Genomic DNA, 144,179 nt, shown 5'->3' with positions numbered 1-144,179 from the left:
CTAAGCCTGCCAGAAAGCACAGAAAAAAAAAGTTATGCGTGCTGTAGGTGTGACTGTCATGCAAACATATTCCAAATTACATTGTTGCACACAGGAATGAATGGCTCCTGCATGTCTGAATTTTGCAAAATTGAAAATTAAAATTAGCTTTTTTTTTTGGACTGCAAGTTATGTGCCCTTTCCACTTGTTTAGTAAACTGTGTTCGTAACAATGTGGTCCTAATACAGATTGCATGTATTCTGTCGTGTGGACTATATTTGAATGGAAGTCATTTCTGGCTAATCTGATCAATATGTTTTTCTGTGTGCATTTACACCATGCCCTAACATGTTAGTCCATGTAGAATTATCCTATGAGAGAAGTGTATTCATAATTACAGAGGTCTTCTCTTCTAAACCTTTTATCTGAAATGGAAAAAAAAATGACAGCAGGTTGTGACACTAATCAGGGTAAGTGTATAGAAAGGCTGAACATGAATTTCCTCCATTTAATGCATTTATTTTAATGTAAAAGTAATCCTGTCTAGAAGGTGATTAAGGTTCATCTGAATTACATCAAGGCCATGTGTACAGACTTCACACTACAGTAGCAAAACAACAGATTTAACCGTGAACGACTCTGGAAAGTTTCCTCAAAAAAAGTTCTGGCAACTTCAGCTTGTGAAATATTTAGCAGATATTATTCCCTCAAGTGTCTGTCACAGTAAACCTCTTCCAAAACAGTTTTTTTTCTGCTCTATTCTCTGGCTGCTGTATCCCTTTCCAATATGTCTGCCTCATACTCTCTCCTTCCCTTTCATACATTTCGCACACTCCCTCTCTCTATGTACTAATCCCTCCTATAAACACTTAAAGCCGTGTGTATGATGTGTGTGTAAGTGTCAGAATCAATACATGTCTGACTCAATGAAGAAGATTTGAAGTAAATGGTGAGTGTGTGTCTTCCATGCTGAAGGAGGAAGCAGAAAGCCTTCCCCTTTGTAAGCCAGCAAGGCCACTCTTTGTCTAACACATTGTGTACACAAATGCAACTGGTTTACAGATATACAATACATCATCAAAGAGCAGAGTAAACAGTGTATAATTAAAAAACAACATCAATAACTTAGAAATCACAGACATATGATTTATGTTTCTGAATTCCTTGTTATTGATATCTGAAATGAGCCAGAATAAGTGTCTTTATTCTCTTTCATTTGAGTTTCAGCAGACCTGGCCTTCAGATTTGTCTGAGAGGTGTTCCATTCTAGGACCATTTAAGATTTTTTTTTCTTAATTCATTCTCTACCAAAACGGCCAAAGCTTTTTTGCAGATTTTCAAATTTCATAATCGGCTCGACAAGAATTGATGGCAGAAGCCACACAGAGGTCTAGGTAAATGGAGCAATGAAGAATGGTGTTGAGGCTAATACACTGTGTTAATCAAAAAGTTTAGTGAAGTTGGATTTATATATTAATCAAAACATCACCATTTTTAAAGTTAAGTATTTCAAATTCAACCAGAAATGTGTTATTATGGCATGTATTATACTGTTTTTCATTAACTTAATATTTTCACATCAGTAAATAATCCATTTTACTAGTGGGTGGTTTTATTGCTACTGCAATACTGTAAGCAAAATGAATCCATGTGAAAATCAAAGTCTATATTCAATCAGTTTCCCCAAAAATCCCTCTGTAAAACCTTGAAAAACATAAACAGGCGGTCCACGGTATATTTGTTTATCTTTACTGAGTGGAATTTTTTTTTGTAGAACATGTTTTGAGCATAGCCAACCCCATGATCAGTGGCAGGAAGGTTATAAACATGTATGAAATAGGTGAGAGGACGACAAAATGGTTCTGACAAGCAACCCTTTGCCTCGGGGCATTGTGAGCTGTGGTGGAGATGCAGCATTTTGTTGTCTGACTCACAACAACACTGGATCAAATGTCAAGTTGTTGTGCATGATGTTGAGTTTATGGACCAACACCAGCCAGGTTAGGGCCATTACCATCTGATTGTATAGTCTGATTTCAGCAGCCTGATGGGAAAGTTTTAAGCAAGGGAACTATTTCACCTGTATAGAACAGAGATAAGGAAGGATGTATACATATTGAAAAAAGTAGGATACAACTAGGACAATCTGTCTTGACAGGCAATCCATATGGCTGTGTAGAAACCTGATGTTCTCAGAATAAGAACAAATACAGCTTAAATACTGAACTATTATTTCTGTGGTCTTTGCCAAAAATGGTATGTCCCTTACATTCCCTTCTGTGTCTTGAAAAATGAAAAGGGTTCATATTAATGCAGTGACATGTTCCATCTATGTTTATGTCACACCACTACACTATTTAATTATGTTCATGTTGCTCTACTGGGGCTTATCTCTTCATGTACACATGTTAAAAGATGGAGCTTTGACAAATGAAATACTGCAGGTCTAGGCCACTGACACTTCAACTGCAGTTAAAACGGGGCCCTTAGCTTAATCTTATAGTTAAAATTTGCATTCACAGCTGGGAAAACTACACTCCACCACGGATCATTTTCTCTGGTTGGTTGTCAGCGTCAAAGAGCTTTTTTGATTTAATAGCAGAGAAGGTTTCAACAACTCCTTTGCTTCCGAGAGCTCGGCAAGAGAAGCTCTTGAAGGGGTCTGGTGTTAACTGATCTGTGGCGCCCGTATTCTCTCTTCTCTTTCATCAAACCGAGACCTGGAATATTAAATAAGCCCAAGTTTCCCCCGGGGGAAAAAATTATGGGTTCACTGCTAAACAGGAAAGATTTGTCCAACAGTCAAACCATGATTTGTTCCTTCCGTCCTTCCTTCCTTCCTTTCTCTCTCTCTCTGTCTCTCGCTCTCTCTCCCTCCTTTATATTCCAAGTTGGTGATGTGTGTGCGCTAAAACATCTAGTGGAGAGGACTAAAGAGAACAGAGTGTGCATGATTAAGGCGAAGCAACATTCATTTAATTATTAATAAAATGTCTATACAAACAAACAAGAGCAGGTGAGGGTGAACATCAGTGTAATCATTGTTGATTGCGGTGCACTCTGGGAGAGTGCTGTAGGGTTGCTGTGAACACAAAAGGAAGCCTGGAAAATAAAACACTACACCTCTGTAGCAGCTTTGTAAGGATATCCACTCTTGAAATGTTCCATTTGCTGAGGGCAGATTCAAATACTTGAATGACATTTTAAATTGCTATGCATCAGTACCACCATGTAGCTTAACTTAATGGTGTAATTGCACCAATTTTCAGTTTAAATATGAACACAATCAATTTTATTTTTGAATCTTTTTATGGAAAAACACAGTTTTTTTTTATGCGGCTGAATGAAAAACACGGTAACTCTGGTAACAAAGTGTGGAGTAAAAAGCTCTCTCACTGTATCTGCTTCTGTAGAAATGGCAATAATAACAGTTAGATTCTGACTCATTGACCATTTCCATAGGACAATGCAAACTGTGAAAAGTTATTATGTTTGTCTTGGCTGGGTAGAACATTAACCCTCACAGTCTGAGCAAATTCTAAAATGTCTAAAACCATTCAGGTTATTATCATCTTGATTGATTAATACCATACAGCAAACAATACATCCAGAAAGTAAAAAATATTAAAAAAAATTATGCTGCAGTTTGTATTACATGAATATGAATACATTTGGCTGACAGATGTTAGTTCAAGTATATAAACCTTGGATGAATAGAAGCAGTAATCATACAAGACTTGCTCTCTGTCAACGAGGTAACATTCTGTTGTCTGTAATGCCTTGTCTGGTATCCATTACATTCTCGAGAGGGAAGAAATCTCTTAACAAGACAGACCTTGAGACATGGGGAGCTACAGTATTAAGGCAGACTGGTGTGTGTATACAGCAGTAACACAATGGAAAGTGAGCTATCTCTCTGTTTTCTGCGGTGAGATTCTCAGTGTGACTGATATCCATGATGGTAAAACGCGCCTCTTGGCTTGTGATCCACTCAGTCCATGGCGCCGGGAGACTTGTGACAGGCCTGCTCTGCTCATAACCTATCAGCTGAATAATTACTGCTAACCTGCCTGTCCACAGGGCTTTGCTGCTATAAACGGCCCTGCTGTCTCGCCATTAATGGAAAATTACAGCCGTGGCAGGCAGGCACGGGTCTGTGGGGACACGGTTGGATGTAATCGGGTCAGTTACTGTCTTGGGACGAAGAGTGAAGCCCCACAAGAAGTGCAAACTGAATGGGAGAGTGTGTTCATGATGTTCTTGCCAACACCCTTTGTATCAGCAATGTTCCGTTTTAAAACTTAAATACTTTTTTTTTTACCCTGTGTACTGCAAAATGTGGTAATGATTGGTCCTTTTGGCACTTGGCATACTCTCATCCCTGTTTGGCAACTCTTTTAAATGTGACCTAACACTGAAGAACATACGAAGCCGAAAGTGGGCTCAGAAAGTTGTCTGTTGTCTGCCAGAGTCCATCGATGGTGAAGTGTTTTAATCATCAATGAGATAGTCAAACTTCAGCAACAACACACACCACACAATAAATAGAAGAAACTGACACAAGTGATGGACCCATAGGCAGGTATCCTTGGTTACACGCCGGATTATTCACGGTCAAAGCTCATTTCTTTTCATGACAAAACACCTTTCATAAAAAACAAATTCACTCATTTAAGTTCAAACCATAAAGTTGGATGCCTGGCGGTTCTTTTTTAACTGTGTAAAATCCATCAAAGGGTAATTTACGGAGTTAATGTGCTGATGTGCTCTGGCTGTTATCTGTTGTACATGGTATCTTCTGATGTTCTCAAAAGACAAATTTCACACCAGAGCAGATAAGCTAACAAGATTCTGCCTTTGTTGTTGTTTCACTGGCGGCCACAGCTGTCTAATCCCCACTCTGGGAGAGACAGTGAGGCGGCACTCGTTGGTTGGTCTCTTCCTGCAGGTTTTTTTTTTTCTTCCGTGTTTTATCTGGGGAGGTGTGACACACTTTTGTCCCAGGATCCTTTGAGTGTGAACACAAATTCCCTGTAGGCTTGAGAACCGGGCTGCAGAGTTTTCTTCTTTTATTGGAGAATTGAGAATATTCAGCTTGGCATCATGCTGCTGAAACTATCCCAACACTCAAAGAGCTTAATCAACATATTGGGTGAAAATAAAAAATTAATATTTTATAATTTTTTTTTTATACTATTTGTTTTACTTCTGCAAAAAAAAACTGCATGTGATAAAAATAATGGAATAGTTGGGTAAATAAAAAACTCAGAAATCTTTCACCTGACATACGCTGTTTGTGTTAAATTATCTCAAATCTAGTATGTTAATCTTGTAAAGCTTCAGTAGCTTTTCTATTACTTTTCTATGCTCTCACTCCTTTTTTTTCCACCTATCTTTTTCCTTCAACTCTCCCGTAAATTACATTCATGTACTAATTAACAGTAACCATATTTTGGCAGAAACATAATGTCACCTGAGTTAAGTTTGTCTTCAACATAATTATGCAGAGTGCATCTGCAAAACATCCACTGCCAAGTTATATCACTTGTTTTCACGTCTATATCCACTCGTGCAATAACAATAGTGCTTGTAGCAACTTAAGCTAAAAATGTGATGGTTTGCTAAGTCAACCACAGCACAGTAAAGTTAGAAAATGTCTTGATCTTGTAGTGTATTTAATAATGACACATTCTAAGATTACTGATAATCAGGAGATTGCTTAATTACATGCAGAATTAACTAAGGAAAAGCCAGGAGAAGCTCCCTCGGTGTGTGTGTGTGTGTGTGTGTGTGTGTAATTTGAGAGTGTTTAGGTTGGAGGCCCAATTCATGGAGGGGGCCACATCCTCCTGCAGTAGGAATGCATCTTTTATGGGCTAAGTCTGACAATACACACAGTTGTGTTTATACAAACGTCATGATGGTCCAGGAACATCTTAATGTATGGTCCTGCATAGGCCCGAGGGACCAGAGCTAAAGGTATAACACCATACATGAACATAGTTGGTAGGATGAGCTAATAGCTGTTTCCAGCCAATCAGAATTGGGCATGGGCGCTCATCGTGTCAATCTGTGAGTGGATAGACGGAAGCTCAATCTATCCTAGTTTACCAATAAGAATAAGTAGGTAGGTCTAAAGAGAAAGCGCTTTAAAAAGAGACACACACACAGACTGAAGGGAGGTTGGAATAATGGAATTGGCTAACCGGGCATGGCCAGCCTGGTCTGACACAGGCGCTAGGTTATTTTATCCTAATAAAATACTTTATCCACCTCAATTTACCCTGTCTCAGCAGATTCATTCTATTTCTCAAACTAACACCTTTTATGATGTACCCCTCAGAAATATACTACAATCTTCTTTTATATATCAAAAATGCCCTTACTTGTTTTGAATTAACCTTAAAGACCGACTTCACCAGTTGGAATATGAAGGTGTATTGAACTGGGAGATCCTATTTAGTATAAATGTGCAAAAAATAAATAAATTGGATCATCCTAGCCTGAGAAAAGGCAGAAAGAGTGTTTTATGGTCTCACTGTCTAACCCTACAGTTTCCTTCTTGTGACATCACAGTAAGGGTTAGGATTAACAGGACAGCTGGGCCAAGGGAAGACTGAGGGAAGACTGAGGGAAGAAAAACCTCATTCATTATATTATAATAGTTATTTTATAATGATAGAACGCTGGTTCCGTATGGGTGAAGTATTCCTTTAACTAACTCATTTCATTATGTGCAAAGTGGTGGCACTGCATAATCTAAAAAAACATTGGCACATAAGTTAAGAATGGTCACCAATGTTGAAGGTTTCTGTTTAGCCTTCTGTCTTTTAAAATCGAAAGCAAAATTAACTTTGTATATATCGTGGGAAGGCTAAAAGAGTGTGTTTCACTGCTCTCTCTGCACCGGGAGATTGACACATCTAGTCCATATTGTGATGCTGTCAAGCGCACCTCCTGGGCCAACGTATTGTGAGTGAAGCATGAAGAAAGCTGCTTTGATGCTACTTTAAACCATTCCGCAATAAGAGGTCAGATAAGTGCACAAAGCCCTTTGTCTCTACAGGGTTGCTTTTATGTGAGTAGAAAAAAAACAAAACAGAGGGATATTTCAGGGTGTGTAGTAAGAGGTTGTGAAACTAAAACTGACGTAACTCTGATTCTGTATGTATGCCATCTCTGTTGAAGTTGTACTAAACAGCAGCAGACCTGAACATCCACGGCTAAGCATTTAACAAGCTGTTTTTTTATATATATTCATTCTCTGTGTATTTATGTTTTGTTACAAACCTCTTGTCATTATTAGAAAATACATAAAAAACCTAAACTGAAAGGGTTAATAGTTCTGTGTTTCAGTGGTTAGTATTCTCTGTAACTACGATGGATTATCTTCTTCCAAATGTTTCTGTACTAATTCCCCTCCCTCCAAACTTATCTAATTGCTCCTTTACGTAACATTTCCTCCCGTTTTCTTCTTTGAGTCCCTCTTAATCTTTCTGTTGCCCTTCCATTTTGACTTCTTTGCCTTTGCGTCACTTCTTCTTCTTTGCTCCTAAGCGACTGCAGACGTCCCTCGGCACCCCGGCTCCTGTCTCAGCTGAGAGATGAAGACCATGGTTACCATACATCATCTCAGCAGGGTTCACATCAGGTGTTTGTAATATTATGCTTCATGCATTCTAGTGACATTGACTAGACACAGCAGGTTGACATCCACTATAATTTATGTGGATGCACCTTGAAATGAAAACCCACTAAAACAAACCACTTTTATGTGGGCATGTAGGCAGCAAAGAAGAATACACTAATTAACAGCTAAAAGTGTAATTCAAACAAATAAGCACACCTTTTATAATTGGTTATTTTAATTGGTAAGACCTACGACTCCAACGTTTGCAGGAGGCTGAATAGCTTAATGTTGAAATGTGTAGCAGCCATTATGTTTCAAAAGATAACTTTGTTACCTGGGGTTAGCTTTGTACACCCACCATCAAGCTAGGAGGAACTGTAGCCTTTCTGCACTGAGGATGCACTAAAAAGACGAGGTGGAGAAATTGTTACAGTTAACTGTCTATAACTGTATATTACTTTTAATCACTACAAACTCAATTTACCCTGAGTTGTTTTTAGTGGCTTTTTCACACCGGAATTAGCTTTTGTGATCCTGTCACCTTTCCAAATAAATAAACAAACAACTAAAATGAATAAATAAATAAATAAATACATACATACATACATACATAAATACATAAATAAATACATAAATATAATGTTGTTGTTGACTATATTACAGTAAAACTCTTGTTTTGATGAGGAAAACTCATCAACTCAAACTGAAAAACTCACCCTTGTAGTTATTAACTGCCTTCTCTTGAGCCATAATCATCATTAAATTGCTCCTATTCACCAGTGCAACCTCTCTCTTCATCTTCTCAGTAGACACTTGATGCACTTTTCAAACTAATAGATCCTCATTTACAACCCACTCCAGCACCTCTTAAATCTGCGTCTGTCCACCATCCTCCATCCACTCAGATTTCCTCCCTTTTGTGGTGCAAACATGTTGGCCATGTTTCATTATATCCATTTCCAGTGCCTGTGACCATAATCAAGACAGCAATAATGTTTTGCCATCAGAATAATTTGGATATTAAATCAAAAGTGCATACTTGTAACGGGAAAAAAAGATTGATAACATATCAGCATAATCTTTTTTTCTCCTCATTTCCTTTCATGATCTTGTAGTAGAATATACGGGATAATTGTAAATTAGCTCACAGGAACATGATTGAATGCAGGCACACTGGAGAGTGCTGGAGAGTGATTGGCCAAAAGCAGTTTATCAAATTCGAATGAGGTGAACCTACTGGGCGGTGGTCCATGTTGGGCAGCTTACTCTGAAAAACAAATCACTGTTTTCTCATCAAAACGGAAAAGTACATTGACGGACACCGAATAACCCAGTCAGGAGTTTATTAAGCTGGAAATACTGTTTTTTTATAAAATCGGTAAACAAACAGTTGTTCTTAGTAATATATCTGTTAACACTGCTCAGACCAAAACGGAACATATCTTATATGAGTTTCATATTATTTTTCAGGTTAAATTTCACATTTTAACCAACTTTCTCACATTATGATATGATACTGATTTAGTTTACTGCTCTACTATTTCCACTAGAGTGTTCTTTTTTTTCTTTTTTGAACGCTTACCATTGTGTAGCTATCTATGCTAAGTGTTCATGGTTTAGTAATTATTATATAATGTGTGTCTATCGTTCGTATAGTATGCAGTATACAGTATGTCTTCTGTAATAGCCTACTTACTTTCTACTCTATACTACTTTGCAGCCGCAGCGCTCAAGCTTCAGTCTGTTTACTGTTTGCTAATTATTTGTCAGAACAACAGGAGAAGACAGTGCATCAGGACATATCCGGTGTTGATCTTCTATATAAACGGTGTACCAGATCATATCGCAGACGGCGGATTATTGAGTTAATTATTTTCTAGCATCAGAAGAGATAAAAGCCCTTGTTGGCCAGCGCTGCGAGAAATGGCAGGTTTAGAACAAACAAACAAACCAATATCGCTCTGTTGGTTTAGAACAAACAAAATGATATTTGATTTTGAAGAAAAGCACATCAAAAAAACACTCAGAGGACAGAGTCAATACAGCAGGACGGATGAAAATCATGTCTGAGGAGAAGCAGAATTAGTTATAGACAAGAATTAATGAAAGGAGTGAATTTCAATACGCAGACACGGTCATTTGGTGTTTTACTTGATATGATAAACTCACCACAAAATCATATTTAAATCACCACTTCAAACTAAATAGATTTTTAGCTAATTCTGCTTTCAACAAGTCAACGCACGTCTTGCTTGTATTGCTTTATTGATTGTGAATATATTAATAATGAATGTGTTGTGGACTGGATCAAACAAGTGAGTGACTGGTGGGAATTTAATGAATACAGCACTTAAATCAAGTTGGACATCTCTCACACTAGAATCGGACACTGGACCTTTCTGACATATAGCATAAATATGGAGAAGATGAGGTTCTTCAAATAAAAAAAGGAAAATTTAAAATGCTAAAATCAACTGTATTGACTGGTATATAGATGCACTAGCTACATCAAGCAATGCCGACCTCACACCAAACAGCTTCTCACGCGATTTGACAGTCGCAGACATATTTCCAATGTTGGAATAAAATCTAGAGAGTCTTGCTGGAGTTGTGGCGCGCGCCCGTAATCTCAGTCATTTGGTGTGAGGTGGTCTTCCGACCTGATTTCAGTTAGTCTTCTTCCCGTCTTGAAATAAAAGTTACCTCGACTTCTGCACATCCACTTTCTGAATGCCCTTTAGATTATTGAAAAGGTATTCAGAGTCAGTGCAAAAGGAAAGTGTCTAATTTAGTATTAGTATGGCTGTTCTGTCTCACAGGTGGAGTAAAATGGAATATGACCATTTATCTCTAATCAGTCCACCAGTTCGGTGACCTCACGGAAGGTTTTCGGTAAAATGGCAGAAGGTGCGCTCTGTGATAAAACAGGGTAATTCCACTTCACAATAATCACAGGGGGCCTATCAAGATGATAACTGCATTTACAGCAAATGTCTCTCAGCACAGACCGGGTCATTTCTTCCCTCCCGCAATCACCGGAAAGCCATTTTCACTCGGGCACAGAGGAGGGGAATTGGTGGGTGCTGAAAGTGAAATTTCCCTGGAGGCCTGGTGGACATATTGTGAAAATCATTCGTACTGGAATGTAGCCAATTGGATTGTCACTCCAGAATTTGGGAATGATATTGTGTGCACCCACAGGAACAAATGTGCTCCAAGGTTGAAAGGGGGCAGCCATTTCAATCCCGTGGTGGTTTGCTGGAACAATGTGTTTGACTGACTCAGATATTGGCGGATATTATGAGTTCTAGAAAATTGCTAAACGGTTTCATGTTCAAACTGCAGTAATGAAACGACTAAAGGTTTAACATATTCACTGACCACTTCTGTCAGCAAACACCCACAGTGTTCTTTAGTTGGCATCAGTATAGCAACAGGGATTCGAGGACTTTAAAGGATCATTAACATGCTGATCTGGCTTACAAATACTCTTTTCCTACAGCACCTTGGCTAAGAAGGTGATGGTTTAAAAATAAATACATACATTATGTAGTTTGGCTTATTTGAAGCTAATGTACTTCCGTGATTCTTGCTGTTCTGAGTTTGTACCTTCATGGTTGAATGCATTTATTGGAAGTTGGAAAAATGCATTATTTTTTTTGTTTTACCTCTCTAAGCCTTAAAAAAATATCAAAGTTATGCAATCTATTAAAAAAAAGAAAATTGGAGAGAAAAGGGACAACGCTTCACTTCATTTTGACACGGTGTTTCAGCACCATGGACAGAGAGAGGAGGTCTAATTGTCAACACACGCACAGACACACACACACACACACACATACACACACGCACACACACACATGCACACAGACATACAAACACACACGCACACCAGCAAAATTATTTAGGCTGGTAAAAGCAACTTGCAAACACTGTAAAACAACACATAGGCCCACACACAGCTACTAAATATAAAATTTGGATCAGAAACACAACTGGGGAAAACTACATTAGGACTCATTGCAGCACACATTCAATCATGTCATCTGGAGGACTTATAACTATTACCCTAACTGAGGACATTTTTATGAAAAAATAAAGTTTTTTTCTATTATTTGCATAATGCAGTACCTAATAAATCACTGCCAATTAATTAATTTGTGTCTCTGGTTGGCCACTTCCCCATAAATCCCACCTAAACATTTACAGTTTCTTTACACAGGGAGCGTTTCTTTCTGGGCACCTCGTCTTTTGATGTGACAAATCACTACTTTGACATGCAGGGTAATTTAAATCATAAGCATTTATCTCCAGCAAAATTAATTTTGATGTGTTTCTGGCGAGCGTGGCCACGCTGTCTCAGCAAGGCAGCTGGCCCTGAGCCAATGTAAAGCACTCATTATTTTACAATTAAACTCAATGGTATCTTTCCAGTTCGTATAATTAAAGTGCCAATGGCAGGATCGAAGCTCTATGACTGAAAAATGTGTATTAAAATTGCATTTAATTGTTACAGTAATGATTTTTTTTTGTGCCTGCCAAAATGTCAGCCATTCTATAGAGACATTTTCTTAAGTGTATAGCATGTCCAGAGGAGTAGCAAGGATTTACATTCACAGGTCTCCAAAGAAAAACTGTTCAGCAAACGTCCCATGATACTGGAGGACCTAAGAGGTTAAAGCAGCTTATTTTTGTTGTTGATGATTTTAGCCCCAATACTGATTTTAAGTTGATGCTGCTTCAGGTGCTGACAGAGATTACATCTGATGGTTTGACACTCTCTTATGGACTTTCATTTTTTGCCTCCAGCGAAGGGATGGCTAAAAATAAACTTACCAAGGACACTCACTATTTCTCCAGATAAAGGGTGAGTGCATTCGCGTTGGCAGTAGTATTGTTAGCAGACATTTAAATGCATTGTACTGATTATGATGTCATTCTTTTTTCATTGATTGGCAATTGTTTTTTTTTCTGTGTTGGGAAACCAGACGGAAAGACCAACATTTTAAAAAGTCTTATTCCATTTTTCCATTACCCCAACCCTGTATGCAGCAGTCAACCCAAAGTGCACCTGTTCCCACATAAGATGTTCTAAAACAATTCTGAAATACATGTTTTTTTACATTCTTCTAAAAAGACATTTCCAGCTGGGCCCTGCAGCGTTCAGCAAATGTTGTTCTCAAACAGGAACAAACAATGCATTTGTTGGCAGAGTTGGTGCGCTAGTTTATGGCGGGACTTAAAATAAGCTACAGCGTGTTTGTTTATGGTAATGAAGGAATGTGTCACCCAGTGCAACAGTGTGGCTCTGTGTGTTTCTGGACAACAATGGAGGTCTAAGGCACGGAGGAAGGAAATAAATCCTACTTTGGATACACAGGCCATACTTGTTGGATGGATAGTTGGATCAGTTCATTGTTGATGTTGGTGTTTTCATGGGTTATTGCTGAAAATAAAAATGTTATTTATAAGTTAAATATGTGGCACAGTGGTGTCAGCACAAGAGGAAAAGCGACCTCCCGATAACTCCCCAAACTAGAAGTAGATGTTCTCATCTACATTTTTACTTTCCAATTTTAAACAGTTTCCTTGGAGAATTTGTGTTTCTTCATATCAGGCATTTTAAAGCAGTTGTATCAGCATATTCCCCATATATCCCCCTATTGAAAGCACAGCAGCTCTCACTGTTATGCAGTTGGCCTGTTCTCATTTAAGTCATGTTGGTTGAACTATTTGCCTTTTTCACTTTGCTTCAATTAAACAAATGTACATTTACAGAAACAGCAAGCACGGAAACACTTATTGGCAGAAATAAAACATACGTGGATACATACAGTATGCCTGCATCATTAATACGATCAATTTGTCTGTAATGTATGGTACTCTCACTGCCACGGTTATGCTTGTGATTGCCAAGAAGCCACTGTTGTAAGCACTAAGTCAATTAGTTACTGTAAATACATTTTGTGTCATGTAGGCCTTACAAATGACAAATACAATCAAGGGCCAGGTAGACATACATGGATAGATAGCACTTATTGTCTCAAGGGGGTATGTGTTTATCACAGCCTAGACATGAACAACATACAGACGCTGCACACTAACAGTAAATGTACTCTAGAATACAGCAGCATGATAAAGCTTCATTAGCCTTTAGGTTTGAGTATAGGGTCAGAGTAGTTTGCTGCCGGCAGGTGTTTTCAGTTTGGTAATCTGTCACTCGTAGCAACAGCGACTGGAACATTTCCACGTCTACTCATCCGACATTATTACATCGGCCATTTTGTAATGTCTGTGTCCAAGCAAATATTGACAAGGATCTTTTATGTACTCCAAAATCACTTGTTGGAGTGTTATCAGTAGGTATATGAATGACACATTCTAACATCTGAGGACCTAAACCTGACAAATGGTTGCTTTTTTGCCTGAACTTGAAAGATAGCGATTTATTTCGATCGATAATCAATAGATCAACTAACTGCAGCTCCGTCAACCTAAAATACCATTTGTGCTATATGCAGTACATGCAAATCTTTTTTCATGTTCCAACTTGTAAAATCACCCCCTTTTACTGATCCGACAAAAAGCAATTTCAGAAATATACTGAGTGTTAACTCATCGAAGCAGTGTGTGTGTGTGTGTGTGTGTGTGTGTGTGTGTGTGTGTGTGTGTGTGTGTGTGTGTGTGTGTGTGTGTGTGTGTGTGTGTGTGTGTGTGTGTGTGTGTGTGTGTGTGTGTGTGTGTGTGTGTGTGTGTGTGTGTGTGTGTGTGTGTGTGTGTGTGTGTGTGTGTGTGTGTGTGTGTGTGTGTGTGTGTGTGTGTGTTTCTCTCTGTCATTAAGTCCAAAGCAGATGAGCTGTCAGAAGCAGGCATCTTTTATCATTGATCTCCAGCTGTTCAATAAACAGGTCTGACTCACTGTGTGTAACAGTGAAACAGATGAATCACAAAGCAGAGAACGTTTTTTCCCTCATCATTCTCTCTACAGTCCGAGCCTGTTTGTGGAAGACAAGCGTTTCTTTAAATGCTTCTGTTTGGCACTTCCGCTTGGGGGAAGACATTCTGATCACTTTCTGACTTGGTCAAAAGCATTGCTGCAATATTTGACTGGCATCGAGAATATATATACAACCAAACTCTATCAATTTACATGCTTTCTATGCAAAGATGTTTTAGTAAACCCCCCAGTTCCGAGAGGCTACAATGTATCATTTTTCAGCTGCTGTCATGTAATTTTGCTTTGTTCTCTCTGGGCGATTCTGTAACGACTTTCCTTGTGCTGGTATGGAGGTAATTATGTCATGTGTTTGAATTATGATGAAAAGACAAGATGAGGTGCTGCTTGCTGTCAGGCAACAGATGAAATACATTTGACAGGGCTGCCTCGTGTCAGTGTACACAGTCTGATTCAGTGGAGGTAAATTAAATATTCTGCTCTCAAAATACATCAACTCTGACGTGTCGGACAGAAAACACACACACAATTTATGACTTTTTTTTCTCCAAAGAGTGCAGGTGGAACTTTGATTGTTTCACTGGGGGGGGCTGAAAAGGGTGAAGATTGAGGGGAGGACAGGTATAGGGGAGGCAGTGTGTGCCTGTCACCAGCCAGACTGAATTATAACTCTGAAGCTATAGGGAGATTCAAAGGCTTCGGTTAAGATTAGACTATATTCATCAGACAACAATTGGTCTCTCATTAATTACCTTGATGGAAAAATTCATTAACTTGGAGGGGTCTCTGTGGTGTGTCTTTGAAACAACAGCTGATTGGTTAGGCTGCTATTGTGAACATTCAGATAGGAAGCCCTCACAATCAATGTCCTTGTTGTTGTCACGGAGACATCCGAGTGGCCATGGTTTTAGGACTGAAAGACAATCAAAGTGTCTTATTTTTTCCCTTCAGCTAAAACTCATTAGTGAAATCATCTGGTCTAGTGTTTGGTTGGAATCAAAACCTGCATTGTTTTGAGAACTTTCAGCAATATTGTTGTGCATCGAAAATTATTATTCATTATTTTCATTCAGGGTTTGATTCATAGAGAGGTCCAAGAGCCATCTCGGTAATGTCCAACGACCACATTGAATCTTCTAAAATGTACTTGTGCTGAAATCCAAATAAATTCATATTGGCTTAGCACTGAGTGGCTAAAACTATGTGGCTTATTGTGCGTCAGACATTTAATTTAATCAAAACATGGGCTGTGTTATGAAAACTGAAACTGAAAAGGTCAAATGAAGGTACTTTAAAAAATAAAAAATGAAGTGTCCCAGAACAGCAGCAGCCATCTGGCTACCAAAAACAGTCCACAGGCCATTGTCTGGGTGAGAACCATGACTCAGCAGGAATGATTTGAGCAGAGGTCAGCCCAGCTCCAGGCAAGGTCACCTGCAGGTCTGGATGAGATGGCACCACACACACACACACACACACACACACACACACACACACACACACACACACACACACACACACACACACACACACACACACACACACACACACACACACACACACACACACACACACACACACACACACACAGAATCACACACAGATGGATAAATGGTCCCCTGAAGCTTCTGTCGATCCATCTCTGGATTATTCTTATCATCTCCAAAAAGGTGATGATATTGATTTTCTGGGGTTTGGCTGGGAGTGTCTGTGTGTGTGTGACTGATGCTTATCTCAGTATGCAGCACATTGGCTATCTGTCAGTGTCAGGTGTGCAGAACCATCCGGAGTCGAGTAACAACCTGCAACCACGCTTATAAATAAAAGATTTCATATTCATCATTTCACTTGATGTACTTTATTCCTATGGGATCTAAGCTGTGTTTGTTCAAAATATTCAAAATAGCAAAAGCGTAACAGGAACATTTGAATGGTGTTTAGCAGCATTTGTCAGTCGCAAAAATGTGTTTGAGAGTGTGTGATGCCAGTTTGTCAAGGTTCACTGATCAAGCATATTTTAATATGAAGGCAAAACAAACTTGAAATTCAGCAGCACACTATGTATTTCAATCACAGATAACAAGCTAATGGGAAAACAAAGGTGACCAACAGTTCCAGTTTGTAAACTGACCTGGATGGATATGGAAGTTAACAAGCATGCAACCAAATATGTTTTAAAAGTATATTCAGACGATTTCAGGGATATTGTTCACTTTGACATTGACCGTTTATTGAAAGTCGAGAGAGTGGTTCACATTAAATCTCCAGGTAACTCGTGGTAACAACCGTGAGCAGTCAAATCAAAACTGAACACACCCGTTTTTATTACAGCGAAAAATTCCGACCAAAAGTTTGTTTGTGATCAGTTTATTGTGGGGAAGTACATTTGCATGGAAGAAAAAAAAATCTATCCCCTTGAACTGTATTTTCCTCCTTGTTGGCTGGCAGTTATTATTGCAAAATGACATTTGTGCTGCATGAAGACACTTGAGCAGCCTGCACCATAATATCTATTTAACATCAATCCACTCCTGGAATGTGGCAGCAGGCTTCACAGAAGACAATCTTTGTACCAAAACTATTGAATTTATGTGTCTGTTTGTGCTGATCTGTGTTTTGTCTCATGCTGTTGCTTGCATGGTGCTAACATGGCCTTCTGCTTCAGGCTATGTGCTTTTTAGTTGTTGTCTGAAAAACAATGCTTTATGTTTCTAAATGGGTGTGCAATGGACATGATTGCAGTGGGAGTCAGTGGCTCCCGTGAATCACACAGGGGTTGTCCCACAAGTGTTAGCGGTTACATTCATGTGTAACCATTTGACAGCCCACTTCACAAATATGATCAGATCGAAATGTAATAAATGGGCCTCCGGGAGCTGTTTGCATACCTTTATTTTTTTATTTCACAGAAATTTAATGAAATTTAAAGTGTGTTGTTTTGCCCCAAAGACCAGTTCAGCCGTCCTTAAAAGTTGTACCTACTTAAAACTTTAAGAACTGCTAAATTATGGTTTTGGTGTTGTTGAGGTCCCTTTCCTCCCAAGAGATATTTATTCTAAAAAGAAAATTACCTTTTAGCACTACAGTACTATAACACTGCACATAATTATTTGTATTTATTTGAACCAGGCTATATTGCGTAATAAGACCACGGTGCATTTTCAGTGTGGAGCTTTTCCGATGGAGTTTGGGAACAACTGTGGAGTTTATCAGAGCATCAGGCCTCCGCCGAACACGGCTGTTACTCTGCAAAGGTCACAGTTAATAGAGGTATTTCACAGCGGCGGTGCAGGCCTGGAAAAGCCAGATAGCGAATTACAATTCACTCGTTAAATTAAATATTTAAGCATGTCACTTGTTCTGTCTCACGTCACCCCTCTCTGTTCATACACATCTTTGGGAAATTGGGGAGCTAATTAAATACGAATAATTAAAAGTTTACTTCAATGTATTTATGAGTGTTCCAGACGTTTCCCTTGTATATGTTCTAGGTTTTGGGCTTGGAACTCTCATCCTATAAACAGTCCTGCTGCCAGACAGTCAAGACTTAATGCCACTGTCTGGGTTAGTGGAGAGATGTAATTGGTGCAGCAGTGAAGTATTGAACTGTGTGAAGTTGGTGTCACAGTGAGCTAGGAGATGCTAGTTAACCTGCCGTGATTAACTGCTTCAACGCTATTTGTCCAGCAGCCAACACTGAAGAGGGAGAGAGAGAGAGGGAGGGAGAAAGAGGGAGAGAGAAGGAAAAAAAACTCCAGCAGACAGCACTAAATAGTGTATAAGGTCAGATTTATTTCAAACATACATCACTATTACTAGCACCCAACAAGAGAGAGTGGAGCTGGAACAGCCCTTGGGCTTTCTGTGGTGAAAGGGTTTTCACAAATTACAGCACATAGTTCATTGTGTACCCATTAAGTGAGTCATTTGTGGATAACTGAATTAACATAACACATTTTGTTGTTGTAATGCTGCACTAAAACCTTCTTGTTCATTAAGTAAGGAGGAAAGAGAAAACAGTTGTAGGGCTGCAATGTGTAGAGGAAGGTTGTAAAGCACAAAGAAAAAATACTGAAAACATTAACCCTGTATAAAATAAAACAGCATTGGCATGTTAACAAGCAGTTCAGTCCGTCACAGACAATCCTAAATCTGGATCTGAACCTGAACCATAATTCCTGTCTTTTAGTGACACAATGATGTCACTGTATGCAAAATAATAATGCATGAGTCCGACTTGTAAATGCCATATTTGCATCACTTAATGCAAATACATAAAAATACAGTGTATATCATTTTTTTCTCTTGTCAAATTACCATTAACTCTACATACCAGTTTGACAGCATGTAACACTCCCACTCCACTAGTATTCCTCCCACACTACTTGAAGAGTATTCATTTAAGGTGTCTGTACATGTTCTTCTCAAGTAAAATTATATACAAAAGGAGTTGAGAAGAACGGATCAAGGTATGACTATTATATCATATTATTATCATATTTTAACGTGTATGCACATGTGAGAGGGATATGCTGCTGCAATGTAGTCTGACAATTGTAAGTAAATGGGCTTGTGTGTGTGAGGAACCAACATATGTATTCCATAAACCACTTAGAAACCAATACTGTATCTTCGCTTGCCATAAAACTACAGCCCAGCGTGTTTAATTTGACCTCCTTCATCAGTGTGATTGATTTGTCCCACAAAGCTACTGTAGGCAGAGAGGATAACTACTCAACTGTAAACGTGTGTTTTTCGCCTTGAAGGGACACCAAACAAGTTGTTATACGGATACTACTGATTGATTGATATTATGGTTCCCAATAGTGTGGGCCCTTGTGTTAAAATAACCTTTTCTTAAAACAAAGCATTTTTGTCTCCACCGTTCGTCTCAGGTTGGCATGTTATCTTTGATTGAAGGGCAGGTCAAGATAAATATTCCACAAGAAAAGGTGTGTGTGTGTGTGTGTGTGTGGGGGGGGGGGTGTCCAAAGGTCTGAGACCACATATACAGTATGTCATATTTTCCTATGTACCTGGTAAAAGCTATAGGATGCACATAGAGTGATGCTGCAACAGGGATTTAAAGATACTGTAAAACCTTCACAGAAAAAAGTCCTTGAGCATAGAACATGCTGTTTCTAGAGGGAAACTTCAGGACCATGGAGAGAGACACTGCCAGCCTGATATACCGACACCAACATAAGCACATATTGTTTTTCCTGTCTTTTTTTCTGTAGTATTGTACAGAAACTATACATAAGTTTCAAGCTTCAAACTGTGAAAAGGCATTTTTTCTGGGTATTTCATGCAGCTCAGCCACGCATTAGTGATATGTGTGTTGGTTCTTTTCTGCAAGCACTTACAATCTCTGTGTAATGACCACTTCATACACTATAGGCTGCTTTCAAATGGATGTTGGACCACATTTTTCTCTTGGAATTGGACAACAGATAAAGGGAATTGATTGGGCAATAATAAGTCAGATTGCTAGTCCACTACAGTAGCAATAGAACGCAATCAGTGGCTTTATATGTTGATGGTCGTTAAGGTAAGGCTCTAATAAAAAAGAAAGCACAATTTTGAGTCCATATCGAGCCACATTTTTTATTATACTATATACTTGAGAAAATATGGCACTTTACTGCTTTCCCATGAGATCAGGTCATGACATTTGTGCTGCAACTTTTTGCACAGAAAGTTTTTGATTGTATTTAAATGCATGAAGTAAACTACATAATAACAATGAAGACAAAGAAGAGTGAAATAAATGCGTGGAGTGGTGCATGCACACACAGGGTTAACCTGTGTGTGCATGCACCACTCCACGTCTGCATAACAGCCGCAGACAATAACCCAACAGTAACAGATTAGGGGAAGGAAAAAACTGCAGGAGCAAATGCACATTTTGTGGCTGACAATTTGTCATTTAATTAGCGAGCGCACAATACCAGCAGGATAGTCACCCCGCCTTGGCCGTGCCATCCATCATGGAAATGTGCCACCGGTTTTGTATATCCATAATCATTCTCTGCAGACACAGAATAGGAAAACAATAAGCCACCTTGCATTATCACACACACACACACACACACACACACACACACACACACACACACACACACACACACACACACACACACACACACTCGAGGTAAAGGTTGGCCCGCTGTCTCCTGTTGCCATTTAGAAGACATCTATTATGGATGTGTCAAGGCACCGTGCGATGGGCTCCCACCAGGAACCTCCAGCTAGGCAGACACAAGTGAACTTTTCTGGCAGCGATTCTTCCCAACGCTGCTGTCAAACTCTGCCTTCTTATCTAATAAAGTAGAAGTGACGTGAAAAACAACCTTTAATAACACAAGTGACCTTTAAGCGGGGATGCGTGTGTGTGTGTGCGTGTGTGCGTGTGCGTGTGCGTGTGTGTGTGTGTGTGTGTGTGTGTGTGGCCGCGGCCGCGGGTTGTCGGGTATCATGAGCTCAAGTGGCCATTTACCTGCATAAAGCAAAGCTCTCTGGACGGACAGGCAAGCCGGAGTGAACAGATACTTTTCAAGAACACACCATTTTTCTGAGCATTGTGGCCTTTTAGCCACACTAATGCATGTAATACAACCAGACAATGGTTTTTTGGGAAAAAATGGTCAATCTGAATTTAACTTTGTAGCGCAGGCAGGGAATAAGCTTGTGACCTTTTCACTAACACTGATTATCAACCATTCACAAACATGGCCATTGCTATTCATTTAGCAGCAGCATTAAGAAACACATCTCCATCACGGTCATTCAAAGTGCCAGCCCGGACATGTTGGTAAACAACATTTTAGCTCTGTTTTGGACCAGCAAAATCTTGAGAAAAATGCTGAAAAATGCTCCACTTCATTCACCAGGTACATAACGTTTCCTGTCTGCTGTTTGGTGCTGGGTAAGTAGTACAGAGTGGGTCTCTCCAAGGCCGGTTGCTGTAATAGGCTTCCTGTTGTTGCCTTTTTGAAAGAAGTTTGATGAGAGCGCCCAGACTGAACCAAACAGTGGATGTGATAACAAACAATAGGATGCTAAAAGGCTCTGCCGAGAGCGACATTTTCACACAGCTCATTAAACCTTTTATTCAAAGTTTTGAAAAAGTAGCGATTTACTGTTATCATTGAATAATGCAGGCAGTACCTTGCAGGCCAGGACTTTGCGGGCAATACTGTAGTTTAAATTGGACGGGAACAAAAGACTATAAAGATTTTGAGTTCTAGCAAAATACAGCAAGTGGAAAAAACAACATAATCACCAGTAATGGCCGCAGGAAAGATTAAAAAAGAGACCAACAAATTCCTTTTGTCTCAGACTCACTGCCTTTCATTTCAGCAGGGTGCGCCGTCAACTCGTTTAAATCTAATCGTTATATTTCCCCTCACTTCTGGAAGCCGTCACACGTGCCTCTGGCTCTGATGAAGTGATTAGCAACATGCTGCTACCTCCAATGACCGGCCTCAAGGAGGGGAGGAATACACATTAATGCATTAAGATGGAGACAAAAGAGGACGCAAAGATCAACTACCTATTAACCTCAGCTTAATGCATGACGAAGCTGTGGGAAAATAAATGTGTAAAGAAAAGTGTGTATGACAGCTGTATTTAGCAGTAAATAGAAGCAAAATTAGTATATTTTTTTCTGGTACACTCATTGAAATCGCCTTGATCTCCTCCGCACAGATTGTACTATTGCTGTGAAATGTTCCTGTTTGACTTTGCTTTTACCCGTGCACTAATGAGATTTGTTTGCTGCCCTCGCGTCAGGCAAAACATTCATTGCCATTAAAGGCTTTGATGAAGTGATTAGCGGCACGCTGACTGACAGACAAAGAAAGTTAGCGAGAGATGCAGATTGTGATAAAAGAGATGTGGTAAAACATGTACTGCATGCTGTTTGGCCGGCTCAGTTTCATGTCCCCTTTTGTTCTTTGAAATAATGATTTGCTAAAAGCATGAACTGCTGGATTGTTGTGCTGTGGAACTGATGTTGATCAGATGCTTCTGCTGAAGCATTGCTATCATTCTTGGCTCTTTACAACCCCTAACTGTTGACAAGAGAAATCGCTGAAACTATAGCACGAGCCACGCATTTCCATGACCTCCTCTTGCAGTTGTCAGTAAGTAAGGTTTATGTTATTGTCAAAACACTCATGTAGAGTGCACATGTGAGTCCTCATGCTAGAAGAGAAACAAAGGATTAAGAAACAAAACATGTATTACAGAAAATGTGCATATTTTGGAGGAATTTTTCTTTTTGTGCACATTTTACCACCGATACAGCAGAAGATTCTCAATCTTAAAATATGGGCAGAAAACTTCACAGAAATGTTTTGACATTCATTAAGAGTGATGAGAGAAACTCTCCGTGAGACAACACATTGAGTTACAGGAGCTTGTGAAACAGACGCAAGCTAGGAGAGAGAGAGGGAGCTGGACTACAGGGGCCCACAAACTAAGAATGATGGCCAGTTGGTTAGTCAGTACGAAAAAAGTTGATTTGTTGAAGAAAGTGTGTGTGTGTGTGTGTGTGTGCGTGTGTGTGTGTGTGTGTGTGTGTGTGTGTGTGTGTGTGTGTGTGTGTGTGTGTGTGTGTGTGTGTGTGTGTGTGTGTGTGTGTGTGTGTGTGTGTGTGTGTGTGTGTGTGTGCGCGTCGCTAGAGAGGGTTGGCCTGAGTAATGCTCGCAGAGAGAGGGGGTGTAGATCTACAGTAAATCTTCCTTTCTGCCAGCACCCGTCCTCTGATGGAGTAAATATTAGACGGTAAATGAATCACCGTGGAAAGGAAAAACGACGGGAGGATTCTTGTTGAATCACAGCCCCCTTCTGAGATGCCTGTGCAGCCTAGCAATCTTCCTGAACAAAAGCACGCCAATGGTAATCCCATGAAGAAGTAAACATATGACAGGCCAGATAACTGTGAAGGAGAGAGTGGAGTGGGGAGGGAGGAGGAAAAATGTCATTCCAAGGAAGGAGATGGTTGAGTTCCCACGGCTTGTTTAAGTGCCATATCTAGTGACGGTGACAGCGCCGGAGGTCTGCCTGACGGAGGAGCACAACCAAACATAATGCCCAGACGGTAATGGCTTGGTCTGGCATGTGCTGCTGCTGCTGTTCCCTGCAGCATAACCCTGAAATGTAAATAAACTGCCTAACCACCACTACCCACCCACAGGACGCATTGCATTGAGTGGAATGGGCGGCCCTAACCCGTCAAAGTTCATCCACTTCAAATGAGGGCATTCATTACTGCTTACGTCGTAGCATTGCTTATGCATCGCAATGCAAATGATTTACTGCGCGGGGTTTTACTTGTGCTCGTAAAAGCTGAGTTTTGTTTTTTTTCGTCGGGTTTTGATGTTCAAGTTTAAAAGGCCCATTGCGCTGACTTGGTTAGAACATAATGTTTAATGAGATTAAGAGTTAATTGACAAGCTTCCACAAGAGGCACGTGTCAACAATGCTGTGTGACAAGTTGCTGTGGAAACATGCCTTCACCAGTTGGTAACTGGTCATACTTGAAAAGGAAAATGGATGTAGATGATCAGTTTGGTTATTCCTGTTTCTTCCTGATCTGTATGAGGTATGATCTTTATCGCATGTTGACTATGGGTTGAGACAATGTTTTAGATATAATATTTCATATAAATGAAAGATTTATTTTTACTGAAACACATGCACAGTCTGCATCTCTTCCAATCCATGGAATACAGTCTTGAATGGGGGCTGCAGATGGCTGCAAAGTGTCTCGTTCGAATAATTAAAATGGGCTAATCTGTGGGTTTGGTGTTTGAAAGTCCAACATTCCCAGATTGACGTCTTTCTGTCGTCCAAATGGGTTTAAATTGAGATAATATGCCAACCAACACTCAGATAAGTGGGAACAGACTTCTGTACCACTTCACTGGAAGACAGCAACAGTTGGTCACTTCACACATTTCGGCTTAAACGGTCCCACGACCATGTGCGCCATCGATGCAAACGATCTTTGAAGAAGAAGCCAAGAGGCAGCTGCCAAACTGTTTCTCTGTACCAGGCTTCAAATGGTACTTTCATAATTACAGTTCTACTGCGAAATAGCTTCAAACAGCTGATGCATTCTGGGGGACAGGTGGAAGCCTTTCGAGGTTGGACACTCACCATAAAAATGACAGCACGGGTCACCTATCAACTCTGTTTGCCTGAACCTGTGTGGCTCTTTTGACGTGGGCAAAGACAGAAGTAGCCTGAAATTCTTTCAAAGTAGGTCAAGAAAGATGGTTGGGTGTACAAAGAGTCATACTTGACAGGTGAGATTTTAGTGAGCCCTACTTCCTACCAACAGTCACAATTGGTTTATTTTAGCCTTGGTGGTGACGTTTCGCCAACCTCAAAGTGTGCTTGCATCATCTCATTTGGCATCAGCAGATTCAGGATAAAGTGCAGACCTTGTAGGCATTGTTGACTGTAGTAAGATACAAGTCAAATAAGAATAAACAAATAAAATGGGATTAGTTCAGGATCAATGTATTTTACAGCTCCCTCCATAAGTGTATTACTATTGGCTTCAAATGGTAATTTAACCTAAGCAGAGCTGGAGCATAGACACAGTAGATTAAAAAAACAAAATCAGTCATGGATTATTATGGACTGATACATCTATGTTGTTATTTTAGGAATAAGGATGTATTGTTGATTAAGACTATTAAGGAGTACAAATGAAGAAGAGAATACATCCCATTACAATGAAGATTCAATCTTATAGGGTGACCACCTCATGCTTGCTTGTGATACATGATACAATGTTTTCCTTCAATACATTTAAAGGCCTGTTGCACTGCCTCAACTGTCATTATCACAACCATGATGACAATGGTTTAGTCCTAAATGTTCATAAGATTTGTATGTACAAAGTATTTTAGATTGGATCATCATTCACTGTTGAAAGTATGGGTTTGACTTCTCAACATGGAACTAATCCCTGCAGTGTTAAACCGTCCATCGGCGGAACATTCAATTCTTTGACTAAATTCAACCTGAAAATTGGATTTGATTTTTGTCTTTTATTCATGCAGTGTATATATCTGTTTAGCAGCAGCCACACAAAGTACAATCCACCCGGCAGTTAACTCACAATTCAACCCCAAGAAGATGAAACCAAAAAGCCAGCAGGAGGGTGATCCAAAAGAGTATTAAGTGCTCATGAATAATTGTCTGTGCCGACGGCCACAGATTACCAGATAATGTTTTCATGTACCAGCGGGGAGACCCTCACTTTAGCTGAGCGCACTGCTCTGCCTCTACAAAGTTATTCCACTGTAGCTCTAAGGCTAAAGAGTTTTTAGCTGTTCTACTACAAGAATACAAGTAACCCTGACTTTGTTTTACTTTTTTTCTTGTTGCTGCATGACAGGAACTCTGGAGAAGTGAATAAAAGAATAGGCATTTTGAAATTGGAAAGAAAAGTCTCAAATGTATACAGTAATGCTCTGTGATCTCCAAGTCTTTTCAGGGTTTTTGCTCAAATTAGGCCCTGTTGCCCCATGTAACTAGGGTTTTGCAAAAGCTGCCAATTTGGAATCTCAAAATGTGGAAAATAAAAGTTAGCCACTACCAACTCCATGCAACTGCAAACCAGGCAATGTTCCCAGAAAGTTGGGGGAATTTCATTGTTGACCTCTGAGTTAAGTAAAGATTTTTAAGAGGTTATTTGTTCTCATGACATGATGTAATACCTTTAACTCTGACATGTTTTAAGTTTGTATTATAAGAATAGTCTCATGAAAAAATTACAGTTACATCAGTATGACATTAGTAAAATCCATAAGAGACTATAGTGCATTATGAATCCATTATCAATGCATCATGAGGCTTTTAGAACTAATGTTCATTGTTAATAAAATATCAAGTGCACCCTCCCATGCTCTTGACTGGCACTAAGATGTGCAAAGGTCGTGTCCTTACATCTGTATGGGTGAACGGACAGAAAACCCTCTTTAGAGTGGGTGTAGAATCACAACCGTTCTTGTCTTCTTAAACTGTGACCCTCATGCTCCGCTGACAGAAGAATGTAACATGAAAAAACATACATGTTCCCTTGTTGGCCTTCTGCAAGAATGTTGACGTGTTTGCTCCATATGTCATACAATATAAACAGTATATTATTGATGATTGATGATAAAACAATAGTAAACCAAAAGGACCACATCCTCTTCCCAGAATTCAGATTAATGCCTTCAGGCCGGCGCTTTGCAGCACCAAGCAGGAAAACGAAGCGCTATTCTCAGTCTTTTATTCCGTCTGCTGTTAAACCTGGACAGCAGTGTCTGGACATGATTCTTGTTGCTGTACCACTTGGGTATCAGTGTCGTTGTTAGGTACCTTACTTATTTATTTATTTATTCATTTGGATCTGATGTTTTTTATTCTTTTAACTGTGCAGGCCTACTCATGCCCAGCCATTGTGTCTCTCTGACATATCCTGTGTCCTGTTTATTGCTTTTTATTCGCTGTATATTGTCTGTTATGTGTTGCTTAGTGTGTGTAGGACTGCTGAACTGAATTGCCTTCTGGGATAAATAAAGTTGTTTGATTGATTGATTGATTGATGATATGAGGAGCACAATGTTAATGTAATCTTATCCAATTGTATATAAGTAAAACGAGGTATGGTGGCATTAATTAGACTAAAATGTACGCATACTGGTATCAACTGCAGTCTCAAGTGGCCATGCAAATTAAGAGCATGGTCCCTAACTCAAAGAAATGTAATGTAAGGGCGGAGAAACATAAAGCAAAGTCTATGACAGTTCAATTAAAGTCATCAGATGTGTGTGAAAGAATGTACTCGTGTTGCACAATAAGGTTACACACAGTTATGTAGGTCAACATATAGGGGAGAACGGGGTAATTTGTCACATGGGTTGGATGTCACATTCGTTATATCTCGCCACCAGAGCGCGCTAGCTCTGAAATGTTGATATAAAAAAGGTCCAGAATTGGGATCAGAGGTCACATACATAGACTTCCTTGGAGGAAGACAGCTGCATTTCAGGTGAGAGGATGTTTTGTGTTTTTCATGTCAAATTCAAAATATTTTGCTTCTCAGTATTTTTCTTCTAGGCTTTTACACAATGGGTTTATAACAAAACACTTGTTACCCTCAGAAAGTGTGAAGGGTAAACTATAGTTTAGATTGTGGTTAGCACGCTAATTAGTTGTCAGATGGTTGTTGGCCTTGATGCTAGCAAGAAATTCAAGTTGGGGTTGGTCGTCAAATTTTTTGGGGGGTTGGTTGTCACATGTTATCTCAAGGCTACAGCCAGAAAAGGAACCCAATAACGAAAGAAATTGTCAAGCTGTATCCTCACTGACACCCCAGAGAAGGAAAGAATAGAGCAGGAAAAGGCAGCTAGTAAGCAAAAGAAAAAAGGGCAACAAAATCAAAACAACCCAGTGCATCCCAAACTAGACCAGCTGCCAAGGCTACAGAACGTTATGTAGGCCTATTTGTCAACTTGACAATGCAATTAAACATTCAAATTTGGTTCTGCCTCCTTGCCTTCTTTTTAAGATTTTTCCCATTAAGATAACATTGTGACAAACAACCCCATAGTGTGTGACAACCGACCCCTTGATGGGGTTGGTTGTCACAATGTGTCAGAGTGTCTTTGATGGTAAATTACTTCTTCATTACAATAAGTTGGAAAAAAAGAGAGACACACATTTCTAGCCAACACCTTAAGCTTCAATTTAATGTAGGAATGGCTATTGACAGATGTTTTGGTGATGAGCAATTCTCACTAGAGTAAAAAGTGTGCCTACTTACCCCGTTCTCCCCTACCGTATATGTACATGCATTTCTTAAAATCATTATACTTATTTTGCTTATGGGTAAAGTTAATCATTTTACATTGCAGGCTAAAGGTCATTTATATCAAATAAACCAGATACCATAGATACCATTCTGTCTATTTTCACCATACCAATTTTCCTTAACGTTCCCATCATAATGTTTTCCCCAGTAGACACACCTCAGCTGCACTAGTAGCCGGGCAGTATGGCGGCTCAGTAATCACACGCTCTGATCTGCTCCCTCAGACTCTCCCAAGTCTCCGGGGATTAACTTTGACAGCTCAACAGGATGTGGAGTAGATATATCAGCGTGGTCAGGTTTAAACAGTGGGCTGCAGTTCAGTCCAGGGGCTGTGTGCTGTGATAACTTATCAATGCAATTTATTTAAGAAGGGGACAGTGCAAATTAATAACAAACATGATCATACATGGGTTAAAAATGCCAGAATTAGCCAAAATGCTATTTTTCATCTGTAGTCCCCTGGCATCGATATTAAAAGAAAATACAATTGTTGGAATTTTTGTATAGTGTTTTAACTTTATCGATACATTATTGATTAACAGTAACTATTGAGGCCTGGTCGCACAATGGTGACGTCTTTCCCAGCAAAATGTAGATTTCCAGTTGACGTGAATCTCTGTCATTATATTTTTTTCGCTGATGGTGGCAAACATAAATCCACCCAATCTACACACTCAGCTTTGGTGACCTATGATGATAAACGGTATAATTTACACAGTTGGCCAATAGCAAGCTGTCCTGACAGTGCTGACCTTTGAGAGAGCAGGGCTGGAACAATGAAAAAGGAGGAAGGAATAGCTTATTAAGTTTGCTGCACCACCCGCTCTCTTTTTAAACTCCTCTGTCAAGGTATGAGCAGCTTCACAAAAATATGTCTTTTGTTTAACCTGTGTAAACTACTTTTCCCATTAGCGACCAAGCTAGCTAGTTACTTAAAGAGGACCTATGATGCTTTTCGACTTTTATGACCTATAAACGTTGTTATGATGATTCATAGTCATGCTTAACCATACTAAATTATCAAATAATGACTTACATGCATTTCGACGTATTCCCTGCTGACCGTCTGGGGTGTCTGTGCAGAGCACTAAACACTATTCTAGCCAGTCGAGAAGTCACGTCTTCAAAGCGGTCTACCCTTTCATAATTTGTGACGTCGCAAAAAAATGTGTGAAGTCACCATGCGGATGTTTCCATGTATGGTAATGCTGTCACTTCCCTGTTCGCGTCTGCCTCGCGCCCTTATAGGTCCATGCTCGCGCTTCCCGCCACTGAAAGTGTTCCGGAAGGAAGGTAACCAATCACAACGGAGTGGGGTTTGCAGGAGGGGGGGGGGGGAGGGGAGCGGAGATTGCCGAAGCACAGGCGGAGGGAGCGGAGATGGCCGATGCACACACACTCAAGTGTTGACAGGATGTGCTGGATCGCCAAAATAAGAGAAAGAGCTTCCCGAAAATCTACATAGTTTTTTGTGATGTGATTCGTGTCAGGTTGCTCTATAGCAGTGTAAAACAAGAAATTAAGACCAGAAAAGTAGTATAATAGGTCCTCTTTAACGCTGCTCTGTATTGAATAAAATGTTGAACAATCTTTAAAAATATGAGAGCACTGAGATTCTACACTCAATATGTTTCTTTCTTCATGGCTTCAAATCGTTTTACGTCTGCGAAAAGGAGCACAAGGAACTTGTAAATCGCACACAGAGAAAGACGTCTTTTTATTAAGAGGAACAAGTTTGACTCAATTTAAGTCAAATGAATTATCCTTATGGAGCGGTCCCATTTTCTGAAAAAAGTACTATGTGTAGGAAATAAATGTGGCGCAGTATAAAATCACAGAGCAGTGAGGGCCTTCTAGAATCACTTTGCCTTGTGTATGCTGATGCGTCTGTGTAAAGCTGTGACACACAATACCAATTATATTGTAGATTTACACCTCTTAATTGTCTTTAACCACAATAAACTGATGGACAAATCATACTTTAGAAGTTAACATTTAATGTGTTAAAGGCACTGTCTTTGTCTTTGCACCTGCCGCTGTGTTAATGACTAACTTTTATCAGCAATCAAATCCTTTATCCTTTATCTAGGAGCTAAAAATACCCCAAAAAAGGAATCTCTTCTAACGTCCTTTACTTTCTGTGTGTTCTTTCGCTGATAACACCACCACCGTGCTGTTTTCACCAGGACCTGGGCCTTTAATCAGATGTAGCCTACACACCTTCCACCATATGCAGCTCCCTCATTAGCATTCACTGCATATACCTCATCCCCACTCTGTTTTCTTCACTGTAGGATATGATACATAATGCATACTCCAATGACTCCCATCTCGCGCCCTCTTTTCCCTATTCTATCTCCTCATCCTGTGGTCCAGTGAGAATAATGGGGTGAAGGGCGCAATATTAAAAGAAAGAGAGAGAGATTATTCCCATGCAAGTCCCGGCCTACTGAACCGACCTCAAGCCCCTATATGAGCAGCAGCTACCATATACAGTATAAATTACCTTAATGCAAATGTCGTTTATGTCAACATTATGTGTTCTGTGATAAACTGCAGAGGGGCAAGCGATAAAACATAACGATGGGGGAAAAAAACATCAGGATTTTGCAAGTTTTTACTGTAGAACAAACTCACAATGTTGAAGCACAGGCACAAAGAATCGGCAGAAAGTAGCACAGAGAGGGGATAAAAGAACATACCTGTAAAAGCTCAGTTCGATAAAAATGTTTGTGTATTTTGCTGAGATTTCTTACAGGACTATTCATTCAATCAATCACTGTCGGTTTAGTTTGTTCTCTTTATAATTTCATATGAGTGTCTTCGATTAGCATTCAGCAAACTTTTTTTTGGTTTCACCTCAAAATAAAGTGGTTCAACATCTGGCTAGAACTTTCCTTGTTTTGCAACCTGTCGGATTGTCTGAGTTTCCTTTGTTTTCCCCCCTGTTTATCGAACTGTGTTGTAGTGATGTCCTTGTGTTCTCAGATCAGCGTGCGTACCATGTTATCATAACTGATTGCTTCATTGGTCAAAACTACTAAAGTATCTCACAATTCACAATTAGGAAAAATGGTTCATTCTTCAACCTTTCAAGCCTGCAAGTTGGTGAATCAAATGGTGGAGAAAGTTAACAATTTGACCTCAACGCCCAGGTATACTATGATAAGCAGCGTGCAGTGAACTTACTAAATGTCCTATTAGTGGTAAATGCCATTGGCATTGAAATGACCCACACGGTTACCCAGTTAGTTACCCATTCAGAATAAAGGCGATATGGTCCTTATCTCTCTACTCTCACAATATGTCTTGTTTTTCACTCATTGTTCCACACAAGGACATCTCGTAGCAACTCATTCCCTTCGGATTGTAAAAAGAAATCCATTAGAACCCTTTACTTCTTCTCCTTCATTCTCCTTGACAGTGTCTCTCTCTCTGTCTCTCTCTCTCTCTCTCTCTTGCTCTGTTTCCCAGCCTTCACACTGCTTCTTCTCCCTGAATAAACCTCATCAATCTCCTCCAACAACAGAGTCTCCGTGGGTCTTTAGAGACGATCCACACCATGCTCTGCTGCCCCTCAGACACTGCTGAGCTCAGGCCCTGGAGGGGGGGATTCACAGTCTGCTCAGCCCTTTCCCTGTCAGAGAACTTTAATTCAAGGGCGTAACCTGTATGGAAACTAATCTTCTGCCTGAGGGTGGTACAGACGGAACACTTCTTTAAAAGCAGACCAGAAAAACAACAGTGTTAGTCATTTGTGTGAATGCTTAAAGCAACCTCAGTTATTGTTGTTGTGTGACCTCCCCATCTTGTTAAAAAAAACAGTTAATGTTGGTTTATTTTCACAATGAACACAGTATTTCTCCCATTGCAACCAATTAGTTTAAGTTGCCTTAACTTGAGCAAACATGAGAGACGGAGGATTACACTAATGCTAACAGTCATATGAAGGCACAAACAAACAAACCTTTTTTGTCATCTAGGTATGACTTGCAGCCTGGCACTACTTTGACTAGGTTTTGTCCAGTGTGGCCCAGCACCTTTATTTCTTAAGCCTGTGTGATTATCTGATGTTTTCACAGCACAGGATTTATTTGGCCACATTTCACATTAGAAACAGTTGGCTCTGTTCCATTCCTGATTCCTCTCATAACAGCCGAGTAATTATACTGTAAAACAAAATTGTCTGTATTTTTTTTAAAAAGCCAGAGTGAGTGTGAGAATGCCTCTAATGGAGGCTTCACCGCCCACTCGTTGCACCCTTACTATTTGAAAAGTGGCTTCTGTAAAAATTCTCATTGGTATTCATGTCATGTGGAAAAAGGACAGAAAGATAAAGATAGCGAGGGAGAGGCAGAGGCAGAGAGCATAAACAAAGACAGAGTGAATGGGCAAATTGGAGGCAGAATAGTTTAGCTAAATGAGCTGACAATGACTGTTTTCACACATCAACTGAGGCAGGCGTGTGTCTGTGCGTGAAGCTTTTCACGAGAAAAATACATGTCATACCAGTAATGAGCGGCACTGAAATGAAAAGAAGGAAGATGCCAAAACAATTTAATGTCCCTTATCTGCTGTTTTTCTCACAACCCGAAACAGCTTTTTTTTTCCAGTTTTACAGATAAAGAAAAGGCGCTTTGTCGACCACAGATTCTGCTGAGAGAGAAATTAGTTTCATGTTTTTTTGTATTTACCCATGCTGTTGTGTGGTGGACACGTCTACAGGGGATTTGTGTTGCATTAATATTATTTTTTTGGATGGGAAGGCTACTTCAATTTAATAATGAATATAATTCATGTAAAGTTTAAAACAACACATCAGGATTAATACACAATTCACATCCATGATTTGGACTTTATGACGTTATGATTACAAAGATGATGATCCAAGTCTTCAATATGGGCCAGATGCTACTGACAACGACTCAATATCTAGTATATTTCATGGTAAAATATTCATTCATTCTTCATAGATTTATCAGAGCTACCAGAACTGAGTGTGTGTCTAAACCCCTTCAACCAAATGAAAGTTCTGAAATACAGGCACAACGAGCTCACAAGAGGAGCTGAGTGGTGACTGTTTTGCAAACTCTCAGCAGTGATTGGAACATTCATTCCAGATAAAGGGTTTAGTTATTGACGTACAAAACAAACATAATGATGAATATTTAGGCCATCTTAAAATCTGCTTTGTTATATGTCACTATAATGGAATAAATGATCGTAATTTCTTTTTCTTTTTAAGAATTTCTGATACTTTACACTAACACAATGCACCTTACAATAGGCATATTACCTGTAAATTGGTTTCTAATTTTGATGTATGCTCTGCTTTTTCTTAGGACAGCCTCAGAAGTGTGGAAGCCTTACATGCGTCCGATCACTATGCACATGCACAGTATACACACAGATACATACAGCCCACACAGTCACATTGGTATCACATAAGTCTCCAAGGTGGAGGACTGATAATAATAATAAGGATTTTACCGCAGCCAGTGGAGCATCCTCTGAGGTTAAATGTTGACTGCTCGGAGCGACTTCAATCTCACCGGTTGCTACTGGATGTTGCTACCCAATTTAATAGTCAGTGTTATCCATGTCCCAACTCTTCCAGCACCACCACTCTGCACTCACTGCCTGAGCCGTCTGGCAGCAGAAAGTGGCACAGAAGTGGTCAAAAAGGCCAGATTTTGTCACCTTCTGCCCAGTAGAGCAGTGCTTATACATTCAAGCAGCTTGCAACATTAATAGATATGTCTATCTTAATAGGAAATCTCACTGAGGTACTGTACAGTTATATGTTTGAGGGAAGAAGGTGTTAGCAAAGTCAGGGTGAATTGGGATTATCTTTTGGGGAAGAGTGGTGGATATAGCTTTATGCCACTTTATATATGCAAGTCACCCAGAAGCAATTTTAGACATTGGTGGTATTTTGGAATATGCAGCTTTGGTATATATCTTTATTGATATTTGTTTTATCTTTTTTATTGAAATCTTCTGCTCAATATTTTTGCTACAGCTGCTGAATAACAATTTACAGCTGGATTTATATTTTATTGCACCCTTTAGCCTGAGAGACGTAATGAAAAAAGGGAGAAGTGGTTGATGGAAAACAAATTAAAACTAATAACGAGAGGACATTGCACTTACATTCATCAGCTGAACGCAAACATAACTCCAATTGAATGCTAATGTTGAGACGGTGTATGCTATTGGGAGCAATGGTATTAAATTGTGGATATCAGCATGGTTGAACACACCCTACAGCTTGCCTGCCAGTTGCATTATCATCTGACAAATCATAATGGTTACAAACTGTCTCTTAGAAGAGATTATCTATGACTAGCAAGTCTCCAAGTCATAGCACACTGAACAGAAATCAAATGAATGTCTGGAAGTGTCAAGGTAAAAAACGAATTGGATTTAATTTTGCAAAATAGAAAAGGAGCAAATGTCAAAATGAGAAGATTGGAAGTCCACACGGATCAAGAATGCAAAAGTGAATGGTTCTTAATATGACCTGTAAATCCTGCTCTGCCTTCAGGTGGCTCTATCCAACCCTCTATCTCTATTAATGCTGATGAATTGTATCTACAAAAAATGGAACCTTAAATTTAAATCAACTTCCAAACATCAGATTGGATGTCTGGAAATCGAGTAGGGGTTGAAGTGACTTTACATGAGGGACATTTTCAATCGCAAGGTTTATCTGTAATGTATACAGTGTTTTCAAAATTGATACACCTCGAAAAGCATAATTGATTAGCCTTGTTCATTACAGTGTCTGCCTGCTCCACTTACATGTTTATCTTTGAAAAGACGAGAAGGTTATCGAGCTCGGGGGGCTAAATTATTTTACCTGTGGCTCCCGAAAGGCTTTTACGACAATATTCAAGGTGAGGGGGAAAACTGGAATTATAATGAATTAGTTCTACACGCCGCATTATGGTGGTTTGCGCACACTGATGGGTCAGGCGGGTAACCAAGACGATGATAAATCACATGGCGCGCAGACATTCAAGGTGAGGACAGAACCCAGTTGTCCTCTGGGAAAGAAGTAAGGGACTTGAAACTTTGCTTTAAAAAAAAAAAGAAAAAAACCTACAACCAACATATCTCCTGAGCCAAAAAAGCTGCATTCCCCAGAGGGCCTTCGGTGACGCAAAGTGATTAAATAAATGGATGGGACAGGGAAGGGGAAGAGACAGGCCGCTTTAGTTAAAGTTGTGTGTTTGTGTGTCGTTGAGGTTGAGGCTCGGCCACTCGTAAGCAAAAAAAGGCACCTCAAAGCGAGGACAGAGCAACAAATGTAATCTGCGGAAAAAAGACGACTAGAATGCTTTTTAAAACCCAACAACACTTTCTCACACAGTGGAACACAATGGCACAGCGAGCCAGTGACAGCTCCCCAGGGATTTATAGACATGAAGTAAACAGCGATGACTTGTAGCTGTCTGTCGGGGGAACTGAAGGTCAGGCCGCACTCTGCTATTATGTGTCCATCACCTACATGTGCGATTTCATACATCAGTCAACATCACTCACATAACAGCGTGCAGTCAATTCCCTGTCCCCGTGACTTAAAGGTTAATTATGTTATTGCCGCGGGCAGTACAGATCCATACATCTTTATACAGCGGAATCTCTTAAAACAATGTTCTCAGTGCGTAGGCTCATTGCTGTGAAAAAAAAATGTTTCAGGCTAAATCTGCTGAATGTTGAACGGTCAATTTTGAAGCTGCTTCAATCCATTGTTGGCCACTAAAGTGCAAACCATCAAAACAGGATACACAGTCATCACAAATCACTGCAGTGAAGGTTAGGCCAAAGTGTTAGGAACCATTTTTTTTTACTTACATCCAGCAGGCAAGGAGCAACATACGTCCCGACAATGTTTCACAGTCCTGTTTGTGTCTGTCTGAAGTTGCATATCACTCTTTAAGTCTGTACATGTGAATGTGTGTGGCCCTATTTGAAGCCACATATCATGTAACCTTGATCTTGGTTATCTTCAATCAAGCCATTGCCAAATGGCTGAGACAAAGTTGAATAAGCCAGCTCCACAAAACTCTCTCTGTATTTCTCAGTATGGCTAGGTTTACAAACTGGTGTAACCCCCTTAATCTTCGAATCAGACTTCGGCAGCACAACTCATACAGAAAATATAGCAGGTCAATCAAGCCATTTTGCCCCCCCCAAAAATGTATTATGTGGTTTTACGTCAGTGCAGGCCTGGAGTGTGTTTTCAGTACCCGACCAAAAACATTACCCAGGGACTGTTTTTCCCCCTGAATACATGTACTGCCTCAATCCCCTCTGTACCATTTCCCCTATTTCCTTCCCTTTCTTCCTGTTTCCCCCTCTTTTCTCTACAGGGGGCTGTGATGTGTCCCCTTCTGGCTCCCGGTTATCAGTCATTTATTCTCTAATCTCTGGGTCCAGGAGAAGCCTTGGTCAGGCTCCATATGGCAGAGAGTGGAGGTGGCAGCTGGCCCTTTATCACAGCCCACAACCCAGGCCAGGTTACCCACCAACACACAAATAGTGAGGAGTGAACTTGCTGGAAGATGAACAAACAATACATGCATAATAGACAGAAACAGTTAAGTATGACACATTTTGACAGCTAAACTCTACCCAGAAAGAATCGACAGGGACCATGGTGTACCTATACAGTCAGCGAGCATTTTGAGAAATATTTCCAGGCTGGAAGTCCACTGAGGACATATGTGCTCCCAGTGAGGGTTGCTTGGTCGGGACACTTAACGGTGTTCCAAAGTCCACTGCATCAACGGTTTGAATTAAGTTCAATCAGGAGAGACTGGATTGAAAAAATAAGGTTTAAACAATGTATTTATTTGGCAAAGTGAACAAAAGAAAAGTTGAAGAAGTAAGAGAGGAGTCTTATAAAAAGGTGCTGTGTGTAAAGGGAATAATTTTTTTTTCTCAGAACAGACTTGGTAGAAATGGTGGGTTAGACAGAGCGTTGCAATCCCGAATTGTCACCACCACGGTGACTCTGGATACATTCTGAAGAAAGAAATATGTCAAGTACAACTTTGAAGAAATACCAATGTGGCTTCTATTAACTAAGCTATTAAATGAATTACAACTCTAACAGGTTCCATTCTGAAAATTGCATGCCATTATTCTTTAAACCTTTTTACCTTAAGAGTGTATTTTCTGAGAAAGAAAAGGCTTTCTGGGAAGAGAGAAGCACTTTGTCTCTGGACTTCCCGCCATGCTCCATTGTGTAGTCAAACCTCTTTGAATCGACCATCAGAAGCCATTGTGTTTCAGTTGCATTGTCTGAGTCGATGGGTGATTAAATGAGGATTACAGCAGTGAAAGGCAGTGGACCCCAAGTGACGAAAAAAAAAAAACATCTGTTGGTGAATGATAATAATGATGGATATTGGACAGCCCGTCTCACCCTAGCCTGCTGTTCACAGGCCTGATCGACAGATGTGAAGGGACGAGGACCAAAAAAACCCTGATGGGAAACACAGAATGCTACATACAGTAGCTGTCCATGACACTTTTTACACAGCAGTTTATCAAGTTCATGTCAACTCTATTTGTGTAAAAAACACATTTTGTAAAATAGATGGGTCAAATAGATATTCATGTATAGATAAGAATGTACACTCAAATAAATCACAATGTAAATACAGTCATTTGAGCTGATGGCAGTAAACACTCTTATCGGCCTATGTTTTTTCAGTTGCATACTTTTCATCATTGGATCTTTGATACTTTTTACAGACCAAAAATTGTGTTTTTTTATGTTGTTCTCTGTGTTGAGCGATCAAATGTTCAAACACACACTATAGAAATGCAATTACCTAGAAAATGAGATTCAGCCATAGTGGCTGCAGCTTGATGTTGCAATAAAAGCTGAGGATGTAAACCTTTATATCGCTGCATATCGTGCACATCATCACCATTGTGTGTGTGTGTGTGTGTGTGTGTGTGTGTGTGTGTGTGTGTGTGTGTGTGTGTGTGTGTGTGTGTGTGTGTGTGTGTGTGTGTGTGTGTGTGTGTGTGTGTGTGGTGTGTTCTGTGATGCAGGACCAACTGATAATATCTGTTTGCATGCAGGTTGTTTAGTGGCTCTCCAGGACTGTTAAATTCCCTTTCACATTCAATATCTTCATGCTGCTTGTATTATTTTTTAGTTGATGAACAAAAGATACTGGCTCGGTTTTAGACACTTTGCCTTCGGCTGTAAAAGTGTTGTGACCATTGTTAACTGGTTGAAAAGAGAAGCTTTGAAAGGATACAGATGGGTTAGTGTAACTGTCTCTGACATATTCACACTTTTCAAATGATAGTTTATGACCATGTTCGAGAAGCACTGCTAACGTCCTACTCACTGATTTTGACGTCAATTTGAGTATGTTGTGGAGAAATGCCCGGCTCAGTACTGACTTCCGGGAAGATTTTTTGTATGGATCGAAAGGTTACTTTTCCTACTCAACTGCCCCACAATGCATTGCGTCTTTCCAAACATCACAGAAGTTTTTATTTTTTTTATTCTTTATTGCTTCTTTATACTTCAGTGTAAACGGTCCAATGAATCTTGCATGCACAATCTATCGTTAAGGAGACAGTATGTAGTATATACATGTTGAGTATGTATGAGGGAGGACGTTAATAGGCCGTTTCAAACACAGCCCCAATTTTCTTTTTTACCCCAGCACTATCTTTTCCCCTTTTTTCAAATCGCCTATTTCCCCGTGCATGGTTACACTATGCAGGCATGATTAATCACCACAGACGGCTGTTTACACAGTCTGATGGTTTTAAACAGAAGGAAATGTCTCGGAGGCAAAAGTCCAAAAACTCTTTGCCTCAGCAGAAACACAACAGACTCAGATAAGAGGAGATGAGAGAGAAGAGTTTAACTCCCGGTGAGTCCCGCAGGGGTGAAGGAAGGGAGGGTTTAGTTCTACGTTTTGGAATAGGCACGGCTTGATAATGAGTTTCTGATTAACTTAATGTGGTTAATTGCTTTGTTTTCATGATTCTAAGACATAATTAATCATCTAAAAGTCTTTAACGTTAAAGCTTTTATTTATTTATGCATTTTATTAATTTATTTTTGAGTGCTTTATTACTGTGAAATATTGTTTTGTTGCCTCTGTGGAGATGACAGTGTAGAGCTATAGCGAGGGGATTAAAAGGATTAAGGCAGTGTGCAATAAATAATCTACCTCATAGGCTAGCTTTTGAGGTGTAATTATTAGGTACGTGCATGATAATTAATACAAAAAAATGGTGTAAGTTCAGTTGGAATATCAATTACCAGCTTCAACATTGGCGCGGTATTTTGCTTCAATAATCACATTACATCCACTGCACTAAGGTGATCATGTAAATTGCCTTTTACATGATACTTAGGCCAACGGGATGTCACCGAGCAAAGGTGTTGTGATGGCAAATCAAATCAAGCCAGCTCCTGATGTATTGTTTTGGGAAATGTGAACGCTGAATTTCAACTGTTTACCTGGTGACCGTTAATAATAACTTATTGTGTGATATAGCTTACAGAGATGTTAAATCACACGTCATATTTTGTTTCGCCAGAATCATCAAATTACTACACTTCGATTGTGCAGCTGTAAACCATTTGCAAGGTATTGAGGTTGTTTTCCTGGCACCAATATGTCAGGGCTCTCACCTCTTTTCGATTTGTTTTCTGACATGCCTCCTCTATGTGTACGATATAGTTCATTTTAGCCACTAAAACTATTTTGCCACAACACGTTAGTTTCAGTTTAAAACATTGTTTCTAGTAGCAACCACTACTGGCTGGAGTACCATTGCAGTTTAACATTGACATTGTTGTATCCAGCCTTTCTGTCAGATTATTATTGAGTATATTGTATGACCTCCTCATATACCCTAGTTCTATAGGCTCATGGTTCACTTGTAACCAAGCAAACCATAACACTAGATGTTGTCTGTTGGCTCATGCTAATCAATTTTTTAAATAGTTTCTACGATGCAGCGATTATTAATGTATGACTTATTTCATGCAATTCCCCCTTTAACTCACTCCACAAACACAGCATCAATATGCTAAGTGTTTGTATGTTTGGGCTCGCTGACTTGGTCATGAAATATTGCAGCATGTGAAAGAATTTTTAATCGGATAGCAGTTTCAATGACTGCTTCCTGCTGTTATACATTAACTGTTGAACCACCAGCTGTGTGTGCGGTGTTTGAAAGGAGGATGCCGTCTCCTCTGGGTATTGCACATCTTGCAGGAGGAGGAGAAGAAAAGGAAAAACCTTCAAACAGGAAACAACACTCAACATAATACCGCAATAGGAATGACGTCTTCTGCTTTTTTTTTAGCATGTGGTACTGCTGTAAATACAGAGAAGTTTGATTTATTTTGCCAAGGACTAGGAGATGAAAACAGCTTTAAGAATGCCAGAACAACCAGTGTTGAGCGGTCATGGCTTACTTGTAACATCTCCACTGTAGGCATATGGCAAGCTTGATGCACCTTACAAAGTGAAAAGATGTGTTACCGTTCTTTTTCTGTACATTTGCAACTTTACAATCTCACAGAATATCCAAGGTTCTTTACTAGTCAATATATGACTATGAGTTTGTTTTCCCCTGAACAACTTTGGGTCTTACACTGATTGAGGAATGTGTCAAGCAAGCAATTTGTAGAAGATCACCTAGTAACCATGGAAACATTTGTATCGTATTGCAGGTATTTTATAATGTGTTAAACTGGAGGTGCGCTGTGCCTTTGTCATACAACATTAGTAATATATTACTGATGAAAAGTAAGTGAAACGCAGCAATCGCACAGGCTTTCTGTATAATATTATGGTACGATAAGATTCCTGTTTTTTCACCACTTCAACCCGTTCATTGCTTTAACATTTTCATGAACACACCTTTCTATCTGAACTCTTTAAGAACATTGAGATGGGAGGAATAAACATATACAACACAGAAAATTGTTTTTATTTTTCTTATTTTTGCAAAATTATATATTCACACATAAATCAATGACTTTTGTAGATTTTTTTTGTAGACAAGCACATTTAGTTCAGATTCTTGTCGTTGCAGGATCACTCTCGGATCTGTTAGCTATTTGGTAAAGTATGACAGTAAAAACTATTTGACATGATAACGATGGCTCAAACTTATGGTCTAAGGACACATTTTTTTCCTAAATTCACCTCAGTTTTATGCTTCATAAGCAGCTTGTAAAGGGATGATGACGTTTAGGATGCTGAGGCTATGGCTGGGTGATATCCAATCAGCTGTCAGTTTTCTCTGGGCCTCAGCAGCTTTGTGGCATCAAACAAAGCCGTGGGTTTAAAATCTTTAGTCGAGCATTGCTTCCATCAACATAAAACGCATCGATTACACGTTGGACACAAGACTTTACATCAAGGTGGGTCAACGTCAGCATCGTCATTGCAGTAGTGTCCTCCCGCCCACAATGGGAAAATGATTAGAAATTATAGCATGGTATGAAATGCTATTAAATAAATTCATATTTTGTGATAAATGACTGTTATATTCAAAACTTGCAGATAAACTCGAATCATTGTTTGAAGGACTTACTGATAATCATATAATAGGAGAAAAGATGAGTTAAGGAATGCCTTAGAACAGCGGTTTTCAAACTGTGGGGCGCGCCCCCAAGGGGGGCGCGGGGTTATGGCAGGGGGGGCGCGGATGAATATGTAAAAAAAAAAGAAAAACTAAAAAAAAAAAAAAAAAAAAAATTTTTTTTTTTTTTTAGTTTTTTTTTTATACTAAGATCACGGCATAGCTGGACACAAGTTCTTCTGCTTCGTTCCCCTCACTGCATTTAAATGCATTCAGTAAATTACAGAGAAATAGGTCTCGTTAAAGAAAAAGAGCACCAAGCCCAACCCAGAGGACCCTGCATACATTTTGTTTATTTTAAATTAATATTTTTATGGAAAATCCATGTGTCCTTCTTCAATAGCTTCTAATTCATCAGACCCAGTGTCTCCAAATTATTTGTTCACACAAAATTCCTCATATTTAGCCTCTTAATTGTCCTCTCAAAGTGCACCAGATTCATGCATTTCACTTTAAAAAGGTGAAAAAAAATCTCCCGGGGGGGCATACCCCCGGACCCCCCTAGGAGGGTCTGGTTCTCCACTGGCTGCTATTCTCCTCCAGCAGGACATTGGAGGCACTAGCGAAAAAACACTGGGTGTCCGCTGAAATTTGTTCTCTGAGGGGGGGCTCACTCTCTCACACTTTGAAAACCCCTGCCTTAGAATCTCTGGATTGCTTTGTTTGTTGGGCTTTTGGACTTGGTCTGACTCTGTCTAATCAATTGTGATCAATCAAAACGTATTAGAAATAATGACTTGGCTGTCTTGCTTTGTGCACGATGGCCTTAAGCTGTGAATTTGTCCATAAAATACAGCAATCCAGCAAGCCCACTAATTGGTCAGAAATCAAACATGGCTTTTAACGAACACACTATAGAAACACCTTTGAAAAATGCTCCCTGCCTTTGGTTTAAAGATTCACGTAGAATGTCAATAGAAAGTCAATGTGCTATAATCCACTTTTCTACTTTATCCATTTGTCCACAATGTTCTAAAGATGTTAGGACTATCCTTTACAACAACCATACACTGTACCCACGCACACACACACGCACACGCACACGCAAACACACACATACACACACACACACACACACACACACACACACACACACACTCCTTCCCATACACAGACACTTGGTACTTTTGTCCTTCCACCTTGTATTGTACTCCTGCTCTGTCTATACAAATGACCAGTGAGATGATAAATGTTGTTGTCAATTCTGAAGTCCTGGCAGCAGAGGAATCAATGGTGAATCCCACCAGGGACCCATCACGCTCTTTATATTCCTGCCACAGCGTTCGCACAATGACCACGGCAAGAGAATCCCAAACGACACCTCATTCATCATTCAGTCTTTCTGTGCAAAGACTTTGAAAGAGGCTCAGAGCCAAAAAAAAATGTACTTTTCCATAACCTTGATTTACATGAAGTAGAGATCACATCTTTTTTTCTCCTGTGAGTTTTGCAATGATCCGGCATTGGATTTTAGGTATTCAAATGACTGGACTTGTGTTTATTAGAATATCTCTTAAAGTGGGTCCTGTTCCCAAGAGACCAAGGCGATTATATTTTCCTGCTAAACTGAATTCCACGTTACCGGATTTCTGGATAGTCTTTTTAGTGGCTTCCCCTCACTTAACTCGAGAAAAAATCATGAGGAGGAATAATTCAAGAGGACCTTTCTGCAGCTTTCCCAGAACTAAAAATGTGCATTGCTAGTGGTGTTGATTTTCTAATCTAACTCTCGGCAAGCAATAAACTGTTTTTCTGGTTAATTAGACTTCAACTTAAGTAAAAGGTTGGCAGAGCTATGTGCTGAGAGTTACATGAGGTCACTCCAGCAACTAATGAGAACAATACATTGTGTAAATTGTTCTATAAACAGGTGCGACAAGACAAACAGGAGGCTAAAGATAAAATGTTAATGAACCTGTGTTTCCATCCACTTCTGTAATGTGAAAATTTTGCAATAATTTAATTAAAAGAGAGCCGTTCTAAACTCTAACAGTTGAAGTGTGTGTATACGGCATGTCATCCTTTTTAGTCAATTGCACTATGTCGCATTTCCTTGTCGTTAACACCAACTTTTCTAATTAGGTTAAAACTTTTTTGCACTACACCTCAGTTTTTTTTTGTTATCCAGCTGTTGCTATCCACATATTTAAGTGCTAATTTAAACATCCTTAGCTACGGTCTAATCTGAAAATATACTGCCTATGCAGATGGACGGTGTTTGTAAGGGCTTTTAATGTATGCAAACTGGAAGCAAGTATAATTATACTTAGCAAACGTGCTTGTGTTCGTCTGAATGTGACCTGCAAGTCAGCTCATAAGTATGCGACTAGATGTTTTTCCCATTGTTATGCAAAAGTCTCCTCCTGTCTGTCATTTTAGAGTATTGTATTCCCTAGTGTCTCCCGTTCACACTTCTTGCCATTTAATAAAAGAAGTAAAAAACACTGGCGAGGAATAAAATAAAAAAATAAATAAGGAATAAAAGGAAAGAGCTTCACTTGTAACCGATTGTGCTTGACAGAAACCAGCGTGATATTATGGAACGCAACAGGTTCTCTTTTCTTTTCTCTCTCATCCGAACAGTAGTCTCAACAATTTGGTACATTTGAAAGGATGCTCCTGTGTTGATGCTGTTTTATATTTTCCAAACCCGAGTTGTGGTCTGAAATATACTGATATCTTACTGTGTAGTCTGTTTGTTTGTCTGATGAGATTTAGAGGAGTTACCGGGCTGCTCGACACACACACACACACACACACACACACACACACACACACACACACACACACACACACACACCTACACTCACACACTCTCTCTCACACACACACACACACACACACACACACACACACACACACACACACACACACACATCCTTGTACTTCTATCTTTGAGACGACACTCATTGTCATTATGCATTCCCTCGCCTCTTATACAGTAATACCCTAACCCCAACCCTTACACTAACCCTAACCTAAACCTTATTCTAATCTGGACCTTAAAACCAAGTACCCTCAAACAGGCCTTTGAAGAAGTGAGGACTTGGCAAAGCGTCCTTATTTTCCATAAATGTCCTCACTTTGATTGTTAAATGCTTAAATCTGTCCTCCCAAATATACCACACACACACACACACACACATAAACACACACACACAAATAAAGTGGAGAAAATAGCGATGATGCACAACACATTCCAGCTGAAGACTCCTCTTAAAAGTTGCTCCACATGTCAGTAGTTTCAAATGGCACTGTGATATTTTTGCCTGCAAACCTTGGATGCTGATGCCCGAAAATCCTGCAGTCTTATGTATAAACTGCACACAGCCGCTCATGTTTACCAACCCGGCCACTCTGCACAGCTTTATGAGTGTAGTGGGGGATAATATCTAATGTTGTTTAGTGCAGCGTTCCCTTATCAGGGGGCTCACTCGCTGCTGATCGTGAGGCAGTTTAGATTTGGCCGTTGGCGGGTAAGACTACCAAACTCCACAGATATCACCCATTTCAAAAGCTTTCCTGGTGTGTCATGGGAGGTGGACTACATGGCACTAAGATTCTTTTGTAGGGATTTCCTGAGTTGGCCTGTAATGGCGGTATATAAGCCAATCAGATTTATATCCAATATCTTTTTTATTGTGACTAAATTTGGTTGAAAAAACATCAGTCAAACAAAGAATTTTGATGATCGACATTTAAAAGAAAATAAAGGTAAACATCTTCAGTTCCCATTTTCTCAAATATAAGGGGGTTTCCTCAATTTCAATATCTTTTTTAATCACACATCTGGAGGTTTTGGACTGTTGGTGAGACAACACAAGCTATTTGACTTGAGTTCTGCAACATTATGACAGGTATTTTTCAGCTTTTTCCAACATGTTAAAGACCAATTGAAAAGAATTATGAAGAGACTAATCCCTGATAAAAGTAATTAGTAATTGCAGCCTACACTCATTGTTCTATCAGACAAAAGTGTCTCACTTTGCGTTCCGTGAACCTTTTCTAATGCAGGGAATTTTCAAATACACAGAACCAAAAGTCCAAAGCTCAGCCAGCTGCCCATAGTTGTTGCAGTTATTTACATTACATTTACAAACTAACAATGGTTTGAACTAATTTGAAGGTGAACCAATTGCTAAGAGTTTTGAACATTTAAAATTAAAGCCAGCTAACGCTAGCTAGAAACCTGTGGTGACCAAAAATACTCATAGTAAACTGCATTGCATGCTGCCCAGGAGTTGTCAGGACAGTGTGTGGACCAAAGTTTTGGACTGCTGCTGCAACATTGCCATCATCAGCATGAATGTAAAGTGTTTTATCAGGCCGTATACATTATTTTACACTTGCAAAATTAGAAATTCTAACAGCAGAGGAGATGAATGAGCCTTTGGTTCTCTTAATGTCGAGCTTGAAAGCTAAGGAAAAATCAAAATCCCTTTTGCACTCCAAGACTTTCTATCCTCTAGGACACATGTCCCGGCTCCAAAAATCATCTTGAATATAATGCGCTCCCTTAATAGATCCACACACCACAGAGCTGGTGTGACAAGTTACGCATTATATGACATCCCACGAGACTCGGGGAAATGGGCCACGCTGCAAAAAGCAATATCACTCCAGCTAAGAACACACCACTGATGGCTGCAGACTATCAGAGCTTGTTGGATGCCGAGGGAAATGATTATGGGATTAACATTTAGGGAAAGTGTGTTTTAGCAGCATCAGTGAGGGAAGCCATTAAAGTGATACAAACCCTACAACAAGGGGAGACAAGGGAAGGAAATGATGAAAGCTGTGGGCGAGAAAAACATTCCCAGTGAACTTATTTAAAGTGGGCGATCATCCCTGGAATGACAGGCGGGTAAGAGGAGAACAATAATTGCCTGCTGTGTTTTTGAGGCAAAAATTGCATGTTCTTAGAAAATGAGACAAAGCGTTGACTTTCACCGATTACATTTACTGTGACAACATCCCACCTCATTTTGCTGTTGATGCTCGAGTTGTGACATGATATAATGATCTCATGTCAAATGCATTGTTGTGTTAAATTGCCATTCCATTGTCATTATGTGAACATACATTTCAGAAAGAGAAAACTTCATATCAAGCTGTTTATCATTATTTGATGTTGAACATGAGGAAATATTCTGCTCACCTGTAGGTCTGATTCAGGCAAATACATTGGAAAAGCCAGGCTTCAAAAAGCCTTATAACAAAAGAGATTCTCACTCCACAAACTAGTGTTCTTTCATACCAGTACATCTGGGAAATGTAGTTCGCAAGCATACTTCCCAAGGTCCGAATACATTTGAATCTCCACAGATATGATATAAAAAGTATAAAGTATTTTTGTGTGAGCAGTACCAGCACATAATACATACATCTACCTAGATACTGTATATAGCTGTCGACCAAAATCAACACTATAGGAATGTGTCCGATCAGATGTGACTATAAATTAAATATACCCATTGACCTTCAACCAGTATTACATGCACTTCTTATAGCTCTTTCAGAAAGGATTTAAAAAAAAAATACATTGTGAATTCTGCAGTTTGATCTTTGGTGAAAAAAATGGAGGTCAGGTTGGAGGATAGGGACGGAGCAATGCTAATTGGCTCTCTGAGGCTGTGACCCCTGGCAGGATTATATTGATCGCCATGACAACTTCTCTGATAAGAAGATAAGCATCTGTTCCAGCGTTTCAGGCTCACCTGGTCCCTCTCCTCCAACACACACCGAGTCCTTGACAAGTCTGTGCTGCCCGTACTCAACAGTGAAATATAGTCAAACACTCTCATGCACATACAATACAACAGCCTTTCCAGCAGCAATTATCAGCTAAAAACACATCTGTAATTGATGACATTTTTCGATGAGGGTATAGGATAAGTGGCATATTTAGAGATGGCTGCTGAAATAAAGTACAGTAAGTATTAAGAGTAGCCCTATTGCTAGTTAGGCAGAAATACTCAGCAGTCTGCTATATAACTTTGAATACGTAAGTGGGGTTTGGATGACAACTATGTTATACATTAACAAGTAGTGCCTTTAACTGCACAGGCCTGCAGTGTGAGCGGTAGTGATTCAACAGGAAACGATCATGCCGTCACTGGCTGACTCCACAGGGTTTCATCACTCAAGGAGAAACACCGGCCCCCGTATTGATTTATACATTAAACACAAAACAGCAGACATCGATATTATACGTCTCGAAAAACCGCCTCAACGTCGCCCGAAGTGCCTGTGCTGCTCAAAATGCTGTGCAATAAAATGTCTTTGGGCGAAGGCAAAGTGCACAGGCCTGTTAAATCAAACAGCGAGCTCAGCGTCTTGACAGCTAACGACTGTGTTTGCGTCTCATTTAGGATCATTTTTGTATTTAATTATTTGTTACGGGGCTTTTGTCATCCTATTTGCATACGGTCATGGATGTTGTCATATTTCTCCGTCTGGCTCAAGGGCACTAATTATTTCTGTTACGATGCATTGGTTTCTCTCTGCATTAGAAGGCAGCACATGGACTAACAACCCTATTGTTCATCAAGTGTGTTGATAATAATGCACACTATTGCAACAACAAAAAAATCCCATTTGAAGCCCATTTAAACTCTGATTTTATTTAGGCTTTTTTGTCATTGGAAACTGTGCAGCTAATCAACACTCTCTTCTTTAGAATCAAACAGCTGTGAATTGTGTGAAAGAGCAAATTGTACAAATAAACCAACAGTGAATCATCAACATTAGCCTCTTTTAGCACATTGCTAAAACAATCCTTAACTGACATTAAATGATACATACAACGAAATTCAAAGTGCACAGTTATATGTTAATGTCATTGTTGTTAGAAAGACAGCATGACAAGAGAAAATCAGCTGTGGGCATGTCTGTCCATTGTCCACTATAGGACGACCTCAAGCGACAGGTCATGGTTGCCGGAAAACCAACCGCAAGGAGGGTCTACAGTGACCTGGATGAAATTTAACGCACAGCAACCTTCATTCAAGAAAATGGCACATCCATTTAGAATGACTGACAAGAATAAGACAAATGTCCTGTCCATTTTCAAGATTGGGGACGAAATAAATGAAGACTCAAATGTCCAAGTTAATTTGGGGGGAAAAGACCAGAAATGCAAGGTCAAAATTGACTTGGTGCAAATGCAACTCCTTTTCCATTTTCCCCCAGACATCCTTCTCAACATGCCATGTCAGCTATAAAGCTCCACCATGGAGGATCCTGAGCCGTGCGCACTGTAAGCGTGTGGTTGCATATCTCAAGTTATTAAGGTTAAGGCTGTTCCTGTAAGTCTGCTGCAACTCTCAGTTCTTTTAAATCGAGTCTGAAGACTTTTTTGTTTCCTTTTTAACTTGCAATTTTCATTTTATTTGCTTCTTTTATTATGTTTTTAAATCGAGTTTTAATTTTTTTTTTTTTTTTTTTTTTTTTTTTTATGTTTTATAATGTGTTTTATGTATTCTAATCTTGCCCCTGTAAAGCACTTTGAGTGGCCTTGTGTCTGAATTGTGCTATATAAATAAACTTGCCTTGCCTTGCCTTGCCTTGCCTTGCCTTGCCTTGCCTAAGTTACTGCTAGTGCTTTAAAAGCAAAAAAAAATAAACATTTGCCTAAAAGTAGAAATTCAAACAGCGTAAAACATCTTGCCAAGGATCCTGAAATCAACCTGTATTGTCTGAATTTAAGACTCTTTAAAAACACAGTTTGCACAGCACACACAACTTCACTTTCCATGTGCCCTGTTTAAAGGATATCTGGCATCAAATACAGTGAGAAGATCAAAACACTGTAGAATTTCAATACGAACCAGTTAATGTAAACTTAAGTAACTTTGTAATACAAGTTGAAAACAATTAGTATTTCATACTGAACCAAATTGATTGGCAGTTATAACAACATGATAATCTAAGTTCACCCAACATCTTTTATAGTTCCCCTAAATTATCCTTTGTATTTCAGATGATTTGACACATTACGTTGAGTCAACACACACTATGTTTGATCAACAATAGCTGTGTGTAGTTGACGTGACACTCTATTTTCACTAAGTTGACTCAGTCAAAGCAACAAGATGACAAGACTAAGGTAAACAAGTTAATCGACACATCCTTTTTTACAGTGTATAAGCAAATAAGTGTGTTCAGTACACTGATGCATTTAAACAACAGCTCTCACTCCCATAGCAGCAAACACGTCTCACATTTTTAGACTGTTCATTTAAATGTCAGAATTCCTGTTGAAGTAAATGAATGCTTCTTGTAAATATGACGGAACTAGGTTCACCTTTGTTGCTCGATCGATAACTTCACTGGAATCACTGAGGAGTTCTACAGCTCATAATCCCCAACACACAGGTTAGACTCAATCAAGCCATGAAATACCAGGTAGTGCAGATGCTAACTCTTAAACTGGCCCCATTCAATGGTGACTGCTGTGTTACATTGTGAGTGTGAGGGGCTTAGGAGGACAGTGTACGTGCCAAACCAGCCAAACATAGCAGATGTTCCAATCTAATCAGGCACTTCTACCTTGGCCTTTTCATTGCATCCATATCCAGCAGATTACATGGGTTTAATGGACAGGTGGCCATGAGGTATAACATGTGGGAGGTTTAAAACGACAGCGTGAAGGCCACTGGCTTTATATTGGCAACTGTATGTAAAGGATGAACAAACTTTTGAGCCATCATAGCTGCCTGTGCCTTGATATTTCATAATTTTGAATCTTAAAAAAGAAAAGTTGAGACCTTTTATATTTTGCTTTTCATTCTGTTTCATTGGTTAAGGTTGTTCAGGTTTTAAAACATTTACTTGAACTAGTGTTTTGCAACACATTGGGCCTTTTAACCATTCGCCGTTCTACCAAATAATTATTTTTCCCTCAAAACTCTGCATGTGGTTTCATTTTTAATGATCCTTCCAAATCCCCAAAGTTAATAAATTACTTATCAGATTTTTTTTTTGGAATGAATAAGAAAAAGCCCAAGTTGTTGTAACATTAAACCGTAATGGCTACTACTCCACATCACATCCAGAAACATACTGTACTTAGCATGCTGTGTCTGTCAGTATAACACGCTTTGCATTTTATTGCAGTGCAGCTGTCGATCACGGAGCCATCATTGATTGCTTTCGTGGCAGCAGAAAAGCCCAGTCCCTTGCTCCTCACCGGGGATCAAAATAAACCATGTAACACATGCTCAGTCACTCATAAAGAGCAGAGCTTTCAATTAGTCGGATTGGCGTTTCACATGCATCAATGTTTACAGGATCATATGGGCTTAATAGGCAGGTGAACACCAGGTACGGCATCTGGGGGTCTGTTTAATTAAGGTTCACACACACACACACACACACACAAACAGAAACAGAAACACGTGCACACACACTCACACACACATACTTATTCACACACACACACACACACACACACAAACCCTTTACACATGTTAGGCACAAGCCCCTCAGGATTGGAGTGTTGGAGTGTAATGCAATAATGAACAGATGTTTAACAATGTCAAAGTCACATGAAAAGCTGTTTCAATGTCAAGGATTTGATCAAATCATATCTCGATAGAATGACTTTGGAGACTTAAGTTTCACAAATCCATATGTTTAAGATTCATAATGTTTTTATATTCACACCCATTTTCTTCTCTCTCTGGTCAACCCGATCTCACGGTAAGGCGTGTAATAGACGCGCCGGTCCACCTCCCGTAGTCAAGATGGCCGCCGCGGTGTTCCGTCAATGTTCTATCTATATTCTAACCTCTCCCTGTCCCCTTGCCTTAACCCTAACCACCCACGCCAGGGTGTTTGTCTCCGGGGCTGCAGCTGGATAGTATTGAAATGCTGGGAGAACATCTCGCCCCCTGTTGGTGCTATTCCTCCGTTCATTTAGACGGGCGGGGGCCGCGTGTAACTCACACGCCCTGGTCAGGCAAGGCGTTGTGAGGGACACGCACAGGGAGGTGCGCGTCTATTTCACGCCTCGGCGTGATACCGGGTTGCTCTGGTATGAGAATTCATATTCTTACAACATATACATGTTTTACCATGCATAACAGCAAAAGAACTCAGAGCAACCATCTCTGAAACAACCAAAGTAGCCTAGACTTTGTTCTGTAGAGCCATGAAACATATTACAGTCATAAAATAATAAATACTCAAACAAAAACTCCAGATAGCTCAGAGCCTGTTTGCATGGCTGCACTGGGTTTCATGCAGACAACTATGAATCAAATGTGTAGTGCATGCATTCATACCAGGGTCCGCATTCTCTGTATGTGTAATGTGTGAACATACAACGTATATACTCTTTACACATACAGTGACCGTGGACCCTGGTATTACATGTTTTAAAGATTTTGGAGTCACTGTTAAGAGAAGAGATGGGTGTGTCACTGTTTAGGTATGATCCACAAACCAACCTAGAGATCTCCAAGCGATACATTGTGTCTGCCTGGCTACTGAAAATTCATGTTCTAGAGAGCTGTCTTGATCTTAAATTGTTAGAATCATCATGTCTCTAAATTCTGATAGACTTGTCATCATAAACTGCAGTTGTTGCTCATCTTGGCCTCCATCAATATATGAACTGTTCATCCCAGTGGACATGAACTCAGGATGGGTTGGACACTCGGCACTAATCCTGATTTCTCTATTCCAGGACCCACACGGGAAAGAGATCAGCTCATTCCTCTGCGGTTCTCCTCATCTCTAGCAGCCTCAGTTTTGACAATTCAATCTGTTCAGTGTCAAGCATAAAGCATGAATTATGGATGAACCCCGCAACCTCCGAATGAGGTGGGGATTTACGTTGATCGAGGCGCCCTTCGCATTATACAGCCTCCTGTTCGTGTCACAGGCTCAGAGTGGATTTGAAAGAGGTTGATAGAAAAAAGCTGGGTAATTTGCAGAGCATCAAAGTAAAGAATTTTGTTAGCGTTAGCAAGCCTTTATTCACCTGCCTGACAGAACAGTGATTGACTGCTGCGCGTTGAAACCCATTAGCAGTGCTAATTTTGGAATCATTTTATGATCGCAATTATCAAAACATCAGTCCACTTCAGAAGACAATGCCCTAGAGGTGCTGCCCAGACCACATACATTCAAGTGATTGATCTGTGGAAAGTTTTCATAGACAATCTAGTTGAGTGCAATTACAAAACATTTTAAAGTGCTGCTCAGATGGCAATGTCAATCTATTGGTCCACTACTCTGGTCGTCCCTACATTATCTCAACTTGTAATGCATTGGCTGCATAGGATGAAGTTGAGTGTGACCTGCTTTTTCTCGCACTGTGACCAGTAGGTCAAAGTCCCATCACTTTCCTCTAGCACCAGTATAGGGTTGAAAAAAAAAATTCCAATCATTGTTTGTGACAAAATAAAACTAATGACATTCCCGTCATCTACAGCTTTACATTGTGTTTTCTGCTCTTTAGCAAATATTACCAATGCTAACACACCAATGTGTTACTATGTAGCTCAACTGCAGCCTCACAGCTGCCCAACTGCAAACTCCATCACTATAGAAAATAATACGGTCACATTCAGGTTATCCAGTGAGTTTAGAACATTTTCCCTATATACTATTAACAAAAGAGTGAAACTTTTTCAACCAACAAGCCTCCCAAGTTGCTCCATTGTCTTGAAAGCAGAACATTTCCTAATTCATGTAGTGGACTATCAAAGAGAACATAAGGTGAGCCTACCTTCATGACTGTAACGTGGCACTATAAAGTACAATACATTTTGAACAAAAAAAACTATGGAGCTATTTCCATACATGCAATCATCCTGTGATGATTGCACACCATTGCATATATGATTTCACTATTGTCCACTGCTTCTATCACAAGGAAAGAACAGAGGGAGTTCAGTCTGGGTGTCATCACTGATGCTATGATGCCAGGCTGTGTCCGATTGACAGCTGAGAAGAGTGATAGTGCTGTGCAGTTTGTCTTGAAGGATGACCGGGGCCTGCAGGAAACTATCCATCTTCGGAAATATTTCACGGGGGCTTTACTGTATGTTCAGTACTTCAGTTCTACTTCAAGTGATTGAAAATCCACTGCTGGAACAAGGGGGAGCTGACTGGTAGTTTTAAAGGCCAGGGTCACATTTTTCGAGTGTATATTAAAAACAACACTCATTCGCCCATATATACCTTGCAGAAGTTATTTGTCGCTGCATTTGTTCCTCCTGTCAAGGGCCATGAAGAGATCCCCTCTTAATGCACTTCCAGTGTTTGAGATGGCTGATAGAATCCTAGTTCTATGCAGACAAATGCATTAAACATGATGCATCTCAATATAAGCTTTAGCAGTGAGTTACAGTCAAGTAGGTGTCTTCCATGGTCTTTCAAGTGCACAATCCACGCTTTTTGTACCTTTTGAGAATGAAAGCTGAAATCGTTTTTTTTCTATTATACTCAAAACATCATTGTTAGAATCCTTGTATTCAGCCTTGTTCAGATTCTCCACCAAAAGTGGTTTCTTTATTTACTCTCTATAACCCAAAATGTTCATATGAAAACGGGGGAAATGGCTCATTTTATTCATGCTGTTCTCACAAAATCTTCTGTGAAGGGGTGTAAATCTTCACATAAGCACAAACATGACATACAATGTCAACAATATCAATCTATGTTTCAGATTGTGTGCTCGGGGTTTTTCTTCTCTCTGTCTGGGTGATTTTGTAGAAAGGCTCTCTAAACAGGCTTTAATGTGTCAGTTTCTGCTCATACATCTGATGCCTTTGGTGTGTGTCAGCCACTCCCCTGTCTCGACTCCAATTGATTTTTTTGCCAAGCACTTCTTAAATCCATAACTCTGCAGGTTGCACGCGGAGACACCGAACCACAGCGGTGGGGTAGTGCTGCAGCCGGTAGGTATAACACTGACGCAACAAACACTGAAGAAAAGAAAGTCAGCGGGCATACACCAGGGCATCACAATAGAAACAAATCGTCCCCAATACTCGTTCTGTACTGTTTTTCTTCAAAAACCGACACAAATACGAAGACTCCTTTTTGTTTTTGGGGTATACACAAAAAGTGTAAGTATAAAAATATTTTATTTTGTACAAGGTATTTTGATAAGCATATGAATAACCTATCTGATCACCATACATTTGAATGGGTCAGATCCAAGACCTGACATGGAATGAAAATGTGTGTGCTTGATGAGCCATGAAGTTGAAAGTTGAAAATGCTTACGGTAATCTAATGCTGCCATGTACAAATAAGGAACAAGTTAAGAAATTCACCTTCACTTAAACTCAGGAGCAGGCCTGCAGAGTGTAGAGTAAATAGTACAGACAGTAAACACATGGAGGGATCAACCAGACAACAGCAGTGTTTATTGTGTGCTTGGTCAACTCATAGAATATACTTTAGTAATAGTCCAGTTGTTATTATAGCCAATTAAATCAACAGTCACCAAACAACTTCACCTTGCACAGCTTGTTTATACAATGTTAATAATGTCAATTATAATCATGGCCACTACTTGAACTTAACAGTACTCTTTCAAATCACATTTTTTTTTTAAACTGAATCATTTTGCCTTTCATGCATCCCCTTGTGTCCAAAATGTGTCTCCAGACCAGCAGCAATGAATAGGTATGGGAAAGAAGGACTCACACATGCTCACACAGCCGGTGCACTACAGACAGAGGCTTTGTTCTGTGCTTACACAATAGATGGGGTCGCTGCTGCTTGGATTTCCACCAGAGACCTAAACTAAGCTTCATTTCCTCCACCGCCGGCTCAGACTGCGCTGCATTGAAGAGGCTGCAGTCAGGAGAAACCTGCTGGAACAGATGGCTGTTGTTGTGGACACCAACAGATCACTAAATAATCAGTCTTCTGTACGACAGCTTTCTTTTGATGATATTTCCAACATGCCTTGATTGAAAAGAGATCTGATTTTGGATGATATTTTTCAGCATAGTAGGCCTAGTAGTGCTCTGTCCTTAACCAAGTTTGGCTTATGTCCACTGAAAATGTCATGCAGGTAAACATATCTAGTCCATCTCATAAGATCTGATAGCAGGAGTTGCATATGTTTATGATCTAATAGCAGGAATTGAAGGATTTAACCTCACATAGTTTATGCTAATCTCAGTCCCCAAAGGAACAACTCATGTCAATTTATATTCATAATAGCCTGAAGTGATTCAAAACTTTTCAATTCCAGTCAATCCCCCAAAGGAATAATTAATGTCCATCTATATTCATAAGACAAGTCAAGTGATTTGAAAACTATTTGATTCGAGGGATTTTCAAATGTATTTTTTTCATGTTTTTATGCTTAACTAGGTCTACATTTCTTTGCTATTTTTACATTGCTAAACTACTAGTTGTAGGCTTCAGTTGGATATTGCCCCTTGAGAACAGCGTTTGTCGGTTTTTTTCAAGGTGCATTTTAAGGCAGCATAACTTATCAGCAGCACATCATTGAACTTTTCACGATTACTTTGGTTTTGCTTTGTTTTTGATATCTCTGTTTGTTTTATTTTGATGTGTAATCAAGGCTAGCGCATGTGGTTACACAATACAATAAAATACAATAGAGTGCAATACAATACAATACAATATAGAAGTCAGATCCCATTCAAACAATTAAACTCCTCACACACCCCCACAGGCCTACTAGGCCTACCCCCCCCCCCCTTGCTATTGCGGAAGCGAAGCGGTTCGCTCCCCCTAGCGGCAGAGCTCGCATCCCGCGGAGCGACACAGGAGAGCCGGTGTCCGTCCCCCAGTCAGAGTGAAAGTTGTCTCCGCTTGGTAAAACGGGGGAGTCGGGTCTCGCTAGTTTCCACCGCCGCTGCTTCACAGTCTTTCTCCCGGAGAGATGAGGCGGAAAGAGAAGAGGCTGCTGCAGTTCGCGGGGCTGCTCATAGCGGCTCTTCTTTTCCTCCCCAACGTCGGGCTGTGGTCTTTGTACCGGGACCGAGTGTTCGACAACTCGCCCGACGTAGTGGACATCCCTCCGGTACAGGTAAGGGGAAAGCTCAGCTACTGGTGGTGGTGGCCCTGTGTGGCTGACTGTGTGGGCTTCACTGCTGTCCGCCGCTTGGTGTTGGTTGTCTCGGCCGAGTCAAAGCGGTGACGTTATCCGCCAAAAAAAGAAAAGGCTCTGAAATGTTAGTTTAGTTTCTGTTGATTTGAAAGGCTGTTTGTGCTTCTGTGCTCGCCTCTACCATGTAGGCTACCTCCAACACCGTCACCAGTAGTTACAATCCCATACTGTGTGAGTGTGTGTGTGTGACGTGATTTAGGCTACAAAATGGACCTCCTTCCAGAACCGTGTCGGCTAGTGTCAGCATGGCAGGTCATTAGTTACAGCGACCAGGGTTTAAACCAGGTTTAAACGGAGAGCCACGTAGCAGAGCCGGAGCAGGGCGTCGCAGTAAAGTTACAATAACATGGACTTCAGGAAGTTGTGCAGCAATGTGAGACAGGCGGTGCTCGGTGCTGCGTTCACAAGATGACAGCTAGGCACAGAGAGCACAGTGGAAGGTGCAACACAGCAGGCTCAGTTCTCAGGGTTGTGAATTCACGTGGTCATTGGCTGACTTTTAAGAGCCAAGTGCATTTGTTATCATCACAGTAGGCTGTTTTATGGACCTAGACTGTGCCCTCTCTGGGTAATAATCTTATTTACTCATGAAAGTTTAAAGCCCCTATGTCTGGGATTGGTAGCATGTGTTATTAAAGGCATACGACTGCAAGTGATGTTTATTTGCTATGTCAATGAATTTGTTGGTTTCTTTTAGGATTACTCATAGGCCTAGGGCCTAGGCTTTATGAGGTGCCCATCTTAAAGGTGACGTCTTGAACTAATTTGTTAAAACAACAATAGAGTCAAAATGCCAGAAAACAGCAACAAATCCTCACATTGATTGAAATGGTGCACACATCAAAAGTTGAGCATATATATATTTTTTGCCTGAAACTACTTGTTGATTGTTCAAATTGACGACAATTTTCTGGCTCTTGATGAAATGGTTCCTCAATCAGTTCCAGGGTTTCCGCCACACAAGTTGTTAGGACTAGTGGCAATAGTTCTCCATGAGTTGGTGAAATTATGCTATTGCGAATATAGTGAACAACATTGTGATTTGCGATAAAATAAATAAAGGTACGCCCCCTTGAGGAATTCTGAGAAACTACAACAACAACACTGTCAGCTCATAAGCTTGGGAGCTCGGTGATCGCGCATGGATTTTATTCCTTCTGATTCTGATGTCAACAAGGTTTTCTCTTAGCAGTAGAATCAACAACTGAAACATTTCTTGGGCGCTTAATGGGACTTTTCTAAACTCCTGCGCCAGTGTCAGGGGGTGACACCAGTTTGTGAATGCTGCCATACTAAGAAATACAGAGAGAGTTGTGTGGAGCTGTTTGGCTCAAATAGCACCTATTATGCTTTTTCATCTTTTCTGACCTATAAATGTTGTTAACATGTCTTATAGTCAGGTTAAATGATACTAAAGTGTTTCCCGACAATCTACATAGTTTTTTGTGCGGTGATTCGTGTCAGGCTGCTCTATAGGAGTCATTAATAGAAAATTAGGACCAGAAAAGTAGTATAGTAGGAGATATTTAATCAATTTTGGGTCAACTTGTTTGGCGATGGCTTGAATGTAACCGACATTGATGATTTATGAAACGGTTATGCACTATAGCTGTAATGAAGTTCCATCTTGTGAAAGGGAATTTGTCTGAAAGAGGACAGAGTTGTTTTTGTACTGCAGGATAAAAGAGTATTGAAGGTTTTTTGGCATATCTTCACAAGGTCAGGGTTTTTGAAGGTCCAACCACTTACTTTTTTTATTTTGGCTTGAATTGACTCATCAATGCAAACATTTTTCAAATCAATTAATAAAGAGGCCTGGTTGTCTGTGCAGTTTCGTTTGGTGCACATGAATTCGGAAAACTCGCCAAAAACGACAGACCCTATTTGGCAGACAATATTCTCTGCTCTTGTTCAAATGAGGCAAACGTGCTCAATGGAGGCTTTCAGTTATAGCAGAGAGAGTTGTGTTCTTCCAGTAAACTTGCTCGACTGAAAAGATTCCAAGAAACTAAGTGAGAAGGACCAAGTGAAAGGAAAGTTCAGTTTTGATGTGTTGGGTACAGAAATGGCTATCACATGTCTCTCTTCAAAACAATAATGTATCGACTAGCTCTGTAAACAAGTATTCGTTATTATCAATTCATCACTTAGGCTGTACATGTTGACAAATCCCCATCATAAATCTACAGGGATGTTGATGTCCTATTGTTATCAGCAGCTCCAGCTAATTTGCGCGCTGCTTTGTGGGACACGATATAAGGCTGGCTTATTCTGCACAGATCTTCTCCGAGGATTACTTTTACTCAGCTCGAGGTTGGATTTGATTTCTTAAAATGACAAGAGACGTTATGAATGGGATTAAAGGGCATCTACAAGATTGGAAAACAAAGCCTCGTACACATTAGCAAACTGCATGATAGCGGCTGTAAAAACTCCGGAGCAGTTAGATAAGAGATGGATGGGCTGATTAACCTTCTCCAATAACAGAGGAACCTTTTTTTAAAGAAGAGTGCAACCAACTACATAGCAAAAACATTTAAATCTAGTTCAAGGAGCAGCTCATTCTCTGGTTAAAGGTGGAGTCAGCCATTCTGGAGAATATTGTCAATTATCTCCTCGCGATCACTGATATGTCTATTTATAAATCTGTTCCACACAGCCTAGGCTCGGTAAAATCAAATGTTAAACAAGGGATTGTAAACGAAGGGACAACTGGTGTTAGCAATATGCCAGTTTACAGAGCCTAGGCTAAGTATTAACACAGGATTATTTTTCAGCCCAAAAACTGTTCAGACATGTAGAGGATAGTGAGGATATATCGGCTGATTTTGATAAAAATTGCTTTTGACATCATTATTCTCCAGAATTGCTGACTCCATCTTTAAGTCAACCCTGACATCTTATTATCTAGTAATGCAAATATTTACAGTACCTGATGAAGGCGTAATTTCACCTCACTCATAAATCATATGGCTTTTGCAGCGTTAGATAAAGCCACTGCTCTTTTCCCCTGAAGGTCCAGCTGTATTTTTTTCCTGACCGCTTTTATTTTAGGCACGGAGGCTCTTGGGAACTGGCACATTATATCTTACATCACATCTGTCAACTTGCTGTCTGCTATACGCATGTACTTTTGCAGACTTGTCACTAGGGCTTTCGCAACTCGCTGATTGAACAAAACAGTAACAACCTCGATGTAGGCATGCTGCTAACATCCCTGACCTAAGCACAACCTCAGAGTGTCTTTTTCTCTCTGAGCGGTTGACCCCCCTTCTGCACTGCGCTAACACAACAACTGTATCCGAGACAGGGCCGCTGTATACGCTGTAAACATGTGCCATACCTAAATCATACAGCGCCTGAATGAGATTTTTCATACTGCTCCAGCAAACGAGAGGCTCCCCCCTAGAGCTTCCCCACCGTGACAGTGACAGAACGGTAATTTGCACTTTTCCCGTCTCTGATTAGGGATGCCTGTCGAAGCAAGGGGTGGCTCGGCTTCCACCTGCCTAGCTCCAGCAGCTCAGGTTAAGTGGAGGTGAGGGAAGATGAGAGCAGCGGTGGGTAGAATTAAAGAAAAAAAAAAAGTGAAAAAGCAGCAGTCTGACTTGCCTCCCCGCTGTGTCCGCCCAGCTAACCGTACTGTCTTGGATTGACTTGTCTGCGTGCATGTCAACACAAAAAGCCTGGCAGCCTTGTGGAAATGGATTTACACTAACTCCAAAAGCCTTCAGTTTCACCATCCAGGTTTAACAAGGTGGGCCAGGGAGTGGGGAAGGGGGTTACATCACCAAATCTGTAAGATCAGTTGAGACTTATATTGCCTCAACCGCCATGTTTCCACCTTGATGAATGGGGGTAGACCAGTGTTTTGATCAGGCAGAAGTCATCAGGAGGTCTCGCTGTCCAGATTTGCAGACACATTTTGACCTCAAACTAATGAACCAATTTCGGTTCAGTGTCTTTCTGTCATGTTTTAAAGTAGTTACTTAGTAGTTAGCATTTCCCAGGTTTCAAAGATGAAAACACATAATATCTTCCATTGTTTCTGTTTGTAGATCCTGTAGAACCCTGTTGAACCCTGGTGTATTTGCTGATTAGACTTCGGAAGTGGAGGTTTTCCTAAAAAGTTATTTGTGTAAGCTATTTTCCCCCCGAAAAAAAGTTGTCCGTAGTTTACTAACTTCTCACCTTGGGGGTTCTAGTCTACCACATAAGCTAAACTGCCACCAGTCACTGTAACACTTTCTTTAGCTGCTTTACTGTAAAATGATATCAGGAAAGGCAGTATATTCTGGCTTTTGCTGTGAAACAGTTGTAGATGGAAGGAAAAAAATATTGATGAGTCGAGAAAATGAGCTCAACTCAATCTGAACTGTTGAGGCGAGGTAGGCAATATTCAAGATAGCTATGCAAAAAACACTTTGAACTAAATCTCCACACACACACACACACACACACACACACACACACACACACACACACACACACACACACACACACACACACTGTATTTATATGATATGTGTGTATATTCCAAGGTCAAACTCCATTTTTGGGGCAACATGCCGGCGGTCCTGCATCTCACTAGCTGGATGTAATCAGCTCTGATAAAAGCCCAGAAGATAAAGTGTGCTCTTGAAAGGAAAGTTGGCTGAGATTCACAGCCCTGTCACAGGGAAAACGAGCATCATACTTGCTTCTGCCCACCGGCGGCTATACGTTTATGAGCCACACACTGTAGGCCGCATTACTGTTCATTCATCACTGCAGGACCTTGTGTGTTTCGCCTCTGACACGGGAACGGTATGCTCCCTGCCTCACACACACTGGGACACACACACTGGGACACACACACTGGGACACACACACACTGACACACACACACACACACACACACACACACACACACACACACACACACACACACACACACACACACACACACACACACACACACACACACACACACACACACTGGGACACACACACACCCACACAAATATCCGCTGCTTTTAGTGCCAGTAGAAGGTCAGACAGCGACAGTCTGGTCTTATTAATGAGTAAAGCTCAAAGTAAACAAGGACAGCTATGTAGAACATCTCAGGACAAGGAGAAATCCCAACTGGAAAATAATGGTGAGAAGAACATCTTTCTAATTACTCATTTATGCCTCCCAAGTCACACCACAGCTTGCCATGCAAATGATTCCTCTAAAAACAAACTGGTTTTCTGAATTTAATCCCCCCCCTCGGTGCTTCAGTCTGATTCTGAATTCCCTGGCTGTCTGCTGGTGATGTTTTCCCTCCCCACAGTCTCAATGCAAATCAGATCTGTTTGTGTGTGACCCTTCTGTCCTCCAGGGCTCCCACAGGCCCGACAAAAAAACCAAAACATTGAAAGTCTTGACATTTGTCCTTTTGAGGAAAACAAATAAACAAACCATTCATGCTTTATTCATTCACTCGACTGGTTTAAAAGCTTCTGAAGAACACATACTGACCATATGGCTGCCAGAGTCCTGAGAAATGATTGGGCCCAATTCAACCATTCATTGGAGAAATGTACTATATGTAGCCTATTGTATAATAATAAGAAAAGCTGATATCTGCAACTCTTCCTGGATGACACAAGTTGGCCACTTCCCATATTAATGTACTGCAACTCTGTGAATATGTGGTTTCTCCTCATATAGATGTACTGTATGTATGTGGTAATGAAGAGGTTGATATGTTACTCATCACTAACAACAGCTACATTGCAGAAAGTGGGCCAAACTAAACCATACAAATAAAGTCTTCAGTTTTTAAAGCCTCTGTGCAGTCGCCAAGACAAGACCCCATCACTGCTTTTCCTCAGCTGCAGTGTCGAGGCGGTTGTTTGACCCGCAGCCCCCTGTCGGTTTCCTCTACCGCTATTATGATAAACATTAAAGTTAGCTTAGCCCGTGGTTCTGTGAAGAATCGCTCCCTTTCTGCTCTATTGACACCGTGTGGGAGAGAGGGAATGATGTTTCATGCCAATAGCAAACAGTGATTTCAGAGCGCTCGGGAAAACCTAGAGGCTGCACCTACGGGAAGGCGTGAAGCTAAAGTGCAAAGAAACAAATTTAAATGGAATGGATTTAAGGCTGCCCTCGGAACACAGCTCCCGTGGATTGCAGCGCGTGTGCACGAGGATTTGAAGCCAAGCCGAGTCTCCTCGAGGCACACTTTGGAAAATGGGAGTCATTTCAGGCTGCAGTGAATTTCCTGCAAACAAGTGGGACATGGGGGGCTCTCGGCAATTAAGGAAATCACATCAGCTCTGTGAATCCTGTGAGGTTAAGAGCAACAAGATAGGCTGTGAGAGCAGGATTAAGGCCATTTAACATGGTTTATGTTAACACTTTTGAGAGTTCATTAGTTTATTACAATGCAGCGCTATATGCTTAGTTTTTGTTAAAACATTGTCTCATCAATGTGTGGATGACCTCTTAATTTTGGGTATAGTTACTCAAATTGTCTAATACTCTTTAGTTTTCTAAGATACATAAATAAACTCATGTCGAGAATGAGAATCACAGTGAGATTTCCTAGAGATAGAAAAAGTCACGCAGCTCCAGGGTTTTGTGATGAAGGGACAAGCTGTTAACATCAGGACCTGATGCAGTCTCACTGAGCTGAGGGGCCTCACCGTGCTGCCAGACTGGGAAATGAGATTTTACCTCTAATGTGTTAAGCCTTCTGGAAATGTGGGGAGACTGAGGGACGAAAGTAATTTGCAAAGACAAGTGGAGTGCAGATTTAAGTCGTTGCACTTCATCACTCCGAGCCGAGAAAGCGAGAAATGGAGGTATAGGGAGGGAGGGCGATGAAACGGGAAAAAAACATGAGTGAGCGCCGGGTAAAAGAAGTGTTTGTTCACAGGCCGACTTTTGTTGGAGAGCGTTTCCTCCCTGGGTCCCTCACACAAGGCAGACGTTGACTCGCTGCTGGCCTCGGCACCGACTGAGCGTGTGCAGAAGCTGCTCTGTATGCCTGTCAGGGATCTGCTGCCCCAGATCAGAGCAGAGAGAAGCCACAATGAGGGACAGGTGCAGCAGGCAGCCTGTGGATATGGAGCAGGGGAATCAGGCCTTTTAATTACAGCCCACGTGGGTAATGGAGAGATGCATATTTTTTTCTCCATGTTCAGATGATTAAACTAATCCCTGGATGCCAATTTAAGGCCAGCTCTTTGGTGCTGAAGCCTCCCAGAGTATAGGATGCACTCTATAATGCGTCATGTTTCAGACACACACCTGGGGTCATTCCTGGGCTACAGACCAAATCTGTGTGAGAACAAACTCTGAAACCAGGTTCAGTCAGTCGGAAACTGTGCTGGAGCTTAGAGATACAAAGTGGAGTTTACACCCCAATCTGAATTCCATTTCAAATGTTTGTTATTAAAAATTATCTCCTGACTGTAGATTTATTTATTTATATACATTTAACGCTACTACAGGTTTTTGTTATTGGTTTTAAAGGTGCAATCCACTGATTTGATACACAAAAAGGTACTAGTCAAACTGTGAAAGCTATACTGTAATGTCTCTTACTGTATAAGAGCTTTCTTAAGTCTGATGAATTAACTCCCCTGGTGATGCCTTTCGGATTTGGCTAGAGACTGGATTTTGTTTTTGCTGAAACATTTACATTTCACACAGATCCTCAAAGTAACTATCTTGTGCCCAAACAACTATTTATGTTGTAGATACCGTTCTATTACCGTGAGCCACTATCTGTGTTTGCTAGCTGTGCTGTTCAGAACACTGACCCTTGTACTCCTCATTATCTGCCCATGGTAATCTTGATGAGGTCGCAATTAAAGGTCTCTCTCATCAGATGCATTTCTGAACTGTAAAATGTTCCTGATTTACTCTGACCATTTAACTGAGAACATGTTATTAACTTGTGGCTGATACATTGACCCTATCTCTTATTCTTCTTTGTGGTCAGTATAATTGTTGGTTGGGGGGATGTGTTTTTTTTCCTATACTTCACCATATACCTACAGTCATATGAAAAAGTTTGGGAACCCCTCTCAGCCGGCATTATAATTGACTCTGCTTTCACAAAAAAAAATATAAAAGTGGTATGTCTTTAATTTACCAGGAACAGCTAAGTACTGGGATGTTTTCCAAACTAAGATTTTTTGAAAAGCAGTATTTGGTTGTATGAAATAAAATAAAATGTGAAAAACTGGCTGTGCAAAAATATGGGTACCCTTGTGGTTTTGTTGATTTTAATGCCTGTAACAGCATGTAAAACTGATGAATTTAAACACAAAGTTGGTTGGATTATGTTGTTAAGCCTTGAACCTCATAGAAATGTCTGTTTAATCATGAGAACATGTATTTTAGGTGCCTAAATGCAAGTTGCACTTCTCTTTGACTCTCTGCTGAAGTGAGACAGAATGGGATCATCACAACTGCTCCCAAAAGATCTTGAAAACTAAGATTATTCATTATCATGGTTTAGGGGAAGGCTACAAGAAGCTTTCCCAAAGGTTTCAATTGTCAATTTCTACTGTAAGGAACGTTGTCAGGGAATGGAAGGACACAGGCACAGTTGCAGTTAAACCCAGGTCTAGCAGACCAAGAAAAGTACAAGAGCGGCATATGCGGCGGATTGTGAGAATGGTTGCACACAACCCAAAGATCACCTCCAAAGACCTGCAAGAACATCTGGCTGCAGATTGTGTATCTGTACATGGTTCAACAATTCAGTGCAATTTGCACCAAAACATCTGTATGGCCGGGTGATGAGAAGGAAGCCCTTTCTGCGCCCACGCCACAGATACAGTTGCATGGAGTATGCAAAAGCTCATTTAGACAAGCCAGATTCATATTGGAAGAAAATGCTTTGGACTGATGAGACAAAAATTAAGTTATTTGGTCTTTATAAAAAGCAGATGTTTTGGTGCAAATTGCGCTGAATTGTTGAACGATGTACAGATACACAATCTGCAGCCAGATGTTCTTGCAGGTCTTTGGAGGTGATCTGTGGGTTGTGTGCAACCATTCTCACAATCCTCCACCTATGCCGCTCCTGTTTTTTTCTTGGTCTGCCATGCCTGGGTTTAACTGCCACTATGCCTGTGTCCTTCCATTTCCTGACAACGTTCCTTACAGTAGAAATTGACAATTGAAACCTTTGGGAAAGCTTCTTGTCGCCTTCCCCTAAACCATGACAATGAATAATCTTTGTTTTTAAGATCTTTTGGGAGCAGTTGTGATGATCCCATTCTGTCTCACTTCAGCAGAGAGTCAAAGAGAAGTGCAACTTGCATTTAGGCACCTAAAATACATTTTCTCATGATTAAACAGACATTTCTATGAGGTTCAAGGCTTAACAACATAATCCAACCAACTTTGTGTTTAAATTCATCAGTTTTACATGCTGTTACAGGCATTAAAATCAACAAAACCACAAGGGTACCCATATTTTTGCACAGCCAGTTTTTCACATTTTATTTTATTTCATACAACCAAATACTGCTTTTCAAAAAATCTTTGTTTGGAAAACATCCCAGTACTTAGCTGTTCCTGGTAAATTAAAGACATACCACTTTTATATTTTTTTTTGTGAAAGCAGAGTCAATTATAATGCCGGCTTCTGAAGGGGAAGGCAAGACTAGTATTTTTCTAGAGAGATTATAATTTTTTTTCTTCTTCTTCCGGCAATACGCTTTGACGCATGGTGTGTGTGTGTCTTTCTAATGTTTGTGCTTTTGGAGTGCGCTGCATTTAAAGGCAGACTGCTGTAGGCTCTGTGTATATGAGATAAAAGCTGTATACACACAGAACAAAAAAGGAGCATCTTTTTTTCTGCATTACCTACCTGGCTCCACAGCGGTAACAATAAGGAGAGGATGTGTCAAATGGCAGTTATGTCACAGTCAGATGAATAAACTAAGTAGCATACCTAACTACCTTTGGAATCTAGCAACTTGCGATTGCCCTTTGCCATTATCTCTGTTGTTCTATTTTTACAAATATATCTGTAGAATAATAGCAACACTTGTAGCATTTTCAACATCCAAAGACTCAAAGTTCCTCCTCTGTGCCCTTTGTGTCTATGGGAAGTTAGTTCAACTTCATGTGCCAACCTGGAACAACCAGGTTATTATACAGTATTAATGCTAGAGTTGCCAGAGCTTTGTAGATTGCCTTCTCTCTTACTTAAAGTTGTGCCAGAACCCTAAACTAGGTTCATTGATAACAAAAATAAGTTGATGTCCAGACAAATACAGAAGGAGCAGTAGGTTTGCAAGACCACTTCATTCTGTCCAAATGCTAATATTTCATTGATTAAAGGGTAAGTTATAGGTTCAATATCACTAGATTGATACAAATGATGAATGAAGCAGTACAATTACACATGACTCCATCCGTCTGCTGTCATTAAACCAGCTATTATAAAGCTGGGAGCTGCAGCAGGTGCTGTGCTGTAAATGCTTCCAGCGTTGTTTGATTTCCTGCTATATCCTGATTATCCAGAACAATCCATTTGTCTTCCCTGTGTTAGAGTGTGTTAGAGTGTGTTTGTGTGTGTGTCAGTGTGGACATCAAAAAGCTGCGACTATTTCTTCCAAGGACGAGGGTATAGCTGGCTGTCATTGCATTGTGCTACTCCAAGCTCCAACCCTATTTGTTTTAAAGTCTGTCTGTGTTCTACTCATAGAACTTGTGTAGATTTAAAGTTAGAGGATCCCTGTTAGCGGTGCTCTTCCTTAAAAATTGTTGTTTTAGACACCAGTACATTCAACACTATGATGTCCATACTCGATGCAGAAGTTGACAGGTTGTTCTAACACGTTGAAGGTGGTGTTTACCTCGCTATGTTGTACTGTGAATAACTATCTTCACCGTGGAAGGATCACTGCTGCCCACCCAAACTGCATTACTGCATTAAAAAAAAAGAATCCTTCACCACAGACATGTTTTACAGTCTAATATCCTGATAAATTGATGTGAGTTTTTGTCTGTCTGTAGTCATCAACATCACACAGTCTGCAATGTGTTTGAAAAAAACCTGCAGAAAGGCATCCCGGAATAGATTTCAGGTTCCATACAGAAATGTGGATGCTACTAGACAGTTTGAGTTAAGCATCGAGGCTGATGATATATCAGGTGAGACTTGTGAAGCCCAGGTCAATGTGTGTGTATCTTTATGGGGTGTCTCTGCGACTCACCAGACGCATGGAGACGCCTCGCGGTCCACTGTTGTCTGAGCTTCTTAGTCCGCATGAGGTGATGTCACCACACCGACCATGTGACTGAAGGAAGAGCCTTTGGTGTGTTGTGTGTTGTGTGTTGTGTGTGTGTTGTGTGTGTGTGTGTGTGTGTGTGTGTGTGTGTGTGTGTGTGTGTGTGTGTGTGTGTGTGTGTGTGTGTGTGTGTGTGTGTGTGTGTGTGTGTGTGTGTGTGTGTGTGTGTGTGTGTGTGTGTGTGTGTGTGTGTGTGTGTGTGTATAAATGTGTTCAGCTCTTCGCTTAGCAGAACCTCAGTAGCTGCTGCTGATGGCGAAAGCTTTGTTCAACTTTCCTCGCCCACATTCCTTCAATTGTGATTCAAACTTGCCAAGCTTCCAGGCTTCCCATTAGGCCACTGCCGCTCTGCGTCTCTGAGAAGTGTGACGACTTTGTTTCATTTTAAAGGTTCATGGCGCATTAGATGTTTCCTACGGTGCGGGGAGCTTCAGAGGCAGGGTTTTTAACTGAGGCAACCGGCCCCCGTTTTCTAGTCTTAAAGCACTTTTCAGCAAACTCACTGCAGCTATATACCAGAACTTCTGAACAGCTGTTTGAAGATTGACATACTGTCTACGGCATGATTGCTGCATTTTTTGCTCCGTTAGACTGTAGCCTTCCTTACTGAGCTATTCACAGGAACCATTTACCACCCCCCCCCCCCACACACACCTGTCTGTCTTTTACATTACATTACATTTTATTTAGCTGACGCTTTGATCCAAAGCGACTTCCATTAAGTGCAATCAACAATGAAGGTACAAACTCAGAACAACATGAATCATGTAAGTACTATAGCTTCAGATAAACTAAACTACAAGGTGCCACACGTAAGTGCTACATGGAGATGTAACAAGTGGATTATTATTTTTTTTAGTCAAAGTGCAGTCTGAAGAGATGTGTTTTAAGGCGGAAGATTTGTAAACTATCAGCTGATCTGATGTTAATGGGGATCTTGAATCATAATAAGGGGAAGTTTACCTTTTACCTTGTATAATACCTTCATTGGCATTGATTAGGGGTTTTAAATGCTGCGTGAAAAGACAAGGTACTCTGTTGTTGTGTGTGTGGATAGGGTACTATAAATGACTAGAAAAAGGATTTTCTTCCAAGCTTAGGGAATGGCTGAGGTGGTAGCTGATGCAATGCAAGAATGCTTCCAGTTTAATGTTAACATTAACACTGCTGTCACTCCACTGCTGCTTTGTATTCTGCTGAATTTGTCCAAATTGCTTTGTCACTCCGGACTGAACCGTTTCTCTCGGCACGGAAACAAAAAACTCTTTACACACTTTGTGCTCACATTTTTTTTTTTTTTTTGTGAAATTACTTACGTTGTCTGTACAGTTTATCACTGTTTGTCTGTTGCATCTATGCATTTTGGCATTCAATTTTAAGGAAGGACACAAACGTTGTCAAAAGAAAAAGATTGCTGCCTGATGTGACTTGTTTATGGCATTGAAGCATTTTGTGATCAAAGGCAGACACGTACAGATGATGGACAGGATAATAAACAACTTTTAATACATATTTTGATAAAGACTGAAATCTGTGTACATTTTTAAAGCTGTAATATGCTTAATTGTTGAATGAATATATCATCACCTTTTTAAAGCGTTTTCCTTTTCCCACATTGCAATCAATTGTAGTGTTTGTGAATCAAACTCAATTAGTACATCTGGTAAATCCACACTGCCATACAATTTCATATTTTACTTTGAAAACAATTTATGTGGGATGGTGGGTGTCAGCCTTCGTGGGAATGTGACACACACTGCTTAATGATGACTCACTTGTATAGCGGCTGGTGGAATGCTTTCAACAGCCGATGTGTGACTGACATGTGAATTAAGCTTGTGACGATCAGGCCACTCTAAGGGGAAAAGTAACTAAAATCATTTTGCTGCTGTAAAATCCTACCCATGCGGCCACTAAAGAGGCTCAGGGTGGCACCAATGTCAACAAGTTTATAATTGTTCTGGCAGCAGTTTCAAACTCTTCTAAAGTAGCCAAAGGGAGAAAAAAATCTACCACAAGATTGCCTTTCAGCGGAATGAAAGGAGCCCATTCAGATCAAGACGCCAAAGAGGGTCAAAGAGGGTCATTGAGTGTTTTCAGACCTTTGCACTGCATGCGGGTCTGGCGTATGTTTGGGCGGCGAGGGAGAGCTCTCAGTGATTTTTTTTTAGGTTGATAACAGTTTTATAATTTTCTACTTTTTTAAAACAGAAATATAAAAGGATCAGATGTCACTCTTTACTATTGTTCGTTTTTGCATGGCGAGATACTGGAGAATTGTTTTTTTTTTTTTTTGGTACATTTTGATTTTTTTGGTCTATTTTGCTTCCATAACATGTCTTCTTTCATACTAGTAGGGGAGAACGGGGTAATTTGTCACATGGGTTGGATGTCACATTCGTTATATCTCGCCACCAGAGCGCGCTAGCTCTGAAATGTTGATATAAAAAAGGTCCAGAATTGGGATCAGAGGTCACATACATAGACTTCCTTGGAGTTAGACTGCTGCATTTCAGGTGAGAGGATGTTTTGTGTTTTTCATGTCAAATTCCAAATATTTTGCTTCTCAGTATTTTTCTTCTAGGCTTTTACACAATGGGTTTATAACAAAACACTTGTTACCCTCAGAAAGTGTGAAGGGTAAACTATAGTTTAGATTGTGGTTAGCAAGCTAATTAGTTGTCAGATGGTTGTTGGCCTTGATGCTAGCAAGAAATTCAAGTTGGGGTTGGTCGTCAAATTTTTTGGGGGGTTGGTTGTCACATGTTATCTCAAGGCTGCAGCCAGAAAAGGAACCCAATAACGAAAGAAATTGTCAAGCTGTATCCTCACTGACACCCCAGAGAAGGAAATAATAGAGCAGGAAAAGGCAGCTAGCAAGCAAAAGAAAAAAGGGCAACAAAATCAAAACAACCCAGTGCATCCCAAACTAGACCAGCTGCCAAGGCTACAGAACGTTATGTAGGCCTATTTGTCAACTTGACAATGCAATTAAACATTCAAATTTGGTCCTGCCTCCTTGCCTTCTTTTTAAGATTTTTCCCATTAAGATAACATTGTGACAAACAACCCCATAGTGTGTGACAACCGACCCCTTGATGGGGTTGGTTGTCACAATGTGTCAGAGTGTCTTTGATGGTAAATTACTTCTTCATTACAATAAGTTGGAAAAAAAGAGAGACACACATTTCTAGCCAACACCTTAAGCTTCAATTTAATGTAGGAATGGCTATTGACAGATGTTTTGGTGATGAGCAATTCTCACTAGAGTAAAAAGTGTGCCTACTTACCCCGTTCTCCCCTAAAAATAAAACGACCAAAATGTACAGTTATGGGTTTACCCTACTAAAATTTGTCATTTTGCCTCTACATTTCTCCTATACAACCATCTCTAACGACCATAATCCGGAAATTATTAATCTATTAATCTCAACATCTAAATCTAATCTTAAACAATCTGCAATAAAACCCATGCATGCTGAAAACCACCACAGAAAAACATCAGCATATGAATGAGCCTTTCAGGGATCCTTTTGTATTTCAATCTTGAATCTGATGAATTACTTGTTCCTATTGTTGCGTCCCCTTGCTGCTCAGGTGAACCGGTTCTTGTCATTAGTCTCTGTATCCAGCATTGATCTGAGGCAGCGGACTGAGACCATTTGAGGTTTTACAGCATGTTTTTCCATTATGAAGCAGTCGCTGAATAGGGGTCTTTCTAATGGTTCTCAAAGCGTTGGCTCTGCCCACTTTGTTTCACATTAAACTCTTTTATTGCGCTGTTGTCTGTCGAACCCCAAGCTATCATCCTGTGGCCTAATTTGTCCTCTCGCCGACAAATGTTGATAATTGCCTTCCAATGGAGCTGTAAAAGCTCTCCCCGCTGAGCTCATTGATAATGCTAGCGATGTGCCGCGAGCTTTCTGGCTCGCCAAGGCACAGTAAAAGCTCTGGTGTAGCAGGCCGAGGCAGCCAGGGAGGTGTATGGAGGGATGCTAGCAGGATTAGGTCCACACTGAGATAGCTGATTTGCTGATCGTTATGTAAGCCACATCTGTCCCCTGTCCCCTGTCCCCACCGTGGCACCCGGCCTCCCACGCAGAGGGAAGCCAAAGCCAACAGCAACATGAAGAGACAAGGCCTTTGAGTTGTGCTTACAGAGAGCTGAGAGAGGGGGAGTTAAACACACTCCTTGCTGCTACTACTGTAGTCACAATAACGCTGAGTAGATGATGACTAGGAAAATTGGTGTTCAAATAATTTGAGAATGGGTGACCTGCCAAGGGCTTCTTAATTCAAGCAACAAAGCCCTACAGGGACGTACGATGCATTTACAAGACAATGATTTTCTGCTTGGACACTTCATTTTGTCGATGAGCTTGTAAAGTGTCATAAATTAGTCAAAATTGGCCTTCACAGTTCCCCAAAGCCCACAGTGATGGCAACAGAGCATTTAAAATTAAATAAAACATTGTGAAGAAGCAAATCCTCACATTTGAAAAGCTGCAATCTTTGGCAATTGTGCTTGACAAATGACTTGATAAATGACTTCAATGGTTAATGAATCTCAAGAGTTATGGAAACTATTTTCAAGGAGCTACAAGAGCCCTCAATGATATCGTAGCACTGGTTTCCATTTGAAATAATGAATTTCATCACAGACCATGAGGCAGTGTTTTTCTTATATTCCTGTCATATTTATGTTTGCTGTTTGCTCTATCTGTAATGGTCTTTTCGGAATGGTCTTACAACTTCCTCATTTCAATCGGCCACAGTCAGATCTTCTCTGAATACGCAAGCTTCTGCCACTTTGGTGTTTACTGTTGCCATCTCCAGGTCAGTAGTGTTACATCTACTTATGTGTTGCATGTCCGTCCATCCTGGAAATATTATTTTTTGTTGCCCGTTCTGAAGGTTGAAGGAGACAGATGGATGAAAATGTGTATTCTATTAGTATCTCTGTGTAGACATCTATCTCTTGTCTCTCTACACTGTGTGCACATTTTTTAGACAAGTTGTATTTTTGAGGATTCATTTTATTATTGAACAACTACAGTGCTCTCGGTCAATCCAACATGTTAAAGAACCTAAACCTGAATGTTTATGAAAGTAAAAGTGAGGTTTTGTCTTTCTTACGAGAATATATATATATATTAGAGGTGGGCATAGATTAATTTTTTTAATCTAGATTAATCTAGATTAATTTTGAAATTAATCTAGATTAATCTAGATTAAAATGTCTCATTTGAATTCATTCATAATATGCGTGTGCTCCCTAAATAATGACTCAAAGTAAGTCTTTGAGAACGTGTTTCTCAAGCCAGGTGGCGCATCACACCAGGGGCTCATCTCCTGTTTCCAACATGCATCACAAACTGCTTGAGGAAGCTGTTCTACTATGATAATTGGTGATGAAAATAAATAATGTTCAACAAGATGTACTTGTGTTTACAAACTGTTTATTCAGTTAAACATGAACTTTGAACTGTAGGCCATAAGAGGTAACGATGAATTGTTTAGGGCTGCAACTAACGATTATTTCAATAATCGATTAATCGGTTGATTATTTTTTCGATTAATCGATGAATCGGATAAAAAAAATAAACATTTGTAAATGCTGCATCTTTATTCAAAAACTGAACATTACTTCAAATTCACAGTGCACACTGAAGTGTCAAAACACCAGGTTATTGCTCCAACGTCTAACGGAACTATTAAAAGTAATATTAAATGATAAAAAATTAATAATAAACTTAACTGGGATAACACAAAAAAAAACATACAATGTATGATATACATTTATACAGTATAAGGGATGTCCATGGTAAACCAGTCAACCGATAATATTTTTAACCGGTAAATACTAACGGTTAAAAAAATTAAATCATCTTAATTTCTCTCAGATGACAGGAGAGTTAATTTGTATTGATATTGATACCATTTTCAAGACTCCTTCACGATCCAAGTCTTTATTGATATCAAAATTGATAATTTTCTATTATTTTGTTGAAATAGAACTTGTATTATTGCTTTAATTGCTGATATGATCATAGCTCTAGATAGGACATTAAACAGGTCATAATTCCATTCCATCTTTACTATCTATTTTATCTTGCTGGGAAAACAAGTTTCGCCAAAATCTCAAATTTCTTTTTTTTTGTGTTGCATTTGAACACATCAATCATATTACTGAGCCGGCCTGAACACATCACAGTTGACATGTTTGCTACTTTTTTTAAGCTAACTAGCTTTATATCCTTCCGATTTTAACATGGATTTAAAATCTGGATCACTATTTTTAACTGACGGGACTTTCTACACCGTTCGGTTGTATGATTACTGCCGCTGCATTGAATGACTGTTGATGCGCCGATGCCGATTCTCCGAGCACGTCTGCACACCGTCTGCAGCAGCAGCTGACAGAGTTTTTTTGGACTAGACGGATACTGAGTTGATGGAGTTTTTTTTAACCCAAAGAAAGCAAAGGTACAACACTTTTATATAGGCCTGCAGTCCAGTGTTAGATATGACCAAAATACAAGCTGTGGCCGCTCACACTATAGCTTTCCCGCACGTGAAGCGAGCCTTCACGTGCGGAAGGGGGTTCACCCCGACGGCGAACAGCATCTCCCCTGAGCCGAACAGGAGGTGGAATTAAGAGATTAACGGCGATATTTTTTTTATCGCCCGATAAGAGTTTGGCGTTAACGCAGCCGTTAACGCCGTTATCGGCCCACCACTAATATATATATATATATGTTTTGCTATTATTAGTCAACTATTAGTATGCAGAATTATTCTGCAACTAAATAAAAAAAAGAAAATTTTCCCATCTCACTTGTTTATTTTCATCTGTTAAAGTGAGAATAATAAAACAACTCAAAATTTACAAATAAAAATTTCCGACATGTAAAAAAAAAAAAAAATCATTGACCTATATAGCCACCCTTCTTTTCAATAACTGTCACAAGCCTTCCATTCATGGAGTCGGTCAGTTTCTTGATCTGTTGACGATCAACTTTTTGTGCAGCAACCACAGCCTCCCAGACACTGTTCCGAGAGGTGTACTGATTTCCTTCACTGTAAATATCCCGTTTAAGCAGGGCCCACAGGTTCTCAATAGGGTTTAAGTCAGGTGAGGAAGGGGGTCATGTCATTATTTTGTCATCCTTAAGGCCTTTACTGGTTAGCCATGCAATTGAGTACTTCGATGCATGTGATGGAGCATTGTCCTGCATAAAAATCATTGTCTTCTTGAAAGATGCAGACTTTTTCCTGTACCACTGCTTGAAGAAAGTATCTTCTAGAAACTGGCAGTAGGTTTGGGAGTTGATTTTGAGGCCATCTTCAACCCGAAAAGGTCAAACTAGCTCATCTTTAAATCGCTTTTTTATTTAGTTGCAGAATAATTCTGCATACTATAATAGTTGCCTAATAATAGCAAAACATATATATATTCTCGTAAGAAAGACAAAACCTCACTTTTACTTTCGTAAACATTCAGGTTTAGGTTATTTAACATTTTGGATTGACCGAGAGCACTGTAGTTGTTCAATAATAAAATTAATCCTCAAAAATACAACTTGCCTATAAATTTTGCACACAGTGTAGACCTCTCTATCAGGACAGTGATGGGCAGTGTTATAGAGCCCTGGAGTAATTACTCACTACGCTCAAGGATTGTACAGCAGGGCAGATTGTTTCTAATATTCACTGTACCTTGACCCTGCATAGACCTGAAGGACCATCCTCTTATTTGCATTGGATCCAAGGACCATGGGGCAATCAGAGAGGATTGGCTTCTTTCTGAGCTAGCGGCACCACAGCTAAAGTACTTAATGGCCACCGTACAGTATTGGCCTGCGTCCTTTCCCTCAGACTTGAAAATAAGAAGCTTATTTGAACAGCACTTTGGTCAGACGGGTTTGGCCAGGAGCCAGTGGAAGCTGTGATCATGGCAGCGGCAACACAGCTGTAAATTACCACTGAGGGCCCCCTCGCACATCAATCACACCAGGTGTCCTGTTAAAATTCAATTTTTTTTAACTTGAATGGTATGGTGTAATATATCTTGCCTAATGTTGCCTGAGATGCCTCCAGCAGCTTAACTTGTGATCTGTCATACACATTTGTCCAAGTTCCAGTTTTGTGGTTTTCTCTTGTCCGGCATTTAGTATATATGGGTTTATTGTTTTTCTCCTCTGCACAGTTGAATCCATGACATGTTTTTTTTACCTTGCACAACTTTAAAAAAATGTGTATTGTAATGAGGAGTGAGACAATGATAAATGCCTTGCTGCTAAACAAAGACTCATAAATCTTGCAAGAAGAGGAACAATTGCTTTTTCTTTTGCAGCAGAATGCTGTAATTATGGCGAGGGCTTGTTGAAATAACGGCAGTTGAGATAAACACTGAATCATTGTCTCTAAGCAGAATAGACATCCTGTAAGAGGGGAAACACTACACACTACATGAACATTTTGAAATGTTTGCCTTTATTGGGTGTGAGGGTGGGATATGGGTGGGGGGAAAAAATGTATAATCCATTGTACTGCAGTTGTTTTGCTACTTTGCGATTTAATAAAAAAACCTTTGAAAGAAATGTTTGCCTTTGTTTGTCAGGCATTTAAGAATTAAACAAAGTTCTGCAGGAAGAGAAGCATCCATCTGTCATGGTCTTTGTCCAGTCCTCAGTCTGGTATCTCTGGTCGCAGCACAGCTGTGGATAATGACTTCTGATGGGAGATGAGACACTGTGTGTGGGAGTTCTGCTGGGCTCCTTTACCAGGGAAGTCTCAGTGCCTCAAGGTCCACCCTGAGATTCTATTCAAAGGCAAAGAGATGTGGTGCTGGAGGCTACAGGACAGGCACAGACTTGGAATAGATCTACAGTCAAAACTACCAACTAGTTGTCCTATAACTCATCAATAATCTGAGGGTAAAGCAACAAACCAACACCAAACAAGGGGTTTAGCAATGAGTATGCTGCCATACTGCTTTTTTTCACCAGTGTCAAAAGGTGTTGGTTTTGTCTGTCTCCTATACAACCATCTCTTAAATCCATAATCTCAACATTATTTCCTCAACATCTAATCTTAAACAATCTGCAATAAAAGCCATATGCATGCTGAAAACCACCACATCAAAGCATCAACTGGAGAAATTATTATTCTATCTATACTTCCACTCATTCCCCCCTCAGGACATGTATCTGAAAACAAATGATTTCCTTTGATCGGATAAAAGCCTAAACTTTGGGGGGTGATGCACCCAACTGCTGTATATCATTTTCAAAACCTCAATTTATTACACTAAATAGGACTATTATTCCAGCACACCACTTTCAAGGTGACAAGGTTGGATCTGTAACGGACGTGATGGTGGTGGTACAGGTTGGTACTGTGGTAGTGCAACATTTTTAGAAAGAAGAGAACGGTAGCTTCTGTTTGTGTGTAATGAGCCGGGACAGCCAGGGCAAATTGACTTGTCTGTGAAGAGGTGGAGTAGGAGAGCAGGGCGAGGTGGAACAGGCAAGGCAGGTAATTGTGTCTCTAGGGGTCGAGTTGGATCTCTCTGCGATCTGACAGAACAGGAAGGGGAAGAAAGGAGAACAGCAATGCGTCCTCTTTTCACTCCGAGCTGCTGTCAACCCTCAGCAGGAGGAGAGGAAACAGAAATGGGGGAATATTGACCTAAGGTGGTCTGACTCGTCTTCCTCAGAGAAGGAATGGGCAACTCTGTTCTTATCAAACACACCGCTTGCTCTGCCGCTGATACCGGCCCTAGGGCAGAAGTTTTAACAGAAATAGGAATATGGGTTATTCTTCACTTTGTTACCCATGTATGAAAATTCAGGGCTCCATGAAATTCAGGTCGCTACAGCTAAGTGTCAAAAGTCGTTCTCCACAAGGGAGACTGCCAAGAAGTTTGTGAACCTGTGTTGTGTGTCCCTTCTCCTGAGTTAGTACATTCTGATGGCCCAGTTAGTACCAGGGAAATATTGAACATCCGTGACTTGTCAATCACAAGCATCAACACAGTGTTATCTTGTATACAACACATCCCAGGTGCAACTCAATGCATTACAAAAATCTCCTTCAAAGCTGCAACAACAGCCCCCAAAGGTTATCGGGCTGGTGCAGGTATTTACTAGCCTGGTCCAACCAGACCATCGTACTTCATTTCATTTGTACAGAAGGTCTGGAACTGCTCTATTTGGCAAACTTTCAATCACTTGGAGGCGGGTGTCTGTTGAAGTTTTAAACTATTGGATCTGCCCAGTGCCACTCTGGATCAGCCAACCAATCGCATAACGTTTGGTCGTGGCGTATGTCATGAGCCGGCTTCTGACGGTGCGTTCCAGTTGTACTGGGAACTCGGAAATTTCCGACTTCACTACATATTGTAATCTATGGATCTACCGGTACCTGGCAACGGTAACTTGCTACAGCCTAATGTTTAGTTATTTGGATGAGAAAGGTTGTAGGCTTCCATACTGTCGCGAGCAGATGCACTGGAACACAGACAGGTCGGAACTCGGAACTACCAAGTCGGAAATCTCCGAGTTCCTAGTATAAAGGAACGCAGCATTCAACTGAAACTGGAGCGCGACTTCGACGGCATCGTTCTCAGCCACTCGCTCTGTTCGCTGATTGGACAGCCGTCAATTTTCCTCAGCTAGATCCCACTAATACACCCCAGCCCCAGACTGACTACTGAAGGGAAAATTAAATTTGGGCGGAAGTAGGTAGGCGGGCGGAGCCAGGCTAAGTATTTACAGAGGACTGATCAGAAAATAGCAGAATTAGAAGAAGTAAATAATGTCTATGCAATGTGGTTTCACAATGGAACAACTTGGTGACTTAAATGGAATAGAGAAGGAAACAATACAGTTGGCTTCTATGTGATGTAGCTGTCCACTTCCCTCCTCGGGGCTTCATGAGAAACTAAATGTTGATGGTGTCAGGCAGCAGACCTGAAGAAAATTCATTTGTAAACGAGCGGAAGAAGGAAAAGGATCCCTTGTATTACTCTGCAGAGATTGTATTTCTCTCCTTCCTTTCAGTGATCAGTCATGGGTCACAGCGATATTAAATGGGCTCTGTACCTCAAAAATGTAAAGACCACTCCAAAAACATTTTGACAGCCACTGGTGTTTGCACCAGTTTTCTGCCCTGGGTGGCATTGTGACATTGGTATGTTGAGCCTGAATCCAACTAAAACAGAGCCAAGGATACCTCTTTTGTCTATTTGTTTAACCAGACCAAATAATGAGCATAATAAAATACATCTTAAATGGCTAGGCTTCCATGATGATATACACCAGAAGCTTGTCCTTGACATATAAGACCAATCTGGACAGATTCTGTGGCTGACAATGGATAGTGAAAGAAAAGCTAAAGAAAATCAGAGAGGATAGAGAACACAAATTAAATTACACTTTACACCTTTCCCTAAGATCTCTCAAATACACAACATTTAAGATATTTAACTCAGTTTTAAAGAAAGCATGCATTATTTGGAGAAGGCAACTTTGCTTATGTCTCTCCTGCATGTGGCTTTTTCTGTATTTCTGCGTAATGTGCCACAACAGCTGCTGCTGCTGAGAGCCTAAACCCGCAGCAGCAGCACCAATCTCACCCTATCTAACCAAATAGCAAACATAATCTGCTGTTGGGCAGATTAACAGAAGACCACAGCAGCATGGAAATGAGGTTAGGCAGCCAGCGTTTCAAAGAGGCTCTTCATAATCTGCAAATCCCTCCATCGAGGTCACCAGGGGGAAAACCGATGGACCGAAGGACCGACTCTGATTCCAGTGGCTCTCATAATGTCCCGATTCAGGTGCTGTCCACCTTTTTAAGCATGAATGTGTTGTGATGACACTGCAACGCTATCCCATTCCATCCTCCCCATGGTTACTGAGGAGTTTCACTTTTTGTGTGTATCTGATCAGCAAGCAGATGAAAATCATGTAACACCTCGCCCATGGTTACGCCAGTCATACAGTTAGTTTAATTCCTGTTCTATATCAGCTTGTTTTATTCATTGAACTGCAGGTAACGGTAGCCTTTGTGACATTAACATCCACTTCAAGTTGTGATCGGCTAGCTGTTCTGAGGAGTGAAAGAAGCCATGCTTTGAACCTGTCTCTTCTTTTCTTAATTTTTGACACAACTTTTTCAGTGACATTTTTGATCTGAACATCTGAGTTCAACACTTTGAGTGTTTTCTAGGAAAGATGGCTACAAATGTGCAGTGCTATTCTTGCATTTGTCTTATGGGGTTGGAAAACGCTTCAGTAGAACTAGCTGTGATTCATCTTACCCCAGCATAATAATTGAAACTTCCATTGAAGTTGTGTTGAATGCAACCTGGACTATCTCCTCTTATGGAGGAGGTGCAGCACTTAAAAGTCTGTTTGAAGGAGACAGCCCCTGATTTTGGACGCAGCTACTATCTAATGTTAGGTAGATTAGGCGACGTGGATGCGACTGCGTCTTTATCCATGTCTTATGCAAACACTAGCTTACGTTTGCTTACTGAGTACTGACCCTCCCAGTCTTTCTTGTGTGATTATGTGTGCAAACACTGATGTGTGGCCTTTTGTCATGGGTTAAATAGCCCCACAAGGCTACATTAAATGTAATGAGGGATCAAACTGCCAGGTATCACAACCCACAGCCCTGTCCCCTCAGCTCTCCTCGCATCTTTTCTCTCGCTGATTCCATACTTTTAAGTGGGACATATCCTGCTGTTTAATGCTTGAAAACACATTTGTTTGGTTGTGTCTTTTTTTAAACATGTTTTGGGGGCTTGTCGGTTAATGAGAGCATGTTGGATGGAGACATCAGAGCCTGCGTGGGTGATGCTGTCGCTCCTCCAATGTCCTATCAGTGTGTTTGAATATTAATAGAGCGGAAAAGTGCCCAGAGTGGAATGAGTTTGTGGCAGCAGCATGGAGCCTCAGCCTTCTGATGACGGTGATTAGCAGAGTAGAGGAAGGCAATAGTCGGCTAGTAGTGTAGTACAGCAGAGAGCAGATGACTGTGTTTGCTGCCACCTTCTTTTCAGCCTTTTTTCAATGGTTCATCTCGGCAGAAAAGAGTAATTTGGCTGTGAAGCTGCATTTCTAAGAGCTGGCTGAGCTAGAACTGGGTTGGACTTGTGAATGCTTCTCGCATTACATCACTGTCTTACAACACGTTCAAAGTTTGGTTTTATTTCATGTAAAGAAATTATTCTTTTACATTTAGCGTTTCTTACACAGTCTCTCTCACTTCTCACAACACACTGTGTGCTGATAATAAATTGGACTCCTCCAAACAATACATCATCTTCCAAGAATCAAACACTTTGTACTTTTTAGATTCTGTATTCACTGCTACATTGAAAGGAGAAATATGTGAGGGTGTGTATGTTTATCAAGAGATCCAAGCTGTCATGAGTCAAAGGCCAGGATCCATTTTACAATGTTATCTTGATTTTCCAACTACTTTGAGAAAGAAAGAAAAACGACCAGTGAAGCTCAAGCTGATATTAGCTTTGTCATTGACATCATGTCAGCATGCTGGGCTGGCATTTGCATTTAGCCTGATAGAGCCACTGGCATGGCTGCAGACTCTCAGGCTCGTTATACTATAAGATGATCCTTGTTTCAGACTGACTATCTAGACAACTAGGTGATGGAGGATTACTGTGAAATCTGGTATTATTCCACATGAGGATTTGTAAAAGCTTTATTGACTGTCTTTTTTATCAAGTGTTATCAACAGGTGAACATATTCAGTCCATCCAACTCTTTGATTATCCTCACAAAATTGCAAAATGGATGACCTCTCCATCAGCATCATCTAAACTGGCTGGTTGGCTTAGTGTATTATGAGCTTTTAATACAGTTTTTCATGCAGCCAGACAACTTCCAAAATGTGACAAGCCGAGGGACAATTAAGGGACATACTGTAGCGTTGTGAACATGGGCCTTTCTTCATGGCATATGCCTTTCACTTGGCTTACCAACACTTTCATTAAGCACATGTGGTTGCATCCCCCATCTGTTCTTCAAGATTATTCTCTCATACTCATCGTCCTCTTTTACTGTCCGTCTCAATTACTCTCACCCGCCCATGTTCTGCTTCCGCAAAACCAAACATGTGCACACATTAGCTGAGAAGTTTTCCACTCTCCTTGTCTTGTTTCTCAAGGTCTTGTTGAGCAGCGTAGAAATGCCCCAGAGGAATATCATGGCGACGTGCGCTGCAATTTTAATCAGGAGGAAATGGGGCGGCATAATCTCGCTTCTTTTTTGGTATAAATTTGCACAGATGGACTCTCGCCGCTTGTCGGGTCCCCGTGTGACACACTGCCTGTGACAGAAAGAGGAGAAAAAGAGTGGTATAGGGATGGAAAGAATACAAAAAAGAAAGAGGTAGAGAGTAGCTAAAGCCGAATGGATTTTTATATCATGCTCCAATATAGCATCTCTGTGTCGAGGCAGAGGCCAGCGAGGGGATGGAATAATAGGTTATGCATTCGTCAAACACATGCTGAGTCGCGGTCAAGGTTCTCTCTCTGTCAGGGTGACCTAGACAGCATGTTTCTGCATAGAGTCATGTTGCAGATGCAATATATGAACATATTTAATTGGAAGATCATTAGAATTTTAAATCAACACAGCGTTATGAATAATTAAAAAGTTATGACGTGAAATAACCTCAAGTTTTGGGATCAAGGCGTTTTTGTCCCCCATTGATTATTTCCAACAATATTCCGTTAAGAAATCAGCCAATGTAGTCGGTCTGCTTGCTCTGTTTTGCTAAATGGGAACTATCCACAACAGGTGGTGCCGAGGTGTGCTTTAATAAGCAGCTAAAGTGGATGATAAAAACAGACACTTGTGATGTCAGCAGTGACAGCTTCTCACCAGATGGTAAAGCTGTCCTTCCTTCTTTTCATTCTAAATAACTAACCCTCCTTTACCTCACAATTGCATCAGGAACAATTGTTGGCTGCGGTGTCTTGCTCAACTTTAATGTTACGTGTAAAAGAGCCAGGGATTGAACAACCAACCCCATAATTAGTGGCCATCCCACCCTAATACCTGAGCTACAGTTGCCTTAAAATTCAGAACTTTGGGTGTGCTTTGGGTGGTGGCTTGCTCAACAAGTTAAGGTGCAGTGCGAGATGTGTGTTCATGTTCTTAAGTCAGATAAGAAGGAGACAAGTCATTAAAGCTTATGCAGCTGTTGTTCAAAGTCTGTGGCTCCTGTGTATTATAGCAGGCTGCTGTCTGACTCTGTGTATGCTGACTGCTGACGTTACTGCTGTTAATTATTTATTTATTTTACTAAAAAAAAGAGTTGTATGAGCTCAGGTTAAGTTTGACACAAATCACTTAACATGAAAGGAACACACCACACAGGTTTAAGAACACGTCAGCTTTCACAGTCACAATGTACAGTATGTATCCATGCTCTAGCTATGTGGCTAGGCCTGTTGATCAGTCAGTTATTTTTCTACAGCGCCAAATGACGTACCAAACTCTTTAACCCACCATTTACCCATGAACAAGCACTTTGCAACAGTTGCACGGGAAAACTCCACTTTTAAGAAACTAAAGAAGGAAGAAACCTCTGACAAAACCGTCTGCCTTGAACGGTTGGGTTGAGAGAAAAAGATAGAGGGGAGAGGAGAGAGAGTGAGCCACTTTCCCATAACCTCTTAAAAGAGAGCTATAATCCCCTCTTGATTAGATTTTGCCCAACTGCAGCCTTCATACAGTGTTTTTAATCATTTTTTATTCGACATAAAACCCTGATATTTTGACCTATTTTTAGCCCCCTTCATATTTCTCATCTTGTGGCGAGAGACCATTTTGTCCCTGCAATGTTACTGTGTGAACATTTGTCCCTAGAAGAACCCAAGTCTCAACCCTTTGAAGAAGTGAGATCTGTCCTCCCTTTCCACTGTCATGGGTTTTAAAAACAGCCACGTACAAGAGCACTGAGATACACGCACACATACTCCAACCAAATGTCTGTGTGTTACACACTGTACATTATTTTGTCATTCCGCACACCAATCCTCTAAGCCAACAGTCTGATTAATAATTCACACTATTTCATGCAGTCAGTGGTGCCATTTGTATTTAAAGTGTTTCGCTAATTGCCTCCTCCCATCAAGCTAATTATTTCTCCATTGTGCTGTGATCCTGTAATTCATGAAGCCGAGTCACTGAAAGTCACCGGGTGTGTAGAATGACTAAGTGGAAGCCGGAGAAAATAGCACTCTGCCTTTTGTATTGCTGAACTGCAGTGGATGTGTCTGTCTGTGTGTGTGTGGGGTTGTGTTTAGAAGGCCACAGGGAGTGGTGCATCACAGCATTGATATTCTCTTCACTGTGTCGTCAAGCATGAAATAGAGGAGAACACTTCTCTGTGGATAAACTCTCGGCAGACCGCTGTTGGATGGAGAGAGAGTCTGAAGCTGTGGAGAAATCTCTCCTAGCTGACTCTGATACTGACAGAGTACAGAGAGAAAGAGAGAAACAAATGTATTACATGTGCATCACTGTTGTGTTACATGGAGTGTTGTTACAGTTCCACTGGTGATATTGCTGGATTTCTTCTATTTATTATTTAGCAACTCTGCAGACAAGTTCTCAAAGCTTCCTACAAGTTGGCGATTAGTTGAGGACCTTTGTGGGTGGGACTTTGTCGCCAGGTGGGAAGGTCAAAAGTATCAGGCAGTGGAGAGTCAGCTGCAAAACTGTGTAGCATTCAGAAGCTTTTTTTACAATCTTTAGTACATGATTGGGCTTAGACTTGAGGGTTTGCCGATGATAATAAATCACATTTACCAGTTGATGGTTAATATGATAATGCAATTGTAGGCAGGGACTATTTTAAAACATAAAATAAAATAAAACTTCCTTGTGGTGCATTCATATACACTGGCATATTCATAATGTCCATGTCTGCTTATTGTTTATGATGTTTTATTATTATAAATGAGGTGTTTTTTTTTTCAAAGCTTAAAACTCAAGTCCCAAATTGGAAATCTCAGATAAACGCAACAGCATAAAAAGCATGTCAAGATATAGCCTACGCATTGAGTTGCTGATTGTGATGGATTTTCTCCTGCAACCCAAACAAGTTTAAAGTATCTGTTTGGTTTATTTTCATAGTGCACTCACGTTATCTAAAACCCAAATCAACTTAAAAATCATATACATTTGGACAATGATGGGCAATGCAACGCAGGGAATAAGCAGCTATGTGTCTGTCTGTGTGTGACACCATAATAACCATCTTCCCTTTCTTTCTTGTTTTTGTCCACAGAGAGTTAACCTGCCGGGGAAGGACATTCAAGTGGGACGCGACGGCAGGCGGAGGATAGACTGGCACGACTATGAAGCAATCAAAAAGGACGCCTCTAGATCCGGTATGGGTCCAATTCTTTCCCTCATAGCACCTCCACCTCCTCCTCGCGCACATTCTATCAAACATGGGATGAGAACTGCATGGCACATTCATCATAAAAACACAATCCTCACAGCTCTGAAAGAAATCCCCTATATACCAAGAAACGATTCACACACACAATCCTATTCTTTCTTATTGCACTGCTGCAGAGGTGTACATCTGTGCTTTGAATGCAGTTCTAGCTGTCATAAGTACACAGTTTATATCGGCTACAATAACCACCAACTCACTTTTATTTGCCGTTCAGGGAAATACAGTTGCGATACATTGCTTCTATGCAAACAATTAGTCGAATGGCTCCCTGGAATGAGCCGTTAAATGCTTATGTGTGGACAAAGTTATTTAATGTCCACACTTGTTACCTTTACGAGGGAAAATGCATCATTCATTGTCTGTGAAAGAGAAGGGTTGTTTTTGTTTCTCTGGGTATCCCCAGGTCCCCGATTGTCCTGTAATAAATCTGCTCAATATAAAGCTGTAAAATGATGATAACGTCCTTAAGCAGTTTAGCCATTAGAGTTCATATTTATTTAATGGTGTTTTATTGGCTGTTTTCTTGCTCTCGATGTCCAGGCTTTGATTTATCGAGGCCACGGTTGTAAACAATTGTGTATTATTTATTAATGGGCAAAACAAGAAAAAGTCTTAAAATTCTGTCTTATGTCTGATGTGTTTTCTATATTAACAAACTGAAATTGTCTTAAATTAGGTTTTGGATTCATGTTTTACTCATTGGTTTGCTGTTCCTCTAATTATTTATTCAAACCTTACTGACTTGTTACTTTTTGCTTTATTTTTCTAATGTGATGAAAAGTGCACTTATGTTAAAGGTGCTGTAAGCGGAATGGTTCTTTTAGCTAACTTCCTGTCAGTTACTGCAGTTAGCCGACCCCTCGCTCGTCCCTACGTCACCACATTAATGCACGGCGGTCTTCAAGCAGCGAGTTATCTAGCATAATCTCAGATCCATAAGTGTGATAAAACATGATAAAAACCATCAAAACAGACATTGGGAAGGATTTTTACCTGCTCTGCCATTGTAGGCGCATAAACATTCACCCATCTGTCGCTCTGGCGTGCACCGGCAGTGAGACCATGAGTGAGACGGGTGTCGGTTTGTAGCGTTCTCTCTTGTGATTGGATAAAAATTTTGGGATCCTCCAATAAGTTTATTTACCGATTATGTACATGCAGAGCAGCTGACTGAGAGATCGGCTTTATGAAACGCGCACATTATGTAAGTGATCACTGTATGAATAAAGAGCGATTTAACACTTATATTAACATAAATAAACCGCTTACTTCACCTTTAATACCTTATCAGAAAAGTGTGAGGTTTCAAAACACACAGCAGAATTAAACCACACTGCTTTCACTCACGCTGAATGAAATGATCAAACAAATTTTCCCCGTTCTGGTTCTCCGGGGGGGAGGACAAACGGAGATAAATCACACAGCTTGTTCAAAATAGCAAACACAAATTCGAAAATAAACATATTGTTCAACACTTTAAAAAGTAATAATAACTAAAACATCTGCCCAGGTAATATAAAGCCAAAATCTCACTTGGGGGACACCTAGTGTCCTCTGCTCGTCGTCGTTGAGGCGGGCAGGCCAGCCAATCCTTTCCGGGGCTGGCGGGGGGGGGGCTCGCAAGACGGCGATCCAAATCCAGGCTCCGAACCTTTGGCGGTCGGGGAGCTGGTGAGTCGATCTCTGCGGTCTTCAGATCGCAGGAAAGAGGCAAAGGGCACAGCTGATTCTGTGCGGAGGATGGCGGTCGGAGACAAATCGATCGGCTTACGGTCCGCTGTCCAAAAAGGTTGGTTTCTAGGTAAACCGCCTGTGTCCTAGTTCTTTACAGAACTTTAGTTCTTTAGTTCTTTAGTTTACAACTCACTTTGTTGTCCTGGAGATCGCCGCGGCCGCACGCAAAAGCTTTTGTAAAACACGTGGTGGTTGAGGGTCAAAGAGGGCCCTGTAGATTTGTACAAACTTGTTGTCTCTAAATGGATCAGCCAAAAAGCCGAACGCCAGAGACAAAGAAATACGCAGCGCGCGCGTCCTTTTAAAGTCCCCGGCTATCATCAGTTATAGCCGGGGACACAGAGTTGTCCATAGGTTTGACCCCCTACACCTACAAGCAATTGAAATTAGCTCATGGTGTGTATACTTTTCATTTATAGCATCCACGTCTGCAAAGTATTTGTATTGTGGTGGGATTATTAAACTGAGGTCTTATATGCGTCTTGATAATGAAACGTATGTGTGTGTTTGATGCAGGTAACGGTGAGCAGGGGAAGGCTTTTCCCCTGACCGATGCAGACCGGGTGGACCAGGCCTACAGGGAGAACGGCTTCAACATTTACGTTAGCGACCGGATCTCCCTCAACCGCTCTCTCACAGACATCCGCCATGAAAAGTGAGTCCTGTCTGTGTGTGTTTGTGTATGTGTTTGTAGGTTTACACATGATGGATGTATAACACACAAGAGATTAGCAAGACATATTATAAGGTGTTGGCAGTTAAAATTCTGTGTGTTTGTGTGTTTGTGTGTGTGTGTGTGTGTGTGTGTGTGTGTGTGTGTGTGTGTGTGTGTGTGTGTGTGTGTGTGTGTGTGTGTGTGTGTGTGTGTGTGTGTGTGTGTGTGTGTGTGTGTGTGTGTGTGTGTGTGTGTGTGTGTGTGTGTGTGTGTGTGTGTGTGTGGGACATGGTTGATGTACAGAACACATAAGATTAGCAAGACACATTTTAAGGTGTTGAAAGTTACAATCTGTCTGGCATAAATAAACAGAACCCTTCAAAGGTTCCTCCCAAGTGCAAATGCCTTCATTGTCATAACTGCTCTCATACATTGTTGTATAACTATCAGTACAGTGGGCTGCTTGGTAATGTGGAGGTAGACTACAAAGTTCATTTTCAGATTCATATGCAACAACTACATTAGTGTGGGAGACATTTTTACTTTCTAATTGCTTTATACTGACAATATTAGTGTTTTCTACCTGTCAGTTTTGTGCACATTTCTTAATGCAACTCATCCAGGTGCTGATAAACTGTCAATATTGATAGGCCCTAGACAGCCCACAATATATCCACAACATCATCTTTCTTGAGAAATTATTCTCCCTCATTTTTCACCACGGCTGTATCGCTGCAGTTTATTCGTAATGAGATTTTGGATAATTACTTTTGACTGGATAAATAACACAAATTCGGGCCAAGTTGGTGTTTTTTTCTTCCCATCTCAATCTGTTACATCATATGAACTGTGCAATGGTGCCCAGACGAAAAAAAGAAAGAAAAAAAAAACACACTTCCTTTAAAAATTTCCAGTAGACTGCCCAATAACCCCAGGCAAAGCTGCCATTGTTCTAAAAAAAAAAGAAAAGAAGAATATTCTGTGTTCGTGCGAGTAGTTTCATCTGAATAGGGGCAGAAATGATTCCTCAGAGTCCCGCGGGTTCATTCCAGCCAAAAGACTGCAGCAGGTTATTGCACAGATTGGCACTCCATCAACCGGAGAGAGAGAGAGAGAGAGAGAGAGAGAGAGACAGAGAGAGAGAGAGAGAGCGAGAGAGAGAGAGAGAGAGAGAGAGAGAGAGAGAGAGAGAATGAATCACCTGGTGCCCTGTTTGGTTGGATTGAAAAGAGGCAGACTCCCGGCCCTGCACGGCAGATGGTTCACCTGAATAAGGTCGACTATTGGACCAGAGGCCAGCTTGAGTGCAGGGCTGACCTGGGGAAATCAAACGTTTTTTTTGAGGAAAGGAGACGGAAAAATAAAGTCAAACAGCGGATACAGCTCTGTGTTTCGGGAGGTTTTGTATATTTCTGAATCTGGGTTGTGAGATAGAAATGTTCACATGACTTCTTGTTTAGATGTATGTATGTTACAGTTTTAATTTTTATTTCAAATCGAACAAACAAGTCCACCTTCAAATTGTATCTAGACGTGTAAAGATGGGCGGACTTGGCTGTCGGACTTGGCGGCTATCGGACTTGGTAAAAAGACGGACTAGCTTAGCCAAACATTGCACATTTTTCACTACTAAACCTGTGCATTGAAGCAATTTCGTCCCAGCTATGTAAAAAAAAAAACCCTATTAACATCAATGTAAAAAAGTTCATTTCTCTTCGACTTTAGTCTTGACCTTTCCTTACCCAAAAACAAATCCACCCTTTATAGTTCGGCCCTTCAGGCAGAGGATAAAAATATGAGGCAATAACCTGTAATAACCTAAATTGGACACTGTTCCTGCCTCCTGCGACAGTAATGATGGGATGACAGTGCCCAATACTCAACACCCAACGCTACATACAGCATTGTTTACACCTTTTTATTTTTCCACGCTGGTTCTCTCCCAACTCATTAGAACAGGCTCTGTTTGCAACAATTCTTTCAATTATCAACCTGCCCACTCATTGCACAGGAGAGATGTAGCTTCACACTCACCGAAGCTCATTACGCGCCTCCAAACACACACACATGTGCTTATAAACTATGTTCTTGACAGCAATTATCAGTGTCACTAAGTGTTCTCCCTCCCTGTGTGCAAGGTGTGAAGAACTGATGAGAGATGTGTGCTATGTCGCCCCAGAGCAGCTTTTGTTCTGTGACTGCAGTGTGGGACTGGAGTTATTATTCAAGAATGCAAGGGAAGAACAGGGAAATCAGGAGAAAACAAGGGAATTAAGAGCAATCCGAAAGTCTAGTTTTGGCACATTGGTCACAGTAGAACTAAAATAAAGTCTCTTAAACAGACATTGTGAAAAGCACTTGGCCATTATTCATCGCATTATGAAATAGTTGCATGTAGATGATTTTGCCAATCTGTGGCTATACAGCAAAAGCCATGACTTATTTGTATGATCTATTTATGCCCTTTTAAATTACGCTACTCGGGGTGGTGATGTAAACAAAATTCCGTTGTGTTTTATATGCAACAACAATACAACTGTCTAATCTAATCTAGAGTGAAAGCCGTGGGTTCAATAAAACAAAACCAAAGGGTTAATCAACTTGGCAGTACTAATGTGCATAGGGAACACATGTCTTGGAGATATGCCCCCCATATATGCTGGGGAGATATCTTGTGTCATTGTTGACAAGATTGGTTTGCATTAAGCCCATGCACTAGAAAACTATTGCCCTCTGGAGAAATGTAATGTTACAAAGTCTCATCACATATACATTAAGATACAATGGTGGATCTAGAGGTCAGGCAAAGAGAAGACCCATCATAGCTGAGGTCATGGTCCGACCAATGTTGCTTTAACCAGGAAATCAAAACTTTCCACCCAGCGCATTTGCTTTAGTTGAATATGCCGGATTACCTCTCAAACAAATGACCTTTTTCCTGTCAGGCTTAGCCTTACTTTTTGATTAATGCTGTTTCAGTGGTGGTGCAGACAGTGTACTAGAATAAACTTGATACATCCAAGGAGTAGCTTTGACCCTCTTCCCGTGGGGAAGCATCCAACTGAGGAGGAGACCCCCAGGGCTGACCCACAACCCGCTGTAGGGATTATATATCCCATCTGGCCTGGAAAACACTTTAGGATCCCCCCAAGGAAAAGCTTGAGGATATGACTAAGGCTATAGCCTGCTTAATCTGCTATCAATGCAGCATAATTAGTGGAGGAAAAAGCCATAGGTCTTACCATGCTGGTGCGTATGGTACCATTCTAAACCTTAGCATGCCGACTGGTAAGGATGCTAATGTGCTAAATACTAGTGAGTTAATATGCGTGCCAAAACATAGCAGTATTTTCTAAAATGCCCACCGTGTGGATGTAGTGTAAAGTCACTGCTAGGCTTGTATCGTATGGAGGAGGTAGTAGGTAAACAGTATGTAAATTGGAGAGCAGATGCTGTAGAGACGCATATAGTTACAGTTCAGAAATGCTGGTTGTCTTCCAGCTCTCCTCTGACTCATCTAAGAACAAACATTCAGGAAGTAAACACAACAGCGAGACTATAAATATAATCCGCTGCTAAACTGTTCCAGACCTGCTGACCCACAGATGCACAGATCAGCCTCCAGCGTTTCTCCCTCTTACCTGTCAAGTCTGTCTTTGACCCCTCTGTCACTTCCATGTGGAAAGCAAGTTGAAACGGTCTCTTCAGATAAACACACTTGTTCTCTCACATATTGCATAAATAGGACACAGCATTCACTCAAATACATTCTGAGAATGAATGTAAGTTATTTGCATATGCATTTGCCCTCAGTTTTCTCCAAGCACAACACACGTGTCTACTGATTCCAGAAAGGGGAAGAATGAGAAATGGTCCATTCATAAAGTTTTTAAATTAGCCCGACCAGCTAATGATAAGAGTAATTTAAGAGGTTGAGTTATTTTAATTTGATATGGATGGAAAATATGGATAATTTAACATTTCATTTTTTGAGAAATTACACCATTGCTTGGTGGTGTTTTGTGCTCGCAACAACAATAGCATTTTTAAGTGTGTGCCACTGCCATTGTGCTAATAGATAATGGTTTTTCTCATGTAAAAATGGGCAAGGAAAAGAACACAAATTAACAGTAGCAATTCAAATAATGTTATCAATAATAAGGTTAACTATTATTACTACTATTTGAATCTTGATGAGCACACTCATTTACAGGACGCACACATTTTGCAGCATATATTTTTTTTGTTGGTGGCGCAACTTGTGCGTTGGATTTGAATCTTGGCTCATATGTGCACAGTCCAAACGAAAAACCCTATCTATTCTGGTTTGACGGTCAGAGGAATGTTTTTGTCCAACTCTGAAATCCTCTCACAGAAAACCACACACACAAAAAAATGACTTGTCAGAGTGGGCCGTCAACAAGCCAGGACAGATAGGGCTATGAGTGGTGTGCAGTGGGGGAGCAGGTGTGTCTCTTTGATCGGTAAAAAGTGACGGCAGAGTGACAGGTGTCTGACAAGTGAATTGCCACATCACGTCCACAGTGGGCCCCGGACCTCCAAACAGCATCCATTCATTCCCTTCACTGACTGTATAACATGATGGAGAGGCTGAGGGAGAGAGGGAGAGAGAGAGGGAGAGAGAGAGATAGACACACATAGAGAGAGAGAGAGAGAGAGAGAGGTCCACGCTGCCAGACAGGCCTGAGAGACTTCAAGATAATTACTGTCTCTACAGATTCCTCCAAGACTTCTCAGAAAGAGACAGAGTGAGAGAGTGAGAAAAAGGGATGGAAGGGCAGGTGGTATGCTTCATTACATCTTATTAAAGGAGCAACACATTGTTCGGGCTGGGCTGGTCCAGAGCGCTGCAGTGCAATGAGTGAAAAAGGGCAGCATGACTGGTTCCAGTAGATTTTTCTTCCCCACTTTTAATTAGTATTTGAACGTGTGAATTAATTACACTTACTAAATCATTTCATAAAGCTATATTGATGTGTTATGGTTGGCAGTTATAGTAAATGTTTTAACTCATTTTCATTTTTATTTGATGAAATTCCACAATACCGTTACATGCGGTTGTAACTACTGTATTGTGAACCTGATGTTGACATAGGCTTTCTATGTCAACAGTTGGGTCATGTATAATTTTTCCTGACCTAAGCCTAAAATAAGTATGACCTAATTATATTTGTTTAAGGAACAAATCTGATAATCTGAGTCCAATATTTGTATTTCACTGTTGGGCCAAAAGCAACCAACCAAACCACCACGCACCTTCCTGGCGCCACACCGCTAGCATGGCAACAACAACAAAAATGGTTACTGTTAAGCAGGAAATACACTCTCTGTACCTCTTCCCTATTTAATTTCTTTATTTTGCTATTTATGTATATTGTATGTGTTTTTGCGTAGCTGTAAACAGAAGCTGTATGCGGACAAGCTGCCCAACACCAGTGTCATCATCCCCTTCCATAACGAGGGCTGGTCGTCTCTGCTGAGGACGGTGCACAGCGTGCTCAACCGCTCTCCTCCACAGCTCATAGCAGAGATCATCCTGGTCGACGACTACAGCGACAAAGGTACACAGGGCTCACACGCATCGCTGATGAGAAAACACACACCTGCGCTACCTCCCCACCCTCAAAACACACACAAGCACACACACACTCACTCTCTCTCTCTCTCTTTCTCTCTTTCACTCTCTCTCTCTCTCACACTCACACTTTCTCACACACACGCATACGCACACGCACGGACGCACATGCATGTGCGCACACACACACACACACACCCACACACACACACACACACACACACACACACACACACACCCACACACACACACACACACACGCGCGCGCGCATACACACACACACGCGCGAGCATACACACACACACACACACACACACACACACACACACACACACACACACACACACAGGCACAGCTGCAGACAGTACCGGTAGTAATAACTGCCACTCTTACCGGGCTTTAGCAATTTCTGTCTCTCTCCTTCTCTTAGGACCACACACACACACACACACACACACACACACACACACACACACACACACACACACACACTCACTCACTCACACTCAGACACACATTCAGACACACACACAAGCACAACAGCTTACACATACACACCACTGAGTCATTTGTTTGTTCTGTTATGTGACTGTTGCACAAATAATGAATCGTTCAGAGACACAAACATGGGCCAGCTTCTGCAGGGGTCCAAGTGTGATCTCAAGACGCTCTGCTTGCTGCTCTTGCATAAGCAGACGGAGGGAGAAAGTAGTCCCGAGCACGCACACTGGTGAGTCAGTGTTTGAGGAATGTATTATTCTGGCCCAGTCTGCCGTTGATTCATCAAACCCTGAGAGCAGCTACGGTAGCGTTGTCAACTAGCTCACAGCGCTACTCTTGAATGTGCTATGAAACCTAGCTGATGTCTTTGTATAATGGAGTGTCCCTGACTCCCTGCTGCAACTTCTGATTTGATGGGCTTTGTAATTGACTAGTGATAGATACAATTGACCCATAAAGGTTTGCATTATAATCTGCAAAAGACATTGACATCCCAAACAATGTCTGGTTTGGTAGATTGTAGTACGGATAGGAGTTGAATGGAGTTGTCAGTAGCAACAGCTCAAGAACACTTACTGTATTAATCTTAGATTTGGTTGCCGCTAAAGCCGATCCAACACACATTAATTCCATCCGTCTGATTTAAAGGTGTGTCCATAAGCGCCTTCACTGCCTCACAAAATCATATGAAAATCCACTTTGTTGTGCCACTGGTTTTTCTCATAGACGGCTTAATCAGTGTGAACTCTGGAGTCAATGTACAGCGTTGAACCCTTACATAATAAATCTATGGACAAGTGCAATAATATCGCCCAGGGGGGGCTGAGCGGAGGAGGAAAGAACCAGATATCCATCATCAAGCTTCATTCATAGCCACCACCGCGCAAAGCATAATTTCCTGTTCACTTTACAGTTTCCTTAGGTATTAAATATTGGCCTAGAAAAAAATATATATTTAAATATTTGTTTGAAATTGATGTTCAGTGTGTATTTCTGATGCATATGATTTTGCGTGTGTGTCTGTTTTTGTGTTTTTTGGGCTTAGTGGTACAGCCTCAGAAGGGACACATGTGGCCCAATGACTGCTATCTTGGTTTATGTGCTATATGTGCAGCAGTGCAGAGTGGTGATACAATAAAATATTCTCCCAGCCAATCACATCACTGGTCTCTTTGCTCTGAAACAGCTGGGCCAATCACTGTGAGGCACGTTAACAGCGTAGCTAAACAAATGGAGGTTTGGCTTCTTCAGGAAATCATATTGTTGTTGTCTGGATGTGCAGAGCGGCATCATGGGAACCCACAGCCCGCAGCCAAAAGCATAGTCGTGTTTGTGTGTGTGTGTGTGTTGCTTTGAAAAATTAATTAGTAGAATGATGACGGAAAATAATAATTACAAACAGTCATATTTCCAATTGCAAATGGTTACATCATATCTTAAAATGTGACACAGCAGTATTTGCTTCCTAATGCATTTCCGGAATGAATTTATTTTTTATATTTTCTCAAGAGTTGTAAAATAGGCTCCGATCGGATGCACAGGATTAACAAGCCCGGGGTAATCCTCGGGAACAGGAAAAGAACGCTCTGAGTTACAGCCGACCAGTCTGATGTGTGTAGGGCTGTACGTGGTTATTGTGAAGCAGTCGTTTGCATGTGATTTAATCTAAGACACTGAATGGCCGTGTGTAATTGCCCTTTTACAAGGCAACTCTCAAACCAGAAACTACAGTATATCATCATACTGTAGCCTTCAGAGATGGCTGCAGGGATCTAATGAACCAACAGAGAAGCTTTTTTCTTGCAGTATGAAGCAGCTGTAGGAGTTAAGTGTTAATTTACAGATGCAATGCAGATAGATTTCCTGCTTTAACCACATTAACTGTTGATTTTCCGAATGCAGCTGCCGGTTGGATGGGTTTCATTTTAAATAGTTTATTTACATTTTACGCATTAAAGCCTAAGTCTGTTTTTCCCATTTGCTTTTCATTAAGTATTTAGGTTGCTCTTGGCATGGCAGCTAAGTGATGTTCTTCCAGACACAGTTTGATGCGTCTCACAGCTGAATGTCCAAGACCTAAATATAGGCCAACTCTCTTTTCACTGCATCATTTGAATGAACCTTCCACCTTTTTCATGTTGTTTCATCTCACCTTTGCATCCTTAAGTGACTCTGAAACACAACACAGACGTACAGGGCAAATGTCCAGGCTAGGATAACATCTGCCAAAAAAAAGCACAAGGTGTTAAAGCTAATAGTGCGTAACCTTTGGCATCCCCATGGGGAATTCTGAGGAATAACAACAACACTGTTGGTACATCTTATATGAGGTAAGCTTTCGGTGATCGTGCATGGATTTAATACTTTCTGCTGTACAGGTTTTTTTTTTTTGCCAGTAGAATCAACACATTCCGTGGGCGCTTCTTGAGCTCCTACGCCAGTGTCAAGGGAGGTGAAACCAGTTTGAAATCTCTGCCATACTGAGAAAAAACAGAGAGAGTTTTGTGGAGCTGATCAACTTTGTGTCAACTCGTTTGGCGATGGCTTGAATGTAACCTAAAATTCATTTATATGAAAAAAAAAGTTACGCACTGTAGCTTTAAAGTGTGAGTGTACACGCTCACGTTTCGTTGAACCCTCTTTAGTCAGTTGTGTTGATGGTGATGATCAGTCTCTCTCCCTGTATGGTGACAGCCTGCTCGCCTGCAGTAACGCTGATGCCCCGTTCCAATAATTGATGCTGTTTTGTTTTGGAAGCTCACAGCCGGCACGAGGAAGATAAACAATTGATGAGATTTTTCTTCTTTCAGAGCACAGTTCTATATTCTGAGGTGCTAATTAGTAGCTGCTTTCCCCGTGTTGTGTAATTATAGCCTCGCTGCAGTGCGGCGGTGTTTCAGAAACAGCCTCTTCTCTCCTTTTTAAAAAGTCAAAATTAATAGAACTTTCTCATATTTGACTCAAAGGGATACCTGATGATTCATACTTGTCTGTATGCGCGGTTGTGCTCTGCTGCAGTTGTGTGTGTGTTCTGTTTAGCATAAAACTTTTTATTTTTCTTCTATGGTGGATTGTAGACGGTTTTACCCTTTTGACGATATCACGTGCATGTTCAAGGTGTGAACCCATGCTAAATATGTATGCACTGTGTTTTGAGGTGAACGGTATATCTTTGAAAGAGCAGCGTTTGAGATGTAAGGAGTTCTGTGAAAGTGTCAAGTGGGGTTTGTTATGCATTGAGGATCATCACATTCAACGTGGGGGTCAGATGGCTTTCATGTTTGAGTCTCTATATTTTATTTATTCCCTACTGTGCCTCGCTTCTCAATTCCTTTTCACTCTACATATTGATGGTTCCAACCTGAGAAAGGCATAAGCTTAAAGTGACATACATTTTTTTTTATTTGATTCTAGCTGCCCCTTTGGAAATAAGTGGTAGTGTTTTTATGACTTAAACACCTGCTGCCGTAAAGATATTTGCTAGCGAATGCATTTGTTTTGAAAGTTAGATCACTGATGGTCTTGTTTGCTGTCATTTTAATCATCAGAGGAAAATTTGAAATCTTTGTTGCGCAGCCATGTAAGTAAAACCCAATTTAAAACTTGATTAAGCATAAACATGCCAACAAAGCAGCTTTGGCCAGGAGAAATCATGTATTTTCTTTTCTAATCCCCAAATCCAATTAACGAGACTATCTGTTTTACATTTTTTCCATAATCAGGTTAGCCAACTGTAAGCCGGTTACTCAAAGTGCATGTAAACGCACTGACACACGTGATACAAAGTTCTGCAGGCAAGTGTCTGCAGCATGACCACATGAAACCAGGCAGCAAGGGAAATTCTTTCAATTTGAACGTTTATTAAAGGATACATCCTTGAGAGGAACCATTTAGTTTTTCAAGCGGCTCCAACATGAAACAAACAGACAAAATCATTTACAACTTACATACACCAACAGCCTCTCATTTACCCACCCACCCATGTATATTTTATAAATATTTATCACCCTGTTAATGTAAAATCACCTCATCCCCCCTATGTTAATAACTTTCCTCACTCTACCTTTATCTCTCTATCTATCGCTCCCTCTCTTTCTCTCTATCTCTCGCCCACACTCAGATAAGGTCATTCGGGCCAAGCACTGACTCACAGACAACATGTAAACACTGAAACCTGCCTTTTCTATTTCCTCGCTTCCCCATCACATGTATTATTATTTTCTCTTCCTCTTTGCTGCTCTCCTCTTCTCTGTTTTCTTCACGTCTCTTTTCTCTTCTTTGTCTCTCCGGTTTTCTTTCTGTTTTTCCTTGACATTTCGTATCATTAGCGCAGCTGTCATTATTATTTTTTTGACATCCACCCTCTTTCATCTCTTGACGTCTCTCGTCTTGTTTGTGATTCTGTATTCTCACTTTTTGAATTATGCGTCTGTGTGTCATTGTGTTTGTTTCAATTGTATGTTTGATGTTTTTGTTTTGTCTTTATTCATATTTGACTTCTTAATTATCATCTCTTCAGCTACTGTCTTGTTTTGCCTAAATTCCCTTTTGATTCGCGTTCAATTATTTTAGATTTGTCGTCTCTTTCTTCGTCGCGATCTTGTCTCACCATGAAAACCTCCTACTCTTTTGTGATCCTGTATTTTATATTTTCCTTTTTCTCAAAATCATCTGTCTTTCAGCCATTGAACAAGAATTAATGCCAGAAAATTCCCCCGCTCCAGCTTCTCAAAAACTGAGAATATACAGACGAAAGCAATATTTCTGATTAAGATCCCTTTTAAAGTTGACTCAGAGAATTGTGGACATGACCTTTCACAGTTGCAAGAATAAACGTGTCATTGCTCTCTGGTGGGCAAACTGTATGACTCGGCAAACACAGATCCAAAATGTCCTCCCCCGAGGTTCTTCACCTGTGTGTGCGTGGCTCTATCTTTTTTCTTTACAAACTAAAAAAAAAACAACCTTGCTTAAAAACATGGCTCCTCTGCAAATTATTTCCTTGCCAGTAATAAAATGTAGCATCAGATCAGCGGGCACTGGCCTTAAGCAGTTACCTGTCGGCCCATTTTCGGCATAGTGCTCAGAATGCAAGCTTGAGGATTTAATAGCAATGGTCTAAAGCGAAATTGATTCACTAAAGCAGAGTAATAGCTTGTTACCTTACTGCTTTGGGTTTGTCTATACCCTCTTTCTAAATCACCCTAGATGGTTTTAGCATTTCTTCACTGCTATGTTGTGTTAGTTGTCAGCCAGCATATCACCTGATATGCTGCAATATAAGGCATTTGACAATCTTAAATTGTCCAACAATACTGACCATGCTGATATATCAGGCTATCCTGGTCCAACCAGACCATCGTACTTCATTTCATTTGTACAGAAGGTCTGGAACTGCTCTATTTGGCAAACGTTCACTCACTTGGAGCCGGGTGTCTGTTGAAGTTTAAAACTATTGGATCTGCCCAGTGCCACTCTGGATCAGCCAACCAATCGCATAACGTTTGGTCGTGACGTATGTCATGAGCAGGCTGCTGACGGTGCGTTCCAGTTGTACTGGGAACTCGGAATTTTCCGACTTCACTATATTGTAGTCTATGGATCTACCGGTACCTGTCAACGGTAACTTGCTAGAGCCTAATGTTTAGTTATTTGGATGAGAAAGGTTGTAGGCTTCCATACTTTCGCGAGCAGATGCACTGGAACACAGACAGGTCGGAACTCGGAACTACCAAGTCGGAAATCTCCGAGTTCCGAGTATAAAGGAACGCAGCATTCAACTGAAACTGGAGCGCGACTTCGACGTCATTGTTCCCAGCCACTCGCTCTGTTCGCTGATTGGACGGCTGGAAATTAGCTAGATCCCACTAATACACCTCAGCCCCAGATTGACTACTGAAGGGAAAATTAAATTTGGGTGGAAGTAGGTAGGCGGGCGGAGCCAGGCTATGAAAAAGGAACAAACTTTGTCCAGAATCCCCTACTCCACCTTTAAATTGTAGCAAAACTTGTGTTCCCTTCCATTTTCCTCTCCTCTCTCCTGCTCTACCCAATATATGGACTATATGTTATCCTGTATGTGGGAGTGATCTCCACCTCTCCCAGGGGATCGGATCAACAGAGCCGCTAAAGATCCGTCACCTTCACTGACTGCTGGGACGTTCGGCCGTCACGCCGTTGACCTAACGTTTCTTTCTCCGGCTGCTAATCTCTGCTGCTATTGACTCGGAAAAATTGTACGCAGCGGAAGATTGTCGGCAACGGTGAATGTCAGCTTTCAGTGTCAGTCCCTCGATCAAAGAGCAAGTGTTGTTTCTCATTTTTTTGCCTCGCCGTCTATTCCCCCTCTGACATTCAACAATGATAAAGGTAGAAATCCATCATAGGGAGAAATACAGAGGGACCAATCTCTCCTCCCCCAGAATACCCCCCCCCCCCCCGTTAGGAAATAAATATGACGCAGCAAAAGTGCCTGCTGGCTTTTGATTTAGGGCTAGAAGTGATTTGTAATGCTCAGATATATATGTTGCCCGAAATAAAAAACCCTGTCTTCTCTGGATAAAAGGATCAAATGAGCCGTCATGGTGAGCCTGAGCTTGATGACTCAATGGGAGTAACTGTGCACACCTGGTTTGATAATGAGAAATTAAAAAAAGAAATCACAGTATATCTTAAATTCCATATTGTAAGTATGCTAATGTATTAAATTCACCATGAAATAGCCTCTTTACATCCGTAAAGCTGCACTAATCTCTGTATTTGAATTGTTAATGAATGAAATTACTACTTTTGATGTGGAAGGTGTTCCACTGCTCTTATATGTGGTGGAGCGTTTGCATTTTTACAGCCAACAACTTTGATCCAAAGTGCTAATTTTTTGGTTCCCGACTGAAATGAGATTGCATTGTGTTGTCTAGTACAGCATACAGATATGCTATGTTAATCACTTTCACTTTTTACAATCGCAGAATCAGAGACCAAAAGGGAACTATGTATATTTAATGGTTTGGTGTTCGTAAAGTCAGTGCTCTATACCGACAGCAGCCTGCTTTAGCACACAGGAGACCACAGACTTTGAACAACAGCCCGCATTAGCATTCATGCTAACGTCTCCCTCTTATCTGACTTAAAAACATGAGACACACATCTCGCCCTGCACCTTAGCTTGTTGAAGGAGCAGCTAGACAAACATTCACTGGGGAACAGTGCACCGCTAACATCAGTTTCCAGGCCAGACAGCTAATTAGCGGTTAAGCTGCAGCACTTTAAAACAGCACGTAAACATTCCTGAAGATGTCACTTTGGTCTGGTTAGACGATAGCACAGTCCTTGTGCTTCTGTTGCACACTGCTTTGATATGAATGGCAGCAAATAGTGAAGTGGACAAGGCTGTAGTTTGTGACTAGAGGCTTAGTGTTTTTTTTTTATAGTGGACAGCTTTGGAAAAGCTTTCTCCAAAAATCTCGACATGAGTACCACTGCCTCGGTATGTGATGCTCAATGTCAGTATCTTTTTTTCTAGTTGTAGCTGTTCTTGCTATTGTTGTTAAGCTGTCATATTGTCAGTTTTGTAAAGCTCAGTATGTCATTATCTAAGCTGTAATATTCTAACAGCGCATTTGTAAGAATAACCACGTTTGGTGTGTACTTGAACGAGGGAGCAAGAGTAGTTTAGTCATTCAAGGTAAACTTTGCATCACTACTGCTTTTTGCTATGTTTTAAAAGAAACCTTGAATACACAGAAACCATTTAGTAAATAAGAGAATTTTCTCGGCCAAAGGACACCTTCATATTTTGCTTCCATGTTTCATCTGTGGCATGTTATTGGCCTTAGACGTCTTGGTAGCAGGGTTTCATTAAAGCAGGGACAGTGTGGGCCCAGATGTATCCATCATGGTTAACTGTGTTCTGTGACAGAGACAATCCCTTAGAGCAGGACCAGAGAAGCTTCACTGCAGCCTCACGGCCCTGCCATGGAAACCTGTCAGCCCGACTCAAGATTGATTATCCAATTATTCTGTCACTGTCCACTGCCTGATGGGAACAATTAGACAACTGTCAGTAGAAAAACCCTAGAAATGGCTATATTTAATTTGGTACCACTGGCTATTAATATGCATATAGGAGAAATGAGCTACTAAGAGGTTATACAGATGCTATGCTTAAATGTTCTTTTGATTTTTTTTTTGTTTACATATAATTAGTTTTGTATATTTAGTTATCAATTTGCAGCAAGCAATTTGAGGCGACATGACGTGTTTTGCAATGACTGTTGTTGATTTGTGACAGACACAATGAAGGAGTACTTCAGTGTGAAAGCAGGTGATGAATCGGCACAAGCAATAAATGAAGTCATAGAGTGAGAAATGGAGCAATCAAGATGCATGAAACAACGCTGAGAGAAAGGGGAGGGAGGATTGAAATGACAAGAGATATGAGGTGGATGCTTTGAAGTGGAATTAAGTAACTTGTCAGTTTTATCAACCTGCATCAGTAAATAAGGCCGACCTAGACGGATGAAACGAACCAAACTCTAAAAGGCACTTTCACAATGGAATGAATAAAATTGCTAATTAGATCTTTATCTGAATTGTTTATTAAATAAGTCATTCATCACCACACACACAATAGAAAGTGGATTTTTTTATTTCCCTTCGAGCTGGAGGAAATTAAAATTTAGAAAATCTCACTTTGCAGGGCATTTTCTATGTGTGAGAAATTGAAAAAATGTCACGCAGCGATGCATGATAATATTTTTTTCCAGAAGAGTCCGGAGCCCGAACGTGGGCACAATGAGTCAGTTACTATCAACGCTTTCTCTAGCTCATTATCTTACTCACGTTGAAGTCTGAGTAATGGATGGATTGCAGCAGGACAGATGACAATTTTTATTTTGGTTCAAACAACCTTCGTTTTGGTGTATTTCTTTCAGTCAATCATGTCGATGCATAAATCAGCATATTGCCTCGGTAAATATGCTTGTTGGGTCATGCTGAAGACGCAATTTGAATTAGAAATGAAATATTCTGTGTTCAGGGGAAGGATAAATATATATACTCCACTGAAAAGCAATGTTTTGAATTTGAATATGGAATACCGACCACTTGTTGGAGGCTTCACGGGAAAAATCAATTCAGTGGATCTTGCTGGAACGGTTGAAGCAAATCCGCTTAAATAGTTTGCATCAAGCTCAACTTTATTACATTATTTCATTTGAAATTGTGCCGCTGGCCAATAGCTAGCTGTGATGACATGGCTGACCTTTTTGGAGGAAGAGAAAGTCGGTGAGTCCCTAACAGAGTTTTATATTACATTAATATTGTATAACCTGTAGCTGTGCTGCACAGTGTTTTACCTAACACCCCTCTCTTGGAATACAAATTAACTCGCAAAAGAGACATTACATTTTAAGTTATGAAACAGGAGTTGATGGTTACAAATGCATATTTTGGATGAACTCTGTGAACTCAAGGTTTTGCCTATGTTGTGAGGACACCTGCGTTTTCTTTTTTTGCTGTGGCATTTTTTGGTCTGAGTAGATATGTGCTATAGATGTAAATCATGACGGTAACCACGATACTTTTTTGTATTCCAGTCATCTCGCATTAGCTTAAATTGTGATTTTTAATTCCACACATTTCCCCCAGCCCTAAAACATTGTGCGCCTTTAAAAAACCAGACTTCACAGGTTGCATATCTCCAGTGAAAATCAAAAGAGAGTGTTCAAAAGTGCAGAGGGAGAACAATGGGAGAGGAATGCAGTGTCATGGTAACAAGAGGATGTAGGCCAGTGGAAAAATGTGACCTGTTGTGAAGAGATAGCACAGCGGTCTGAATCAAACCAGTTGTGCCTGCTATAACCTGCCCGCCTACAGTCAGTGATGAGCCTCGGCTGGCTGAGTGGAGGGAGGTGTGGGGAGGTGTGAGGAGAGCGGTGGGGGTGAGGGGAGGTCAGCTCACTCTTCATTAGGCTGTAATTGAATTTCCGCAGCCCCGTGCAGTAAGGATGTTCAGCCCCGCGCGCTCCCTCCCTGTAGGGGAGTGTTGGCTCGCGTTCTGCTTCCCAGCCTCCCCCATACTTTCAAGGTTAGCAGCAGAGCTAATGGGCTACACTTTCTCGGCCGGATTCCCTCCCTCCCGCTCGCCATCTGTCATCTTATATGTCTTGAGCATGTAGGCGGACAGGTACATGATCCGCACATGTGTTGCTGCCGAAGATGGAGTAGGACAGGAATAGTGGAGAAAGTGTTCAGTGTACCGCAGTAGAACACCTCTGGCCCCGAGAACAGCTGACACACAGTGTGCCAGTGACTCAACCGAAAGGACCTGCAGTGTCCCTGTGCTAGAACGGCACACACTGATTTGGAAGGACATTTGTTCTCATCTAGTCCAAAAATAGTTGTGGATTGTATCACAGCAACAGCAGAAATGCATTTTGCTCCCTCTAGCTTTAATTAAGAAATGTTTGGTAAGAAGAGGGTTCAGCAAAGATTTAGTTTTGATTTAAAGGCTGTCGGAGTCAGTGATTCTGGAGAACACTTTTTTTGTTGACAAAATAATTTTTTTTTTTTTGTCATTTTTTTTTGTTCAGTCAGTGTCTCCTCACAATCCACTACCTGTCCATACTGTGTGAGAGCTGTACAATAATACACACCCTAGCCTAGCCATCAATGGTTAAACCTGCTCTGCTACCATGTTGTCTTTATGCTCTGGCGTTAAGTTGATCTACAGGTAATACATGGCACAGTGTGATGCATTCAAGTACCTCTATACTGATGTAGCTGTTGTCCTGTGATCCAGTTACCACCTCCCGCATACAGTACGTACTGGTTCACATTTCCAAAAGTCACAAGTTCACAAGACCAGTTGTGAATTACTTTTCCTAAAACCTCGCTGGCTTGTTCCATTACTTTTGTTTAGTTTTGTTGTCCTTATCGCTGAAATAACTGTTCAACTTATCATACGGGCGGACAATAATTATTTGATTAAGCAACAATTCAAAAAACAAGCTTCCCAAATGTGAGTCAGCCAGTGTTATATCATTTTATATTAACTGATTCCCTGGTCACCTTGGGCTCATGGCCGTATTTCAAATTAATAAACAATGAATTTATTAACCTTAAAAATGAGTGGCCACGGGGCGCCCTTAGCTCAGTTGGTAGGGCGTCCCCCCCATTGGCCTTGGCCAGCAGCGGACCCGGGTTCGATTCCAGCCCGCGGTCGTTCTCTGCATGTCACTCTCTCCCTCTCTGCCCCATTTCAAGCTCTGTCTCTACACTATCAATAAAGCACAACAATGCCAAAAAATATCTTTAAAAAAATAATAATAATAATTAGTGGCCATGGCATCTAGTATGTGTTTTAAAAATGGTGTCCTTGCAACAATGTTCTCATTTGAACTCTCCTACTACAGTATGGGAGCACAAGGACACCTCTGAGTCTATTAAATGGCATTTGAAGAGCTTTTTTTTTGTTCAGGGTTAAAAGCAAGTGCTGATATTGAGTTTTAGTATATTCCTGTTATACTTATTTACACACACACACACACACACACACACACACACACACACACACACACACACACACACACACACACACACACACACACATAATGTGCTTTTGGAAAGAGCAGTCCCACTCATTCAGTAGGGTCAGGGTTTTTTCATATTTTTCTCTGGTCACTGGGTGCATTCAAAACAGCAAATAGACCCATTTCAACAGGGTAAAACTCGGTTTGGGAATCTATTATTCCTTTTTTTTACCCCTATCCGACCCACTCTGGTTTAATTCTCCTCAGCTAATTTAGTTTCCTCTAATAAAGCTGTGTTTTGAGTTGCCGGGGGATACATTTTTTTTCCTTTTTCTTTTTTCTTTTTTTACACAAGAGGCAGCGCGGAGCAGTGGAGCGCGTTATCGTGTTTGAGCAAGTGTTTATTTTTTTCCCCCATCCTTTTTAATTGGAGTGTACTTTGGAGAAGAGAGCCGTTACTCCGGGGAGGCTGACTTCATTAGCACCTGTAAGTGTCCAGGCATGTCGGTGGAGAGAGGGAGCGATTGAGTGAGAGTTGCCTTTTTTAGTGAACGCTTGTCACGGAATATGTGGATATTATATCACATACTGGTATATTAAGTCTACAATACACCACCTCTGCTTCTCCAGACAAAACTCTTAATGCATTGTGCTTCAGTCACTGCGGCTCTCTAAAGTCAGATTATAATTCCCCTCTTTGAACACGTCTTCACCGACCGAGACATGTTATTTGTTTTGTCTTGTTTCCATTAAGCGGTTATTATTGTTATCATTTCTGTGTCGTTGATGTTTAAATTGAGAATTGGAGCGCTTCCCCGAGGAGCGTCATTAGCATCTATATTAGTGGAAGTAACTGGCGTCTTGCCAGCATAATGGGGGCAATCTCGGTTCCCAAACAATAATAAACGCAACTTAACCGTTGAGCAACAGAAGAGAGGCGGTGAGGAAGAAAAAGAGAAGGAAATGAAAGAAGGGGAAATTAGCAAAAGATAACACCAGTGTCCAAAAAGAAAGTGAAGGGGATGGTGTTTGAGCTAAAGACTTGTTATTATGTTTTAATAGCTTTCCCAAGAGAGCAGGGGAGTGTGCCATTTTTGGCTATTCAGCAAGTTGCAAGAAGCCGCTCTAAAGGATGCATAGATAATGAATCCGGAAACATCAGTAAATATGTGTACGTTAGTTGAATGGGTTTGTGGACACAGTACCATGAAAACAGGTTCTAAAAGAAACCCAAATTAAAAAATGTTAACCTGAAAATGAGCATAATATGTGACCTTTAAGTAGATGGAGATGAATCTTTATAAATCAGGATGTCTTTTGGTGTCGAACTTGCTGCATGGACAAATGGCTTCCTCCATAAATGATGGCAGAAAAAGTGATCTGTATCGCACACCAAGCCTCCTTATTCCTCCTCTCTGTGGCCCGTGTCTTTTCCTTTCTGTTTTTGCTTCTCTCTGTGCTTCTATTCTTCTCCTTTCAATTCGCCCCCTTTGTTCCTTCATTCCTAATTCACCTCTTGTGGCAGTAAGGTTGTTTTTTGTCTTTCTTTCTTATCACTTCTTTTGTTTTGGCTTGTGCATCTTTTATAATGAATAAAAAAAGGAATAAAAGACATCGGGGATTTGATTATCTGAGCAGGGGTTGGAGTGCACCCGAGATAAGAACTCGGAAAATAAGCTTTCTAACGTCAAATATGCGGTTTTATCTTAATTAAAAATCTCTGTACTGATCAAAAGATACTGGAGGGACAGGCCCCAAGTCCACCATCGGGAGTCAGCCAAAATGCGTGTGCATTAACAGAAGAATTATTCAAACTCTGTCCGACTACCTTTAACTACAATGCCCTGCCATCCTAAAAACTCAGAAGATCTGGTGTTAAATACAATTGCTAATGGACAGACATGTATTTATGGGCCTAAAACATAAAGTGTCCTTTAACACACATACAAACAATGTAATAGATTGAGGTGGTCAACTAAACATCCAGTTGATGATTCAGGATTCATTCTGTCATTGAAATCTAAAAATGTCCATTGTCCTTTTCAAACAGAAGCTAGTGGGCAGTGTGAGAGAATTTGAACTTGCAGGTGTTCGCTGGCAGGCTGCTGTTCAGACTCTGACATCGACTCTCTCAAGGACTAACAATCCCCACGGGGATATTTTTACAGCAGCAGCACGAGAGCCGCTCGAGATGGGAGATTTAGAGTAAGCACAGCATCGGTGCGACCGTGTTAACGCTGACTAACAGTGACTCTGTCTGTGTTAGTGTTAGTGTTCTGTCTCTATGGAGTCTGTGTTGCCTCTTATTCCCCCTGTAACCTCACTGCTCCTGCCTCATATTATTATTTCATTCTTCTTCTTTGATTTATTCTTATTTTCTTAATGTTATCATACATTATTTGATTTATTTGACTTCTTAATGCGTGACAGATCACATGATATTTGTGTATACAGTACCAAGACAGCCACTGTTTTAGATGAAATCATCATAGTCATTATTTATTATATGACTTGTCTGAGAAACATGTGAAGTCAACAAGGTGCTGACTTTATTAGTCCACCTGAAGCCACCAACGACATATACTTTATTTACTTTATTTACGTATGCAATCGCATGGATGAAATAAATACTGTCTAAATATTTTATTATATTTTAAAACCTGTGTAAATGCTTCTGCCAGACTCGAAATGGACATTTTGAAAACCTAACCAAGACCAAGGTGCATGAAATCATTTAAATGTTCTGTCAGAACTGGTCCAAAATATCTAGAGCCAAATACATGGTCACCCCAATCAGACCAACCTAGAAACAGACCACCAACACTGGCAGCAGCATAACGATCCATTATTGATAAATGGCTATCTTCAAAATGTATGTATGCACATGAAAAATGTAAAATAAATTCAAATATGCAGCAGAAATACAGTAGCCCTGATAGAGATGTTCCTGTTGTGGACTTGAAGCAGCTTGAGCCTGTGATATGAATGTGTGCCAGTGCTTGAAGGCAGAGAAATGAAATTGTCCGTCCTCTCCCCGTTCTTATCACAAAAAAACGCCGCTTTCATCGCTTTACGACGTGACTGCACTGGGCGCATCTGTAATACATCTTTTATCATTGCCTCAGTAGCTACTTAAGCTGTGTGTATTTTTTTTTGTGAACGGGGGAGGAGATACACCCCCCAACCAGACTAGAATTATATCATCACAGAATGTCCCTCAGCATCCTTCTTTTTTTATTTTTTATTCTTTTTATGGTGGTTGCTGTAAAAGCAGCTCCATATGCTCTCGGCCTGGCAGTCGACACAAAAAGGGAGGATGTGTGATAGAGTTCACAGAAGCAACCGAATATCTTGGACGAACACATTAGCATTGCCTTGCTCTTTGGTGCTGTGCCAAGACCTGGTGGGAAGTAATCCAGCACCTTGGAAAGACAAAGATTTGGACGCCATATTGGATCTGTACTGTAATTTGATGTTAATTGAATTGAATCCTCCTCCCTACTTTCTCGACCAAAAAAAGCCAACATAATAAATAAATACATCTACAGTTTAGGGAGGAACAGAAACCTGTTTGTATGACAGAAATCAAAGCATGTATCTGATGTGTTGTACCGCTTGTTTCTGATAACGCAAAATCACCATCAATGGCATTTGCATTCCACTCTGGACACTACATTGCGTCTTCTCCTCTGCTTAGTTTAAGTGGTATTCATTGAATCCTAATTAACGGCTCAGAAGAAGACCCAATGCATTCCTGAAGCAGGAAACACATGGAGGGCAGTGACCGTTCCGCTGTTTGGTAAATGGGGTCGACGCAAATGACCCGGGCATTGGATGATGTCTGAGCCCTTCATCATGTTCCCGGACTTCACATTCTAATAATGACTAATGTGTTTGCTGACATCGGCCTGCTCTCGTTAGGGTGATTTATTGCCTCGCCATTTTTTTATTTTAGTAAACCAGAGGAGCCGTGTTCCAATTTGCTCGGGTCAAATTAACCATTCATAATTAGACTCCGTGACCTGTACCCCCATCTCCTCCGCCGAATGGGGCTGTACATGCAATGCAAATGTTCCCTGTTTAATCTCGCTGGCTTTCATTAGGAAGGTTGTGTAGGAATCATCTCATGCAGGGCAAAAAGCTTGGCCTGAATCAATCTCTTAATGGTTGAGAGCTAATGAATGGTTTTATTGCTGTATTATGAAGGTGAGCGCGTGTCCTTTTGACTATGGGTGGCACCGACCCTATGGATCCCCTTAGCCTCAGTTTCAGTGTCAAAATCAGCAGTACGCATACCTTGTGTGATGAGTCAATTTAAAAAAAAAGTTATTGAAGATTAGTTCTTCATAGGTGAATTACTTTACTTAGCTGGACCTGACTTTGGTATTATCTTTATTTGCTAGGAATGATGCATTATGATTAACATAGTTGCGTTGGAAATTTGCCACATTTAGCCAAATGGAACAAAAAATAACAAAAGAAAATACAGAATCTCTAGAAATCTCTAGAACTCCAGAATTAATGTTTTAAAAACACTTAACAAAAAGGTTTGTACAGAACCCACATAGGACTGCATATCATCATTACTTCAATAAATGAGAAACACTTGTTTCAAACAATGTACAGTCCAGTCAATAATAATGAAGTATATGACCTAATACTTTGATATTACCTTGTCTGTGTGCTCCAGAACATTGGATTTGAAATTAAACAATGCCAGTGAGGTTGAAGAGCTGACTTTCAACTTTAAGGGTGTTACAGAGGATTTTCAAATCCATTTTTGGTTGAGCAGTGAAGGGCTCATGACACCTTTTATACACCCACAGCTGCAGGACAATCACCTGCTGCCAGTCCAACTGATAATGTGTTGCTCTGCTAAACACCAGACGGAGGGAATTGAAGCTACAGTAACCATCAGGGCAGAGCATCACCAGAATAAATTCCTTTCTCTGCAGAAACAAACGTGGGCCAGAGATAGTCACTAAATGCAAATAACCTGACACCAAATGACTGGATGTTTACAATACAGTATGCTTAGAATACAATCATATAATTAAGATCTGTTACTGTATTGCCCTTGAAATTGAACCATGGATTAAGGGCATCAGTTCCTATAATGTCCATATGCCTTGGATGTTAACACTCTCAAATCAAAGCTGAAAGTCCATCCGTTATCCTTGTCGTCTCAAGCAGAATTGATTATCTCTTTGGTAAATAACCCATCTCTTGCCCTTTAAAGCAAAGCTGTTTGCCAGCAACTTTAACACGTGTAACAGGGGTTAATTTGGGCCGGGACACTTCGGGCAGGCTGCATTCTAAATAGGGCTTTCGGGATTAATCAGCAGAGGCGTGCAGTGGCAGTTTGATAGACAGGACCCCCTTCACTCTGGTCTTTATTTCACGTCTCTTCTGCTAATTTGGTTTGCTCTGCTTTAATGAGGTCTGGTCAGATCTGGTCTTGCCCAAATAGTCTAGAGTGGACGGGCCGGGGGAAGTGATGGCCGGCTTTTTGATGATGTTTGACTTGGACTGTCATTTACCTGGGCTCATTAAAAGGTAAATCACAGGAGGGAGAAATGAACGAAGAATAGAATAGAGAGAGGGAGAGAGAATGAGAGAAAGAGAGAGAAGGCAACGAGACAGATCTGCTGGCTTGAGGTATGTTGGTTTTGGCTGGACCTGCTGTCTTCGATGCCTCAGCTGTCCTCTAAGATCAGGACTGCTTTCCCCCAAGAGGCAACTGCTGCCAAGCGGCATCAGGACAGGATGACGACACAAACGAGGGAATGAAGACAAAGAGACAAAATAATGGGATGGACAAAATGAAAAGCAAGACTGTTGTGGAAAGGAAACGGAGATTGCAGAGACAGAGAAATCCTGTTCGAAAGTTTCATCAGCGGCAGTTTATCTTGTAAAGGTCTGAAAGGAATGTGGTCTTTCCACCATATTCTCATCTGATATTCACAATCCAATTAGCTATTGTGTTGGAGAGGGTGTTTCTCAGTGACAGTGGTCCATTTGTCCATCTGCTATCAATAAGTAAAACTGGCTGAAGTAATATTTTATTAATGTCCAGCTTGTCTGCCTGTGTTTCCTGAAAGCAATGCCCCTTTTTTGTGTAAGGCCACGCAAAGGGATGTTGTGTTGAATTTAAGAGGCTGATGCAGAAAAGAGAAGGAGATAGAGATGGGAATGATCCGATCCAATACCAGTATCTGGTGCCGATACAGCCATGATTCACTTGTCTGATATCGGACTGATTTCACCGATCCACTTGATCTATTATCCATAGTCTGATCAGGTTCATCCAGGTCCCTCATCCAGGTTCTCTTGGATCAATGATGCTGTTGTTTCTGTACAGTTGTTTGTCCTTTGTTGGGTTAAGATTTTAACTTATTGTTTAGTTGTTTTTGTTGAGATTTTTTCTCCACACAGTTATTGAGCTTTTATTTCAAATATATACATATATATAATATAAATACCTTTTTGGATATATTTTGAAGGAGTTTGAACTTGTGTATGGAAACAGTTCAAAAGAGTTCAAATAAATGGCTTTGAGGGATGGTAATGTATGACATCATCTCCAGACCAAATATCAGATCTAAAGTACAAACCAGGACTGATCCCACAGATCTGAAAAATTGCTTCTGTAGATCTAACAGCTTTGGTTCCTATAAGACAGTTTGTGTTCCAGGAGACAGTCTGATTTAAAAACCTGGCTGAGTCATTGTCTCTCCGGAGCATCCCACTTGGGGTGTCTTAATTTCTCACTTGCATCTGTTGTGTGTGTGAGCTCAAGGTGGACCACGTTATATCTGGAACCATTAGTGGCCAATTGGTTTTGGTGCCATATGGTGTTTTATCAAGACTTCCTCCAATCAAGATGGCATTAAATGCAAATTAGCTTCAGTAACATGTTGAGAATAAAAAAATTGATACTAAAAAAACCCATTGAGACGAAGAGATAATATTAGACATATGCCCTTCACACATAAATTACACAGAGGGAGAAGACAATGAGGCAGAGATTGAAAGAAAGTGCAACAGTTGGAGTTTCGCTGACCTTTTTTCCAACCCATAATGTTTTATATTGCCTCCTTAAATCCTGGCCTTATCGCAGCAATGATTTACTCCCCAAAACATTCTTGAAGTGCTTATATACAGTACCACTTCAGTAGTCAGGGATATAAAAAGAGCCAGACCAGGGTTGATGATCTGTTCCAATGGCATTTCTATGTGTGATGGTTGACAGTGTCTTGGCTTTCTCGAAACAATGTGACAGTAGACGGACAGCCAATGAAACATAGGCCTGAGCCTGGCACCAATCTTTTTTATTGACCTGTCAGAACTGACTTTGACGTTTGAGCCGAAAGATTTAGAGGCTCCATTTGGGAAAGGATTGATTTCTGTCTGAGGCCGTTCTGAGGAAAGATTGGATAGGAAAAAAGGTCTATGAATAGCCTTTACTTTGATTGATGTATGCTTTCTTCCGATAGTTGGTTTGCCTTTTCTTTCTCTACCTGAATTTCTTTTTCACCTCCAGCATCTTCAACTTTATTTGCCGTTTTTCGCAAATTACACTTGTTAACTCATTTGTCAATGTTGAGAGTTATTGTGACACCTGCAGTTACTAAGACTTCAGAATCGTTTTTGATCCAGACTTCCACCAACAACCCCATCTATCTTCAATAATTTCAAATAATTTATTCAAAACAGTAACACAAAAGGTATTATTACTGGCTGACAATGAAGTGAACTGAAGATTATTGGAGGACGCAGTGTCTGTAGTTCCCCCAAAGGGCATTATTAAATCTGTCTGTTGAAACATTGAGCATCTTTGCACTTTGAGAAAAAACACTACTTCTTTGCCAAAAGCTTTCATAACTGCATGTTAGGAGAAGTTGATTTTATTCCCTTTGCATTCATCACAGTTGGATTCTTTCTCTTTATGGTAACATTCTGTCTAATGTCTGCAGGAAAGACATTAGAAAAAGTTTGTGAATGTAGGATAGTTAGTGAAGTTAGAAAGTTGTTTTCCCAGTATGGGTGAGAGTGAGAGTTCTGATGTTGAGGCCCAAAGGGAGACATTTCAGTCTGGAGCATGTGGCACAGGCAGATGTCTTGTTTGATTGCGAGTGCTAATAGTTCAGTTTTCTTTTGATGTTGTTTCTAAGAGATGTGTTGGTGAGGTCTTGCCATTTGGGGACAACTTTCTGAAGCAACACTTTTTTCATGACAGTGCAGTGTAATGAACCTGATGTGTGCACGCAATGCCAATGACATCAATACAGTTTTATATTATCCGCCATTCTAAATACTGCTGTCCCTGTCTCCATCTCCGCAGAGCACCTAAAGGTGGCGCTAGAGGAGTACATGGTGCGGCTGCCAAAGGTTCGCATCATGAGGAACAAGAAGAGGGAGGGGCTTATCAGGACTCGCCTGCTGGGAGCCGCCGTCGCTAAAGGGGAGGTCATCACATTCCTGGACTCCCACTGTGAGGCCAACGTCAACTGGCTGCCTCCTCTGCTGGGTGAGACTAACACTCACACTCAAAGCATCAGCATTACTTCCCAACATTCTGCCTTTTCCATTTCTTTTTCCAACCTTAACCCTATATCAAAGCAGTTACATCAACGAAGCTCTCGAACATGTGAACTGTATTTTTTTTCTTACAATATTCTTAATAAAAGTTAAACTCGTAAAGATAGATCATACATGAACAATATTCAATGGTTCCCAACCTAGAGGGCAGGATCATAAAGAGTAAATCTGAAGGGGTCCCTATTAGATGATTGTCAGGATACTTATACATATCTGTATGTAACTTATCTCAAATCTGTGACTCATCTTGTGAAATATTGGGGAGTTTTACTTCGCTAACCATCTATAAACCATCGAAATGAAACTGTCTGAGGAGGTAACACCATGCTTCAGTTAAACTGCTCATGGCTCAAAGACACATGCAATTTTGTAACGTTTTATAACAAAGCCAGGTCTAAAGCCAAAATGCTTAGGAACCATTTATCTACACAATCTCTCGCCATTAACTTCCTCCTTTCTCTCTCTCTCTCTCTATCTCTCTCTCTCTCTCTCTCTCTCTCTCTCTCTCTCTCTCTCTCTCTCTCTCTCTCTCTCTCTCTCTCTCTCTCTCTCTCTCAGACCGAATCGTCCAAAACAGGAAAACCATTGTGTGTCCGATGATCGACGTGATAGACCACGACAACTTTGGCTATGAGACGCAAGCGGGGGACGCCATGCGAGGGGCGTTTGACTGGGAGATGTACTACAAACGGATACCTATCCCTAAAGAGCTGCAAAACGAAGACTCAAGTGAACCCTTTGAGTGAGTGCAGACACATTTGCTAAAAGATTGTCTCCCAATTATCTTATTGTGCCATGGGTTTACATAATGTAGCTGTGACTCAAATGGCCAGAGTGTGAGTCAAAACCCTCATGCCACACTCATTGGTAACAATAGCTACCAACATCAGATCCTATGCAAATCTAATGTCTGTAAATGTGTAGAGACATTAGATTCCAACCATGTTACCAACCATATTTTTCCAAAAGAAAAAAGGTCATGTGATAAAAGTATTAATCCTGGGAATCGGATGTATGAATGTGGACAATAATTGGATTGTCCATTGCAAGTTGTCACTAAATGTAATACAAACAAAGACAACCCACCACTATAGGGCTATATTATTAGACGCCTTGAGATCCCTACTTAATACAACTCCCTTTAAGTGATGAAAGCTTGGAATAAATAAACTACTAACAGAGACACATCTTATGCTTATTGTAAGGTCACACTTTGCCTTTGATGCCATTCACTCTGTTGACAACATTCCTCTATGTTTGGATGCCACACATTATTTGGTCTTCCTGGGAAATACAGTAGGTATGATCAGGCAGCCCGGCGGTGGTGCAGGGAGATAAGATGCGGAAAAAAAGACGAAATGAGCTGCAGGACAGAAGGAATCAATCCTCATTTTGTGAATTAGTCTGCTCTTCTTGCCCAATGAAATGACCTTCATCATCAGTGCAAATCCAATTTGAGTCGCAAAGATTTTCATTTTCATTCTGATTGACATTGCCGCAGCGGAGAATGAGGTAAAATCCATCTTGGAGGGCTCTCTCTCTCTCTCTGTGTGTGTGTGTGTGTGTGTGTGTGTGTGTGTGTGTGTGTGTGTGTGTGTGTGTGTGTGTGTGTGTGTGTGTGTGTGTGTGTGTGTGTGTGTGTGTGTGTGTGTGTGTGTGTGTGTGTGTGTGTGTGTGTGTGTGTGTGTGTGTGTGTGTGTGTGTGTGTGTGTGTGTGTGTGTGTGTGTGTGTGTGTGTGTGTGTGTGTGTGTGTGTGTGTGTGTGAGATTGTATCATTGTTCTTGTGTCTCTGTCTGTCTCTTCTGTCAATGCCATCACCTCTCTTTCTTTCTTTTCCTTCCTTCTGTCTCTCTCTCTCTCTCTCTCATTTCTAATTCAGGCTTCCATGTTTCTTTCAGCAATAAGCTCAGACCTAGACTCTCTCTTTCCTCAAGGTCAATAGCCTAACATGGACCATATCAGCTAGAGCATTTCTAATATAATCTAAAGTGGGAGTTAGAATATTCATGAGTCATTCAATTAAAAAAAATGTTTCCTCCAGTGGACTGGCAAGTGCCAAATAACATTGACTAAGGAAGATCTGCAGGGATTCTTACTGTTAGAAAGGCAAGAAGATGCAATGTTACTTTGGCAAAGTAAAATAGTTTAAAATTGGCAAAGATATGATTTAAGCCAGGAACTGTTAATCCAAGAAAACATGAAAAAAAATGTACAAATCTTACCACACATTACATTTTTCGCACTTTATAGTTTATATCAGTGATGCGAAACGCAATACTTTTTTTTTTCCGGAAATATGGAATCAACCTTTTGGATATCACTCTTGGTTTTAAATTATTCTACAGTGTTAAATTGAGAACCAAGCACAAATAAAATACAGCTCAGAATCATTACAGCCAAGCATCTGACCGACCCAGTATACATTTTAGTAAGCCATCGAAAAGTATTGAGGTTTGATAACAGCCCGGTATTTAACTTTTATGCTATTGAGTTTTTCTAGTTGTTTTAACAACTCTGGAGGTTTAGTTCACTCAATGCTGCTCAATATTCATTCAGTGGAGCTACTCACTGACTGAAAGCAGAAATGTGCAGTTATTCTGTGTTTCCAAAGTGATTTCCCCCTTTGAAAAATGTAAAATTAAAATGGTTCAGAAAGTGAATTACATACAGTCAGAGCTGCAGTGTTCTCTCTACTCCCAATCCAAATGATCCAAGAGTAAATGTTGTAATGGCGTGTTGCTTCAACATTCAGGTTAATATTGAAGTGGTACCTCAAAGTGTGTGTGAACAGGTAACCAAAAATAGTCTGTATGGGGACTTACGCTCTGTCAGACATGCACAAAACTGTTTGTACTGTATGACACTTGTAGAGCTAAATTCAAGACCGCAATATTAATGATAATGTTTATCTGACATTGATGTATACTTCGAGTTAGTGAAAGGTAAATTATAAAAATATATAATTCATTATATACAGTTACTCTGAAAGTCAAGATACAACAGCTTTGCAAAGCCCTCAAGTCAAAACGTGTAATGTGCTAAATAGGAAAGCCTATTAAACCTAATTTTTACTGCAACCACTTTCACTTTAAAATAATAAATATACCCGAGGAAACCGAATTAGTCTGAGGCTACTGATTTATTCTCCTTTTTTGAGTATTATATTAATCCAAGGACACATTGATAATATGATTGATTTTTTTTTTGTATTCACTATGTGTGCAGATTATAAAGCCCACAGAGGCACAAGTGTTATTTTGTGATATTGGGCTATATAAATCAAATTAATTTGAATCACCTTGACAAGGCCAGGTCTTTTAAAAGTAGCCAACACAATCACTTGTTTCCTTGAACAAAAACATCAAAACATTTATCAACATTAATATCTAAAATTGAAATGTTTTTTTATAGCCCTGTAAGTCGTGATGGCCAAGCTCGCAAGGCTAAATTGGAATGTTAACAACCCTGTGATACATTTTGTTGTTACACTGACATCTGTGCAGTCGTCTGCTGTCATTTGAGGTAGAGAAATTCAACAATGATCAGTTGAAGTACATCACTTACTCAAGTTATTATATTGGGTCTCAAAACCTAATATTTGGTGAAAAACAGTGGGAGTTAACATGCCTCTGGATGTTGATGTCCATATGAGTTGTGAACTGTATGCCTAGTCTTTCTTGAAGCTTGTGTATCATTCCACACAACTCCAGGGTGTGTGATTGTGTTTTTTTTTCCTCTTTCGAACAAGAGCTAACAATCTCCACCCCAGAAATCAGTGCCCACACAGTGTCTCTATACGCTCCCTTTGTGAAGCTCACAAACTACTGTGACCATCCAACCGTTTGCAATCACTACACTTTGTGCAGTCCGTCCGTCTATCCTTCTATCCTCCTGATGAGAGTCTGTCCGCTGCATTTCATTTGGCTTCTTGTTTTTCTTCAAGTTTTTCTCCCCGACAGCCTTCAACAGTTACCGAGTCATGGACAATGAGCTGCTCAGACACACTGTCAACCAATTATGCAAATCAAGTCAGTCAGTGTGACAAACATATTTAAAGAGTTAGAGGGGCAACGTGTGTGCCTCCTGCGTCTGCTTCCAATTACTGAAGTTTTGTTGAGCCTAGATAAAAAAAATTCTACATATTTAAAACATAAACGCTTGATTAGAAACGACAAGAGAAAAACAGTGCAGTCATGTCTGGAAGAAGGTGTCAAATATTGTCAATTTCATTGTCTAAATAAGTAAGTCAGGTACAAGCACCAGTCTTGGGTTGGTTTCTGGTTATACCGGTATGGACTGGTACCGCTTTTATTTTATGTACATTAGCTACACAAGGATTTGTCATTGTGTGACATTTTGTCAAATTGAAAGGATACATCAGCAGCGTAATGTACCAACACCCAACGGCGAGCGTATTATAAGTCTAGACAACATTTTAGGATGTTTGGCAGAATCCTTAGTTTCAAAGAAGATGAACACTTCAATTATTCCATAGTTCAATACGCAAATTGCTCTCTCAATCAAAAGTTTATGTCTCCTCCTTACTTATTGCTCCATCTGTTGTCTACAAGTTGAAACCGTTTTAAAGCTGCTCAATACATGTCATTAAAAGTCTCACTCCAGGGTGGAGCTCCCTCTGGCGCCACCGATGTTGTCATACCAGTCTGAATGGTTTGGATTGGGGTTGATTTGTTTTCGAAACATGTATTGTCATTGGGTTGCTTACACATGCTAGGACATACAGCAAGGGTACAAAAATCAGGGGTGGAAAACCCAGTCACTCATTCCACAGCCCTGTATAGAGCAATGAGATATCAGACAGAACTAAATTCCTCTTGATTTAGCCCAATGTGGTCAGAAGAAAGTCTGTTGTGATTGTCCAGTTTATGGGATTAAATGGAGCTATGCAGCAAAATCATATAGGGGAAGGTGGGGTGATTTGTGCAACTTTTTACTCAAAGTGATTTTAAAGTGAGGCCTTGACAGTTATGTCTCCAACTCAAATATGTACATATATTTCAGGATGTTGTGCATCCCTGGCAATAAAAACTTTGGATCTGGAATAAACTGTTTAAGAAATATAGCTTTTGGAAAAAAAGTTGTCTTGTCGCACAAATCACCCCACGTAGTGGGGTGATTTGTGCGTCATTGTGTCACAATGACAAAGTCACCATCATCATCTTTCTGGCCATCTGAACTCTCATCAGTGGTGTCGTTAAGTGGAATTGAGATGTCACTCTCTCCTGAGCTACTGTAGACTATCACTTTCTTTTGGTGACCAGCGTATACAGCCATGCCACTGGCACAACTCTCAGAAATGTACTTTGCACTAGTTGCTCCGTGCTTGTGGAACCAACTGCCACCTGACAAATGTGATTCCCCCTACATTTCTGCCTTTAAATCAAGGCTCAAAACCCATATGTACACCCTGGTGTTTCCTCCCCATTAACCTCTGCACTACTTACTTACCTCTGCACTACTATCTGTGTTTATGTGGATGTATGGGCTTTACGTCTTTTATTTTGGTTATTGTTATTTTACCTTCATTGTTTACCTACTGAATGCACTATGTACAGCACTTTGGACAGTGCAAACTGTCATAAATGTGCTTTTATAAATACATTTTACTTACTTACTTACTTATAACTCACCCAGGCCCTTGCGCACAAATCACCCCATCCCCAGAATTTTGGATAATAGGCATGATGCAGCAATTTAGGGTTGACATTGTGCTAACTATATAGACTCAAAGTGTAGCATACCAAAGCACTAAAACATGTGTCAAATGTTTTCAAACGTGTCTATAATTGTTCAGACACAATAATCAAAAAACCTTGATCATGGAAATTTTACTTTGAAAGGCAAAACACAGTTTTTTGAGCTTAAATGTGCTTATATCTTATTCCTTGTGTCTCCCTTCTTTACAGGATGAGTCAAATGGATGGCTCTTCTTAAATATGTGGTCACATTTCCAATTTCTTCCACGGTTTTCTAGAAACAAGGGGTTTTGCAACTTCCAAAATGCACAAATCACCCCACCTTCCCCTACATAAGACACTTGGCTTTAATGTTCCAAGAAAACCAGTTGAGTGAGAGCAGTGTAGCGCAAGTTATGAATCATGCGATTTTTCTATTTTAATTTCAATGCCAGGTTGAACAGACTGGTTGAACCACAGCCTAATATCCTTTGTATTGTTGCATTTCATTTCATTCAAATATGCAGATCAGCAGCAATGTTATCACCATGGTCGAACAGTTCCCTGGTAGAGCGTAGCATCAAGAAACACTCCGACATAGCCCAGGTTTCTGTCAGTGCTGCTTTGTGTGTCTCTCTCCATGGTCCTTCAATACACAACCACCAGGACAATATGAATAAAAAAAAACAAGTATCACCTTAACAGTTATACTAAATGCAACCGAAACCACCTAGCATTTGTGCATTATGTCTAGTTATGAGAGTAGATACATTTCAGATTTCCCGATCCTCTATAATGGTTTCATTTAAATGCTTAAAAGTGTACATTTATTGTTCCTTTTGTGTCGCTAATGTGACTGTTTTGTGCGACTGAGTGTGACTGAGAATCCTTGTTGTGTCCTGCAGGTCACCGGTGATGGCAGGTGGGCTGTTTGCTGTGGACACAAAGTGGTTCTGGGAGCTGGGAGGATATGACACGGGCCTGGAGATATGGGGAGGAGAACAGTACGAGATCTCCTTCAAGGTAAAAAAAAAAAAAAAAGATGGAGGAAAAAAAACATACCACCGCCACACACAGTTAAAGTGTAGTGTAGATAATCAAGTGTCCTTTTGAACTAGGTGTCAATTTTGAAAAGTGTTGACTTGAATCTCAACAGCTGAGTGGGTTCCTTGCATTTCAGTGACAGTCAGTGTGACAACGGTGTGCATTTCATACTGCATATTCGATAGTATTGAATACTATTCCTACACATTCCACACACAAACAGAGGATTTTTAAAAATACAAATGTTCATATATTTTGCTTGTTTATATTCACACATGTAGTATGCAGAAGTTGTGATTCCTATTATGAATACTTTTTCATTGAAATCTAAAATAACGTTGCCTATTCTAGTTAACGGGCAATTATTGCTCTTGAGCTCAGTTGCATTCAAAAGAAAATCTATATCTTGACATTTAATTGCTTATAAATGGTAAAAAGTGTGTGTTCCAATTGTGATTTATTACTGCTCTTTGACTAAAAAAAAAATTACTTGTCCAGCCCACAAGACCCTTCCCTCATTATGGTTTCAACTCTCGTTTCAGTCATCTGTGCCACACACATGCTCCGCAGCATGGAAGGCTCTCCACATTAATCATACTCAGAATACCATATTAGATAATGCTTTTGTCTGGGTGCTTCGGCATGAATTATTCCATAGCCCGGTCCATAAATGCTTTGGACTTGGCCGGCATGTTGCCTCCCCGCTGCCTCTCTCCGTCAGTGAGCTCCGAACGGCCAGTCTCCCATAATTGAATTGCGGTTTGAATGAGTAAGGACTTTTTGTCGTCTCACTCAATTAAGCACAGAGGCCTCTGCTGGGCTAGTTTGATTTGATTGGACATATGCTGCACTGTGATACTAAATGTTGTTCCTTTGGACTGAGATTTCCAGCGGAGTGGCTTTGTCGCTAATGAATATTGAACGATCCAAATCAAATTTACCGTAGAAATTGTTTTACCATCTACTGCTTCTTCATGTTATTAATGCGCGCCACTTCTGTCGCTCCATTGTGGCAATTGATTTCGGAAATAATAGGAATGCATCATACAGTATATGCTTTTCTGAATAGGACCAAATCATTGAATTGTGATGCATATATTTTGCTTCCAGCAGCAGGAGTGTGAACCAGCAGATAGTGAGCAGAGAAAAAATAGCAGATGTAGCCTTTAAATGACATCTCAGTCAAGACATGCAAGACAGTGTTGAACCTTTCACACAACTGAAAAGAAAGGAAAGGCTAAAGACTCGGCGCAGGCATGCTGACATTCAAAGTTCAGCAAGTTTAGTCCAGATGAACTCCAATGTTCACTTCAACAGGAGTCATTGTGACATGCAATTAGTTTCAAGTCTCTTGGAAAAGAGATTTTTATGTCAATGAAGCTTACTTGGTTAAATAAAGGTTAAATTAAGTGGTAATTCCTTCGCAGTGAGAACTTTCCAAAAATTCACTTGTGACGACTTTTCGTGTCTATGTAATCAGAATTATAAGTTGGGTCACATTTAAACAGCTTTAGTTTGGTTTTCAGTTCCCACATGATACAAAAGGTAGGGAAAAGATGGAGAGGTAGTAGGAATGTGATTAGTTATTATTATGGCTGAATAGCAGTTGTGAGAGGATCGTACTCTAAACTCTTACCTTACATCTAGTTGAGGTTTACAGAATATAGGCTGTTTACAAACACCGGATTGTGACTACAGGCATTCTCCAGAATCACTGACCCAACCTTTAATTGGCAATTACAAAAATAAAGTTTCATGTTATTAAATGTACTATATGTCTGTGTATCTCTTAGTGGTTAAAAGATTATCAGAGAAAGATTGGCTACATCTTTGTCATGTTCTTTCGAATTCCACAATGCCTCTTTCTTTCACCTTGTCCGGCGTAACTAATGTCAGGGTTCTAGTCCTCATGGGTTTGGAGGTGAGCAGATTGTAGCAGTCGTGTGTGTGTGTGTGTGTGTGTTTCGAGGTGTGTGCTGATAAGACTTTCAATTTAATCTTGCGGGGGCCGCTGAACTGGAGCTCTTGATCCCTCTTGCAGCGAGGCCCCCCTGTTATTAAGCTCAAGTGTTTCAGTCGGGGATGAAGTCGATGGAAGTGATTGGCACAGCAGGGTTAGACCTTCCCCTCCGGGCGAGATGTGGTGTGAGGGCTAGCATTCACTCTCTTATTGCTGCTCCCCCCCTCCCTCCCTCCCTCCACCCCCCCTCGATTCTGTTTGCACAAGCTGGAGTGGTGCAACAAACTTGACAAGGAGTAATTGAATCGAAATAGCATGCCAGCTGATGTCCGTTGTGGAGGGATCAGGAAGGGGTAGTGAAGCAGAATGTCAACAAAGTGGGAGTCAACAAACAAAAAGTCCATCAGTAGAGGAAAGAACAACACTTTTCCCTCTCTCTATTGACTCACTGAACCTGTCCGTCTTCAGACATTTGTCCACGAAAGAAAAGTATCTGGACTCATACCTGAAGTGAAGGCATTGTAAGTTATTCCTGAAACAATATGTAAAAAGAAATGATGAGAAAAATGTGGCTTATATCATAGCAGTGTTCCAAACTATAAACTTAGAGATTCTAGTCACGGCAGGAGTAGGAGTAGATCGCAGGATTTGGAAAACTTGTGGAAGACGGTGTGCTGTGAGGCGGCAAGAAAGGTCAAGGAAAGCATGAATAACCCAGTGTGGTTGTGAACTCAGAGCCACAAGAAGCCTTCTGCATCAAAGCTTGTTTTTTGAGAAGTTTGATCTTCGTATTGGACGTGATTGATGATGTGCAAGCAACCGAAAAAACGTGTTGATTTGTCTGTGTGTTTGCAAGTATCTAATTGACTATTACTTATGTATATCGTCTTTTTTTCCATGATTTCATCCAGGCATTCTTTTACATGATTTTCCACACTATTTTGTGTTTGTTTCATCCACACCGACTATAATACTTGTGTTTGGAGATACATTTAGACAAGGGCTGGGTATTGGCAAGAACGATACATTGCGATACAATGCATAATGCGATATATTTCAGAGGTTCTAGTTCAAAAAAACGTTTCAAACTCGATTCTTTTTATTATTTTCTCTAGATTTTTGGAGCTGACAATATTAAAATGTAGATTTAAAAGACCTAAACAGAGTTATATTGTATGATGTCAGCACTGCAGGCAGCTTATTCCAGAGGGAAGGGGCACGTTAATAGAAAGCCCTGCAACCCTTCCGACTTCTATTTCCACACCGAGGACAGGCAGAAACCCTGTGCTCTGAGAGTGCAGTGCACGGCATGAGATATAATATATAATGAGATCAGACAGGTATGATGGGGGTGAGCTGAGTTCACGACCTACCTAAGGAAGACAGCTGATCTAAGCTCGAAGTATATCACATACGATGTCTCCAACACAAAGAGAACACACGTGAGTTCAGCTATGTACCGGCAATGGTTTGTATAGATACTGAGAAGTGGAAGTTCTAAATATGGGAAGTAAAATAAATCTTAATCCTGAACAGCTCACACTGCAGTGGGACTTACTGTACACATCCACATTTCCCAAAACCCCGTAGACTCAAAAAGGTGGCTCTGCCTTCCATAAGAAGCATAACCAATCCAATTTAGGTCTTTGTCATTTAGCAAAGCGTGATTGACGTGTCCTGTTTTCCTTTGGTGTCATTTACTCTCTCTGGTTTCTCTGCAGTAAAGAAACACACACACACACACACACACACACACACAAAATGTGGAGAAACTTTAACTTTTAAAAAGTTTCTTTTTCGAACAGTGTTTAAACTCCTACACTCTGCATAGGAGATTATTCATATTTGCAGGCGTGTGCTATTTTTCATAATACCTTGAGTCTGACTAATACTTCTCTACAACTTATTTTTTTTCTTTTTTGCCAGATTCTTTTTCTTCTCTTACTTTATCTCATGTCTCCTATGATTCATCATGACCCAGTCAACACACCTAACATCTCTGTACCTACAGTATATATATATATATTTCATACAGTCATCCTCCCACTCCTTCCATCTCTCCTTTTCTCTACACTCCTTATCCTCGTTTGCTCCTGCTTTTTATCAAGTCTTCCCACACTTTGTCTTTCCCACAATGTGTTATATCTCTCTCGAAAAGTTCAGCTCATCTGATATTAAAATGTTTCAGTCTCACCAAAGTTGCATATAGTTTTTATCACTGCTTAATCCCTCTCTCTCTCACTCTCTCTGTCTCTCTCTCTCTCTGTCTGTCTCTCTCTCTCCCTCTCTCTCTCTCTCTCTGTCTCTGTCTCTCTCTCTCTCTCTGCCTCTGTAGGTGTGGATGTGTGGTGGTCGTATGGAGGACATCCCTTGCTCCAGGGTAGGACACATCTATAGGAAGTACGTCCCCTACAAAGTCCCTGGTGGGGTCAGCTTGGCCAGGGTGAGTCTCAACTGTTTGTTAGCACGTCAGTGTATTAACAATGCTTTTCTGTGCAGAAGTTGTGTCTGAAAGGCTTGTGGCCTTCGTTGATGTTTTTGTGAAGAGAAGTTTAACATTGGATGTCTGGAGTTTTGGGGGATTTTTGACATTGCGCTGCCGAAAACTAAACAAAAGCTAAAAAAGTTTGGTGGACACTATCCTCTAAAATATGTTTGATAGGGTTCAAATTCTTCATATTTACTTATCAAGACATTTTCTTAACAAATTCCTGCAGCTACTCCGGGACATTTCTTTCAAATGGAATGGCAATGACATTTATTCTTTGTATTAGCTGCCTTAACAGCAAAAGAATAGTTTAGAGTGAGGTCAGACTATAAGTTTAAAACGTTTATTAAATCTGGGCTTTAGGTGTTAGAAAGAAGTAAACTTAGCGGACCTCTGCAGCCGCTCCTCATCTCTGCCTGAGGACGGCAGCCTGAGGCGATATTAGCTGCTACTAGCAAAACAAACTCCAATCTCCGAGCAATATGTCTACAGCCTCAGTTGCACTTAAAAAAAGGGGAAAAATGCACAGCAGTCTCTCTGGTTTCCCTACATCAATTTTGATTTAATGAATTTTGAAAGGGTAAGATATCAATAAATTACATGACAAAAATATACATGAATATCTATGAAAATAGAGCTGAAACTTAAATATTTTTTGGCATTACACACTACTACAGTAGCTCCTTTCCTATATATTCTATTTCACAGTGCCCTTGTGAAACCATTGTATCCACAATGTACCACTTCATGTTCCACCATAATGACCTGCTATTCTTTATCCCATTTGAGCTTTAACTCTTCAACGCAGTTTGTTGAATGTAAAAAAAAAATATATGTTATTTGACTTGTTCATCTCTCCTGTAGCTAAACACTATTCATTATGCATGACTCAGCCTCAGCCTAACACCTGGCTCAGTTTGACTGGGCTGAATACATAATCAAACCTTTTGACTTTTGCTGTTTGCCTTGTCGGCCTGATCATTATCCCATCACCAGGATGTAGTGACAGCTGATATCAAACCTGGCGATGCAGAAATACTTACTGTACCTGTGATAAATTCATATTTTTTTTTACATTAAAAAGAATAAATTGCATAATATGGAGCTTTACCTTCAAACTGATTTGCTCTGGTTGACTGGATGCGTTTGTTTTGTATTGTCGGGATTGGATCAGATAAAATATACTTTATATCTTACGAGCCGTTCTGATATGATAAGGGTTGTTATTGTAAGCATCATTGCAGCGATAGATGAATACCGGGCTTCTTTTTCACCGCACAATGTGGGCTGAACTCACTGTCATACTGTTAAGTGCAGCCTTTGTCATATTTAGCTTCTCTGATGGCAGAGAGAGAGTTTTTTTTTTCAGCTGTGTCTTTCAACAAAGAGGATCCTTGATGTGTGTTTTGCAGACAGGTGCAGACGGACCACTGTTTGAAAGGGTTTTTTTTCTTGTGTGTTGTTTAAAAAGAATGGCGGTCTCAAGAAGCCACATATCAAACTTGACACTAGTCTGAAAGTGCAACAAGCTTTATTGATAGTAGTTTGGGAGCAGTATCTGTGGAAGGAGAGCTTTTGTTGTGACTGGAATAGGGGCAGGATAATGAAAAGATGTCGCAGTTTTCTTGCTGTTTTTGGTCCTTTGATATGGCTGACAAAATGTGTTGGTTTGGTATTTATGGAGATAATACTAGATTTCAAATTGGGACCAATTAGACTAAGTGAGTGGAATTATGAATGGTTTCATAGAAATCTGTTTACGCATTTCATTTAAAGTGGCTATAATCTATATTGTTTATGACAATTTAAAAATGAATGTGGGAGGCATAGGTCATAGTGATGATCCTGCAGAGAATGATCACCTGAAGAGGTTTTATAGTGACTTTCAGCTCATTGTTTAGCAGTCCAGAATGCAAACGTTACTGTTTTGGTTTAATTTCACTTCTGTACTAATGCGGTTGGCAGCTGCACTGTAGACCAACTGCTCCGTTGCTAAATAGCAGACAGAGTTAGTGGCCAGCTGGTGAACAAAGTGGAGAATTTAGCAGCTAAAGAGACAGAGATTTCCCTCAGGAGTTCACAGAGACCAAAAACGGTGAAATAAAAGAACATATAAAAAAAAAATGATACTCGTCAGGTGGACAACCAAATGAATGTTTATGTTGGCTAACACGTTTAACGTCAACTCAAAAGGCGATGTGTTGATTTTGTATTCACAACTTGTTTCTGCTGCCCCCAAGTGGCCAACAAAATCTGTTGTTCTTGCAGGTTTAAATAGTCATTGTTGTGATGTTATGTGTACTGGTATATTCAAGTTATGTTGTCTTAATTGACTTGGAGGTAACAATTTCTTTTTTTTTTTAGATATTTTTTTTGCGTTTTACACTTTATTAGACAGATGGGAGAGACAGAGTTGAAATGGGGTAGAGAAGGGAAGACATGCAGAGAACTGACCACAAGTCGGATTCAGACCCGGGTCTGCTGCGCGGCCTGAGCCTCTAAGGTACACTCTGACCACTACACCACGAGCGCCCCCTTCCGAGACAACGCATCTTTAACAAACAAAAAAACCTGCTTAACACACTTAGGGCATAAAGTGTGAAAGACATTGGCATTGACCTAATTGTACTAAACCAATTTATGCAAAATACACTTTGTAAGAAATTGTTTTGATTGGTGTAAGGTTTTGGTCACCAAGTGAAGTCACGGTCTGAGAATTATTCGTCTGAGTTGAGTTTCAGGTTTTTCTTTTTCTGTATGCTCTTTCAATATCAATATGCCTTATCCATAACTAACATGGTGGGAAGAAAAACATTTGACATAGGGACATTATTTGCATTTAAATATACTTTAGTTACTTTACAGTACAAAGCCCCACAAAAGCAGGCAAGGCCGATCAACACAGGTACAGATACCCTGAGTCAAGTCAACATGGAACAGTATAGGAGCACTGAACTCCACTTCACCTGGTTTGCCCACATTGCACTGCAGGCAATGAGATAGGCTACAGGGAGTGTGTGTGTGTGTGTGTGTGTGTGTACACTGTATGCGTGTGTGTATGCATCTGTGTGTGTATGCGTGTGTGTGTCTGTGTGCGTGTGTCTGTGTCTTGTGTGTGTGTGTGTGTGTGTGTGTGTGTGTGTGTGTGTGTGTGTGTGTGTGTGTGTGTGTGTGTTTTTGTGGCTGGAGGCTTTTTCCATCTTTATCTGTATACCGCCAAAAGATTGCAGATTTGTATTTATTCTTCCCCGGGAGTCTTGCTGAACCTGTACTCTCATTCATTTCACCATCCATACCTCCAAGGCTGCTGCCATCTGTATTCTCAGACATGGGTTCTTACCTCAGAGGCTGATTTTTGTGTTACTCCCTTGCACCCCAAAGGCTGCAGATGGATGGATCTCCTATGGCCCGCGTGTAAATCTTTCATGTTTACAATTGTCTGAGAGTAGCGAGTTTTTGTGAAGGAAGCCGCCTGTCCTGCAGTCCTCATCGCTTACAGTTACTATCAGTCACCCGCTTGTATTATTCTATTCTATTCACTCCCTTTCCTTCTGCTAAATGATGCTTTCATTAACATTGAAAGAGCCAATGTTTTGATGCTTTTCGAATATGAGGTGAAGTCTATTGCACTCATTTTGGAGTTTGGCAATTCATTCTGCTTGCAAACGGCCTTTGTAGTAGTCTACTAAAAAATGTTTTGACAGAAAGTGATAAATGACATTGAAAGATAAAAAGAAGGGACAAAAGCCATTTATTGGAGGTGTATGTGAAATATTAAAATAATTCCGTCGCTGCATGACTACATCAGACAGAAATGTTCAAAATGTTTTGCGCATTATGTATTGCATATTTCCTAGGGAGATGATTTAAAGATGAGGGTGTTTTTTTTTTACACCGGAGACAGTCAGACCAATCTACCAATAGTCCTTAAGTTCAAAATTCAAAAATTCAAAATATCTAGTTTAAAATGAAGCTTTGACATCTCTGTCAGCTCAGTGTTTAATGAGACAGTGAAATAGGCTCCATCTGACACAAAGAACATGACAGAGAGAGAAAGAAAATCTATGAAACTAGAGAGAGAGAGAGAGAGAGAGAAAGAGATGCCCTGTAAATTAGCACATAATTGGGGTCAATGTTGTATCTGCTTTATTCCTGGCTGGAGAGGAGTTCTTCTTCTATGTTTTTTTTTTTATCTCCTGCTTTCTGGGATATAATGATGGGTCCTGTTAAAATGACCATCCAGCCTTTTCTACTGAGAGCCTTTGATCATTGTGTCATGTCGGATCGAACAGAACAAGGTCGGCAGGATGAACGAAATGACGGCTCTGGTCTGTCCAGAAAACACAAAGCTCTGCTAACAAGCTATCGCTGCTAACAAGCCAGTTGACTTGACCACTGTCAAAGTTAAAAGTGCTTCAACTCATTTAACCAAGAGAAGAGAAAAGCTAAAAAGGAGAGTTTGGTATTAATGAGGTTCCCACAGACATGAGTTTGAAAGTTTTGCTAAAGTTGCTCCTTGTCTGCTGAATGTGTGAGGAGCACATTCATCCTTTCTCATGGTGCGGTTACAAGCTCCAAGGTCTCCAAGCCTCCTCACTAAGCCAGAAGAAACATCCATTATTGTATGGTTCAATTGATTGTACGCCATATTGACAAATACTACAAAGTAAATAGTTTTTGTGAAACTTTTTTTGAAGTTTTACATCCAAGGACGGTCTAATGTGCTGGGTCTTGCGGAAATTTTGCAGTCAAAAAAGTTTTTTGTTTATTTATAATGCCCCCAAGCAAATAAACACCTGTTGAATTCTTACTTTTTCTTTCTTGCCTAGCACTACAGCAACATTTTAAGTCATAAGAAGCTTATCACTGTAGCACAAGTATTGATTGTTTGTAGTTGTCTTGATATGAAACATAGCCCTTCTTTTTCTTCTTCTTCTTCTTTCTCTTTGGATGTCCTGCTAATCCCTGTAACATAGAATTTAAACACATAATGTTCCACTCTGATTTCAGAACCTTAAGCGCGTGGCGGAGGTGTGGATGGACGAGTACGCCGAGTACGTATACCAGCGCCGGCCCGAGTACCGCCACCTGTCTGCCGGAGACATGACGGCCCAGAAGGAGCTGAGGAGCCGCCTCAACTGCAAGAACTTCAAGTGGTTCATGAGCGAGGTGGCCTGGGACCTGCCCAAACACTACCCACCGGTGGAGCCTCCTGCTGCAGCCTGGGGAGAGGTAAGGGGCCCGCTCTCAAACCCTGGTTTTTGATGTCTTATCTTGATGTATTTGTATGTAGAGCACTTTGAATGGCCTTGGGTCTGAATTGTGCTATATAAAGAAACTTGTCTTGCCTTGCCGGAAAAGCTAGAACAAGATGAGGATTTATTTGACATTTATTTATAGACGGGGTCTCGGGGATAGTTAGAGAAATTTGTCTCAACAGCTTGTCAGATTTGAAAACATGACACAATCTATAAAAGATACTGCATCATTAACCTCTGAATACCTTGACCTCTGTGCTATTGTATCTGACTGCCAGTCTTAAAATATATTTCTGTATATTTCTTGGTGTTGAATTTATGTGAATATCAGCATTTTGAATTAGTAGTTTGGTTTGTTGCTTTGTTGATACTTCACATATATGTATTGCTTGAATATCACATTTTTCTGAAACTTATATTATGTAATTAATCAAGCCAAACTTAGAATACTATAATCTTCCTTATTATAATTATACGCTGTAAAAAGCACAGGCAAAGACTGTGTAAAACACCAGAGTTTAAAATTACGTTGCCAGTGTTTCAGGCATGATTTCCGTTTATTAACTGTTTTAATTTAAGAAAGTAATTTCAATATAACCATTAGACCAAAAATCCAAGGATCGTTAGGAGCAGCTTCTTCTCAAATAACTCAAGAAGCTGTCAGGAACATTTTTGCCAGTTGGCACTAACGACGGTTTCTGCCTGCCGTGCCAGGCTGCCGGCTCTTGATTGCACTCAGAAATGAGAAATTGAGAGAGCACATTTCTTTTAATGTGAATAAATTAACATAACTATTGCCTATAGTGTCATTCTAAAAATGTAATCCGCCTCAACAATTTTGGGTGTAATGTCCTGTGTGATCATGATTATATAAGAGAATTTCCAGTTAATGTTAAAAGATCAAAAACTCTGTCTGCCAACTCACGACTCGTGTGTCTGTGTGTGTGTGTGTGTGTGTGTGTGTGTGTGTGTGTGTGTGTGTGTGTGTGTGTGTGTGTGTGTGTGTGTGTGTGTGTGTGTGTGTCTGTGTGTCTGTGTGTCTGTGTGTGTGTCTGCGTCTGTGTTGCAGATTCGAAACGTGGGCAGCAGCATGTGTATGGAGAGTAAACACTTTGTGTCTGGGAGCCCCATCCGTCTGGAGAGCTGTGTGAAGGGACGGGCCGAGGTCAGCTGGAGTCATGGACAGGTGAAGGAATTTGTTTTTAATTGGGTCCAAAACCGATTTAGCAATGGTTGCTTCTTTTTATCCAATTAACTCACTGCGGGGCTTTTGAAGAACACTGTAAAAAAATGAGGGTTTTAGGGGTCATGAGTTGAAGGACTTTTACAAGCTGATCATTGTTCAACAATAAGAGAATCTGAATCAGTTGATTGTCGTTGCACATAGTAGAACACCATTGGGGTAGAAGCTCTCAAATGAAGTGCATTTTGTATCTATCAAAAAAAAATGGGAGAATAGGTTAAAAAATTAAAAAGTTTAACAAAATATCTAAATATCACCCCCTGCTGTTTTAAACTATTGATTATGATATACACATTAACAGTAGAGAGAGACACACACACACACACACACACACACACACACAGGGGACCACTTCATTATCTTTGCATTGAACTGACATTGAGGATATTTAAGCCAAGCTCATGATACAACCTTAATGGATTGAATGTGCCCTTCTGTTTCCCCCCAGATGAAATACTGTGCCTCACAGCTCTGACACTGTAATTGCTTTATTCTGCAGATTGCATTGTAGTTTAATCAGTGTCACAGTTACAATCTGAGTTCAGCGCCTTCCAGAAATGGATTCAAATGACAGGAGGCCCTCCAGCTGTTGTATTGGTCGGGGCTTTTTTTTAAATTAGGTACAGAATGAATCGAGGAACTCATTCACAAAGTCTTTAGTAACTTTGGGGGATCAATAGCCATTTGGATGTCCCTGACTGTTGAGATATTTTTTTTTAAACACGCTTTCAAACAACAGCAATAATGACATAGCTTTTTTTTTATTGTTGGACAACAAATACATTTTTGACAAATGTAATGAAAACAAAAGAAAGAGTCCTGAATACTGAGTCTATCATGAAAGACATGAATGGACTCTAGAGATGATTCATGGCAGTCTCCTCCAGGCTTTAGATGAATGCATATTGATGGTCCGGGGAGCTACTTCAGTCTTTTATGATCATTGAATATGTTTATAACACATAATGATCATAATCATAATGCCATCTATCTTCATACAGATTATGTCACACAACTCGATGGTGGAACTCTCACAATATTTCATCTTTACAGTCAGTAACATTATAAACAATGTTTTATGTCACATACATTATAATGATAATACATTATTGGGGTGGTAGGATGTCCTAGAAGCAAGGTGGCCGACCAGTTACAATGAGGTCGCTGGTTCAATCCATGGCACCGGCAGTGGCTGGTATTACGTCTACGGTGCCCATCATCTCTACCATTGTGTCCTTGAGCAAGGCACTTAACCCCAAACTGCTCCAGGGGCACTGTACTACAGCTGACCCTGCATTCTGACCCCTTCCGAAGTGTGGTAACTTGAGAGAGGGATATGCTAAAAGACTCATTTCAATTTAACCATTTACTATTGAAGTAGGTTAACTTATAAAGCGCTTTTCAAAAACTCAAAAACGCTTTATAAATCAAAGACGAACAACACACAGACAGTTATGCACAATTTGTACAAGATGTTTAATGTTATGATGACTTGTGACTTGCGTGGGCTGCCTTGTCAGCGGCCCACACATAAGTCATAACGAACACATTTGATTTTCTCCATTTGATAGATTCTCTTGTTATGATCCACTGAAATATGTTGTGATGAACTATATGAGAAGAAAACATCATAGCCTACATTTAATGGATTGGTAATTGGAGGTTATTTGCAAGGTTAATGCTGTAGGTCACAACGTTTTCCTGCTTTGAGATTTTTTATATAAAACCCTTTCTTATTATGAAAATACACCACAGCATTTCTAACTGGAACACAAACAACACAGCATATGTTGGTGCTTATCGGCTCCATGGAAACCCTGTAATTAAAGGTCAAATTTCTGTTTTGATGAAAGGGTTGATGCACCATCATGTCACTGATCAGCCTCAATGTGACGTTAAAAAAAATGTGTTTCCTACAAAAAGCTTCCTGTTTTAACATTTGGCTCGTAGAGTTCTCCAGTACTTAATATATGGAGAAAATTCTATATGAGATTTCAGGGAAAGAAAATGTGTTAAAACAAATATGGCAGCCTTTTCCTTGACTATGTCACAGTACTGAGGGGGCTTACTTGACACCTCAAAATAACCATTATTTTCACTTTGACATTTGAAATAGAAACCTGTGTGGTGGAGTACGCCATGTTTGTTGTTAATTTTTTTTCTATCTTTTATTTTGTATTCCTTTTTTCAGTTATTTTTATCATTAATTAAAAAAATATATATAAATAAAGTATTTAAAAATATAAATAAAAAATGTGTTCCCTGCAGGTGTTCACATTTGGCTGGAGAGAGGACATCCGGGTGGGCGACCCCATGCACGCTAAGAAAGTCTGCTTCGACGCTATCTCCCACAACAGCCCCGTCACCCTGTACGACTGTCACGGCATGAAGGGAAACCAGCTGTGGCGCTACAGACAGGTAAGACTGAGGGAAGGGTAGCCCAGACTTTGAACACTTTATCTCTGTGTGTCAGCCTTTTTTTTTATAAACAATTTATTCTCTCCCTCCATTCTTCTTTCTGTACAAAAACACCAAACAATTGCTATAAAAAAATAAATGACTTCAAGGCTTATTAATCATTCTAAAAAAGCTTTTAACTGAATGTCGCCTGAAGCTGATGGATATGCATTGGACCTCATTACGCTGTTGTTATGCATTGGAACTGAAGCTCAGTTATTAGTTAAGCATGCCATACAAGAGGCCACTTTTGTATATTTGTATAAAAGGTAGACTGAAGTAATAAAGAAAAATGTAAAAACAAAAAAATATATATATATGACAAAGCATTTCTTGCTGCATGCTATGCAACACAATAATAACTACAAGCCATATCGTAAAGCATCATTATAATGTAAACAATTCATACTTCCGTGCAGCCATTTACCATTTGCAAACATTTAGTAATGGCTCATGTGGTGCTAATAAATACTGAATGGGAATAATTGATGTGAAATGCTATTCTTAAATTCACCCCCAAAAGTGTTGAAATGGTCCCTGCAGTCATCTGTATCAGCACAGGGGGACACAGTGAGGGATTCAAAACCTTTAGCAAGTTTCTACGCAAGTAAATGTGTTTTGATTTTTCCTTTTTTTTTTTTAAGTTGGAAATTTTAAAATAAAAACAAAATACATTATTTCATTCTTTTAAATCCCTTCTTTTTTCCCATCCCTCCCTCCTTTAGGATAAGACTCTGTATCACACCGTCAGTAACAGCTGCATTGACTGCAGTCCTAACGAGCGGCGGATCTTCATGAACACGTGTGACCCCTCCTCTCTCACCCAGCAGTGGCTGTTTGAGAGAACCAACGCCACCGTGCTGGAGCACTTTAACCAGGGAACCAACTGAGGGGCCAACCTCCACATCCACAGTGAAAACAGACTCACTCACACAGGCAGACCCTGGATCTGCTACTGCTACTACTGCTGTTGTGAAATGAAATGGGGTTTGAACTTTGTCCTCTGGTGCCCCCGTTTACCTGGCGCTACTGAGGTGTCAGCTGTTTAGGGGAGGGGTCTCAGAGTGATGCATGATGGGATACCGCTGGGGGGGAAGTCGGTTAAAACACACCAGTCAAAGGAAGGACAGAGTTGAGCTCTTGATTGATGGCTGTGTGTTTTAAAATGGACTTGGTGTGTGTGTGTGTGTGTGTTTGAGATCTATTTGGTGGTGGGTGGGTGACGTCTTACTTCCTGATATTGCTGTTGATTGGTTGATCTGACATTCCACTCCTCACTTTACTCCCACATCCCCCGTTGTTTGCCTTTTATCTATTGCCTTTACCATTACCTCACTATTCCCTTGTTCAGTTTTTTTTTCTCTCACCTCTATTTCTCAATCTATTTACCCTTCCGTCCCGTCCGGCCTGGTCGGCATCTATCTGCCTTTGCGCGTCCCCTTCTATCCTGCCTGCTTGACTGCATCTTTTTGCACAACCACCTTCTCCTGTTCTCCCCCAATTCAAATCCCCTTATGTCTCTCCAGCTTTGACAACCACCCCGGAGAAGAGGGGTTTGAGAGAGGGGGGGGGGGGGCATTTCCTGCTGAGACAAAGTCATCCTGACACCTGGGTGAAGCCAGGCGGAACCACTCTGAAAATCACCTGCTGAATTGATTCTCCTTTACAACCCCCTCCCTCATCCACCTCCCTGTTCCCCTCCATCAGCCTTCGCCATCGCCACCCCCACCCCCGGACAACATGGAGCTTTCTCTCACGGGTCCACTCGCTCCTTCCCTTTCCCCCCCTCTGTACTTTACTTTCCTTGCTGTATTTTAAGAATGACTCGTCCGCAGGTTTTGTCACTGTGCCACATTCTTTTGCTTTGTTTCCTCGCTATTTAACGCCAGAATTTCATGCGGGCTAACTCTTGCTGGCTAAGGGCTTGTCTGGTGTCGGATGGGAGGGGGGGGGGGGGGGAGGGGGTTTGGATGCTGAAACCTGATTTTTTTTTTATAATGTACTGCCCTTTACCGCAAATCAGTCGCCGTGACGACCCGGTCACAGACGGTCGAGCACAGGGGTCACTCCATGCGTTGCCGGGCGACTGGCTCTGTGACTGGCAGGTCAGATGAGTCACAGCACGGAGTCGCCTGATTGGCCGGCTGCCGAGCTGACACTTTAACTTTAGCGTTGATGGAGGGGATCGCCGAGGTCGCTCTGGGATTGAGACAAATGTGTGGGGGGGTTACGATGCATTCAGCACTTGTGTAATGATAAACTTGAATGAAATCTTTGTGCCTTGTTGGAAGGGGACGACATGTGGGTTTGTGTATTTCCAGAAGTCTGTGTGTGTGTGTGTGTGTGTGTGTGTGTGTGTGGGTGTGGGGTCCGACATGTATAAATGCATATCAGCGTATAGGGGGGACGGTTCAGTCAATTCATGGAAGTGACTTTTCTTGAAAACTGAGCTCTTCTGAATCTCCTTTGGAATCGAACATGGATTCCCCTGGACTCTGCTGCAGGACCTTGAAGGCACCACCGGTGTTTGTACGGCTTTTCTAAATGAACCCAATGTGTAACCGCTGGCTGTGAATACGGCTAACAAGACTCTTTTTTTTTTTCTCCTGCCTTTAAAAAGTTAACTCTAGCCCTCAGAAGACCTCTGTTCTATTTGAATCATGACCCAATGCTGTTGTGTTGTTGTTTTTTTTAAATCCCACCTGTTCAATCCAAAGTATATGTATGGGGAAAAGGGATGGTTGTTGTTGTTGTTATCGTTGTCATTTTGATTTTTAATGAAGTGTTCTTTCATGTTTTTTTTTGTTTGATCCTGGTGCAGCTTCTGTCACCTGCACCTGTTCTGTGATCCCATTGTGTGAAGCAAAACAATGTACAGTGTGCACAGTTTTAAACAGCAGTACCAGGTATTGTGCTCTCTTAGATCATAGTCAGTTGTAGCCAAAAAATATTAAGCCCTCAACATAGTCTTAAGGCTAGCTTGGAAATAGTTTGTAGAATTTTACCATTTTTCTCTGCAGGTTAGCTTGACCCCTATGGTGTCTTTAATAAAACTACTTTAAGTAATTAGTATTGTACAAAAACACATGTAAAGTACATCTATTGACATGCATCCTTCCCAAAAACATAGATGAGTAGAACAAGATATCCAACAAAAATGTATCTACATTTCACAAAATGTATATCGCTGAGTTCCAGGAGATGAAAATGGAAAATGCTAGGTGATATTAGCTTATCACAAATCTTTTCAAATGTTGTACCTAAATACAAATATATTACACAACTCTGAAAAAGCTTAGTAGTTGATGTTCCAATTCACAAAGGCTGAACCATCATTACATTTGCTGGTTCCATGATATCAATCAGATGTTAATTAGTTAGTTAGTTAGTTAGTTGAAAACCAAAGTCACAAGCTGTATAAAAAAAAGGCAATTAACAGTTTATGCATACAGTACTTTCCTATGCATCATGTATGTTTTTACTGTGGTGTAATCGGGCTGGACAATTACTTTTATGTTTGAAAATCATCAGACATATCCTGTGAGTATAGCAAAATCCTGACTTTGCACTCCTAATGCAAGAGCATGGGGTTTTTAAATGTAGTACAGGGTTGCTGCTCTGTGTCCATTTTTCCCCATGCCCTTGGAGTTACACACCAGTACAACGTGTACATTGTCAGATTGTTAAGAGGTGAATGGGAATTGCTGTTTCAGACCGCTGAGTCACCGCTTTAGCCAAGTTCCCACCAAAGGACCAAATTGAACATATTACCTTTTTTACACCTTTACATTCCAGTTGAGTTTGCTACATTTCTTATGTTTTTTTCGGGAGGTCAGTAGTGCTATTAGGGCTGTTCAATTATTTGACGTCCTTAAAGTACAGTGTTCAGAATCAAACAAAGATGAAGAAGGGGCTGGGTACACAAGGCAACCGTTTGGGCTGTTATGAAACAGTGGTTCAAATATGAAGAGTTGTTTTGTATTGCTGAAGTATTTGAAGAATTTGATTGGACACAAACAATTCCATAATGACATAATAGATGTGGCAATAGCAAGTTGTTTCCAAACAAGTTAGCCTCGATAATGTGTGTGTGTGTGTATCCATTAGTGTGTTGTGGCCTAAACATATCAAGTATGCAGCTTTAAGCACTAGGTAACTAAATAGTATTTTGTACATAGTACCTGCTTAGTACCTGGTTCACAATCATCAATCTTGGCTGTTAGACAATATGTCCACCTTGGTAATGCCTTCATTTTGCACAGCTCTCCGTATGTCTGGCTGGTGTTCAGTCAGTGCAGCTTTTTTCATTTGAATGCCATCTATAAAAAAAATAACGTTTCAAATTGACGAGAATTCAGACGAATTGCCATTACTGTGGCAACATTTAAAAACCACCTGTTTGCAGGACCATCCATTTGAGCTTTGGGAAAGAGAAGAAACTCAATCAACTCCCACTGCAGAAATACAGCCTAAATTAACTTGGCCCAAGATGTTGCCGACTGTATCCCTTGAAGTAAAGTCTGTTCATTGTATAAGCTTGGGAAGTTTATTTATTTTAGTTTTTTTCTATTATTATTTTTTTTTTTTTTTGGTACATTGAACCTTTCCAATGTTTGTATTACATCAAACTGTCCTTTTGAGTCTTAATGGTGACGGTTTACATTCGCTATGTTCCAGCTTCTGTCCATGTTTTCTTACATCACTGTGTATCCACTACATGGAAATCTCCTTGATAACCATTTAACAGCCTACATGTACAACCATAATTCGTAGCGAATCCAGAATACTTCTCCACAGTCTATGGTAAATGTGCTGCCCCTTTTGTGTGCTATACAAATACACTTGTTTTGCTGTTAAATTGGTGATTGTTTTATTCTTAAACCAATGTTAAGAAACTTTTTTTTATGAGAACACAGTTTTTTTTAATGTCCACAGCCAGCCGGTCGGCCCGTCACGCAATGTCTGTGTACATGTGTGTGTGAGTTTTGATTTGTAGGGAAGTGTACATTTTATATCTCATAAAAGACAAAAATATCCAATATTTTTTTGTACTGACATTGCAACTGTAAAAGTGTATTTAGATATTTAACAAACTGTACAATTAAACTGGAATTGTATGATATTTTTGCTGAAATTGTTAAATAAAAAGGTTTCTATATTTGGATGAAAACCTGTCTGTGTCCAGTCTCCCTCTCTGGTACAAAAGTAGTTCAATGGTTCATGATGAAAAATCATTCAGAAATGTTGGTTAACTTTTTTGCAAACTTCATCAGTGCTTGCATGATATATTGATTTGTTTTGTATTCCTCTGGATCAGAACAATTTTAATAAAAAAATAGGTGAGCTTACATGTACCCAAATTTAACAAATTGTATTCATTTGTTTATGTATGTATAGGTTAACATCTGTTCATTTATCAACATAACATTAGCTTTTATAACGCGTGATATTTCAACCCCTCCACAGTCGAGGTGACCAAGATTTTTCTAATATCCGCCCCTTGTCGCTTCTTGTGACTAATGGTGAAAAAACACACACTTTCCACCGAACGTTAATTCCATAATCATTTCCCTCCCGGCAACCGGCTAACTGTGATAGCTTTCAGGTTTCAGTGATTTATATGCGGCTGGAGTGATATTGCTTTTTGCTAGTTGGCCCATTTCTCTGAGTCCCCTGGGATGTCACATAATGCTCAACTTGTCAGGGGCGGCTCTAAAAAGAGGGAGCACATTTTGGTTTGGTATAAGCTGGGGAGGACACTTTATAGCCCAGATGTATTTTTGGAGCTTCCACAAAAAATACCCAATCACAGTATTGTGAGAACAGATTAGCTATTAAATGCTAATAAAATCCTTATCTTTTATTTATTTTATTATCATTGACACTTTGGTTTTACATGTATCGTTGTGTACAAACTAAACCAATGGTATCAACATAGGTTGTTTGGTTTTTCCATTCATATTTATGCTTAGTAATATAAGTGTGAAATCTCTCTTTATTCGTACAGTGATCACTTTGTGCACGTTTCATAAAGCCGATCTCTCAGTCAGTCACTCTGCATGTCATCGGCAAATACATTTTTCGGGGATCCCGAAACTGGTATCCAATCAGAAGAGAGAACGCTTCAAACCGGCACCCGTCTCAGTGCCAGTGCACGTGCAGAGTGACAGATGGGTGAATGTGTGTATGCGCCTACAATGGTGGGGCAGGTAAAAATCCATCCCAATGTCTGTTTTGATGGTTTTTATCATGTTTTATCACACTTATGGATCTGAGATGATGCTAGATAACTCACTGCTTGAAGACCGCAGTGCATTAATGTGGTGACGTAGGGACGAGGGAGGGGACCGCTAACTGCAGTAACTGACAGGAAGTTAGCTAAACTGACCATTCCGCTTACTGAACCTTTAATTAGCAAATAATCAGCATTCCCTCAGAGTCATGAGCTGTAACTGGGACAGAGTTCAGACTATTACATTAGCCCAGTGTGCCTCTGAAGATATCCATTAAGTTTCTTTATTGGACTCAGCACCATTATAAAAAGGAAAAAAGCAATCCAATTGTCTCCCGTAATTCACTAATACCCTCTCCCTCCCTTCCTTCCTTCCTTCCTTCCCCCCCCCCCTCTCTCTCTCTCTCACTCTCTCTCTCTCTCTATCTGTCTCTCTCTCCCACGGCCCCAGCTAATTGCACGGCAAAATGGAAAGATGTTTCAATGACAGTGTGTAACAATCTCGTTTGCACACGTTTTCTGAGGGCTTCATGGATTTGAAGTTTTTAGGTTATTTTTGGCTTTTCCAGCCATCGTGGGAAATAACTAAATAGAGAGAGAGAGACAGAGAGAGAGAGGAAAGTTTTAGGGGGAGAGAGGAGAAATATAAAAATAGTCCCACGCTGATCTACTCCAAACACGGCAGATAATGGAAATTTGAGGCAGTTCGATCAACCAGATTTTTCACTTTTTTTGTCATACTTTTGTCCATCATTCCTATCAGATATATGATTTTTACTCAGCGGTTTGTGTTTTGAGATTAAATCGTCAATTTAACCCAATTGTCTGGAAGTGAAAATGAAGACAATGTCTATCCAGGCCATGTGTTATCAGCTCACAGCAGCACCTCCGGCCTTCAATCAATGTCCACACAGAGTACTGGATGCAGCCAGCCTGCGTAGACGGCTGTATTGATTGAAACAGAAGTGTATCTGTTCTGTGCACGAGATGGACACGTGAAAAATGTGTAGACAAACCTTGTGGATAAAGTTAGAGTTATGAAACGAAAAGTTCTCATAAGTTTAACTGTACGTTGTGTTTGGCCTTGATAAGGCATTGTTTGCATTTTTGATTTGCAATGTAGAAAACTCATTGTTTTATGTGCAATGTAAAAGTGACAACATGATCGAAGAGGAGATATAATGGCATTGTACCATGACCTCCTGTAACCTATAGAGCTAAGACTTGCCATTTGTAATATTTGCAGTAGCCTACAAGATTAGATGACATGGAACTAAGAAATATCCATGTATTTGTAACAAATCAACAGAGTAAACACTGAAACAAGTTTTGTTTCACGGGCCAAAGACCCACAATCTTTTTTTGCTAATGTCCATCTATCACCATAACCGCCATTTGCATTCACCGCAGCACAACCTGAGTAAAGGGCAACACCGCTTCAGTGTGAGATTAAATACTCCAAGACACAAACAACACGAAAAAACAACTCAAATGAAGATGATAAAATAGAAAGTAAAGTTTGGTCTAAGTTTATAGTGTATGTGTTTTTCTCACGGCCTCTCCCTCTCCGATCCGCCCCTCTGATCCACAGCCCCTTGTTATGTTGGTCTTGGGTCAGTGAAGTATAATACGACCCCAGTCTGAGAGATAATACATCAGCCAGCCATCCTTGCTTCAAAATAAACTAACAAGCTACACACACACACACACACACACACAGGCAGATAGGTCGGTCCATTAAATTCAGAACACCACCGGGCTAGAGCCTGTGTAGCCCAGTCGCCCATCGATTCATTGTTAGTGGGAGCAGCCGCGGAAACCAAACGGCATGACATTAGTTTTCAGGAGAAAAAGACAAAACTTTTTGATGTAGGCTACTTTTACTTCAGAAAACGGCTCTGTGTCCTCATAGGTCCTATAGTCTTCTCTGCAGTTTGGACAGCCTCATTACTACTATCTAGCCCACAATCTTGACTTAAATGTTATCCACTACTATCCATACTTTTATTTTAAAAGCGCTTGTAAACCCAAATCTACAAAATCCTTCTAAGTATGTCATTCGGGGAGTAAGTTGCATGGTAGTGAGAACCTGGAAGAGAGTAAGGCATATGTGTTCATCCAAATGAAAGATATTGTCATTTAAGTTTGATAAACTTCACAGAAATTCAGTTTAGACGAGGTTCTTATTACACAATAAGTATATTGACCCAATCACGGTATAGTTATCTCCCCCGAATGTCTATAAAAAGAATGACCGTTGCCTTGGAGACTGTTTGATATGATATGACCAGACACACACAGTCCCGTCAAACGATAACTAAGCTGTTTCTGTAACTGTGTTTGATAATATTTGTGAACATTTATTTTCCATCAGATATTTGTAACAGCTTTTTTGAGACAATATGTAATGCGGAATGTGTCGCCCCCAGTGATGGCTAATATAACCTGACTATACAGATCCTGGCTCTCTTCTTTCTTTCTTTACTTGATTGATTTGGGTTAATGCGTTGCTATGAGTCAACCCTGTTCCCAACAGCAACAAGCAGATGTGTTCAGCCAAAATGAATAAAAAAGAAAACCTGAAAAAACCTTCTTTATGCTTCCTGCTCAGAAACAAAACATGACAGAGAGACAAAGTCAGCAATTAGCCAGTGAACACGGTGATTGGCATTCGTTTAGCAGCTAAAGAGCTGAATTACTTCAATCAGAATTGTCGAAGAGTAAACCAGAGCTTAAAAAAAAAGAAAAGAGGAGGTTGAAAATTGGACTTGCAGTTGCCAGGTAGCAAGAAATATACTGTATATCAGTGATTCTTGAGAAGTAGGACAAAACAGGGTGCAATGTTGAAAAAATACAAACCCTATGTTTCAGCAAATTAAATTACATGTATGTATCCAACATATACTAAGCTACTGAGCTAAGCTTTGACACAACCTCCCAGCTTTTGTTAGTTTTTTACCGTCATTGGCCTATCACCACCGTCAGATGTCAACTCCGTCAGATTCCTGTCTGAAAATGTTTTTTAACTACAACCCTTATCAGAGCCTGTCTGCACTCTAATGTACTCTGCAGAGGTAGAATTTGACAAGAGGTCCTTCAAAGTGACAGCTGCCCCTTATTTCGCCTGATTTTATTACATTTTAATGAAATGTCTGACGCT

At 40.5% G+C, this 144,179-nt stretch overlaps 1 protein-coding gene across 1 annotated transcript; it reads left to right on the top strand.

Annotated features, from left to right (window-relative positions):
* Positions 1–56,887: 56,887 nt before the first annotated feature.
* Positions 56,888–139,891, top strand: galnt10 (UDP-N-acetyl-alpha-D-galactosamine:polypeptide N-acetylgalactosaminyltransferase 10 (GalNAc-T10)). Its single transcript, XM_080041276.1, has 12 exons — positions 56,888–57,131; positions 85,845–85,947; positions 88,272–88,410; positions 93,826–93,992; positions 114,384–114,569; positions 115,199–115,382; positions 121,243–121,360; positions 125,677–125,784; positions 130,840–131,061; positions 132,157–132,273; positions 134,599–134,748; positions 135,513–139,891. Exons 1-12 carry the CDS (start codon positions 56,985–56,987, stop codon positions 135,675–135,677), a joined length of 1,806 nt encoding a protein of 601 aa, XP_079897402.1. The 5' UTR covers positions 56,888–56,984; the 3' UTR covers positions 135,678–139,891.
* Positions 139,892–144,179: the final 4,288 nt, after the last annotated feature.

The sequence above is a fragment of the Ammodytes marinus genome, assembly GCF_949987685.1.
Source record: "Ammodytes marinus genome assembly, chromosome: 14".
Taxonomy (NCBI): domain Eukaryota; kingdom Metazoa; phylum Chordata; class Actinopteri; order Uranoscopiformes; family Ammodytidae; genus Ammodytes; species Ammodytes marinus.
This window is presented reverse-complemented; position numbering and strand designations above follow the sequence as displayed.

What these genes read in the sequence shown, in the direction of transcription:
- galnt10 (XM_080041276.1), top strand. Translation starts at nt 56,985, where the DNA reads ATGAGGCGGAAAGAGAAGAGGCTGCTGCAGTTCGCGGGGCTGCTCATA. An exon ending in AAAGGACGCCTCTAGATCCG is followed by an intron (nt 85,948 to 88,271) that starts GTATGGGTCCAA and finishes TGTTTGATGCAG; the next exon opens with GTAACGGTGAGCAGGGGAAG. An exon ending in TCAGCTGGAGTCATGGACAG is followed by an intron (nt 132,274 to 134,598) that starts GTGAAGGAATTT and finishes TGTTCCCTGCAG; the next exon opens with GTGTTCACATTTGGCTGGAG.